Source organism: Lepisma saccharinum, chromosome 18 (assembly GCF_977018435.1).
Source record: "Lepisma saccharinum chromosome 18, izLepSacc3.1, whole genome shotgun sequence".
Taxonomy (NCBI): Eukaryota; Metazoa; Arthropoda; class Insecta; order Zygentoma; family Lepismatidae; genus Lepisma; species Lepisma saccharinum.
In genome coordinates this window covers 49,739-193,917 of record NC_139246.1, presented here as the reverse complement: position 1 = coordinate 193,917, position 144,179 = coordinate 49,739, and the positions used below count along the sequence as shown (strand labels likewise).

At 38.8% G+C, this 144,179-nt stretch overlaps 1 protein-coding gene across 5 annotated transcripts; it reads left to right on the top strand.

Moving 5' to 3' along the window:
* The first annotated feature begins 72,782 nt into the window (after positions 1-72,782).
* On the top strand, positions 72,783-133,517 carry LOC146002324 (uncharacterized). Of its 5 annotated transcripts, none has more exons than XM_083140034.1 (17): positions 72,783-73,000; positions 74,497-74,595; positions 75,808-76,050; positions 81,342-81,527; positions 82,432-82,555; positions 83,191-83,399; positions 84,510-84,650; positions 88,644-88,691; positions 90,066-90,113; positions 100,188-100,298; positions 103,612-103,747; positions 107,031-107,209; positions 111,004-111,124; positions 116,070-116,183; positions 119,912-120,058; positions 126,499-126,737; positions 131,429-133,516. In XM_083140034.1, the coding sequence occupies exons 1-17, from the start codon at positions 72,875-72,877 to the stop codon at positions 132,737-132,739; spliced, it is 3,582 nt and encodes a 1,193-aa protein (XP_082996160.1). In that variant the 5' UTR covers positions 72,783-72,874; the 3' UTR covers positions 132,740-133,516. The 5 variants fall into 5 exon arrangements, with proteins under 5 accessions (XP_082996160.1, XP_082996159.1, XP_082996162.1 ...); XM_083140033.1 differs by having other exon boundaries at positions 111,004-111,130; XM_083140036.1 differs by lacking the exon at positions 75,808-76,050 and having other exon boundaries at positions 111,004-111,130; positions 131,429-133,517.
* The last annotated feature ends 10,662 nt before the right edge of the window (positions 133,518-144,179 follow it).

Below are 144,179 nucleotides of genomic sequence, written 5' to 3'. Positions count from 1 at the left end.
CATGGTACACTGCAGCTGTCAGTCACCAAACCTTTTCATACATAATTCGGACAAGTGATTCACGGTTAGCAAAGAACAGTGTTCGGCAATGAATAAAGCTAAAATAGCTTCAGCACTAGAAGTATTTAAATTTTCCGGTTTGAACTGTTTTTCTTCTGTTTTGCAGAACAGAAGTAACCAGATCTGACTTTATGTTTCTGTGTTTCGAAAGTTTTTTTCAGATCAGTAGTTTGGGCATACAGATAGTTCTACTTTGCAGTACTTACAATACGCTTTCGCCGTGTCACTATCGACAGGGGTTAACCATTTGTAGTTTTCCCACTCCTTCCGATAATGTTTCTTGTATTGCGGTTTTCCCCACACTGGACACTGCCCTGCCCTGGGCTGACCTGCGCACAAACACACACGAACTTTATAATTTACACTAGCACTTCCTTTGTCACCACACAATACCCAAAAAACTCCAATCTGAACACACGCACGACGCGACCGCGAAGTCAAACGTTCCGTTTTATAATAAGGCAGCCGCAATGGCGCCAGGAGGAGTGTCTGATAACAATGAGCTGTGAACAGTGATGTTTACAAACATCACAAACCATACTGGAAAAGGGGGTACGCTTTGCTTCAGTTTCTCTTTGTGCATCAGAAGTGAATTACGAGGGTATTTCCTTATTTAATAACTATAAAACGGACATTTTTAAGCATTTAGACGTACCTACGCAGATATTTTGTGAATTCTCCAAATTAGTCGCTAAAGAGCACACGAAGTAGCCAGAAAAGTCGCTCGTCACTTTTTCACGTCTTTTGTCGCCAGCTAGCCAGATCCGCCAGATTTAGCGACTTCTCGCTAGAGTTGAAAACACTGCTTGGCGTCAGCTTTAGTAAAGTGTAATATCATTAATTTAGAATTCATGAATACCTTAAAAATTAATTGTTCAAAGAATGATGAAGTAACTTTCTTTGTAAACAAGAATTACACTTACAGGCTGTATTATCGATGTATATAAATGTCTGAATTATTGACAATCCATTTGTATTTTGCATGAAAAGTGTTCACAATTTAGATCCCCTGCTGTCAAAAACTCTTCGCCATAAATCGGCACGACAAAAATGTTAATTAAATGAATTTCACTGTTTTAATGCGACGTAATATCCAGAAAAGAATATTCCCTCTTGTTTCTCTGCACTTGATTTTTATTTCACTAGCTTTGTTGCTGCATAGGCTATATCAGAGAAGAAGCCTCATGATTTTTTTTTTTTTTCAGAATAATACACGAGCTTAATAAATTCCGTGGCGTAACAGTTCTGCACATGGTCTACAAAGATGTCAACGGAAAGTTTAAAGAAAGCGTCAAGAATGATAAATAGAAAAAAAATCGACTTTGGTAGTTTTTGTTCCTTTTGTGCGGTCCTGGAAGACAATATGTGTAGTCATAGTTAAAGCCCGCTTATTCCTCTTTCGGTGGAGCCCTATTTCAAATCCGTGGGTTTAGCTGCTTGCACGTAACATTCATTCCAGTGATAACTTGCACTTGTCCAGCATTCAGCATTCAAAGTTTACCACCGCCTGGAATTTCAGGATGCGAAAAGGGCTGTTGATATGTTGTTTTGACATCAAATAGAACAGATGTGCAAATTTTCAGATTCACACAATTTTTGCAAGATTAAAACCTAAATTGACGGTCTGTAAGTTTAAATGGAAAGTTAGTCTCTTTGGCTGCCCCAGTCGTTACAAAGCTATCAAGGCGCGAAAGAAGAATCCCTTTTAATTTTATTTTTTATTTTGTGCGAGACATGAGAGTGTATAGTTGTGTTTGTCCCATTGTACACTCGTAAATGCATTCTCATCGTCACCGCAAGAGATAAAAAACAACGAAAATAACTGAAGAAAAAGAGAGTGAGTGTCGAGAAGTTTCGACCTATACAATCGTTGAGGACGCGGTGCAACCTAAAAAGACCAATACTGTTAATTGTGTGCATTACCTTGTTTTTGCTGATCGCTGATTAAATTGTTTTTTTTACATACTTGTAAAATATGCATTGCACATTGAAAACACTTGTTTTGTAAATATAAAACCAATCGAACGCAGGCTTAGGGTTGTCCGACCTGTCATGATATGCTGGAACTGCTGTTGTCGTCGTGAAGAGATTCCTTCCTAGAGTTTTCTCACTAGCCACTGGATTAACTGTGATCCTATATATTTTATACCCTGAGTCCCTTACCGTTGGAAAGAAGTATGCACACAAAAATTACAAAGCAATTCGAACTTTCAGGATTCGTGATATTGTTTATTTCCCTTCGCTCTTGTGCCACTTTTGGCTAATCGCGAAGATGAGGATGAGTGGCGATACAATGAAATTGATGAAGGAACACTCCTCACACACCCATGACGAGGCCGCGGGATTCGAACGCCGAGACCCCTGGCGACGTAGCGTGCTGTGCTAACCATCCACCACGAAGGCCAGCCTTTCAGGATTCGTCCATTACAGTGCGGCGAGGGGGTTTAAGCTTTCACGTTTAAACGTACGTTCCTGTCGCCAGGAAAGAGATGAGCAGGCAAGCAATGTTCGTTTTTTTTCACCCATCCTACTGGTATAAATCATGGTTGCAGTTTAGTGTTGCTATGCGAAGGTAAACTTCCCTCAGGGCAGGAGAATTGAGACAAAATTTTAGGCGAAAAGCAGTGGCGGCGCCAGGGGTGGTTGAGTGAGTGCTTGCGCGCCCTTTAATTTTCTTCCGCATCCCTTCAGCACACCCTACGTTCAACTGAAAACATTAATATGTAATATTATGTCATGTCATATTGAGGGCCGAATGATAGGTTATTATTGTATGCAACAGGCAAGCACTGAAAGAGGTACCAATACTTTTCTGTACTTGCGGCAGCCTCTGTAAAGATCAGCGGCCGTTTTTCTTCTTTCGTCAGCATTGTCGTTATCAATTTTTTCTTCTTTTGTTTCTTCAAGTGGTCTGTTCGTGGTTTTTGATAATTGGCTATAGATTAATGTGAGTTATGTTTTTTTCTTTCTTGCATTGTTCATAAACGGTTTGTTTTCCGTCTACTTGTTCTTCCTTACACTGGAGCAAAAAATTCAGGTACTTTTAAGGTATCACCTCATCAGGTCGTGCTCTGGAAATTATTTAATGCGAGTTGTAACATGAAGGGTACTGTTCTTCTTAATACGTTCTATATATTTGTTCCACGTTTAATGTCCAGTAAACGTACCATTTCAAACTTTTCCAAGACTGTTAGGAAGATGCCCAATGTTCACGAAGAAATTTTACAGTTCGTTGTTGGGGATAGTGCGGCAGAAGGGATTTTAAAGATGACACAGTTCCTGTACTCTTCGCGTTTTGTCTTGTGGCAGACGGTGCCTTCATTGGTTACATTGAGAAGGTTCAAAAATTGTCTTTTTAAGGGCAGGATGGTTTTATTTTGTATTTCACTACATAGTTCAATAAGACTGCAACGTGTATCTGAATGTTTACACTGCATGGAATGACCACTTTCTTGTAATACATATCGCACCCCCTAACTTTCTTTCCGCAACCCCTCAGCACCCGTAGATGAATAATTCTGGCGCCGCTGTTGGTGAAAAGAGATCGAAACTGCAGAGATATTTGAAGATACAGTCGTTGCATATTAAAATCAAGCTGGATGGAGGCATGAATTATCAGTTTTTCATAATTACATATTTCAAACTTCTTACTTGGGAAAACCGTATTTTCTTGATAAAGTTTTGTGATCGTGTTTTAGTTTTTCCTTGGATTAATGGAAATTTTTCATAATGCAAAGGAAAATTATACTTTCCACTTTTTGCAACAGTTGTTTGTTTTCTAAGTAACAATTTACGGAGTTCCGTGATTAATAATGGAACAATGAAATCTGAGTGCTCGTGTTCCCATTATCGCGGTTATCAGCTGAAAATGAGTTTGAGTTTTTGTTTTGAGTCCACTTTATGCACAGAAAGTCTAATCAGGTCTAGTCTTACAGTTTAAAGTGGTATCCGAAACAGCATGTATCGAACTCAGAACCCCTTGATTACAAGGCGATGCCATTACCACTGCGCCATCGGGGAGAGGTCTTGGCTTAAAAATCGAAAGATTCCTTGGTAAAGAAAACATTCTCTCTTTCAAGTTTTCATGTTCATGCCTATGTGCGAAATTTAAATGTAAGTACAGAGAAGTTCCCAATGTTTCATTTTCTCTCTCCAAGCTACTCGTGAAGAAAAATATAAAAACCATTAACGTAAATAGTCATTTACAATTTTGAGCAAGCCTTTACATGACAAATTGCATGATATGCTTACAAAATTTCGAGGTTGTTTAAATCAGTTTGATTTAAATTGTGTGATTGACAAAAATCAGTGTTCTTTTAAAATAAAATAAATATACAATAATGCACATAAGTAATTTGTGAATATCAGAATCACTTTTGGTGAAGATACATCAATTTCTTGATAATTCAATAGTTTTTACTGGACTTCGGTGTATAAAGTGGGCTTAAAATCAAACTTAAACAAAGAAACAATATCGAAGGAAAATTAAGTGAACAAATTATATGTACTCATGGAGTGAAACTCGTAAGAGTTATGAATGCAGCAGTAGCCCCCCCCCCCTTCCCAACAGATGAATAAAATCAGCTTAAATGTGAACTCCTTGGCGTCGCAAGGCCTTTTTACGTGACACGTCCTCTCGTTAATTAATTAACCGCCATATTAATGCTAAACTTCGTCACACCTTTTGCACTACTCAAATACTCTGGATTTTGAGATATTGAATGAAATGAAAGACGCAAACATATGCACCGCACTACAGTGACAATGATTTATGGATTACTGACAAAGTATATCGGCAGGCTTCCTTTGTAACTAAATTTCTCGGAGACATTAGCTGCCACACAACAATCGTAACATAACCTCCCACCTTTAGTGTTATTGGAGAGTTTGGCTGGTTGTTTCCATCGCGGCTTCTCACCTTTCATCAAAGCCTTGCCGCCTGAAAGTCTCCCTCCCTTCTTTTATCTGCTCAAGCTACAGCCAGGGCATTTGAAGCTGTGTTTGTTTTTCGTTACGAGTACTTCGTCTGTGGGCTGCATAGGAGTGCGCAGACACTCTGATTAGGGGGAGGGGGCAAAAGCCTTGATGAAAATCCAGTCGGGAAATTAAAACCTCATTCCATATCAAAGGCCCATACCCAGATTTTTTTAGGGCGGGGGAGATCCTAAAATGTGGAACAAAGAGAAGGGCCGAAAATGCAGTTGGATTAGTTGAGTTAAATTACTTTACGTCACTTTTCTGCCACTTTTGGCTAATCGTGACGATGCGGATGAGTGATGATATGATGAAATTGATGAAAAACACTTACAAAGAACACCCATGTCCAGACCGAGATTCCAACCTGGCGTCAGAGCGTGATACGCTAGCCACTCTGCCACGGTTGTAGGCGAAATGCTGTTGGAGTATTAGATGTCACCATCAATGCTATGGTGGTATTGCAAGGAGATATATAATTGTAGAGTTGAAATTATGGTCCAAAGTAACGAGAAAAATAAACAATAAACCTGGCAATAAACAGCACAGTCGCTCACATACAAAGTCTGTCACACAGCGTACAACTGAGTGATTATTTTTGCACTCAATTCTCAGAAGTATTCTAATAGTACTTTCCTCCGCAAATTGTGTTTTCAATTTTCCATTAATTTTCTTACACCAGCACCATTGAACAACCATGATAATTCTAGGTTTAGATAATAATATATTTATAAATTAAATGATGCGCATTAGCAATGATTCTTCTAGTAAAAAATGTCTATTTCTGAGTTAACCAATAGAACATTTTTGCATTTTCGCAGCACCATTGCAGTTAAAATGAAAGTCGGGACACTGATGGAGACGACTGGCCGAATCTGAACAAAATTCCCGACCCTTCTTTAACTAAACCTTTCACTACGCACACGTTTGCAAATTAAAGGCTCATATTTTTACATATATATTTACAAATATTGGATAACGTAAACACTGATTGTCCAAGATTAGAATGAACTTTTGCCGTCTTAGGAGAATATCTTATACTACAACGTTAGTCTTCTTACAGTTGGTAGAAGTTTCAAACGCCTCCAATGTCACTGACACAGTCCTGTGCGACAAAATGTTGCTTAACATAAGGCAACAACAGATAATTTAAGCTGTTTAAACGAGTATCTGATATTGCACCATCTTAGAGAACACCCATTCACACGAACAACTTTGTCACAGGAAAAACAAAGTATCTTCAGCAGTGGCGGTCATGGACGTCCGCAGGGAGGAGCAAGGTAATTTTTCCAGCGGGGGGGGGGCAAAGGAGGCATATATTTCCCCAAAATAGTGATACCCCTCAAAAACACTGTTTCAGTCTGAAACATAGGCGCCGACTCCATGGGGCTTGGGGGGGCTCGAGCCCCCCAATGTTAAAGATGTGGGGCAGAGCCCTCCAAATAATTTTGCTTAAGAGGATCTAATGTATTATTTTGCTTCTCTTGTAAAGTTTACTCTGAATTGTGCCACATGAACTGAACTTTAAATACACATTTGTAATGTTATAGACCATCAACTTGGGGGGGGGGGGCTGAGACCGCAAAATCATCAACTTTGAGGGGGCTATGACCAGAGACAGCAAAACACATGACTTATTACTATATACTAAGTATGTAATTATGAGTATTGTTAAATATTTTTACTAAAGAGAGTTTCAAAAGATGATATGCATGAACTAGGGTAGTTCGGGCTACAAATGGCTCTCACATGACATTCAGAACGAGATCATTGATATATTAGAGAGATCTGTTTTGCGCTCCGTGGTAGCAGATATTAAAAGTCGGGAATATTTTGCTATTATGGTTGACGAAACTTGTGCCATATACATCCGTGGACAATTAATATTCTGCATTCGAACTGTGAATAAAAATTTTGACATTTATTAGGAATTCATGGGCTTTTATGAGATTCCGAACAATGAAGCCAAAACTTAAAAAAGGGAGAGCGAGTCATTCATTAATTTATTTCAGTGATCAGAGCCCCCTCCAATAATTTTGACAAGTCGGCGCCCCTGGTCTGAAATTATCATGTTCCTTCAATGCCCTAATAATAATTAACAAAAATTAGTGTGTCTGAATGAAAGTGTGTGAAATACATATATTTTAAGGTGGACAGAATTTTAGAAAAAATGTACATGTCGCATTTGACGTAGTATCAGAATCATTCAACCACCTAAGTATGAGGGAGTGCTAAAAACAAGAAATTTTCTGGAATGTTAATGACAATAAATTTGTTAGAGTATAAAGTGGGAAAGTCCAATTACATAGTAAATAATGTATCCCCTACGTAATTGCTTGGAACTCTCATTGACATGAAGATATTTCATTTTTCTTTAGTAGTATAATATTGTCGATAATATTCCTCTACACTAAATTTCTAATCGGCAGTATTAAGGGACAACTGCCCCCCTTGCCCACGCCTATGGTGGGCTGTACTCTTGAGATTTGTTTTACAAATTTATACAACACGTAACTACGGCCAGGGCCTTTATTGTTATAACATATTTTTCATTTGGCATCGAATCGAATACTTATCTACACTTAACTGATGAAAATCAGCCGAAATAGACAAACTTGACAAGGCATATTTTAACATATTTTACCAATTTCGCGTCTATACAACGTATTTCTTCAATGTTCTCATAATAAGACATATTTCTGTATAATTTCGTAATTGTCTTGCACATAATCGGTTATTTTATAATAGTGATGGGTCATGGCAGTTCCATTTCGGGAAGCAGTTCACCGGAGCTCGCTCACCGAAAGGAAGCGTTCACCGGAAGTCATTCAAAGGAACTACGAAGCCACGGAGCATGCTCTCGGACGAGGCAGTTCCTTTTAGATAGGCAGTTCACTGGAACTTGCTCGTTGAAGGAGTCGTTCACAGCCATACCAACACAGCTCGAAGTTGATTTCGTGGGCGGAGGAGGGGATGTGGGAGACTGCTTCTGGAGTGGGTGAAAAGAATTAGAGGGGAGGAATCCGTCTTCGTGCACATATTAAACAGCTATAGGAAACAATGTATCGACTGACCGACCGAGGTTCGGGAGCTGCTTTCAGGGTGGGGGTGAATGAAAATACATTTTAATGGATAATTGAACTTTAGCAGACAAAAAGTCCTCATCGGAAAGGAAAAGTTGGACAAGTTCTCTTCCTTTCCAAAAATGAATTCCTACCCCTTGTTGTCGCAGTGCATTACAGCGCCTGGTGATAGATTAGGAAAAATAATTGTAAATATTTTAAACATGGACGTCCGCTGTATTTTCTCCAGGGAAGGGCAAACAATGTATTTTTCCAAGGTGTCAAACGAGGCATATTTTCTTCCAAAATAGTATAATCTCCTAAAAAAAGAGTTCAGTTTGAAGTTAGCATGAACCTGTAACGCCCTTCTAATAATTAACATTGAGATTGAAATGAAATTATACGTATGTGTAAAATGTACAAATTGTAGGTTGAAATTTATTTTCTAGGGTGGCCGTCGCCCCTCCCCACCATTTCAGACTTTCATGCAATTAAATGAATACACGGTCAAACAAACACCCGTAAGAGAATGGAAGAGAGGACGCTATATCTTTGACTACGAAGAATGCATTCGTATTTTTCAAGCTCTCTCCGCCTCCCGGCCCCACTTTTACTTTGAGAAAATGGAAGAGCACGGAAACGGAACATTTGATATGATGATCTTATATCTATCAAGTTCCTTGCAATGCGACTTGCGAAAACATGCCACAAAAAGGATTAAAGGTGAATTAGTTGCCCATCCCTTCCTCATTGTTGAGCTTCTGCAGCATTACTGTAAACAGAGTTGAACGCATAGCTACGCGGAAAACCGCCACTATCAACAATCAGCAACAAAAGAATGGACCTCGCTCTCTCTCTCTCTCTCAGGTTCGTAGGAGTGAGTCATCCAATAGGAGCGTTGGCAACATACAAGCAAAGCTCACGACTTCTGAGGAACTACCACGGGTCATGGCAGTTCCTTTTCGGGAAGTACTTCACCGGAGCTCGCTCACTCAAGCAGCCATTCAAAGGAACGAAGGACCAACTCCTCCCGATGTTGGTTTCGTGCAGCTGAAGTGAAGGGGGTGGGGGAGGACTTTCTGGAGTTAGCTTGAGTGAAAAGGATTAGGGGAGAGGGAACTGCGCTTACTACTAACTCGACTTCCCACAAGAAAACCAGAGAACATACACGCAAAGCTCACGACTCCTGGAACAAGGAACGGTTCGTTCACGAACGACCCATCACTATTTTATAATTTATTCTTCGTACCTTTAACGCAACGGATAGTTTATATTATCGATGGCAGTATAATTAAATTAAGGACAAAGAAATTAAAAGAAGATGCCGTCTTTTCTTACCAACTAATGCAGAACAATAATATCCCCCCGATTTTTTTTTATCCCGCGACAGTTGATAGCTGTGCGAACATTATTGAGGAAAGAATGTACTCTGTCATTGTTGTGCATGCACAAGACTCACAGTAAACAAGTGTCAACTGTTCTCGTTTCTTTACCTTTTTCGCTTCTCACAATAATCAGTCAAAAGCAAAAATAGCATTCTGTACATTACAGCCCCTACTCTATCGGCAATCGAGTACAGGAGTTTCAAGATATCTTGTCGTTGGAGCCAGTGTGTATACTCTGTCCCTCCTTAGAATAATTGCAGTGAACCTCAAGACATTTCCTATATTTTCCCACCACATTCTTCGGTTAAAGGAATTCTGTCTTTATTTAATACCCCACCTTAATCCATCTTCCCCGAATAATGAGAAATTTGAAAGTACTGTTGTGCATATATTTAGTTTTACAGGGAATATTTCTGTTTTCTGACATTTTACATTTTTTATGACATATTTCTAATTTCGTGTGACATATTTTTCAACTTTTATGACATAATAACACACATATTTTACAGTTTTATAGGACATAAAGTCCTGGGCCCTACACATAATACATGCCCTAAGCTCTTGTTCTCCCTTATTTGCATGATGACGATATGACCACGAACAGTGTTAATAATATAGAACACTGACAAGTATCAAACTGAAAATCTAACGGATGATTATGAGCAGTAATTAAGTTGTGAGAATTCTTTAAGGGTATGCTGTAATTATGAAAATTTTTGTTTTGTTAAATGCTGGGACTTTATTTCTAAAATATAATAACAATAAGAGACAAATTGCTGAATGGTCTTGAGCTCCACAGTTGGCGCCACTGAGATAAATCGTACCTGGGCAATTCCGTTGAAGATTTTTCACCTATTTCATGTTCTTATGTACGTGGAACACTCCAGTACAAAACGAATTTTTCATACACGTACGTTCAAAGGAAATAAAATCAGCTACTCAAAATTCATGGTAATGTAGTAAAAAGTCCTGGAAAATATAAAAACTTTTTTTTTCATCTATCATTTCATATCATATTTAACGGGTAGTTACTTCAAAGACACTGGGGTCACCTATCCAGAGGTAGCTTCTCTCACAGACCCCTTACAAAAGCACTGCACGGATCAATGCTCTTCATCTTCTCATTTACATATTATTTCCAATCCCATCTACAAGAAAGCATGCTTTTAATCTTCTAGTGTCAGTAGAGTGCCAAAGCAGGTGTTGGTTGGGCCATACCCCTCATCCCTTTGCCACAGCATTCCTTTAAAGTGAAGGCATCAGCCTCCCTTATGAAAATCCTTGACATACCACTGTATGGGGTACAGAAAAATTTGGACAAGCAAACCCGTGAATTGCTTTAAAGAAAATTGGGGGGGGGGGGGTTATCGAGATACATGTACATCCGATTCCAAAGTGAAGTTATTTATATTCAGACAGAAACACGTATATTGCTGGGTGGTTTATGCTTGATTGTTGTAATTTGTATTCTTCTGAGTTGCTGTTTTCCCTAAAATAGCGATGATTGGATGGAATTTATGATGAGGCATGCCGGAATTAGTACTAGACTCCTGTGTAATAGGTCGTGAGTTGATTACTGAAAATACTTCTCCACCAGAAGCGGTAAATCTACTATTGGAAAAGTTGACGTGTCTTCATAAAAATAAATTCGCAGTACCATTTATATGCGATTTGCATGTTATGAAACGAGTGAATTATGGAAAAATAATGATTGCGTATTTAAATCATAGCTTAATCTTATGTACCCGTGGTGGATCTATCGGGAGTGTGTTACGCTGCCACGCGGCGAACACGGATTTGATTTGCAAGGTGGGCGATCTCCACGTCAATATTTGAGTCCGCTATATGCTCAAATAGGTTATTCGAGATGGGGTTACAGTTTAAAGTGCTATCCCAATCACTGTGTGCCTCTATGGAGAATCGAGACGTATTTGTTCTGCTTGCAAGTTGTTTTCTTGCAATTGTTAACCCGGCAGGACGCACGCTGTGTAATTTTAAAGCTTGTACTTAGTAATACCTTTATTGATTAATTTAATTTTATTAATTTTGATCATTTGAATGGAATCACACAATTGATAAAAACGAGAAAAAAATAACATGTTGAAACGCCAAACTGAAACGTGTGAGCACGCGTTGGGTTAAATTTATCCAGGCAGTTTCTAAGATCCTGCTAACTAACGAACTAAATCAATGGGCCATATTATCGGTTACGTCACTGGCAGACTGCTGAACTTTGCACACTTTTTCTCCTTATGATATACGATTTGAGCTAGATCGCAAGGCAGGGCCGGCTTTAGGGCGATGCAAACGGTGCCACCGCATCAAGGCGCTATAGCTGTGGTGGCGCGTCAGTTAAGATTAATTTGATTGCCTCTGCACTAAAACCACCCTTTCTGATATATTTCGCCATATGACGGAATACTTCCTAATTTCGCATGTCATATTTGTAAGAGACAGATGCAAGGGGCTGATGGGATTACAGCATCCCCAAATCCATGAACGAAAAATAAAAATGTGGGAAATGTTTGAGAGATCATTTTTTTTTTTTTTGCTCACTACACTCGCAATACAAATGTTTTGAAAAGGGTCATACCAAGTTTATACTTAGGCCTATTACTTTAAAAATATTGGTGCATTATCAAACTAATGTTGTTTTTGGTTTGCAAATAAACATATTTGCCAAAAAAAATCTTGCTCGCACTCTAAAACATTTTAGGCATCATCAAATGTTTCTGCCTTGGGTCTCGTGTTTGATACGCGGTGGAGGCGCAAAATGGCCCGAATCCCACTTTAAGCTGTAGGTCCAGTCCCGATTAGCCATATTGGCATAAAGTGGACTTAAAACACCAACTCAATAAATCAATCAAATGTTTCTTCTCTTAAAACTAATTCCGACAGAACTAAAAGATTTTTCTTCCTAAAATTGATGTGTGGCGCCGAATTCTTTTCTTGATCGGGACCCAGGAGTGCTCACAAGGGGGATTCATGGCGTGCCTGAGTCATGGGAATATTTAGGGGGGACAACAGTTTATAGTTTAGCTACCAATTATACATATCTTCACACAAAAATGTGGGGATCGTTTCGTTTGATTCACTTGTTATTGATTTTTAGTTATGATTGTTATTATGTACAGTTTATCTACCTACCTGTGGTTGATCACGGCGATGGGATAGAAATGAAACACCCCCTCTCATGCCTTTAGAATCGGTTTGGATGGGTGGGGGACATGCTGTTCTCATTAATACAAGGTTAGTCAAGCAAACAAACTGATAATAATAAGGTTCAGTACACTAACAATGGCAGTGAGACTCAGCAGTTTTGTACGTTTTATGTTAGCAAACATGAAAGTGAGCCGTGCCTTTTCTATCTTGTGTCTTTTAATTTCAACTGCAATGAAAGGTTTCGAATGCCATGCGCCTTTCGATTGCTGGCATCTCGACCAGTGGCAAACATTGTCTCTATGCACAACTCCTTAAAAGAGAGTGAAAGTTCAGTTCAGGCACAGGCGACATGAAGGGTTCTGAAGATTATGTACGATCAGCAGAAATGCATTAACCCTTAAGAATCGCTTTTTAAGACCATACGTTGTTGTTGTCCAGTTTTCGACCTTTCCAAATGTGCAGGTATTGTATAAAATTCTGATCACCATACCAGTGACAAGTTACTCTGCAAAATGCACAAGGAGTGTCATAAGAATCATTAAAAGCAGACTACGTTCGTGAATTGCTGATGAGTGGTTAAAGTCTACCATAATTCCATCCTGTGTGTCCGATATTTCAAAGTGGTACAAAATGAGGAAATTATCTATAGTTTTGCTGCAACAACTTTGTAACGTCAGAAGTTATTATAATTTATCTAATTGTTATTTCACTCAACGTCAAATAGATTGATTGATTTGCTTTATCTTACTTCGCATTTTGTGCCACTTTTGGCTAATTTGTGAAGATGGGATCATGATGAAATTGATGAATGAACACTAACAAACATCCATTCCCAGGCCAGGATTCGAACCCGGGAACCCCAATCAATGTCAAAGTAACATATAATAAACATATAAATGTATATATTGAAAACAATACCTAAAGTAAACATGTAGTGCTTACGTTTGTTTATATTGTATTGTTCCGCAAATTTTTTGTGACCAAAATAATTTCAGTAAATAATTCGGCATAAAGGTGGGGGTGGGGGAAATATTATATCTTTATGGGGGAAGGAGTGCGTCAAAGGCCTTGGGGAATGGGCATCCCTGCCGGGATGTAGAGATATTTAGCTAAGACTTTCCTTCAAGTTTAGGTTTCCTCAAAAAGGAATGAATATTCCTACAAAATGAACTTACATGTTTTTGAAATGAGACATGCATTTTTCTTTATATTCTCAAGACACAAAAACAGATTTCGTGACATTGAATCAGAGGAATGAATTTAGCGAAAATGTACTCCCATATGTAATTCACAAGATAATCCTTGAAAATGAAGAGGTGGGCGCCAGCTTGTTTCCTCGAACAGGGCGCAGCCAACCCTGAGGCCGGATCTATTTCAAGGAAAGGAACTAGCGTTTGGGATGGCTAGATCTGGAACTCGGGTGATACTGGATCCTGATATCCGGTTCTGATTTTCGGTTCCGGATACCCGATTTTTATTTTCATACAAGATCCGAATCTACAGTTCTAGATTCAGATGTAGATAATTTAGCATGTCACAATTTTTGTTGTATTATCTTTATACTACATTACTACTTACGATACTCGTACGTCATGCTTCTAAATTGAGCACAGAAATGAAAAGGTACTGACTGTATCGTATTTTCGTCGATATCTGGTTACTCCAGATTCCCGGAGACACAAGCAATCATAAAGAGAGTTGTCATGTTTTATCTTTCGTCCTATTGTTCGCAAAGTTAGCATATAATTACCGGGAAAAGTAACTTTAGAAGTAACTAAAAAAACCTGTTACATTTACCTAAAAAGTAACAGAGTTGCAGTTATTCCCTTTGGAAGGTAACTGCGTTACTGTTAGGTACTCGATGAATTTAAGTATTAGTTGCAAACGGCGGCATTATAAGTAACGAATTACTTCGAAGCACTGACCCATCTCCACTATTTACTTAAGTACATAGTCTAATCTTCACCTTCCCGTTGCAAATTTCAAACACTTCTGCCTTATAGTGTAAAAATTATAATAAAATGAACAGTTAAATTGTAAGCAAGAAATGCCATCTTTCCAAACGTGAGATCACACATTCCAGTTTGGTACCTTTCTTGAGGTTACTTTTTGGAAATTGGAAATAAGCGAATATTACACAAGAATGAATCCACCACGACAACTAGCGCCCCCCTCCATCTTATGACCCTTTGCCTCACAGAGGGTGGTATTGATTATTTTGGGCATCACTCCTCGAGCAATATGGTTTACCATTGAATCTGATCCCAACAGATACATGATGCTACTATTGACGGGAGTTGAAAAACACAATGGCTATGCAGTTGAACCTGAGTTATACGTATGTCAAGGTGAAGAGAAAATAATACGTATAACTGAGAATTACTTAGAAATCAGATTTACATAACACGCCATTATTAAAATAACTGCATCTATTTTGAGTTACAACATACAGTATAATACAGGTCATTTCTGTAATAAAGTGCTAAATTAACGAATTTACAAGTTAAAAGTTTAATTCTTAAGTGCATTACATTTGTCACTTGAATAGTTTTATGTGGATTAGCGTTGACTTCCCGTATACAATTTACTTTCTGACCAAGTAGGTAACTTTTCCTCTCTCATGAATTGAAACTCATATTCATTGTTGCAATTAGCCAAAAGTGACAATAAGACGGTGTTAAATAACAAAAATCAAATAAAATCAAGAGGAAAATAGATTAAAGAGAATTATGTAATGTTTCAGGAAACACATAAGCAGCATGACTTTTTCTTTGCCAAAGAGGGGGGCGGGGTGTACTGGACCCTGTGCTCTTTTAGTTATAGCTACAACACTCCCCCCCCCTGTTAGCATCCATGAATGTCCTAATTTTCTGTTAAGAAAACGTGGCCAACCTAGTGTACGTACAAAATAAAATTCGTATCTTGTTCTCAACAACTGCGTCAAATCTCCTCTGATTTCATGCCGCGTGCCGCCTCTGTTTGTTGTCTTCTCTGTGACACCGCCGCGCCGCACTACCCTTTCTCGCAATTCCAGACCGACCGCCGCCATATCCACCTATCCTGTTGCGTATTTGTGTTTTTGTGTGACATTGTTGTAGCTTGGTTACGTACAAATCAACTGTATTTTATGTTATAGGTTGATTGATTGACTGATTTGTTGTTTAAAGTCCACTTTATGCACAGTAAGGCTAATCGGGACTGGACCTACAGTTTAAAGTGGATGTTATAGGTATAACACAGAATTACCTATAAATGCATTACGTACAAGTAAAGGTTAATTAACACGTTTTAAAATTATATTTTCCCGAGACCTACAGTAATTTACGTATAAAACCGAATTACGCAGAACTGAGTTACGTAGATCGTGACAGCTACGTTCAGATTGGGTTCGATTGTTGGGCCGAGTAAAACAGGCAAACAGACAGGCTGATCTAGAATAGGCATATCATATTGTATCAACTTGATAATTCACAGTTAATTCAAATCACCAAATTTCGTACTTGTAACTAATAGTTGCAAAAATATCGCAACATCAAATATATCATGTGATATCGGTTTGGTGTTCTTTGATTTCTTTTTTTACTTAAACCTATCCAATCATTAATTTTACCTTTACACCATGCACCATTAAAGTGTTTATCGAACCTATTGGCAAACAACTAATAAACACAAGAAACCAACCAACACAATAAACAGCGTCTAAAATAGAGGAGTAGCATAACCAAAATCTCTCTTTTCTGTCCGGTTTAATTCATTGATTTGGTGTGTTAAGTCCACTTTATGCACAGTAAGGCTAATCGGGATTGGACCTACAGTTTAAAGTGGGATCCGAACCACTATGTGCCTCCACCGGGTATCGAACCCGGAACCCCTTGATTACAAGGCGACGACGTTTCTGTCCGGTTTAAGTACTAGAGTATAATAATCGGAGGTTGAAATATACAGCTAATGAAGGGTTTTCTTCTAATCTGGTAATTCGCTTTCTACTTTTCTAGTGATTAACATTTTATGTTTGCAGTTGCAGGTGCATAAAATTACATGTTTGGTTGAAAATATATTTTAACGCCAAAAAGAAAACTTGTGAACTATCAGTCATTCGTAATGCGCCCCCAGGGCCTCCCCGATGGCGCAGTGGTAGCGTCGTCGCCTTGTAATCAAGGGGTTCGGGGTTCGATACCCGGTGGAGGCACATAGTGGTTCGGATTCCACTTTAAACTGTAGGTCCAGTCCCGATTAGCCTTACTGTGCATAAAGTGGACTTAAAAAAACTCCAAATCAACAAAAATTAATGCACCCCCGAAGCTCGGCCCCCTTCCCCCGCACGATGGGGTTGCGGGGGTGTTATTTACGCCACTGGTTATGGCTTATTCTTCTTAGCACACAGTCTAAAATTTTGCCATCTTCTCATTTATTCGACTTCTATTTTGTTTTAACCTGGGTCAAATACGGGGCCATAACTCCCCATCAACTACATGGGTACGGCAGTGCGAGCTTGGCACAATCAATACTTATCAAAGCTCTCAAACCGTTGAACTATCACAAAAGCCATTGTAGAGCCAGTAATTCAGACGTATGGAAACTGTGAGGCTATTCTTTCACTAAAAACATTTAAATGAGTATTATCAGATTTTACGATAATGATACCTTTAAAAAGACACAAACCTCCTCCACAAACCATACCCAGACACTTTCAATTCACTATTCTGTTTATGACAGTATTAAAACACGATTTGTGAAAGTTTTTGATGAATTTACTTACTTTTATAACTCGTAATGCAAGATAGTACAGTTGTTCAAAATTTTCTTGTGAAGTAATACATTTCAAGCCCGATGAGACGCGGCAAGAAATTTCATAAAATTCCAGATTTTTTCTTGCAGACAACAGGAGCCTACTAGGCGTATGTCCACAATTTTGATGCGAAGAAAATCGTAAATTTCAAGAAGTTTTTACTTGCATTTTGCTATTTATGGTCAAAATTATATGTATCCAGGTTAATTGCGGCATGAGGATGAACTATTAAATATGTGATAAATGAAACACAATCTAAAGGCAGCCACACCCTGCCTGACCAGGATGAATATCATGACTCATTGAATTTGCTGTCAGAATTAGTAGGTCACTCCACTAGACACTAAATAACAAAAGGGGAAGTGAATTACATTTTCCTTCATACTTTAAACAAGAAGAGTAAAGTTATATACACCTGTTTCTTCAATCTATTAATATTTCCAATATCAATTTTCAGCATTTTATGGAGTTGATTGTATCAATATATATTTCAATGCATAATAATTAGGATTATTAAAGTATAATGAAAGCATTCATTATAATTGAATTGAATTGTTGTTTTAAGTCGACTTTATGCACAGAAAGACTAACCGGGACTGGAACTACATTTTAAAGTGGAATCCGAACAACTATGTGTTTTCACAGGGTATCGAACCATGGACCCCCGATTACAAGGTGACGACGCTGCCACTGAGCCATCAGGGAGGCCCACACAGACCTATTATAAGTCTCGAAGTAAAAATCATATGATGCAACAAAAGGAAAGAAATTAATGACGAACTAAGCATGCAAAAACAATAGTAATTTCTCATACACACATTCTTCGTTTGGCAACTTCGCTCATTGCTATACTATTTCTTCCCTCTAATCTCTTCAACGCTGTCACTTACATTGTACTTAATTCCTAGCTATACAAGCGATTTCAGGATTATTGTGTTTCTGCACAGCAACAACAAGAGAAGAGGGCCTTGGGGAATACTGCACACACTCAAAAAGCCAAAACATAGATATCAACTGAGCAGACGGTCCCACGAATCACAACTGTTGCCACTTTCAGGTGAATGTGGAGGAGGGGATACAAATTATATACGTATACGTACGTATATAGACACAACTGTTTATTATTATTATTTTATTTATTTGCTTACATAAACGTCCTCGTTGTCCCCAACGGAGAGAAAACCACAACCGTAAATCTTGGTGCGTTGCCAGAATTAATTATATACAGAGCATTCCTTACATTCGCTACGAGACTCGGCGGCAAGCGGCCCGGTAGCAGCGCTCGTCTTTCCCTGTGAACGGGGTCCGCGACAGTCGCTAGAGTCGGCTATTAAAATTACAGTTTTCATATTGTGTACTAACCTTGACTACAGAAGGTGTTGAAAATGATGTCCCTCTGCTGCAACACATTCCTGGCATCTCCGAAGGTAATTGGCATTTACACGTGCAAGTTCGTCTACTGTAATTGTCCCGATTTCTCGTACAACATTCTCTTTTAACTCACTGATGGTGTGCGGATTGTCTTTGTATACTTTATTTTTTAGATTTCCCCATTTTTCTTTCCACTTTTATTCAGAACTGACCCTGTTACTCTAAACTTTTTTACGAGGTTTAATATAGTGGTTCTATGTGGAACGGGAACACCAGGAAATTTCGTTGCAAAACGTCGTCGCACTTCTCCACAATTCCTCTTTCCGAAGTAATACTCGACAACGTAAATTCTTTGTTGCAATGTAAACTTTTGTTGTGCATATTAAGCCACAATCTTCAACACACGGACACGACACAACACAACTTCCGAGGGAGGATTATACTGGCGTCAGTCTGCAACGTCAACAGAAAGGGAAAGAGAGCGAAGGCAGGGAGAGCGAAAAAAACAGACTAGCGTGCGACTGTCGCGGACCCGTTCACTGGGAAAGACAAGCGCTGACGCCGGGCCGCTAGCCGCCGAGTCTCGTAGTGAATGTCGGGGAATGAATGCTCTGTAGAAGTGCTGAGAGGGTGTGGAATGAAATTTAAGGGGCGCGGTGTTGAAAATAAAGAGAACATGAAACATGCATGCATGTTTTAGCCACTAATTGAAATTCCAATAATATGCCAATGAAAGTGGATAAAACTAGCGAAAGGTGTCCCGGGTTCGATACCCAATGGAGGCACACAGTGGTTCGGATCCCACTTTAAACTATAGGTCCAGACTTACTGTGCATAAAGTGGATTTTAAAACTCCAACTGCTTCACTCTTGCTCGGTTTTAGTACAAGACATGTTTAGAAATTTGATTGATTGATTGAGTTGGTCTTTAAGTACACTTTGTGCACAGTGAGGCTAATCGGGACTGAATCTACAGTTTAAAGGGGATTCAAACCACTATATGCCTCCACCGGGAATCGAATCCGGAACCCCTTCATTACAAGGCGACGATGCTACCACTGCGCCATCGGAGAGGCCAAAAATTTGAAAAGAACAGCTTGTTGAAGGGAGGCCAATGACATACATGAAAAATTGGAAGATTTTTTCCAAGGAAATGCAAGCAAGGTATTTTCCCACGGGATGGGAGGGAATATGTTTCAGAAAATTGATAAGACACATTTGACTTTTTACCCAATAAAAAAAATTGAAAATTAAGAATTCTATTTACAACCTTTCTACCTGCATATTTAAATTCGATCACGATCGGACGATTTTTTAAATTTTTTGGATTTCTTGTTTGGAAAACGCAAAAAACGGCACTTTTTTTTATTCTCAAGACGACTAAAAATCGAATCATACTCGAAAAAGAATTGGTTACTATAGCTTAATACAGAATTGAAACAGTCAAATTTTGATGTAACTCGTTTTTATGTAGGTCTACTGATTAATTTTTAATTGGAGTCCAAAACTCGAGTATACATAATTTTTGATCCGACAGTAGGCAGACAACAAAAACGGTGTATCAACAACGCAAAGGATAACACAAAGCACCTGACACTGAGCTATAGGCACTTATCGACAAACACAGACTACGTGAAACATAAGAAGAAACAATTCTTAACAACAATGCTGACAAAAGAAAGAAAATGGCGGCTTGCCTTTATAAACTGCCGACAGTACAGGAAAGAAATCGGCGATCGGTGTTTACCTGTTGTAAACAATAACAGCGGTCTCACTTTAGAACGTAACATTCGGCGGTGAATATGACATGAGATAGCATGGCACTCTAAGAGTTGTTCTTGTTGAGTTGGTATTTTGAGTCCACTTTATGCACAGTAACGCTAATCGGGACTGGAGCTACAGTTTAAAGTGTGCCTCCACCGGAGATGGCACTCTTAAGAGTTGGTGTTATTGGTTGAAAAATGTGTGCGGAAGAAAATTAAAAGGTGCGCAAACTTCTTCGCACCCCCATCCCCGGCACTGACAAAGAAAGGGTAGTTCAGAGTTGCCAAGCGTCTGGTCTGAACGTCTGACCACTCTCTCCCCTTAAACAGGACAGGGAGAGGGAGGCGGGCGGCGCTTTCGTTTGGTTCGTTTTTTTTTCAAGGGTAGCAAATAACTCATTGCAGTTCATTCCATCAATACTTGCGTCAGTAACATCTCTATAAGCAAAGGACAATTTGATCAGATCTCAATGTTTTCGTACTTCATTACGTACTCTATTAATTAAAGTAATTATTGTTAATATTATTAATATTAATATACATATTCAAACTTGCAAGCAAAAATGTAATTTCAATCAAGTTCAATGTAAGATTGTTTTTAAGTACACTTTATGCCTAGAAAGGGTAATCGGGATTGAACCTACAGTTTAAAGTGGGATCGGAACCACAATTGCCCATGGGCGTCCGGAAGGGGGGGCGGGGGGCCGTGGCCCCCCCTGGAAAATGAAAGTCAACTAAAAATATGTATTTCACACATATAATTTCATTTTAGCCGCAATAATATGTGTTAATTATTGTATGAACACCATAAATTCAAATAAAAGCAATGTTTTTTAGGGAACAACACAATTTTTGGGGAAAATTTGCCTTCGTTTGCCCCCCCTGGAAAAAAATACCTTCCTTGCCCCTCCCTGGAAAAAATCCTGCGGACGTCCATGCAATTGCCTCAACCGGGTAACGAACTCTGGACCCCTTGATTACACTACTTCCTGGAGAGAGAGATTCTAAAATGGCAAACCTAGGTTTCTCAATGGGTTAACACTTGTATTGTAACTGTGAATAGTACAGGGTATAGAGAATATGAGAATCGCCTTGTAAACTGGCGATATGCAGTGGAGGTGCACTATACACTGGTTTGGTTTGATTTGGTGTTTTAAGTCCACTTTATGCACAGTAAGGCTAATCTGGACTGGACCTACAGTTTAAAGTGGGATCCGAACCACTATGTGCCTCCACCGGGTATCGAACCCGGGACCCCTTGATTACAAGGCAACGACTGCGCCATCGGGGAGGCCCTATACACTGGTTCGAATATTATATTATATAATATGTAATATATAATATATTACATCTTGTATATTATATTAATAACTTACTTTCTGTCCTCCAAAATCTGGGGGAGAGGTTAGTTCAGTGTAATACGACGCCAGGGTTTCCGGGTTTGAATCCCGGCCTGGGCATGACGTGTCCCTTCCTAAATTTCTTCTAAACACCACACATCCGCACCGTTGCGGTTAAATAAAATGGCAGAAAAGCGCTTCCTAATAAAATTATTGAACACTGTGAAAAAGTAATTCACGGACTGTAACTTCTTTCTTAAAATGTGTCAGTCATATTTCTGTCTAATTTCGTTGATTTTAAAAACAATTTTAAAAATATATATTTTTTAAAATTTATCAAGTGCTTATTTTTATTACAAAGCGAAATGAAATAGAATGTGTATGGATGAATGAGAAAAGAATCTGATTCCAATATTTCAACTGATTTCACAGTCGAATAATCATTACTGACTGAGGGAGCGTAGGGCGGCAGTTGCCCCCCCCCCACTTTTAGCCACTTTTGATCCGATACTATGCTAAAGCTTATCTATAAAGGAAAAGTAAAGTTCCTTTGCGCAACCCAGTTTTGGAACCCAATCGCCGCCACTGTCGACAGCACGCCTTGCAACACACACCACGATCCTGAGCCCAAAGGAAATTTCCCCTCCTGGCCACCTTTAGTTTTCTTTGTTAGGCTGTGAAGTCAAAATGGAGACTTGCTACTCCTTGCCACAGGCCTGTCTTTCATCCCTCACTCATGTATATGCCAGTGGGCGATGCACTGACCATACGTAGGGGACGATTCGTTGCTGCCACTCGAGAAGAGGGAAAACATGTGCCATATACTAAGTTAAATACAATTGAGTCGCCGTAGTTTTCTGGTTTTCGATATCATAGTCTGCTCCAATTGTTCTCACGGTGCCACTGGCGTAAGCAGAATTTTTGTTCTGGAGGGGCTGAAATTGTAAAGGTGTATAGTATATAGCTTTGTTCTAGAATTGTGGGATACCGAATAAAATATATAGGCTATCGTACATTTTTAACTTTTCACTCTTAAAATTGTACTCGAAGACAGAAATGGTTATCGGGTGTCATTTTAACTTTAAGGGAGGTTTGCGTTTACATCTTTCCTTTCTTTGAGTTCTTAACAAATTTTCATCTAAAAATTTGGATTTTCTTAAAATTTCTGGAGGGCAGTAGCCCCATCAGCTCCCCCCTGCGTACGCCAGTGCAAGGTGCTATGCCCCACAGGAAATCGAAACCTTTATTGCTCGCACAAAATCATGTGTGTCGTGTCGTTTCAGTGTGAAATCCCCCTGTAACGTGCTTCTTGAAAACAAAAATTTTGAACTGAAGCGACACAAGCTGCATTTGTAGCTTGGACTGGACTATGTTCTCAATACGGTGCATCGTGTCACCTGTTTCTGTTGTTCCCGCATACGCAATGAATCTTTTGCATTAGATTGAAGGGTCTCGTGTCGCTTGTCGCTTGGGTGTGAAATCACCATGTCGCTCGGGCCGTGCATCAAATTTACTTGGTCTGTTCACTTGTGCGCGGTGTATGTGTTGCTTTACTGAGCTTTTACATGTCTCTCGAACTGGGCTCTTCTCTCATTGAGAGATTTCACATTGAAGAGACATGTGGTGCTTGAGAATCTCACCAGTCGAACTCAGTCTTCTGGGGCTACCGCTAAGGTGTGAAACGTTGATATTGATTGACTAGTTCCGAAGCGACATGTGTTGTGTGTCGCTTTGGTCTGAAAGCTGCTTGGCATCTCCGTGTTGTTTGTCGCCTGTAACTTTCAGACCGAAACGTCAAGCAACACGTGGATTTCACTCCAAACAGCAAGTGCAAATGACATATGTCGATTGGAAACGCGTCAATCCACAGCACCGTTTCATAACGTAGCGGCAGGCATAATAGGGCTCAGAAACTTGCGTTGGATTGGTGAAATCCTCAAGCAACACGTGTCGCCTGTAAGTTCGGTGTGAATTCTACCTTAGTTTAGAGACATGTATTACGAAAAATATTGAAATGTTAGTGAAGAATCTATTCTTATTAATGTTTAACTACGTATTTTGCCATTTTTGAACATATGCATCTGCATTCTAGTGACGAAAGAAACATTTTAAGGGTGGAAGGTATTTCGGGAAGGAGATTAAAGTCGTACTCTTAAATACGCCACTGTCACCACAGAGGAGGAGCAAATTTTTAACGAGTGGAGTAGACGGAGAAAACGAATAGTTAGACCATAATTAAGAACGTAAAAATGTATGTTGTTTTTGTACTATATTGTCCTGTATCTGGCTTTTGTGTTTTAGTCAGATTGATCATTTCCAGTATTCTAGCATAGGAACTCTGGTTGAATATTTTGTTAATTAATACAAGAAGAAATCCTACTAGTTTGCTTTCTTGATGAGGAAATACACAAGCATTTCCTACAATATTCTTTGCTCGCTCACACGCGCCCTCCGGCAGATTGCTACAATTCTTCGTTGATATATATATTTTCCGAGAAATACGAGACATAATTGCCCAAGCTCAAACCGATATATTAAATACGGCTACTATCACACAACGAACCCTCTCGGAACGCAATCGTGAAGCGCCGTTAACATTTCCCATGTAGGCAATGATGTAGCAACGCTGCATTCTCCAGCGTTGCAACTTATGCAGCACTGCGAACAATGCAACGTTCACAGCCGTCAGTGAAAAATGCTGAGTCATGTAAGTTGAGGGGGAGATCCGACAACGCTGTTCTCTGCAACCGCAGGCCCCACCCCCTACGATCTTCCTCGCTCCGCCTTGACGTCACCGCTGATGTAGTTCCGCAATTTTTCACACACTGCAGATGTCTCTGGCGTCGCACAAACGACACACACGTTGTGTGTAGGTGATAAGCACAGAGCCCCGTTGAGAGGAACCGATAAACACCTGATACACACGTACAGGCACAATGCCCCGAAAAGAGGAACCAGAAAAATGCACTGTTTTGTAGCATAACTCCGAGTACAATTGTCGGACATTGTTCTATCTTTTATCAAAATATAGATCTTGGTCCCCTTCGTCGATTAATTCTACGACATTAAATTTTCCTTTGCCCGTTCGGCCATAATATTAAATAATGTGCTCTCTCGTTCCGAGGAACCACCAAAATTACCTCGCAATGAAAAAGTCCCTCTTAATGCTGGTAATTTTTCTGATCTTGTTCCTCCTAATGACGGGTATACCAACGCAGCCGGAACAATGTCAACAGGAGGTGGACACGCTCAATTGGAAGAGCTCATGTCTGCCATGGATATCCCTTCCATGTCTTTCAAGACGTTCAAGAAATACCATGATATTGTTTCCGATGGGTGGGAGAAAACTGCAGAAGACGAAATGAAATTTGCTGCTGAGGAAGAAGCTCGGCTCGCTGTAGAACGTGGCGATGTCGATGAGAACGGGACACCGCTAATAACTGTGATTGCAGATGGAAGCTGGGGGAAGCGGTCTTACAGAAGCAACTACAGTTCTTTGTCAGGAGTGGTAAGTAATTATCTGAGTAAATGTTCCTAGTGTGCATGTCTTGATTTACTCACGTTCTGAAACTCATTGGCTCATTGTTGCTACAGCACAAAGCCTCTCTCTGATCGGTAGCCGAGCGCACCGATTGATTGATTGATTTGCTTTACTTTACTTCGCTTTTGTGTCACTTTTGGCTAATTTGCGAAGATGGAGGTGAGTGATGACATAATAAAATTGATGAATGGACATTCACAAACATCCATGGCCAAGTCTATAAATCCCGGGACCCTTGCCGTCGTAGCGCGATGTGCTAACCACTCCGCCACAGGGGCCGGCCTGAGCGCTCCGAGCAGCACACTCACGATCACGCCACATAAGGGTCTGGATTAGATTCCTAGCAATTAACATATTTAATCTAATCACCATTTCTTCTCATCGCCGCGAATAACACAATGAAGTACCAACGTCAGCTTTAAATAACCAACGTAGAAGTTCTAATACAACGTTATCTTCCTGGAAGGGAATTCGATTTTTGTTGTTTAGCGTCAATTTTCTTCTACGGTATCTGTGGAAAAATTTTTGAACCTACTTCTGCAAGGCGTGTGTGTGTCACGCTGGCTATCTGGCCTTGATTCCCTGGGTGACTGATTTCACAGAGAAATGATACCTCATTTGTGTTTGTATTTTTATGTCCGTTATCTTACGTCGCTTTTCCATCTTTTGGATAATCGCGACAACGTACAAACCGCTTGGTTTACAAAAGGTAACATGCATTGCTGGAATTCTTTTTTATTATTATTATAATTTACTACGGAATGTTACATTACATCTTGAAGTTAATTTTATGTTTTCGTACAACCAATTGTAAAATAACTGAGAATAAATTTCCTTCAGTTTACAACTAGATTTTAATCTTTATTACAAGAACTCTCCTCAGATTTTTTCTTTGCATGAGTTTCGAAAGAAATGTGCTGTCAAACAGAATTCTGGAATAGTATAATTATGTAGAACATACATTTTCCAATCCAAATTCGTATTCCAATAGCCACTTTTTATTAAAAATGGATACTGAGCAAATCAATATCAAGACAGATTTTCCAATTTCAGATTGATACTTTAATTCAGCTAAAGTGTTTCCGAATGCAAACCACACAGTGAAGACACAAAATGTTCAAAATATAAACGTAACTTCAAGTGCACCTGCCTGCCAAGGCTGGTAACTAATTTTATAGTCATGTTAATATTTCTTGCCAAATAGGTTTTCTTACGACTGTGATTTTTTCTTGTTTATTTCAGGGCGCTATCGTAGGGTACCAAACAGGAAAGGTTCTCTACATTGGAGTGAAGAATAAATATTGTTATACTTGTAGTAGAGCGTACTCCAAAGGAGACCAACCGGAAGACCACCTGTGCTTCAAAAACTGGAGCGAGAGCAGCAGCTCAAGTGCCATGGAAGCGGCTATAATTGTCGAAGGCTTCTGCAAAAGTGAAGCTGATTATGGTTTGATATATAACAAACTTATAGCAGACGGTGACAGCAGCGTCTATAAAAAGATTCTTGAGGCACGACCGTACAAAAATGTGACAGTGGAGAAAGTGGAGTGCAGGAATCACCTATTACGAAACTTCTGCAATAAACTCCGTGATATCACTATCACAAGTGACAAACAGAGAAACACGACAGTGATGAGGAAGAAGTTGGGCGAGAACATACTGCGATTTAGAACAGCAGTTGTCAAGGCTGTTCAGTATCGAAGAAGTGAAAATGTATCAACAGCTAACAAAACAGAAAATGTTAGAAAAGACATTTTGAACATAACCAATCATGTATTTGGAAATCACAACAGCTGCGCAGAATATTTCTGCAAGAGAAAAGATTTGCGTGAAAAGTGCTTTATCAAGGAACTGGAAGAATGTGGTTTGCTCGAGAAAATAAACAGTGTAGTGAGGCAACTTAGTTTGCACAGTAGAAGTCTCATGCAAGACGTGGACAGTAATCGTGTGGAACATTATAATTCTGCCGTGGCAAAGTTCGTTGGAGGAAAGAGGATTAATTATTCTGCTGGTCGTTCATATGGAGGAAGATGTGCGGGTGCAGTTGTTCGTCATAACACTGGTTTGGCATTTTACAAACTGCACAAGAAGATGTACAATTGCAGTCCTAGTCAAATAGCCAAGAAAACTGAATGGAGCAGAAAAAGGAAGGCAGAACAAAAGTCGCATTCAACGAGCAAGAAATGTCGCAGATCAATTTTCCCGCGACTGAATGGCAAACAGGACGAGAATTACGGACCTCATGCACAGAGACCCGACATGCCAGAAGTAGATTTTGAGAGAGAGAGCAAGGAATTTCTCGCCAGCATCCGGAAGTCGGAATCAGAACGTGCCAAAATAGAGCGAATGACTGTAGCTCAATCCAGGAGTGGTCAATGGATGGAGCAACGCCGGAAACTTCTGACTGCCTCGTATTTTGGACGAGTCTGCAAGATGTTGCCCACCACTAGCTGCCAGTCAATTGTCAGAGAAATTCTGTATTCAAAATTTGATTGTGTTTCAATGGCATATGGACGTGAAAACGAAGAAAGAGCGAAAAGAGACGTGGAGAAAGAACTCAAAGAAGCAGTGGTGGATTGTGGACTCTTCATTGATGCCGAAATACCATTCCTTGGAGCATCCCCTGATGGCCTAATTGGAGACAAGGGTATAGTGGAAGTGAAGTGTCCTTCGTCTGCATCTACGCTAACACCTGATGAAGCAATCCACTCCAAGAAATCTACTGCGTGGAATTTGTCCAAACAAGGCACAATTGAAGGAATAAAGACAACTCATAACCACTATTACCAGGTCCAGGGACAATTGCACGTAACAAAGAGAGAATATTGCATATATGCAATGTGGACTCCGCTCGGCGTAAAAGTAGCAAGAATTGACCGAGACGATAAGTTCTGGGAAGAGAAAATGCTTCCAAAACTCGAGCAATTCTACATGAATTGCCTTTTACCAGAGCTGGTGGATCCACGCCAGAGTAGATCAATGTCAATCCGAGATCCCTCTTATATACTGGAAGCAAGGATGAAAAAAGGCTTAGCCTCATAAAATGTTAAATTTGAGAAGGGGTTTGTTTACAAGTATTTGTGATGCATTTTATTTAGCTATTTTCTTTTTATATTATTGCATAAAATATAGTGTTTATTTGGTTTAACTATCTACAGTTTCAATTATTGTACGAAAAATAGTGCTAGAAAATGTGATTTTTAATAACATTAATATGTGAATCTTTTTTTAATAATGTATATGTTCTATTGACTGTGGATTTGTACTCTTTGATCTGTTGCAATGTTTTGAAAGTTCATGTAATTTTCCCATATGTACGTCGTACTATTTAAGCATTTTCCACAATAACTACAATCAGACATTTGTTAACAAGTTGTCAACTAGAATATCGTTGTTTCATCATACCTGTAATATATAGAATTTTAATTAATTTATTTATTGTAATATTGATGTAAACGTTGTAGGACAAGCCATATGTTTAGGTTTAATTGTAAATAATTCATTCTCTCTTTCTAGTTACCTTTCTTTGTATTTTGCACAATTCTTGTTAATTGATGAATTTTGTTAATTATGAATGTGTACATATTAATCTTCGTCATACGTTTGCTGCATTTTGCACAACCACCACAAATGCTTTGTTTCATTATTTAAATTTTTAATATTTTAAGAGCTCTATACATAAAATTTTACCGAATTCCATTTGAATTTAGTAAATCCAAATAATAAATAATAGGGCGTTAAAGTTGAAAATAATGAGACACGAAATTTAGTAAGTTCAAATAATGGGGCTGTGAGCAATTGGAATTACATATAACGTGGGGGGTAGGGATTAGTTACTTAAAGTAATAGTGAGGTAAGGGGATTACCAATTGAAAGTAATAGGTGGGATAAACAATTGAAACTAATGGAGATGTGCGTATTATCAATTGAAAGTAATGGAGACGTGCGTATTATCAATTGAAAGTATTGGTAGGGTGGAGATTATCAATTGAAAGTAATGGGGAGGTGGGTATTATCAATTGAAATTAATGGGGAGGTGGGTATTATCAATTTAAATAATGGGGAGGTGGGTATTATCAATTGAAATAATGGGGAGGTGGGTATTATCAATTGAAAGTAATGGGGAGGTGGGTATTATAAATTGAAATAATGGGGAGGTGGGTATTATCAATTGAAATAATGGGGAGGTGGGTATTATCAATTGAAAGTAATGGGGAGGTGGGTATTATCAATTGAAATAATGGGGAGGTGGGTATTATCAATTGAAATAATGGGGAGGTGGGTATTATCAATTGAAAGTAATGGGGAGGTGGGTATTATCAATTGAAAGTAATGGGGAGGTGGGTATTATCAATTGAAATAATGGGGAGGTGGGTATTATCAATTGAAATAATGGGGAGGTGGGTATTATCAATTGAAATAATGGGGAGGTGGATATTATCAATTGAAAGTAATGGAGAGGTGCGTATTATCAATTGAAAGTAATGGGGAGGTGGGTATTATCAATTGAAAGTAATGGTAGGGTGGGGAATATCAATTGAAAGTAATGGGGAGGTGGGTATTATCAATTGAAAGTAATGGTAGGGTGGGGATATCAATTGAAAGTAATGGGGAGGTGGGCATTATCAATTCAAATTAATGGGGAGGTGGGTATTATCAATTGAAATAATGGGGAGGTGGGTATTATCAATTGAAATAAAGGGGAGGTGGGTATTATCAATTGAAAGTAATGGAGAGGTGCGTATTATCAATTGAAAGTAATGGGGAGGTGGGTATTATCAATTGAAAGTAATGGTAGGGTGGGGATTATCAATTGAAAGTAATGGGGAGGTGGGTATTATCAATTGAAATAATGGGGAGGTGGGTATTATCAATTGAAAGTAATGGGGAGGTGGGTATTATCAATTGAAAGTAATGGTGAGGTGCGTATTATCAATTGAAATTAATGATAGGGTGGGGATTATAAGTTGCCAGGGCACGGATGTTCTTTGCGAGTATCCCTTCATCAATTCCATGTAATCACCATTTTATGTCGTGATTAGCCAAAAGTGACAGAAAGCGACGAAAAATAATCAACCAATCAATCAACGTATCTACACTCTCGGTGGTGTTACATTTCAATTGTTCGGATTCCAGTAAACATTCCATCTTGACGTCATCCGTAAGACTGCCATTGTGACCGTAATACTTGTAGTTATTTCGGAGCAAGATGACCAGATATGATACGTGAATTATCCTGAGGGGTGCGAAAGCCAAAGCTAAAAACTAAACACAGTCCATAATTACCATAGCATCAGGTCTTACAACATATATACATACAGGTGAGTCACTATTCTGTGACATCATCAGTAATAGGTCTTAATATTAAATAACACAAAAATCACGCAGCAAATTAAAGGTATTACGAATAACATTAAAAATATTTCTAGAATTGGAAAGAGCAATAAACATTTCTGCAACGACAAAGGAAATTAACAACAATAAATATTAGTTCGAGGGGAAGCACGTGTCATGATGATACAAAATGATAACATGTAGAAAGTTTCAAATACGTTTGAGCTGTTTTTAAGATGGGTAATACATAAAGTGTAAGTTCAATGTTTACCTATTCGTTACCTTACATCATTGCTACTACTGTAGTTGTACATTTTGTTCCATTGGTTTGTCTTTCGCCTCTTCTGATTATCCCTAGGTCATTCCACATATCCAAGACTTTTTCCTTTAAATTCGAAATAGTCTCGCTCCCGTCCATCTCGAATTATTATCAGCACTGTTCGTAGTAGTTAAAATAATAACTGTTACTATTGTTTGTGCTTATTACTATTAGATACAAATTTTGTATCAACACGAAACCCCCTACAAAAAAAAGAAAGTAAATGGCGACTAGTATGCCTCTGCCTTGTTATCACTGCCACTGGTATGCTATACATTTACACAGCGTACTTTCAATTAGTTATTCTTACTTGATTCGTCGTTACTTTCAACTGATAATCTCTACCACCTTCTTTACTCTCAATTTATAATCTCAACCGCACAAAGGGAAATTCTACATAATTATAGCAGCCACTGTAATCAACAAAATTTATTCAATCCAAATCTCATTTGTGAAGGTCCTGACTTTCCAAGCAAGGGCCAGCCAGCAGTGAATATTTTGCCAGTGGAGAAATCTTGAAACAAGCCGGAACCAGAATGAAATGAAACAGGTGGTGCCCTTTCGCAGCGGTCACGAAGGAGAGGGGGTGGTGAAGGCAGGGGGGACACTTGGTGACAAGTCTTTCCACCATGGGGGGGAGGTCCTCTGCCCTCCGGCCTGTGCTCTTCCTCTAGTTTAGGACACAACAGAGAAAAATTGCTAGTTCACTGATATGTCGCTAGGTGTCTCTGTATCGCATCGGGCCAGGAAACTACTTTCATGCCAACCTCCAGCCCACTCTTAACAGTCTGCTATCGAATTATGTAAGACCGTATACACGTTGCCATTCTTGACCTCTTGTATCATAGGTTCGGTTTTAGAGTTTTTCTTGTCCAGCGCTGACAGAATGTTGTACAGGACTTCCTTCGAAAGGGTGTGTTCTCATTGGTCGATCCGTCCGCTGATAAAATATATATATACAAATGTCAAGCCTGCATTCCCAAGTGCCAGTCCATGGGCGTCAGTGATCGGTTAGTTCGTATGAACTTTCCAGCCTGATCATTTCCAGTGCGTAATTAGAGATCGGTTAGTTCATTGAACTCTCCAGCCTAATTATTGCCTATATTTGTGGGAGCAGGAAAAGGTTTATTATCCATTTTGCCTTGACTCATCTCACTCAACAGGTCGCTAGGTGCCGTGGCTTGCCGCGAGTTGATAGCTTCCTGGAGAGGAGGCCTTGCTCGATGAAAAGGTTTCTTATCCAAGTGCCAGTCCTCCTCGATCCGCTACTAACAAGACAGAAAGTTCGGGGGTTAAGAGGAAGAAGGAACATTCATTTATGACAGGACATGACATAGAGTGGGATGAGGCTAAGCAGATAGGAAGGGAGAAGAGAGTCCTAGTGAGAAAATGGAGGGAGGCCAAGGAAATAGAGAAGAAAGGTGAAGAAGACAGAATTAGTGGCCAGCATAGTCTGCCTTTTACCTACCCACTGCCCGCTTGCACGCGATAACAGGTTTACCTGCTCGCCTGCCCACGGCAACGAGTCGACTTGCGTCTTTACCCGGGTTCTTGGTCTTCAAGGCGCTCTGCGCTTACAAGGTACCTGGGCATTCATCAAGACCCGGGCGCCTGCAAAACCTGCTGGAAGGAAACAGCCCTCCGGCAACGTGTCGCTCCAGGTGTTTCATCACCAAGTGGACGGCTGCAGCCAGTGTTGCCTACTTACGTAGCTACTAAATCCTACGAAGTCCTAGGAGGAGCTTCTTCTCCAAGGAGAATTTATATACTTTGCGATTTCAGTTCAGCGTAAGCAGTTTTTATCTTATTGCCAGGAAATGCACGCAGTATTACAGCTTCATTTATCTAAATGAATGATCGAGCAAACAAAAATCTCCTCACTGAAAACTAATTGTTTTACATTGAATGATGCCTTAACCAGGCACGCAGTGGCGCAACCAGAGGGGGCAGGGCGCATTGCTCACAACCTTGGACGGAAATTGTCTAGCGGAGGGGTCAGGGTGGGGGTCAAACATTAAAGTACAAGTCTCATCAAGTTCAATGCCGTAGCAAAGGGGTAGCGGGAGTCGGCCCTGAGCGCCGAACGATCTAAGTGAGAAAAGTTTTAAAACAGAGAATGCTATGGCGGCCCGTGATATTATTTGCTATTAATGTTGGTTTGTTACGAGTTGGATGAATTAATTATGTAATACGTCGCTCCATGTGAAAAGAAAATATTGTAGATGGAAATTTTACATGTCATATGTATGTACATTCGGAATGCATTTATCATGCACTTTCTTTCTTTCAAAAATAGTTTGTGTGCTTGTTTTCCATTATTAGCTAACGTGAAATTGACGTGTTGAAAACAAATATTTCTAATCCTCTGTTTCAACACAAATGCGTGAGAACCGACTTCTACCCCCTTTTTGCGTGATTTATGAGGATAATAATGCCTTTCATGCTACTTTATTACTATTATTGTGATTGTTGTTGTTGGCACGTTTATCCAAGTACTTGAACCCCACCCCCAAACGAGGGTAACGGCAATGCCCCTGGCTGGCTACGGCCCTGGTGTTCGCAGTAGAACAGTGTGTTGTTTGACTCGCGACCTCAGCGTCGAACGTGACATGTTTCAGTCCTGCCCTATATCACTATATATATGTATATTGGTTATTTACGACATATACTTATGGATCCTGTGCCACGGAAAACCTATTTCAATGTGTGTGTGTGTGTGGGGGGGGGGTAGCAACATTCGTAAATCTGATTTCATTGGTGATGTGGCTTACGAAGCTTTGAGTTCCCTTTTTTAAGTAGTGAAAATCTATTGCAGTTGGCAACACTGCAGAACGGTGTGGGCCCGGTGCAGTTTCTACTCGAAGCAACTACGTCATGCAGAGGGAGGGGTCTGCAGTTGATGGAAAGAACGAACTGAGACCTACTAGGTATCGTAAGACTGCGGGTACCCGGCGGGTCTACAATGCCTGCCAGGAACGATCTGGGGAGGTGGGCATACAAGCTGCTCAAGCGAGGGTGTTGCGCAGGTTGCATGGTATTTCAGGAGCGATGTCTCGCGAACGGGTCTGCTCCAGGTCTTGTGCAGGCCTCTGGACAGAATGAACTGGAATGGGGGACTGAAGATAAACAAAGAATGGAAGAAGGTGTTAGAAAGAGTGTAAAGGACAAGGGAGAAAGAGGAGAGAAGAAGGAAGAAGAATGAAGGAAAAAGAGCGTGAGATAAGGAGTCCAACCACATTCTCTTCCAGGTGAAAGTACAGTTGACAAGGGAAAGCCACCTGCTAGAATGTTCCAGAACTACTTTCTAATAGTCTGGAGGGGAGTATTTTTGTGTACATATATCGTCCTGTTTTTGTACCTTGTTACATTTGTACTTGGTGCAGAGTCTGCAGAAGACCTTGCTTGAAACGTTACGTTTAGTTTATGTTTTATAATAAAATAAATTTCTGACTTGGTCAGCATATTGAGTTTTTCATATAATGAAAACAAGGCTTAATGGTGTTATAATTCATTTATTGATTCATTTGTTTCTTTTACTCCACTTCTCTACTACTTTTGGCAAATTGCCAAGATCAGGATGAGCGATAATATGATTAAATACATGCCCAGACATTCACAAAGAACGTCCATGCACTGAGCTAATCTCTCCGCCACTGAAATCGTCTGGAAGGAGAAGGAAAGGGGGGGGGGATGATAAGACAAGAAAGAGCGTCTTCTTTCTTTCTAATTTTTCTCTTTCTCTCCCTGAACTATTCTATCTTCTTTCTTCTATTCTCCCTTCTCTTTCTTCCCGTTTCATTTATTCTGCCTCTTCCTATATTTTTCTTTATCTTTTTGTTTTTTCTCTGCTTCTCTCTATCTTTCATTCTTTCCCCTCTGACGTCTAATATTAAGCGATTACTCCCTCGAGACGTCTATGTTTTTCCACGACGCGTAACTTTGGGACGGTGGGGGTCAAAACGTTTTCCATCTCATTAAACTAACTATCAACGACTATTTTGTTAAATAACTGTTACTACATTTGCAAAATCATAAAATGTACTCTTTAACACTGTTCTCCCAGGTTTCAGGGGATTAAGAAAAATATCATTGGGTCATTCCACGAATTAATATGGAAATTATTATTGTTTTTAATTTCATTAAGGTTTAGATGTTTGTGAACTAATATAATTTACACATTTCACCAATAAAAGTTACCAGCATCTGCAGCCTGTGTGCTTCACAGACGAATGATGTTACAATTTGCTATATTTTCAAAGCGTCACACACGTAACGCTCTTTTGTTAATGTTTTTCGTGGATTCAGCATATGTTACCATACTCAAGTTTTTTTTTATTTATTAGCAGACACCATAAAGTACTTCTTAATTCTATTAAATCAATTCATTATAAATATTTTAATCCAATCTCATGTCAAGAACCTTAAATGTTGTGAATGAAATGTCACACACGTAACGCCCGAACCCATTAACTTTTACATATCATTAAACCTGAAACCTGAACGGACGAGCTCGTTCTTCAAGTGATCCGGAAGAACCTGAATATGCAGGACATCAGCATCGATTACATTGAACGTTCCCACCGCATCGGTCCCCAGAGGAGAACAGTGGCGGACGCAGTGAAGTCCGGGAAGAGGCCCATCATCTTCCGCCTCTGCAGTTACCGTACGAGAGATTCTATATGGAAGAGAAAGAAAGCTCCGAAGGGATCAAGATTCCTTCTGACAGAATCCCTGACGGCCGCTCGACATCAGGTGCTGCAGAGGGCTAAGGACCAACACGGCCCCAGGAACGTCTGGACCCAGGATGGAAGGATCATTATACTTCGTAGCAACGGGCATAAGATCTCGGTCACGACGATGGAGGACTTGCAAAAAATCGAGTGAACGTGGAGGGGAAAGGACACCCTGAGACATGGACCTAAAAAAGCTCAGCGACCATTTTAAAAGTGTGTTGTACATACATTGTGCAAGTTTCTTTTCTACATATATTTGTTATTCTTTTTTGTGTTTCCGTGTTAGTGTATATGTTTATCTGCGTGTGTGTGTGCTTAAGTGTGTTGCAAAGGGTTTTCAGTGTTCTGCAAACATCATCTCTTCTGCCGCCTTGGTAAGTAGACTTATAATTCCTTACATAGCATGCCTTTCCCGATCATCCAATAAATTGAAATTCAACTCTCTGCGATGGCTGGAACCGGTAATTTGGTCACTGTAAATTTGGCAACGCCCCCATCCAGCCCATTTGCGGAACTCGGAGACTTGTCCCTCTCCCCAGGAAGTGTGACCGACCCCTCCCCCGCCCTTCACGGCAGACGATTGTAAACTTTTTTCCCAAACCCAGGTCAACTTTCGCCGCCGGCAACCTCAATGTAGCGCACATAAATGCCCAGAGCGCCCTCAAACATTTCCTCGAGATCCAAAATATATTTTCCACGCTCGAGCATATCGATGCTCTTTTAGTCTCCGAAACGTGGCTGCAAGAGTCCCTCTCGAGCGATCTGGTGCATGTGGCGGGATTTAAGGCTCCTTCATACATTTGACGAAAGTCGAATCTGAGAAAGAAGAAGAAAAAAGGAGGGTCATGTGGGTTGGTTTTTGCGTGGCTTACTCTGTTACGTATCTCGGACGTAACCGAGTACGTCACGAGATTGGCAGTCTTCACAGTTTGCTTGGCTCTCAGCTTCTACTTCCTCGTAGAGCTCCGACACAGTAAATAGTCCCTAACGAACCTACACAAGTTATGTTAAAGAAACAGCGAAATGATTTCAAAAAAGTATAAAAGATTACCTACGCATGGAAACAGATCTTCATATGAGATCGTTGAAGGTAGTCATTCGTTGTTTACTGTTCGCGTCTGACGGGAGAGCAGTTGGGGTGGGGTGGGGTACCTGAGGGGAAACTTACACAATCGCTTGCAAGGGTGGAAGGAGGAGAATTTGTTTGTTGTGAAGCAGTTGACAATCTGGCGGGCAGGCGAGCGAAGAAAGCACATGAATTATCGTTCTTTTAACACGTAACGAATTTTTCATGGATAGTAAAACCGTAATTTGATGACAAAAGATTCTTAAAACATTTATGAAATGGAAGATAGTAATCACAGCCGCGGTTTCATGTCTTGAATCTTGGCTATATCATTATGTGGGAGAGGCAGGAAGGGGAATAGGCACTTTCTCTCTCTCTCTCTCTCTCTCTTCCTCTTTCTCTTTTTAATCTTCCATAAAGAGCAATGAAAGGAAAACCGAAAACTGTTCCTATTTTGTACCTACAGTTCCTAAATAGAAATTACAATTTTTGTAACTATAATTGGCGTACGCAGAATTTTGTCGCGAGGTGTTTCAAGTTTGTTTAGGTTTTAGTATTTATAGTAATAATAACAATACATTGTTTTTTGATTGATTGATTGATTTGCTTTATTTTACTTCGCCTTTTGTGCCACTTTTGGCTAATTTGCGAAGATGGTGATGACATGATGAATGAACACTCACATACAGTGGCGCATGAACGGGGGGGGGGGGGGGGTTACAGGGGTACATTGTACCCCCAAATTTTTAAAGGGGGTACTGTACCCTAGTAAATCGAGTTGTACCCCCTTTTGGTAATTTTAGAGCAGAAGGAAGGTGCTACTGTTAAAAGAACCTATTTTCAATTCACCCAATAAAAAAAGTGTATATTGTTTATAATTTATGAGCATTATCTTTCTTACCACAGAAATTCAATCCATTGCAAACTTATTCTACTACATTGTGCTTGCTACTAGTTAGTTCATTGACCTGTGTTCTTGGTAACCTCCTTAAGGAGATGAAAATTGTTTAAAATGTGTGTGGAACGATGGAACCATATTTGCTCTCAGAAAATCATGCTGCAGACGAATGCTAAAGAAGTGGTCTCGTCGATTCGAATATAAGATACGAATCTTCATCAGAAGGGTATATGACTGACTCCATTTTCTTTTGAATGTTTAAAATGTAATTTTTCGAAACGAAATATTTACACAAACGAGACGAGACACGACAGACCAACTTGGGGGGTACAATGTACTCCTGTACCTCACCCATATTTTTCATAACTTTGTAAGATGGTGTACGGAAAACTATACTTAAACCTATATTTTAAGATATTTTTTTGGAAATAGAGTCCCGATTAGCCTATTTGAGCATGAAGTGAATCTAGAATAAGTTTTAATAACTTCAGAGTGGAAACCGAAACAAAAATAAGCACAAACAAGAACGAGAAGGACCTCACCACACAGAAGATGAGATGAGGCTGTGACAATTCTCGACTCATCGCATAGCGATATCATTCCTAGGTGAAATTAAATTTTTCCTAGACATTTAAACAGGATGCAATTTGCGACTTTATCAGGGGGACTTATTTTTACCTATGTATTAGGGTATACTTATAATTGGATATTAATTGCTTATAATCTAATTGTGATATCGAATGCAACACAAACACAACGCCATTTTAAGTTAAACCCTAAAGTCAAACTGTACATTACATTAGTCAGATGAATGAACGACATAAATGAGATTCACTGCAGGTTCTATTGGTATATTTTGGATTGGATGGATTCACAAGGTGTTTGATTCATTTATTTTACTTCGCATTTCTGCCACTTTTGGCTAATCGCGGAGATGAGGATGAGTGATGATATGATGAAATTGATATACACTCACAAATAACACCCATGCCCTGGCCGGGATTCAAACCTGGGACCTCTGACGTCATAGCGCGCTATGCTAACCCCCATCGTCACGGAGGCCGGCGAGGTGGGAATGCGTTTTGGATTTTCTCTGTAGATGCGAAAATTTTTAACTGTGACGCGCACATGCTTTTCCTTACATTAAAGTTTACCTTTTCACATAAACGAGAAATTGACATGTCACCCAAAAACACACGCATGCACCTGCATTTAATACCATTACATACGAAAAGAAACCTTGGCCGGCTCTTCATATTGTCCACCAACGATTGAAAAAAAAAAAAAGAAGTCTTGAGCATATAACTTCCCTTGTTTCCTCTGAGATCTGAAGGATTTCGGTTTTGTATATGTAATGATAAAGTGCTTGCAGAGTGTCATTATGTACAGCTAATTGTAATTATATAAGAAATAAATGCTTTGTCAAATGTTTCACAAATATTTCAAACTTAGACTTCTTACGAGTTGATCGGGAACCATCTCAACTCGAGTTTTATTTTCTTTTTTTAATACAACGCCCCATAGGTGTCTGAGAAAATACCAAATACATGGCTTCTAAAAGGCATTGGATGTGGTACACATCTGCCATAAATTGTTTAAGATATTTTTATACGTAGCTATGGCACTTTAAAATTAGAATGAAAAGAACTGAAGTGGAACTCCATAAGTATTATATATTTAATAATGTAATTTCTATATCCATTGGGTGGGAGATGATTATTTCTGGTTGGGGTAGCCCAAGATCCTCCTCATCCCCCTTTAATCTCAACCTGCATTAAAATGAATAGATGTATCTTTGTTCGCAATTTTTACAGTTAAAACTCCTGATTTTCCGTTCCGTTAAATTAAAACAAACCCCGAACGAGGTCCAGAGCTTTATGTTTCAGAATTTTTATCTGGTTTTAAAATCTGTTTTTTTTTTAATTCTAAGAAAAACAAAGAAAAAATATTTATGCAAAATATGCATTAAATAACAGGACATTCGTGTGTGTTTTTCTAAAATGTAATATTTCACATTATACTTAGATATCAAGGACGTATTTAAGGGGGGGGTTCCTGATCCCCCTCCCCGAAAGACTTACCAAGTAGTAAAATTAAATAATCAAAATATTGTTTGGCTTTTGTTCCATGATTATTTCCGCTGAACTTATTGAAAGGCAAGGAATTTGACGGATACAGCTTTGAAGGGTTCCAAACATTTATGGACACTACTAATATCATCCATAATCAGGAACTTTATTTTTCATTAATTGGATCCAACTCCTTTTTTGTTATTTAATAAATATTCAATTATTTTTCTACTTGACATTAAATTCCTTGCCAGGGCAGTTGTTTTTATGCAAATCTTGTCGATCTTAACTACACGTAAGCTAGATAATGAATACGTGCTGTTATATCTATATTATTTTACTATATTTTACCTATTCATGAAATAATAATAATTCATTATTAATTAATTTACATATTTAATTAATATTTTAATTTAATTAAATATAATAATAATTATTATTATTGTGACACTTGGTTTGAAGTAGTATGTGTGTGTGTATATATATATATATATATATATTGAATTTTGTACCCCCCCAAATGCAAAACGTTCATGCGCCACTGCTCACATACAACGATGCCCAGGCTAGGATTCGAACCCGGGACCCCTGGCGTCGTAGCGCGATGTGCTAACCACTCCGCCACGGGAGCCGGCAATACATTGTTTTTATTATAACATTTATTAACAATAGTAATCTAATAATATGAACTGTTTATATTTTCGTGTGACACTAGTTAGTTTAAAACAGAGCACGAATTAAACATTTCTTCAGTTTGTCCAGTCAGTGATCACAACAGGTTCATTGAATGGACAGTGTTCCATAAGATATACACATATCATTCTGATCATGTACAATTAACTACACGTATGCTAAAATTGTAGTTTTACAACTTTGCTTTTACAACGAGAGCAAAGTTGTGCGTTACTGAATTAGTAGTCTTTCTGTATTATTTTCTGCAGATAAAGTTTATTTCGTGGTGAAGAGTAATGAATGAGATGATGAGAACAGACATTGCCATCTACATCGCAGGGAACGGAGTAGACTGGTTTTTCTCGAGGTACATTTATTTTTCTTGCTTAAGTAACAGTTTCTTATGTAGATATACCTGGTGGGCCAGACTCAATTAGGCAGCTTTTGATTAGATGTTATTTTTATTTTTTCTTCATTTTATTCTTATTGACAAATGTTAACAATTCCAACGGCTATAAAATTGTTACAAAAATGGAATCACACACACATAAGTCATTGATTTTTAAGATAGTGGTCGACCTGGGCACCATCTAAGTCAACACAGGCTTGTAGACGCAAAGCAACATTTTCACACGCCTTCCTACACATGTTAACCTGAACATTCTTGAACTCCTGAACAATTACCTCACGCATATGTTGCTCACTGTCAATGGGATTAGCGTACACCTTGTGTTTGAGGTAACCCCAATGGAAAAAGTCTGGTGGGTTGATGTCGGGTGATCGGGCTGGCCAGTCCACAGGCCCTCGACGGCCAATCCAGCGATCAACCTCGTTCACAGCATACCGTATGATGCAGCCATCTATCGACAACAAAATGTACTTTCCAATTTTTCCGTATGCTGTTGGATTTATTGGTTACTAATGTTCGAAAACTGCCCAATTGAATCTGGCCCACCCTGTATACTATTCCAATTTTTGCTTATTTGAAGTACAAATAACAAGAAAAGAAAAAATTCTGACAAACAGGTAAAAAATTACTGGGCTACAAAAATAAAAAAAAATCATACACGGACACAAACAATGAGCTTCTTAAATATTCATGAACAGCAGTGCACGTAGATACACTATGTAATACAATAAGAACAAATACATGACAACGAAATTCTCAAAATAATTGGAAAGCGCCCTGTGTTTCTGTACATTACGTTACATAAGCTAATAATACTTTGCGAACAATTTATATGACAAAATCAGTCTCAAAGGTAAACGTATTCTCTGTTGCTATACAAAACGCCTCCTGTGCACTGCAATACATAAATAAGTTCAAATTAATGAAGAAATTAGCCTCTAAATACTTACTATAGTAAAATCTGTTGCTGTACGTTATGTGTAGGCCTCCCAGAAATAACTACTTCCAACTATGCCACAAACAGTGCATACGTTACCTACAAAGGTTACCTCGTTTAGAAAGATTCTCCTTCTTGATCAGTTTGCCGGTGTTTTTTTTTCTTCCCTTCTATTTTGGGCTTGGATTATTCTCGTGGGATTTCGGATCTGCATTGAACACGTGTGCCGTGGATAGACAAGTTTTGGTAGTAGACACTCAACATAGAATTGTTGTAGCTGCGTTTCCATATTCTTCTTCCAGAATTGATCATCTCTCTGGATGTATTCTATTTTAACACCTTTCTGTGTCCACAGACCAAAGATACAGTACCTTCCCCGTGTAATAATTACTATTACCCTACACGTGGTAATAGTAATTATGTGTGGTGTTCACGATATTGGCGTTAAGCTCTTCGTCAAATTTCCAGAAAGTTACTTTCTTCGTCTTGATGGCATGTGCAGGTGTTACATATTTGACAGAAAAGGGACACTTAATTTCGATAATTGCATAACGAAATAAATGTTAGATACAGTGAAGTTTCTGATAGATATTGTATACATATTGTTATGAGTTGTAGTATGCATAAACCTTCTTTGTAATATCATTCAAAGCCGTGCTATCCCAATATAATCCTTGCCTTCCAATAAGTTCAGTCTCTTCAGATAAAGCTAACAACCATCATATACAACAAATGCTAAACGAGTATTGTTATTATTTTATTACTTGGTAATCTTTTCGTTTGGGGGAGGGGGTCCAGACGCCCTAAATAAATCCTTTATGTCTTTCAAAGCCTTATGATCTCAATCCTAATCATTGCCTTCCAAAATATTCAGAGTAAAAATAGTAGTACTTGATAAGTATTTCGGGTGCTATACTTCAAAGCCGTATTATATTTATAGCTATAATCCTTCCTTCCAATACGCGTTCAGAGGAAATTATCCATCGAATATGCAAAAATTGCTAAAGGAGTATATTTACATTATTTAATTTTAGTACTTCATAATCCTTTCGGGGGGGCCCGGACCCCCAGCAAACTTGTTCTACGTATTATAGCGTAATATTTGCCAAGGACACCGGTTTAATTGAATTACTCAAAATAACGTTACTGGTTTACGTACGTACAATGTAAACGTCTAATGGAAACCGATAAATACTTCCCCATTTGATTATGTAGTAAACGGATAGGTTTTATTTATATTTCATTCTGAACCCTTATTTTGCCGGCTATTTTGTAGCGCTTGAAACTTCATTGTTGTTTCTGCAGCAGACGATTTTCTCGGAGCCCACATCTTACGCCAAACACACTTGCTGCCGTCACCCATATTTTGCAATTGAACACGTCCAGTTGACGCAAGCAGACTTCCCTGTCTCATGCGATCGTGTTTTGTCTTCACGAGCTATTTTGTTGTATCCCTCCGCGTTCTAATGTGGGTGGGGTTTAGAACGCTTCTAACTATCTGCACGAGATGTCACCACAGTGCAGGCACACTTTTACGTATTGCAAAGGTTTCGTTTTTTTCAAACAGTCTCAAAATAGGAAAACTGACTTCTACAGTGATGATGTTAATGTCAAGTACAATGAACATTGCATATCCCCAACAAAACAGTTTTCCATAAGCTTGTGTGGTTAACGAGATAATTGCATGTGAAAATTACGGTTTTCCCCATTTTTATGCCCAATTTACTTATTAAGCAGGGTCTTTTTTTAAATTTCGGCTTTGTAGGAAATACGCAGCCATATTTTCTGAAGGATAGAAAACAAACCCCGAGGTCCTATCTTTGCTCGTAACTGAAAAATCTGTTTAAAACGGAACGTCTGCACTGCGCGTTTTCGTCAATGTATGAAGGAGCCTTAAACTCTTTAGGAGAGACAGGATCGGAAAAAGGGGCGGGGGAGTAGCAATATATCTAAGGGAAGACATTAACCCAAAAGTAATAGGAGAATCTCACGGAGAATATAACTATTCTTCCGAATTCCTCATTCTCGAAGTCACCGTAAGACAACAAAAGGTTCTTTTGTCCGTAGTGTACCGACCTCCTTGCACTTCCCTCGTCAACTTCGAAAATGAAATCGGGAATTTCTTGCCCAACTATGAACATTCGATAATTTTGGGGGACTTTAATATCGATCTCTGCTGCACAAAGAAAGAAGTCACGTCGTTCCGGGACACGGTGTCTGCTCTGAACCTTTCCATCTGTCCTCTCGACCCAACTCACCACACTCCAACCTCTGAATCGTGGATCGACTTAATTCTTGTTTCCAGCCCATCACGCGTAGTAAGTCACGGACAAACCCCAGTACCCGGAATCTCTTACCATGACATGATATTTTTATCTTATGAGCTGCGCGTTCCCAAGTACAAAGCCAAACTTGTATGTTACAGAGACATTAAAAACATAAACGATGCGCAATTATCTGCCGATGCCGCCCTTCTCCCATGGCACGTAATCAGCACGTTGCCCACTCTCGACCAACAGGTGAATCTCCTTAACACTTTCCTTCTCCAGTTGTACGACAAGCACGCCCCGGTGAAAAAGAAACGCGTCTCTCGCCCCCCTTGTCCGTGGTTGACGGACGACCTGCGGCAGCTCATGGCAGCCAGGGATCGAGCCTACGGCAAACATCGAAGGGACGTAAAGCGCGGCCAGCCGGCAAGTGGCAGTTTCGAAAGTTTCAGAATATTACGAAATCGTTGTAACCAAGAGGTCAGGAAAGCAAAGCGTCGATTCGCGAACGATCTTCTGAATTATGAGAAAAAGTCGGATGTTATTTGGAAAAAACTGAAAACTTTAGGGGTTGGTAAACAAAAAAGGAACGATCAATTAAACTTCTCCATAGAAATGTTGAACGAATATTTCAGCGAAGTTCAAACACTGGACAATAATGTAAGGGAAGAAACAATACGAACGATTTCGACCACCGTTCACGGCACCGCACCAAAATTTTTCTTCTCGCCCATTCGGCCAGAACACGTTCAGTCAGCTCTCAATAAAATAAAATCCACTGCTGTGGGAATAGACGAAATCTCTGTTCTAATGATTAAAAAAATTCTCCCGTACGTTCTCGTTCCTATAACAGGCATTTTTAATTTCTCCCTGTCCTTCGGCATATTCCCGTCGATTTGGAAACTGGCTAAGGTTCGCCCTCTGCCGAAAACAAACAAAGTTCTCAGCCTCGGCGACCACCGGCCGATAAGTATTCTTCCGGCTCTGTCCAAAGCTCTCGAACACGTTGTCAGTAACCAAACGCGTAATTTCTTATCACGAAACAATCTAATGAATCCCCTCCAATCGGGATTCCGGCGCAACCATAGCACCTGCACAGCGCTCATCAACGTGACGGACGACATAAGACACGCCATGGACATTAAAGAAGTAACTATTCTTGTACTTCTGGACTTTAGTAAAGCTTTTCAGACTATTGACCACGACATCCTGCTATCCAAGCTATCCTTCCTGTACAACTTCTCTGACCCAACCGTAGCTTGGTTCCGTTCGTATATTAATGAACGCCAACAATGCGTCTTCAACTCTGGTGAGAAATCGTCGTGGCGATCAATCAGCGCCGGTGTCCCCCAGGGAACCGTCCTCGGTCCACTCCTCTTCTCTCTGTACATTAACCATATTCCTGACGCACTCGAACACTGTAAATATCACATCTATGCAGATGATGTTCAGCTGTATTTGTCATTTCCTCCAAAGAATATTGAAAATTCAATTCGCGATATAAATTATGATCTGAACAAAATCAGTACTTGGTCAGCTAATCATGGGCTACTAATTAATCCTTCGAAAACCCAAACTATTATTATAGGTTCACAAAAAATACTTTCAGCATTTGAAATTTCTTCCCTCCCGCCCATAATGGTCTTAGGGAAAGCTATTAAATTAAGTAAAACAGCCAAAAATCTGGGCGTAATGTTTAATCAGCATCTCTCATGGTCAGATCACGTAAATTTAACTAGTAAAAGAGCCTTCGCTGCATTACACGCTCTTGTTCGGCTTAAACATTTTCTACCCGTTAGCATTAAAATCAAGCTGGTGCAAGCACTTGTTTTTCCACACTTCGATTACTGCGATTCTGTCTATTCCGAATTACCAGATGATCTCGCTCAACGTCTTCAACGAGTACAAAACACCTGCGTCCGCTTTATTTTCGATCTGAAATATAGGGACCATTTATCCGTTTTCTTTACAAAGCTAAATTGGCTCAAATTAATTGATCGGCGAAAGGTACACAACCTCACCCTTCTCTATAGGGCAATCAGTTCAAAGGTACCGGCTTATCTCTCGAGCAGATTCTCAATGCTTTCCGAATCACACAGCCTTGACACCAGATCGCGAGGGAGAACTCAACTACTCATCCCCCTTCATAACTCAAATTTTTATTCAAAATCTTTCACCGTTTCTACTTCTCGTCTTTGGAACTCACTGCCCCTCGAAATCCGAAACTCATCTTCAGCATATGTCTTTAAGACGCAATTAAAACATTTTTTATTGGGCACAAATAGTTAGCACATTATATTTTAGTGATAAATTGCATACAGTTAAGCGCAGAACAACACTGAAAATCCTTATTCACCTTAATATTTCAAATCCCTGACTACTGTCATGAATATCTGATTGTGTGTGTGTGTGTGTTTTGTTGTATGTTCGTGTGTATAGGTTAGGATTTTATTCCCGTATGCATTTTTTTCTTATCATTTTTTTCTGTAATTTTTTCTTTGTAATTTTATATTTCTCTTTTTATATTTTAAAATTTACCTTTATATGTAATGGTTTAAATGTTGTTGTAAATATGGTTAAGTGGTAGAAAAGGCTACAAAGCCTTAACTTCGCCATGATAAACAAGACGCAATAAATAAATAAATAAAATTTACGGATGGCTAGTGATCATCTTACCCTTCCCAAGTTACGCCAACGCTGTAAGAATTTGACTGAAGAAATGACGGTATAAAACCGTCAATTTTTGCTGCCATTTAACTACCGTTAAAAATATGATCGTGACCATTTCTAAATTAGTAACGGCCATGATATAGTTGTCCTAATTAATGTAATTTGAATGATTCAGTTTCAAACAATATATTTATGGTGTAAGCAAGTGTAATTTATACGCATTATTTACCATTATGCAGGATAAAACCAAGTGTTAGGTAATAATCAAAATCTAATTATTGATAACAACTCGTTTGAACCAGTTTCCAAATTCAAATACTTAGGAGTAATATTAACAAATGAAAATTATATTAAAGAGGAAATTAAAAGTAGGCTTAATTCAGGAAATGCATGTTACTTCTCTCTTCATAAACTTTTGTCTTCTCGTATAATATCTAAGAAACTAAAAGTTAAAATATACAAAACAGTAATTTTGCATGTAGTATTATATGGATGTGAAACTTGGTCCCTTACATTGAAAGAGGAACATAAATTGAGAGTATTTGAAAATAAGATCCTTAGGAAAATCTTTGGACCTAAAAGGGATGAGGAGACAGGTGAGTGGAGAAGGTTACATAATTTAGAACTACATAATTTGTATTCATGTCCAGATATTATTAGAATGATTAAATCAAGAAGACTTAGGTGGGCAGGCCATGTGGCACGAATGGGAGAGGAAAGAGGAGTTTACAGGATTCTTGTTGGGAAACCTGATGGTAAGAGACCTGTAGGAAGACCAAGACGAAGATGGAGGGACAACGTTGAGATGGACCTAATGGAAATCGTTAGGGATGGAAAAAGAGTATATAGATCTTGCTCAAGATAGGGACAGATGGATGGCCTGTGTTGCTGCAGCCATGAACCTTCGGGTTTAAGAAGGCTAGAGAGTTAGTTAGTTAGTTAGGATAAAATATTCAAATTGAAATAAAAACGGTTGTGTACCGTTTTTGCAGGCAGGCTGTTAAATTTTTAACGGTAAAATATTGTAAATTTACGGTATATTCTAACCAGTAGCGGCGATTGGGCCGCACCATTCAAACTATCAACAGAAGAGGCACTGCTACAGAAACACCACGACTTCCACATCGCTGGCAACAGTTGTACACAATGCTTGTGACGACATAGAAGGGATGTAAAAGTTTCACAGACATTGGCGGCGATTGGGTTCCAAAACTAAGGGGGGAGGGGGCAAGGACAGTTTACTTTTCCTTGGTAGATAAGGTTTAGCACAGTGAGGGAACAAAAGCGGCAAAAAGTGTGTGTGTGTGTGGGGGGGGGGGGGGGGTTGAACTGACCCCTCATCGCCGCCACTGTTCACAGAGGCATCTCTTTTGGATCATTTGAGAATAAATAGTTGCCACTGTTAAATTCCCAACCCACGTACATACTAAGAAATAATAGAAACGGCGCGCAGGCTGAGGTTTCCAGGATCGAGTCCTGGTCACGGGTATTCTTTGGGGTTCGTCATGAAACCTAAACCTTTCCCTCCTAACTACGCAAGCATTGCTAGAACTACACGTTAACTGTAATAGCAAAAGTAATGCATGTTAATAAGTAAGAAGTGTTAGGTTTGATGCTCTTAGCATATTTTCTTAAATGTCGAACGCATCGTGCTTATTCTTTGCGAGTGATCCTTCATCGGTTTCGCCTAATCAACTCTCGTCCTCGTTGCAATTAGCCAAAGTGTCAGGAAGCGACACTAAACAGCTTAACGCAAATGAATAAAAATAATACAAATTATTCTCATTATCCCTTGACGTTGTTTCAGCACTATAAGCACCAATATAATTACCATAATATCTGAATTCATTTGCATAATATTATATTCTAAACACATATTATATGACATACAGGTACAATGATGTTCAGTTGACCATTTGTGTTCAATTTTCTTCCACTCGAAGTGTTCATCGTTATCCCCCCCCCCCAGAATCTTTCATCCGTGTTCTTCCAGGATTCAAGTAGCCATATTGCTTTCTACCAAAAGGAAGTTTCACGGTGTACAAAAAGGATTCCATAGGTAGGAAGTAGAAAAAAATACAACTACTTCCACTCTATATTCTCGACTTTACATATCTGTCACTAGACGCGTTCGTGCGATCGCTTCAGTTAGCGTCAGAGTCAATGATGGTGCTTAGACTAAATGCCTAAGTTGTTAGGTTAGGCTAACTAGGTTTAGTTCTCTTAGCATAAATAAATAAAAAATCAGTGTATTTAAGCTAATAGAATCAAACATAATAGACCAAACCTAACAACGTAGGCATTCCTCGTCCGACGTCAGAACGAAAGGTTGCTCAAGTGTTGTGCGATAAGGAGACCCTTTTCTCAATATCATGCATCGCGTCGGTCGGCTATGGTGGTGCATGCGCAGTGGATGCTTTCTTGCAGATTGGAGGCTCCCCTGTCGATTGTTTCTTCAGGCTGAAGCATCACTGGGGTTTCACACCGAAAGTACAAGCGTCACGAGCACCATCCAGCCCATAGAAAAGCACTTCGCATGCGCCAACAACAGACACAGGCACGATATTGAGAAAACGGCCCAGGAACCTTTTTTCCCGAATCAGTTTGAATAGGGTCCAAGTTCCGTATTGAAATGAAACAATACGCGACTTGGATCGAATACGGACCTCACGATACACATTTATCCGCTTGTGAGCATGAAAGACTAATCCAAGTGCTGGCTGTCTCGAGAATCTAAGGTGCAAGGTAGAAATGGGCGAAACGCAAACGCTGCAGTCACGTTACCCCTCTCCATGTAGTCCCATTCTCTCGCGCGCGTTCCTTCACTTGGTTGTAGCAGCATTGCCGTTCCCTGTTGTAATATCTGCTGGGAACACACCAGCCTCACGTTACCTCATCCACGGCTCCTATTGGCTGCGGTTCCTGGATCGGATGCCGGAACAACACGTGACGGGTTTGTTTGAACTCAATATGACGCCATATAGTCCATTGCGTTATGTACAGTAACATTCCAATGTGAAACGTAGGTGGCCGCGGTGGCTCAGTCGGTAACGCGTCTGACTACCATGCTAAAGGTCCCGGGTTCGATCCCCGGCCGATTCAAATCCGGGAACTTTTCTAACGTTGAAAGCGGCTCCTGCGCCCGCCCACCCAGCGTCGAATAACATGGGTACCTGGGGGAAACCCTGAGGGGTAAAGGCGGTCAGGGGCGTGGTGCTGATCACATCACCCCCACTCACGACCGGATCAAGAAAGTGTGGGGCGTTACCCCCACACCCCCTATACGCCTTCATGGCGTGGTGCTAAGCACAGGGGAACACTTTACCTTTTACCTTTTTACAGTAACTCTTCGAGAAGGGAGCAGTGTTGCCACATGAAGGGAAATTTCCCTTTTTGAAGGGAAATTTGGAGCTAATTTTAAGTGAAAAGGGAAAAGGGAAATTCGATTAAAAATTGCGAATTTGCAGGGAAATTTTAAGACAGACTAAACATTAATTATATTAACATTATAGCAGATTCCAGTTTTGAAAATGAGAACTTATTATTTTTTTTATTTTCTCGTATACTTTGTTCTGAGAGGAAGGGTGGAATTTGGGTTGACCCACATCTGGCTACTGTTTGGGGCCGGAGGTCTTTGGCCATTCACCCTTATGGGAGTGGGAGTCCCAGGGTATTGTTTATTTAAGCTTTCGCCGGTTCTCTGAATTTTGCCTCAAACACTACACGTGCAAACCATAAAGTAATCTTTGTCGCAAACCTATCTTTACTTCAGCAGTCTTCATTGGACACTGGGTGGGTTATTCGTCGTGTGCGAGTGTTCGGTGGAAGGCTGTGCCCGTCTTGGACGACGGGAGAACAACGGAAGCAAAGGAGACGATCTGCAACTCCAGAATATATTAGAAAACGTCGTTTAGAATTATCGGAAGATGAAAAAACACCGCGGAAACAAGTTAAAAATTCCGTGCAGAGTGGCAAGAAGTGACCAACAATGGATTAAATTTTAATAAAAAACTTGCTGTGTTTTAGAAGTTTCCACCTAATATGTGAAATTTACCAGAATAGAACATTTGCTCAGGTATGTACTGTATATCTTTTTTTTAATAAAACGCGTATATCCATGCGCCGAACTTAACATTTTTATGGGGAGGCAAAAATGTGATTTTCCACACAAACTCTTCATATGTGCGCCTTACTAGAACAGCATTTTGTGTAGAATATTTTGAATTTTCTTCTGATGGTGTGATGAAGACAAGGGGCATTGGCCTCCCTAAATCCAATTTCTGTTTGTGTGTTTTGCTTTTTACTGATGAAAATCTTCAGTTGCCAACTATAACATAGTTTTAGCTTTCATCTCAAAACAAAAAAATTAGCTTGGTTTAGAAATAAAGTCTAAATCTTGCAAAAATACATTTAAAAGTTATTGATTTTATTGTTTATTGATTTGGTTTATTTTACTTCGCTTTTCTGACACTTTTGGCTAATTGCAAAGATGAGGATGAGTAATGATATGATGAAATTTATGAATGGACACTAACAAACAGCCATGCCCAGGCCGGGATTTGAACCCGGTACCCCTGGCGTCGTAGCATTTAAAAGTTAAATTGATTAACATTTTATACATACATACGAACATGGGTCAACGATAATATTTAATTATTATTATTAATAATAATAAATCTTTAGATGAAGGGAAAAGATGGGCGAAAAAGGGAAATTTTACCCCTTGGAAAGGGAAATTGTGCTTACAGATTGTGGCAACACTGGAAGGGAGTTTTTGAATCTGGCCCACGAGAGAACAACAGCGTTTTGATTTATTCCCTGCGCTACGTTTTCTACAACCGCAGTGTGACATTCCAATGTGAAACGTACACGCGGATATTTTTAGAAGGCAACTTTTAATCGGTGAAGCCTGGTCTGTAATTGTAAATAAATTCAATCCCGGACTGGGAGAGAAAATCAGCAAACGTAAATGAGTTATGAAGCATTTAAAGCATTTCAATTCGGTCCAGGAACCTTTTTCCCTGCATTAATTTAAATACGGTCCAGGAACTTTTTCAGGAACAATTAAAATACGGTCCAGGGACCTTTTTTCAATGTAACAATACGCAACTTGGACCGAATTTAAATTGTGCGAGAAAAAAGGTTCCGGTCCTGTTAAGGAACCCAATAGAGCCCATTAGAAGTTATGGGTTCCTGGACCTTCAACAACCCTGTTTCCAAGTATCGCTTATGTCTGAAAACTCCCTAAAGGAAAGCAAAAGCTCGTCTCACTCAACGAACGCCACTGGTAGCCGTTGCAACAAGAACTCAAAGACTTGTCCACTTTTTTTGAAACATTTATTGAAAGCTAGTCCAAAATCTCGACATTGAAGATGGGCATTGGCCCTGCGTACGAGATCCCTCCCTTCTTATTGACGTTGACGACAACCGCGACGTTCGTGATGACGTGGCCGAGATTCAGTGCGGGGAATTTCCGGATCTTCACTCCGTTGTTCAGACCGATCTTCGTGCCGTCGACGAGAATCTGCAAGAGAAGCGAAATATAAATTGCAAAATTGTTTTGCGAGTTTATTTGATTTACCAATATATTATCCTATCATAAAACTAGATCAAGGGTCTTTCGACGCACGCAGTCACTTAGATACCTACGTAAAACACTCGATGACCCCACAATTTGAAAAAGGTTAGTTCAGTACCCGAGTGGGTACAAAAACTCAGTTGGTCGTACTGACAATTTGCAAAGCTGTATTATCTAAATGAAGGCAACATTTAGGGCCATTTATTGATAAAATCCAGTATACCTGTTGTTAAAACATATCCAATTTTTGCAGATTCTGAAAATGCCATTTTTCAAAGTTTCAAAATAAACATTCTGAAAAAATATCAAATTTTACTTCCTGTTCAAAATACATCGTGCTTCAGATCAAAAGAAAGCTTAATACATAAGCCCAAGCTTTTTTGTTTTGCAGAGCATTTATTGTTTCAATATTTTTTCTTCGGCGCCCAAGTCAGAATGTAGGCCTATCTAACACTTGCAACGCTCAGCTAGTGTGGTTACGTTGCTTGCTTTTAATTAAAAAATAAACACAGATTTCAAATTCAGAAACACTTCATTGTAAAAAGTACTAAACAAGAAACTAACAAGAAAGTGTCATTTCAGTGAAAATATTGGAACATTTCGCACAAAGTTGAGAAAAATGGCATTTCAAGATTCTTCCATAAAGGACTTATGGCCATTTTTCCCATCCATCACAAAAATGGGTGGTCAAAAAATTAAAATTGTTGATGCTGAGGCACAAACATACTAACATTTGCACGCTAGCCACATCGACCTGCTCACAACTGGATTTGTTTTTAGCTTTAAGACAAGGTTGCAATCTCTCTCTCTCGCAGTGTGTCAATCGAGCTATCTGTAACCCATACATTCAGAACAACTACATCGAAAATACAATTACGTATTTCCAAATTTTCAAATCTCGCTTCACGCAGTGTCGCTAGCTTGGAACCATCATGAACTGTTTTCAAGGAAAGTATATAGATTTGACGTGACTCTTACAGGAATTATTCAGGGGGGGGGGGATTTATAAAATGTGGGCCCCCACATTTGTGCCGACATTATAATTATTATAAAAGTGTTGTTATTATTCTATTTCAGCCGGCCCCGTGGCGGAGTGGTTAGCACATCGCGCTACGACTCCAGGGGTCCCGGGTTCGAATCCTGGCATGGGCATGGATGTTTGTGAGTGTCCATTCATCAATTTCATCATATCATATCTCCATCTTCGCAAGTTAGCCAAAAGTGGCACAAGAAGCGAAATGAAATAAAGCCATTCAATCAATCAATTATTCTATTTCACTTTAATTACATGCTTTGCATAAATAACACTTTAATAATAATAACTTTAACCTAATCTGCCTTTCATGGCAGCAAATTAATGAATGAGAGATTCAAAAGTCAATTTCTTGCAGGACATCAGCATGCGCTGTGAAGGATGACAAAATAGAAAGTCCGCTATCGGACGGTGAATTTATGACAAGCAGGCGGTGCTAGCCCTGTGAAGGTTTTGGCTCTCGATGAAATTAACATAGGTTCTCGCAAGAATGTTCTTGCTAGCTTTGATGGCGTTAGGATACTTCGGAGTGAGGGGATTTGCCACTAGGCTATCCTAGGTCTCAAGTCCAGGGGAGCCGCACAAAACGAGACGCTGAAGGGGCAGAAGTGACAACGACCATCGACTATTAAAAATCCTTAATATTTGCAATAATAGCAAAATAAAACATCTTATTTCATGAAAGGTTGCTTTTCCCAACTGTTGAGATAGCTCTGAGAATTTTTGTAAGCATTTTGCCATCAAATGCCAGTGGAGAACGGGGTCATCCAGTGTGCTAAAAAGAATGAAAACTGCCCTCGACGCAAGAATATAAATCAAGATGAGACCGATTGACAGACAGACTTCCTCACACAGGGGGCTGCGTGTAGTCTCGTCTCATCTCGATATAATGCCTGTTTCTGATTTTAGGGGTGAAGTTCGCTTCATCATTTCTTCCTTTTTTTTCATTTTGCGTCGCTTCTCTATCTGGTTAGTTTATATGAAATTGATGAATGGGCGCTCACAGAGGAGCAACCTTCGGATTAAAAATTATAGATACTAGAGTTTAGACCCCAATCAAATTTGAATTTTATGATCTTTACTCCGTTGAATAAAAATCTGTATAAAATTAGGTTTCGCAATGTGAATTCACAATGATAATGGATTTTAAAAACAGGTGCAAAGAACTTCAAAACAAGACCAATATTGTATTTGTAGGACTACCCAATACCAAGAAAAAGTTGTTTCGCAAAATTGATAAGAATTGTTTTTTTTACCAACTTTAAAAATCTGTAAATTAAGAATTGCGTTTGAAATCTTTCTGCCTGCACCGTACTAAAATGTCATCATGATCGGATTCTTTATTTATAGAGTTTCAAAGAGAGCGATCGTTTGCAAAGCTAAAGAACATCGGCCCTTTTTTTGTTCTCACGACAATATAAAATATAAGTCATACTCGAAAATAAATTGGTCACCATAGATTAACGCAGAATTGAATAAGCTAAATTTTGATGTAACTTGTTTTTAATTGGAATCCAAACTCGAGTATCTATAATTTTTAATCCGACAGGAGGCGCTGCTCGACGGGAGGGATCGGTGGGATGCAATTTAACTGACGACCTTAGAAAAGGAGGGGGGGGGGGGTACTGTAAGGCTCCTAAATATTTGACACACGTTTATTCGGTAGTATATATCATCTCTCACCAGAATAGAATCCTCTAGGTGGCATGCAAAGCACTTCAAACTAAAGGTAGGTAATTTGTTCCTGGAAAAGGAAGTATGACTTACCTGCGTAGCAAGCAGAAGAATCACCCACGTAAGCAGCGGACGCATGTTTGGAAGATAGCAATGCAGTCTCCGAGCTGTTCTGGTTACAAAACCTGGTCAGCATATTTGCGTCGCTCGCACAAGGTCGTGCTTTCAATCACCAAGAGTTATTCCAGTTATGACATGTTAACTTTCCTACTGAATGGTTCAATGGACCCGTTCGCTTGTAAAAGGTTTTACGATGTACGGTAGTGACATCTGTCGTTCGTGAATTAAATATCGCCGCAGCCTTGTTGATGTTTGACATTAAGAAATTACGAAGCTTGTCTTGCGTTCTGTGTCGAAATGTTTTGAACGCAAATGCTACGAAATGCTTCGTTGTTGTCTGACTCGGAATAATTCTGTGATGTTTGCGACTCGTCTTGGAATTTCTTGGGACGTGGACATCACTGCGATATTTGTCTTCATAATATAATTTCATACACTCTGTTAGTATAAAGTGTGGAGGGCTGGGGAATAGATAATATTCTATTTGTAGGAAATTCTTCTTCACAAATATTTTATATTTTTATTGGTTTTCTATAAGGGTCGGCGTCGAAGGCCATCCAGAGTCATGGACGTCCGAAGGGGGGGGGGGGGCACGGTCCTCTACTGGAAAATGAAAGTCAACCAAAAAGTACATATTTCACACATATAAGTTAATTTCAGTCGCAGTAATACATGTTAATTGTTGCAAGGGAGTTGCAGAAACTTGATAACTTCAAACTGAAGCAATGCTTTTTGAGAGGACAACACTATTATGGGGGAAATGTGCCTGCGGACGGCTATTGGTGAGCCCAACTTCAGTATGGGGCTTATGGCGACAGTGTTGCCGCATGGTGCGGAGTAGAAGAAAGCTCCAGCGCGCATCGAGCGTCTGCTGTAGTACACGCCGCAACAAAAGTTAGTGGTCAACGGGTACTGTTCAATGGGGCTGTTCACTGCCAAACTTTTCCGCTAGAGGCGCCACCCCTGTTGTGTCCCTAAATAATTTCGTTCGTCATCTGGTTGCCCTAAGCTTTACATTGGAGCGCGATAGGATGGCTATTCAAACGTTATTTTCAACTAAGGTAAGAATTTCTCCTGTAAATCGATAAGGAAAATGTGTTGAGCAAACCTTTTTACATTATGTAGCAAGTCATAAGTTTCCGAAAATTACATTCTCCTGAACCTAAGAATTAATATATTAAAGCGCAACGGCAGGCTAGCTCAGACGGGCTAAATATAGTATGTTTCTGCACAAAGAGCACTAAACGTGACCTAATTTTGGTCGTCCGTAGCTGCCATGGGTCTATAATAAAAGAAATGATTTTTACACTACGCTTTTATGTTTCCTCTTGTTGCGACGGCGGGAGTAGGAATCGGAAAAACTACCCAAATTACAAAGAGAAGATGTATTAAGTGGATAAGCGCATAATATTTATTATTATACACTATGTCCTATCCGATAACTTAATATTAACATATGTTTTCTTTGTATTAAGTAGATATTTTCCCTTCGTATTTTCGTCCTTTTTGTTTTGCGTTACAATAATTTTTGTATTATAATTTTAAAATTGAAACATCCCACGGAATGACGCTGTATGGCACATATCAGTGAATGCGAGAACAACGGATAAAACCTATTGCATGTTACTGGACTACAGTAGAAAAAACATAAAACCTTATGAAAACACAATAGCAATCTTTGGGCAACATCCGACCATATGACTGGCCAGCTTGTAGCCTGTAGCCGCAGGGACGCAGCATTCCATTGTTAACTCAGCACATTCCCAAAAGTGCCATACAGCGTTATCGGTGGGCTGCTTCAATTATAATTCATGTAAATAAGAAAGCCCTAGAGGTTGCGAGATATGAAACAGAATATAACATATTTTTTTGTAATAACTATTCTTCTCGATAAATGTGTATGTATAAAATAGGGAACCATATTTACTAGCCATGAGGAAAAGTATGATATCATGTAAAAATGAGTAAGGTATTAATAAAAACTATATAAACAAAGTACAGTCCCGTGGAATATTATTTATTATAGTTTACCAGATTCGCAAGAATAAAGCACTTAAATTGAAAGTGACGTAAACAAGTGCTGTGCAAATTTTGAGGCTTTTTTGAATTCCGATATCTCTTCTGTTGTTGACGATCGTCTTATTAAAATTCTTACTTTCACAGCACTGATTATTTATCTATCATGTTCCGACATGATTTCCGGTGTTAAGATGAAATTAAACTTGCAATTGGATGTAATAGCAGAACGTTCAGCATCCAATTCCACATTTATTTAAATGAGAGAACAATTGTCCATCAAAAGCGCGGGGACACAACAGGGGTGCTGCCACCTATAATAGTTTGCTTTGACCAGGCCCATGCAAGAATGCATTACTTGGTGGGAAGCTGTTCATTCTTGCAGCTGTTGGTCCAGAAAAATGACGGTCCGTGGAGGAAGATTTGAAAATAACTGTTTCCGAATGTACTTTTCATACGTCTTGCTGTCTATTTTATCACATACGTCGGCAGTGTTTTTTGTTCTTTTATGCACAGAAAAGCAAATTGGGATTGGACCTACAGTTTAAAGTGGGATCCGGACCACTATGTGCCTCCAACGGGTATCAAACCCGGGACCCCTGGACGTTTTCACTGTGTCGCTGTTATCACTGAGGGAAGGCCTCTTTCAAATTTTTCGGTGCACTGTCTCATTTGAAACGGAACAGTGTTCATTATACCGGCGTGAAATAGATGAAGGAAGTTCTGTTGTATTTTGTGTGAACAACGATTACAGAAATAAAGAGGCAGACATTGGAAATATTCAATCTAAAATGCTCTCGCTTTGTGTCCATCAGTTAACGTTATTGCCTTGCAAGGAACAAGTCCCGGATTAAATTTACTTAAGTGTCTCATAAATCTATTCCCTATTTATGCATTTACGTCAAACTTTACTATCTGGAAAGGAACTGCTCGATCATTTTATGTTCTTTTAATATGTAATGCTATCAATACTTTTTATGATAGTTAGACATTGTTTGGGAAAAAAAAACAAGTGAACTGGGGGTCTTCCCGCTAGATCCGCCAATGCAGACAATATGCCTATTTTAGGAGAAGAATTGCCCAAAATTGAGAAAGCCCGCACACAAATCAGGGCCGGTTACTGATATTGTTGCAGTGTTGCACAACGACCGGATATTTTACAACAAAATGTCATACTTTTTGTTAGTATATTTTTTTAATTTGTTTTCCTATTAAATATATTGAACATAAACAAACAATTTTGCCCTTCATTGCTTCATAAAGCAAACTCCATTACGATCTGTTAAAAAAAGGGAAGCAACCTGCGAGATTTCACAGTGTATGAGTAGACGCACAGGTAGGCGTTGCATAGCCGGAGCTACGGCCTGATCTCTACAGCGAGGAGAATTGGAGCGAAGTTCAACGCTGTTCTTCCTATCCCCTGCTTCAGTCGGCTTGGTCGTTGCAATGGGTTTACAACACACCGAAGTCAGGCGACCCGTTTCGGATCCCACGACGGGTGAGAGAAGAAGAGGACGAACCAACAACAAACGCTTGATTGCTAATCCCTTCATACACCGTTAGAGAGCAGCAGCTAAGTTCTCACTGTCCTGCGTCGTAAGAGCAACAGACAAAATGTCCACGTTAAGCAAAGATAAATATTTTATTTTGGGGAGAAACTTAACCTAATTTAAATTATGCTTGAAACTTATAACAATTTGATTTGATTTGTTGTTTTTTAAATCCACTTTATGCACAGAAGGACTAATCGGGACTGGATCTACAGTTTAAAGTGGATCCGAACATTAAAGTACTTCTTATGTAATCAAAAAAACACAATTCTGCATAATATTGCTGCCGAATAAATGGAAACTTCAGATTTTGTATGATGATTATTAATTGTATTCCTCGAAAGTGTCACGTGTCACTCACATAAAATTATAAATACATATAATTACATTATAAATATATACAAATTTAAATTTATATAAATATATAAATTTCTGAACCACGAGCCGCCACTGACCCAAATAATAAACCACTTGACCTGACCCCAAGACCGAAGCCTATTCACGAACTTTTGCCTGACCATTCCCCACCCCCTTCCCAACACATGTTTGCAGCGAGTGGCAACAGGCTTAACACAAGAAAGGAAAGCGCCTATTTTGAATGGTCTGAATTAGGGGTGTGCGGGATCCCGAAAAGTCGGGACCGGCACCGGGATCGGGGAAAAAAAATTCCGTCCTGATCCCGACTTCGGGAAATGAATTCCCGACTTTTCGGGATCCCGAGCAGTCGAGAAATACCGAATGTTCATTTTTAAAAGCCGTTAATTCTCGATATTTTCTGCATTGTAAATGTCTGGAACTTATCGAAAATTGTTCGTTTTTTAACATTTCTATTCCCGAATGTCGGGATTTAAAAAAAATCCCGTCCCGATCCCGCCCCGACCCAAAAAATTCTGTCCCGCACACAGCTAGTCTGAATTGTAAAAGAAGGTATAGACCATCAAAGCCTTACATCTCTGTTTTTTGCATATTTATTATTTTATCTTCGAATGTTAACAACTTTTGTTTCTGACAGAAACACACTTGTTTGGGGGTAGGGATCTCAAAAGTAAAAGCCCATAACAGCCCATATGCATCATGACACGCCACGCACAGGAACGTTTTTGGTTTGGGTGGATGCAAAGTTGACGCACACCCTCATTCCCACACACTCACAGATCATGTCACAAAGTGACAGAAATGCGAAGTAAAATAAACTAAATCCATCAAGGAAACAAACTTTTCAAAACCATTGGGTTTAGTGCCCGTCCATAGGCGTGTGCACGGGGGATGCCAGAGGTGCCTGGGTACCTCCTAATGCATCCTCAAAAAAATAAAACTATATAGAAACTATGTTATAACATTCAAATAATGAAACAATATCAGTGTTTAAAAAAAAGCGAGGAATTTAGTTTCATTTGATATGCGCGCTCTCTCTCTCTCCAAAACAGTGTGATATTAATATTTGTTTATTTACATTTATACATAGCAAGAAGACTACTGTAGCAAAGAAATGCAAACAGGTTTAGGAAGGAGCTCTGTGCAATGTATAAACTGATAATACGGCAAATAGTCATTACGAGAAGTTGTTTGTTTTCACAATTTATTGTATAGTGAATCACTGAAGTTAAAAAAATGTAAATGTCGCCACAATGAGGAAAACCTGTGCTAAAGTAATAACGAATACCCTGAAACTATAATGATAAAATTTCATCTTCATATGCCTAATAGTTTCTGAGAAAGATAAACGTTACGACAATTAGGCTAACACAATCCACATAGGCAATTGAAACTCTCCTTATTGCACCTCAAATAAATAAATAAATTGGTCTGCTCACGTCTAAGTTACTGTCAAATACTTCAGATACCGGGTGTTTCATAATACTTCAGGGGTTACAAATATTTATTGCAAGAAAAGTGTTGAACTTACGCCAATGAAACCAGGCCAGAACGATCAAGGAACTCAGTTTTTTTAAGCACCTACAAATGTTCAATGCGTGCACCACGGGTGACACGGCACACATCGATACGATAGTCTACTTCTTGCCACACTCGCATCAACATGGATTTGTCGATAGTGTATATCGCTGCAATGATAAGCTCCTTAAGGGCTGCGATATCACGCGGCATCGGTGAGACGAATTCCCTGTCTTTGATGAAACAAGTATTTCTGTTCGGTCAATTTAAATACGGTCCAGGAATAATTTTTCAATGAAACAATACATAAGATTCAATATCTGTTCAAAGACATAAACTTGTATCAGTGATTTGACTTCTTTAGTTTTCTGATCAATTTACATATGATCACTGGTATAATTTATCGCGTATGTACATTAATTTATTTCTTTTATACAGGGTGGTGCAAAATTCCGTTTACAACGCTTGGGAGGTGAATCGCCAAGTAGAAACAAGGAAAAAATGCCATGTGGAAAAATGTCGAAATCGGCACCGTTTGCGAGTGACAGGCGTGCGAAAATCGCCTCACACCATGTGTAAAGTACAATAACTCAAGAAGGAAGAAAGATGGTAATGTCGGATTAAAATAATACAAAGAAAGTCATGCCTGACGAATACAATGGTGCTGCAATTGAGGCCCAGTGTAAATTGCGCGAGGGGGCTCTCAAAGAAAGTGGGGAATCCCCTGATGGAAAATATAGGAAATTTACTACTATTTTCTACATAACGTTAATGTTGAGATCGGAATGTAGGCAGTAAAAATGACGACGTATGTTCACATGTTCCACTACTGCTGGGACACCGTCCCCCACTCGGGAAATAGGAAATTGACCCGATAATGACGCTATGCCGTCAGATTACGCTGAGATTGATTTCAGCTAATTGATACAGAAAGCCCCACTAGAGACGCTGGAACTGTAGGTCACCTGTTACGTATTAGCGTTGGTGGATACTACGTACAGAGTGTAGTCGATCGTTGTTCTTCATGTCTGTTCTGCGTGTCGCAGCGTGGAGTTTAGTCTGGTTGAATTGCGCCAAGGAATATTGTACGTAGAGTACGTATTCCCGTGTTCTTTCTCGGTTTGCAACAACTGCGTGGACCTGTGTGACATTACGTGGGTGCTAATAACGGTAGTTGTGATCCGTCACTCGGAGGGAAAGTGCCCCTGTTGCTGGGCAGTTCTCGAACAGGACAATGGCGGAGTACTCTACCCACGAGCTTGCTGATATGCATCTCGTTTGTGGAGAGGCAAACCGAAACAGCCGTGAAGCACGGCGTTCGTATCACGAACGTTTTCCCAATAGCCAGTTACCAGCACATGCACTCTTTCAAAGACTTGATGCTCGACTGCGTGAAACTGGATCTCTACTACCCCGTAGGTGGGATTGTGGAAGACCCCGCACTGTGCGCACTGTGCAATTTGAAGAGGACGTGTTGCGGGCGCGATACGAGACCGTCCTGGCACCAGCACACGTGTCATTGCTCGTACGCCACAAACTCACCATAGCAATGTGTTCCGCGTTCTTCAGGAGGAGGGATTGCACACATACAAATTGCATAAGGTGCACCACATACTGCCCACGGACTTTCCCCTACGCATGGATTTCTGCCAATGGTACGTGCAAGAAACTCTTTCCATTCCAGATTTCCCAACAATAGTTTTGTGGACCGATGAGGCAATGTTCACCAGGGACGGCATGTTCAATAGCCACAACAGCCACGTCTGGGATATGGACAATCCGCATGCAATCATTGTGCGCCATCATCAACATAGGTTCGCAGTGAATGTGTGGCGTGCCGTAGTAGGTGACCACTTGATAGGCCCGTACATTTTGCACTCTACTTTGTGTGGTGGGAATGATCGGGTATTTCTACATGACGTATTACCCGAACTTTTGGAAAACGTGCCACTGGCAGGTAGACAACGTATCTGGTTTCAACACGACGGCGCCCCCGCACATTTCGACCGGGGAGCCAGGGCCTTACTCGGCGATCGTTGACTTGGCAGGGGTGGACCTTTACCGTGGCCACCTCGTTCCTCCGACCTCACACCACTGGATTTCTTTGTATGGGGAGAAATGAAAAGGCTCGTGTATGAAACCCCTGTGGAAAGTGCTCAGGACCTCGTTGCTCGTGTTAGTGCCGCTGCTGGGACAATTGGTGACATGCCAGAGGTATTTGACCGTACCAGACAATCAGTGCTTCGCCGATGCCATCTTTGTCTTGAAGTCAATAGCGGACATTTTCAACAACGTCTCTGAGTATACCGGTGATTGTGAGTCCCTATCAGCACCTCATAGTGCTGGAGATCGCTGTACTTCATACCATCGATCTGCATGTGCGGAGGTTGTTCGCTTCTCAATGGAATCCCTTCAAGATGAGCTGTGCCTGGAAATGTTACATGCCATTGTGTGCGTTTTCTCGCCATTCTCCGTCTTCATTCCTTCGAGAATTACCCACTTTCTTTGGGGAGCTCTCTTGTAGTATGTACAGCCTGACGTCATGTAGCCATTGTTTAACTTTTGTTTTTCGTACTGCAAAGTAGTGTGTCAACATTAAGGGATTGAAAACATTTTTTTAATGATTTTCCGGTATTTTTTTCCATTTGCGACGGTGTCCCAGCAGTAGTGGGACATGTGGACATACGTCGTCATTTTTTACTGCCTACATTCCGATCTCAACATTATGTAGAAAATAGTAGTAAATTTCCTATATTTTCCATCAGGGGATTCCCCACTTTCTTTGAGAGCCCCCTCGCGCAATTTACACTGGGCCTCAATTGCAGCACCATTGTATTCGTCAGGCATGACTTTCTTTGTATTATTTTAATCCGACATTACCATCTTTCTTCCTTCTTGAGTTATTGTACTTTACACATGGTGTGAGGCGATTTTCGCACGCCTGTCACTCGCAAACGGTGCCGATTTCGACATTTTTCCACATGGCATTTTTTCCTTGTTTCTACTTGGCGATTCACCTCCCAAGCGTTGTAAACGGAATTTTGCACCACCCTGTATGTATTCTTTATCTTCTTATAGCAGATTCTATTGTTTTTCATCTTTCCAATTTGCTTTGTTCTTATTTATAAGGTTATTCACATATATTATGTTAATTCTTAATCTTGCTCGCCTGGTGCTGCCATCTCTATTCCTCTTTGGCAGACTATTTACATTACTTGGTCCTATTGGGTACGTAACACAATATTCCCCCCGTTGGCCATAAAAAAATTTCATTGTAAAAACTATGAAGATAGAAAATGTTTTCTTCTTCCTAAATTTCTTCTTTCCTTCATCTATTCATCAATCTTCACATTGGTTTCACAAAATTCAGTATGTATACACAGCTCTTCTTTTCACAAACTATATTTAGCATTCGCATCATCTTCGTCTGGCTTCTATTTTATTGCTTTCTTTTCAGGAACTGGCACACCTTTATTCTCTTGTTTCTCCTGAGATCCTCTATTTTTATAGTTTCTGTAACTCTCAACTCTTTTCTTGTTGGCAGATATTAGTATTTTTCTGTACATGACAAACATATATTAAGGATGGTCTAGGCTCTTCACAAATGAATTACTACGTTTCAAATAGCACATTTTTCGCTTCTTCTGTCCCTACTTCGTGGACAGTTTTGCGTGCATCATCTTCATTTCGTGTGTCATTGACATATGCATTATAACTATCTTTGATTTTCACTATTAATTTCTATAACTCATATGTTATTCTTCGTCTTATACACAATATTCTCAATTTTAATGCACATTTTCATTTTTCCTCTTCGCAATTTCTTTTTCATAGGAACGCGTAGCATATTCATTTATATTAATTATCATCTCGCCTTCCTTCCGTTAACGTAGATCATGTCCAACCTACTCCTCTCAATACGTTGTTCCACCATTGGCATTACACATCCAGTTTTTTGGTAAGGTTGAGTCGTCAGTGAAACTTATTCCTTGGAGATTCAAATTCCCGTCAAGAGTTCTTATGATATTGCGTTCCCTTTTCTACTGCAATGACTAATCTAATTCTTATCCTTTCCGATGTCTTCAAGTGAGCTTGTGAGTCTCTTATCTGAATAATCTTTTGGCCTCTATTTAACTTTTCAACATATGCATTCCTCTTCGAACAAAATTTCTGTTTCATCTATACAGATTCTTTATTGAACTATAATTTCTTCTATTTACAAATATTTACATATAGATTAGTTCTATCTACAGTTTGACGACATTACTATATTTTCATCTGTTTGCCATTATATCTTGTGGGTTTCGGTGATCTTCTTCCTGCAATCTTTCCGGAAACCTTCTCTCGTCGTTAAAGTCTACATTTATTGGGTCAATGTCTTCCCGTAGTCTGTCTTGGAATCTTCTTCCGTCATTGCAGTGATTTCTGGCTAATTCTATGGCTTCATCTCTTTCTACATCGGGGAGAGCATTTCTTCTTTCTTCGGTATTCCCTTTCGTTCTGTTCATATCTGTTCCTCCATCGCTGATTTCCTCCTGTTCCATATCTTCGGAAATTATTTCTGCCTCTAAAGTTTCTCCAATTTCCTCCATATCTATCATCGTTTCTCCCTCTTTCTTCCACAGAGTCTATGTTTCTTTCATATCATCCATTGTTTCTTCCTATGTCTCTTCTTTCTGCAATTGGTCTCTGGTTTCTAACTTCTATTCTTCTTACATCAAATTCCTGTCTCCGGAACTTTGGTTTTGAACGGTTTTCTTCTTCTGAATGTTGAATCTTGCCATAGAATCTTCCTTCCTTATCGTTCCAGAAATTCTGAGTTTTTCTTAGCACATCTTCGGTTCTTAGATATTCAATCAAATCATCCACTGCTTTGATCTTAACTGCTGCTATAGCTCTCTGTATTCTTAACGGCAATGATTGGACAACTTGTTTGACCAGCTCTTCTTCGCTGCATCCTTCCATCAGATTATTGAAATTTCTAAGAGTCTCCCACTTATATTCTTCTAGGCTGTCGACTTTGGACCAATCTACATATGTTCTCTTCAATGCTTCTAGCTGCCTTTCTTTTATATCTTCACTGCAATAGTAATTCAGGATTTTTTGGCTGAACTACTTAAAATTTCTGAATTTGTGCTGATTTAGTTGATACCATCCTGCTGCCGACTGTTCAAAACATGTCTCTATGACGTTCAAAATCATTCCTTCGGGGATCCTCATAAGTCGGACATTTGTTGTTAGTTACCTTAAAAACTTTCTTGGACATTTATCAGATATATTTCCATTGAATTTTGGAAGATGCTGCAATTCTTGTGGCCTAGGTATCCTGGTTTTATATTTCTTGTCTCTCGGGAATTCATCTTCCGATATGTCTAAGAGCCTTTCATTATTACTTCCCTCTTCGCTAGTCTTCCATTTCCTTTTCTTCTTCCTATTCTACATCTCTTATGTTTCTCTTCTTCCTCCGTTGTCGATTCATCGCTTGAACTCTCTTTTCTCATTTCTTTCTTAACATTCATTTCTTCACTTTCTCGAAATCTAGATTTTATGTTTCCTTCTTTGATGAATAGCTTTCCCAACTTTCTTTCCACTTCTTCGACTTTCTTTTCTGTCTTCTCTATCTTTGACACTGCCCCATTTAATTTTCTGTCTAATTCCTTTCCCTTCTTATCTCCTGCATTAATTTTATTTCGATTTTCCGCAATATCCTTCTCCATACTGCTGGTTTTCTCTTGAACTTCTTCCAGTTTCCGCGTGCTTACTTCTGAGTTTTAAAACTTCCTTTTCCATTCTATTGCTTATTTCCCAGCTTCTATCTTCCATTAGGACCTTTGCTTCCTCTATCTTGCTTTCTTTTTCATCTACTCTAGAAGATACTGCTTCTATCTGCAATTTATTATCAACCTTTTTTTCTTTCCATACAGTTGGCTCTGTGTATATTCTCCTCTCTAAGTTTTGAAACTTCTTCCTCGATCCTCCTATTTATATTCAAGCTTTTGATCTCAATTAGCAGTGTTGTTTCTTCTATTTTCTTTTCCAATGATCTTCTATTTCCTTTACATGTCTCAGTTATTTTTCGTGCATCTCCTTGCTTTCATTTCTTACTGCTTCTAATTTTCTTCTATTTTCATCAACCCTTTCTTTCACTTCCTAGTTGTTTTCTTCTAACTTCTCTTTCAGCTCTCTGTTATTTTCTTTTAACTTCTCCTTCAACTCTGTTATTTTCTACTACCCTTTGGGCGTTGTCTTCCAGCTGTATTGACATTTTTTGAAACAATTCTAATATATTTATTTCTTCTGTCTTCTTTTGTTTATCTTTCAGCTTTTCTTTCTTGCATTTCTTACATATGTAACCTTCTTCCCTTTCGCTTATTGATATATATTTTTCCTTTATTATTCCTTCGTACATCCAGTGTCTCCTTACATGTGGTACAAACAATAATTTATTTCTTCCTTGTTTCCTTCCTCTCCACAACAACTGAAAGTTTCCCTTTTCTCTCCACCGTCCTTCGTTGTAGCTTCTGCATTCTCATTTCCATCTTTATCCTTTCCCTCCATTTTCAATTATTCTTTTTCTCTTCGCTGTCTGGTTCCAATTCTCTAGCCCCAAAAGTTGGTCGCGATTTATTAATGCTACCTCTATTTGGTGCAAGGTGCATGAATCTTAATCTTAAACCTCAGCGTCGTTGGCCCAATCAGAGATGTATTCGTGATTTCATTTTGGGAAGTAGGTTTTTTGGGTGTACAAATTTGTATACATGTTACCAGTCAGTAAACTAAACTACAGCCTTGTTGTTCTAAGTATCATCGAACATTGGCTCTAACCTCGGTCATTAAATCTTACTTAATACATTTATGACGTAATTTAGAAACTGAGTATGTAGGGCAAAATGCTGTTTTCATAGATACAGAATCAAAGTAACGGGTACACTATACTGTACTTATACTTTTAAATACCTGTAAATAAAAGTTAGAATTCATAATTTTCCTGTCTAATAGAAGATTGGGATAATTAAATACCCGGGCAACGCCGGATAATCAGCTAGTAAATAATAATAATAACATTAATAATAATTAATAATTTACATTCTACATTCTACATTCTACATTTACATTTTCGTTCACGAAAAGAGCTATCTAACTAGTCCAAATTTCCATTGCCAGGTTCAAACTTAATGTTAATTTCACCACCTACAAGTTTCTTATGAATACTTGAATACATATTCCGTTGGTCAGTTGTAGAATGGTCCTCCTTTAATCCACAAGGCTGCTGCATACTTTTCGGCATGATAATCCTTTATGACTTGACAATTAATGGGCACAAACTATTTTTCCGTTTTGTTTGTTACAGTTAAGAAATGGTATACTGTGTGCTTTCCATATCATTTTCTTCGTGGGGATAAAATGTTTTGTGGGGGGGGATCCCCGGCATCCCCCCGTTAATTCACACACTGCATGTAGTGGTGATGGTTTAATTTACCTCAGTAGTTATTTTGCTTAACACTATTTTATTTAGTTTTGTAGAAGTATTATTATTATTATTATTATTTAATTTTACTTGTTGAGCTCTGATCCGATCTGTGATATCATCAACTTAGACAAATGAAGGGAAGGGGGGAGACAGAGAAACAATTAATAATAGATAATGACCAATGTATTAAAAGTACAATTCGGATTGTTAATTATATCCACCGAAATAATCAACAGAGAGAGTCAATTGTTATTTGGAACATATATAATATGATTCTTAATTATATGCTCATGTAACGTAAAAAATGCATTAATCTCATTATGGAAATTGTTGTAATTCATTCAGTGACAGTTTATATGTTTCATTTGTTGTTCAAATGCAATTATTAAGCTTGTTAATAAACTGTCCTAAGTTATCCAGTACATTTTCATGTTTGATGAAAATAATTAACAGAGTTGCTTAGTACCACGAACCTTTAGAAAAACAATTACGCGGGTTAATAGCTATCGTTCATCTGTATCTCAGAAGGGTATTTTACAGCCCAATTGAAAACCAAAATCTTGTATCGTAATTTCCGAACCAGAACAAGAACGAAAGAGCTACAATACGTACACAAGTCTAAAGTTAAGCTGAGCATTGAGACATGAAATATGTACGAATTTAACTTGAATACTTTATTTTGCATAAAGTTAGTGATTGAAAAATTATTGATTGATTTCATTTCCATTATTTTACTTCACTTTTCTGACACTTTTGGCTAATGGGTGATATGATGAATTGATGTACGGATACTCACAAAGAACACTCATGTCCAGACCGGGATTCGAACCCAACTACAAATTGGAGTTGATTGAGTTGGTGTTTTAAGTCCACTTTATGTACAGTAAGGCTAATCGGGACTGAACCTACAGTTTAAAGTGGAATTCTAACCACTATGTACCTCCATCTGGTATTGAACCCGGGACCCATTGATTACAAGGCGACGATGCTACCACTGCGCCATCTGGGAGGCTACAAATTGGAGTTGTTGCAATGGTAACAGTTTACTATTCTTCGGACACCTATAACTTCTAAGTTTCGTCAATTTTTGACATTCGTACTTACCTATCTGCTTCGCGGAACATTCCGTGAATGGTTTTTGGGTGCATCCTAGAATCGGTGGGAAAAATTATTTTCGTTTGAAATTTTTGAGTCCAAATTTCCCACCGATTCCGGGCTCCGCCCCTGGGGTAATTGACCTACCGCCCCCAACCGCTAACGCGGCCCCGCCTCCGCGCCTTTCTCTATAGACTCCCTGTTAAAGGCATGTTAGAAATTGGCCGGAGTCACCTGCCCCCAAATGAGCCCCAAACTTTTAAATTTGAAGAAATCGTTTCCAGGATACGGAAAACTTACCTGAATTTCACACAAAACACCTTCCCGATGTTAGACAATACTACAGGAACTTATTACGGTAAGTAGTTTCTTCTGTAGAAATTAAGAAATCTGTCCGAATAATAATATACTAGTACCAGTTAAAAAAAAGTTACCCTGAATGTGCTGCTCCGTGAGAGAGAGAAGTTATTTTGAGGGAGACTACACAAAAGAGGGAGTTGGCGTAGAGGAAAGTCATAAAAATACAGCTAATATTCCACTTACCTAGTTTTACTATGATTTGCTTCTAAAAACAGGTCATTGCGCTTCTCTACTGCGCTCGTTCACAGTTGTTAATTTTTAATTGAAGTAGTTCACGATAATGAGTTAGGAACATTTCCTTGTGTTTTGGTCATGCTACGTTGATTTGCAAAGTTAACCGCGACGAAGAGGTTGACCGATTAGTTGGCGACTGGGTAAAGCGTCCATGCCTCGCCCAGGACTAGAACCTAGAACCTCTGGCTTCGTAGCGTGACGTAAATCTCTTCTGCCACTCAGATACTCACTTGCAGCAAACAAAAGCTGCGATACGAAATCAATCACATTAAAACTTGCTTCATTTATACTCAACGATCAAAACTGGTGCGAAAGCCTTTTCGGAAACAAGGGCATCTAAACCTATCCGTAGAGTTACGCGCCCCCACTGCAGCGCAGGAAGCGAAACCCAGCTCACCTTCTTGCTGGCTGCCACCAACGGTTATGGTCAAGCACTCCGTGGCCAGCGAAACGGGGAGTTCCTTCGCGGCGGTACGAACGAGTCTGCTGCTCTGGGCGGGTGGGGTACGTTACGAAGGGCAAGACGCAAGACTTGCCAGTTTCTTTGGTTAACCCATGGAGGAGGCGTGTCTCGTCTACATATGTAACCTCCAGACTTGTTCTCCGTGGCTGGTTATCTTGTCGAATTCCGGCGACGTGGCCCGCGAAATGATTGATTTGGTTTATTTTACTTCGCTTTTCTGCCTCTTTTGGCTAATCCCGAAGTTGAGGATGAGTGATGACACAATGAAATTGATGAGGGGACACTCACAAACACGCATCCCCAGGCCTGGATTCGAATCAGAGACCCTCGGCGTCGTTGCGTGCTATCCTGACCACTCCGGCACTGGCTCACGAAATGTTACTGCTGACACTCATTTTATCGAAAATATTATTTCAGAGAATGAAGGAATTGACAAACGAGTTTTTGGAAGTGGGAAAGGGGTCTGGTGATTTTCACTCCTCCTTTCCAAGACTGCTGGGAAAATGGTCGCTTTTCTGTTTCGGTCAGGATGAATGATGATATATGAATTGATAATAGTAATTTGTATGCGCAGTGCTCACGCGATCGAAATTTCTGACGGTCTTGAATTATTTTGAAATGGGTTACACAAACCCTGTACCTATTCAAATCACCAGAATTTTTATTACTTTTTGTGCATATTATTGATAACAAAAAAAGTTTTACATTTACCCAATTGACTGATGTGTCTCAGTTTCGTAAGCCTGCCTCCCCAATGGCGTAGTGGTAATGTTGTCACCTTGTAATCAAGGGGTCCCGGGTTCGATACCCGGTGGAAGCACATGGTGGTTCGGATATTACTTTAAACTGTAGATCCAGCCCCGATTAGCCTTTCTGCGTATAACGTGGATTGACAAACGGACTCAACAACAACAATGTTTGTGACCTGTAGCGACTTTACAAGACAAGAATTATTCTCAATAATGATTATTAAAATCATGTTATAAAAATATACGTAAAACACAAATTCCATGTTTCCAGTGCGATTCTCTGTATCCAAAAAATGATTGTACTGGGTCTGAATGTATTACACAGTAACGCACTGTGCATTACCCATGCGCCAAATGGGGGTCCCGGGTTCGATACCCGGTGGAGGCACAAGTGGTTCGGATCCCACTTTAAACTGTAGGTCCAGTCCCGATTAGCCTTACTGTGCATAAAGTGGACTTAAAACACCAACTCAAACAAACCATGCGCCAAATGCACACTTCGAACTTCTTGTTGCAAGACAATTTTGTCTCAGTTGAACTTTGTTAAAGGTAAAGGACAAATAGGTGCGTAATAGAAAAGTGTACACTTCGCAAAAGTGGTAAGATTTTTGTATGGTTAAATTTAATTCCTTGCGCCTCGAACAGTTGCTGTTTGCGGCGCCATATTAAAAATAACGCAAAGTACAAGAGAATTCTTGTCGGAAACAGGGAGCGTGTGGACATATTTTATGCCTTGCCTCTCTCTCTCTCTCTCTCTCTCACACACACACACGCGTGTGGGTTCGCGATGTTCTTGTTCCCGGACCTCCGGGTTTGATGTGGTATCAACAAAATCCCGTAACTCACGGCCGTTTTACATAATTTCTGTTTCCTACGTGGGGGTCGCTGTGGAAGAATTCAGTGGCGTGTGTAGAATTTTCGTGTAGTGTGGCCCTAAGGAGATGGTTGCTGCTAACATTTTTCGTAGTGAATGTTATTTTCCCCCATATTTTTTGTATCTGGAGTGTTTTCTTTCAGATATTCTGAATCAAGGGAAGGGAGGGATTAATGCCAATTATTTCCCCCAATAATTGAATGTGCCGAGAAATGTGTTCTATGTAATATGCTATTTCTATGCGAAAAGCGTAGTTTATATTGTTTCTACTTATGTAAGCACGACACTGGGTGAAAACCTAGAGCATATTACTGCACCAGGGTCTACATAATGAAGACTATGAGTATTTCGTATAGCATACATGGTTGAAAATTTTCTGTTTCGATTTGACACCTATAAGGTAGAATTCTCATAGGTGAGTCCTTCCGACGCGTTTTGGGTTTGGGAATTTTCATGTGAAGTACTTGGAAGTATTCACAGATTTACAGAAAACATTTCTAGAACGTCTTCTTTTCCAATAACGACTTTTCAAGGATAATTGACTGATTGAACGATTTGGTTTATTTTACTTCGCTTTCTGCCATTTTTGGCTAATCGCGAAGATGAGGATGAGTGCTGAAATGATGAAATTGATGAAGGGACGCTCACAAAGAACACCCATGCCCAGGCCGGGATTCGAACGCGGGACCCCTGTTTTCAAGGATAATTTCATCTAAGTTAACGCATATCTGGGAACTTAATTTCATATTTATCAAGAAAATCAAGGGCCTTGTGTGACGTCAACTAACCCTATTCCTTGCATATGACGAAGGGTCGTACCTGTGTAATTCTATCTTGTGTTGCTAGTGGGATTCATATTCAAAATTTTATAATGACGATGGAATAGTATTTCGCTTGTAGTTTCAGATGTAATTTGAGAAATTTAAGTCGTACGAATCACAAGTATGGGAAACGTATATGCAATCGGTTTTCTTGTGTATTTATTTTTCCAATTCAGTGTGACAAGCGGGGAAACAATTTGTCAACGTGAGGAAATTGACAGACCTTCTAAAGTTGTACTAACCCATGTGGTACGTACCGCGAGTCTTCTGCTTCTTAGTGAATACGTAGAGTAAGTCCTTATTTTTATTAGAATTTGCTACGCCTTTTGCGAAATCTTAATCACTGAAAGCTGCAGAGGTTCTCATGTTCAGGGCACAGGTTGGTTGGTTTGCTTTATTTTACTTCGCTTTTTATGCCACTTTTGGCTAATTTGCAAAGATGGGGATGAGTGATGACGATGAAATTGATGAATGGACACTCACAAACATCTATGCACCCGTAGCGGAGTGGTTAGCACATCGCGCTACGACGCCAGGGGTCCCGGGTTCGAATCTAGGCTTGAGCATGGATGTTTCTGAGTGTCCATTCATCAATTTCATTATATCATCACTCATCCCCATTTTCGCAAATTAGTCAAAAGTGGCACAAAAAGAAAAGTAAAATAAAGCAAATTAATCAATCAAACCAAATACAGTTAACCTAATGATGTGAATCGTAAATACTAACCTACCTCAAAGCAGCCTTGTCCTGTTCTCAAGTTTCTCATCCTGTCTTATTCATTGATTAAGAGTTTGGAACTTGGTCTATATCATATGCTGAAGCTCCAGAAGAAAAAAAATGTAAAAAAAGGAAATAATAAAAATCAAAGCAGAAAGTTTTAATATTTAGTGGAAAGGCAATATTTCAAGTTACTTTGTGGACGGATAAACGAATCGAGACTCTACCTGCAGTTTCAAAACAGGTTGAAACCATCGATATGTTATTCTCGAAAGGAATTAATTATGTTAAATATTATTATTTTGTGATTATATTTAGATGTATAATCTTTATATAATTTACTTCGCTTAACCTCAACTACCACAGCTTCCCCAGTTAGGCTACCTATTTTGTTGTAATCCATTAGACAACTTGTGAAGATCCGTGGCAGTTTGTGCATGTATTACATGTACTTAGAGCGGCAGAATCATTTCTTATTCCGTGTTAACTTAGTACTGGTATCTGTATGTTTTTCTACCACTCCAGGTTAATTTAGAAATTCAAATTTATGGTACGTACACTGTTATATTTATACACTCATCACAAAAGTTTGGAATATTGTTACATTAGGCAATAGATGATAGGCAAGGCATTGGAATTCAACAACACATGGTATCTGTCTGCCTGCTAACATATCCCACGTTGCATTTTCCCTATTGCCTAATATAACAATATTCCAAACTTTTTGTGGGGAATGTAGTATAGAAATGTGACTTTAAATAAATCGATATGATTACTTGTGTATTCGTAAAGAAAATAAAGTGTTGGCTGTGCTTGCTTGTATGTTACAGTAATTTATCTACACACACCACATACAGCCTCCCGAATTTTTGTCAAGACCAAACTTATGGGTATTTTTGGCCATTTATACCCCTCCCCCCCTTAAATGACCCTCAGATGCTAAGTTCTGGTTAAACTTGTGGTGTATTGTTCACTGTTACTGTTGTTTTCAAATGTTGCTTTACATTTTTCTTAATCTCCTTCACAGCTTTTCCGCTCGGGCGAAAGCGTTCCAGACAAAAGCTACCCAAAGGACCCGAACAAGAATCCCAGGTCGTGGCCAGCTCCGTTCGGGCAGCTTACGAAGGTGAGTCCATTGGGAGAGGCTCGAGACTGGGGCGAGATCAGAGCGAAGATCACTTTCAACGGGAGCTTGCCATTAGATAGTACAGGGGAAAAACCTGCTGTTTTCGATGGAGAAGGATAGGATACAGATGCAGAAAATATAGAAGTTTAAAAATGGGAAAGTAATGAGTCTTGGAAGTTTGAATTTGTTCTGTAAAAACCGGATAATCGGACTTTACAGATTTCCCCCTGGACTCTTCAATTGGAATAAATGTGATGTTTGGAACTAATGTATTTGCATTTAAGGTCACGTGTCCACTTATTTACGTTAACTGTGGCGAAATTTATGTTTGACGAGTGATATACATGAAAGAAAAAACTGATCTTTGCTCGAACTGAATTCTTTCACTATCAAGATCGAAGGATTAAAAGGCTCGTTCTGATCTCGAGGTCGAAATAATTTAAATTCAAAATTGAAAAGCATGTCCATCATAACACAATAACAAACACATATATCAGCTTATATTTCAATATAGTATACTCGTATCTATAGTATATTAAAATATAAGCTGGTATATTATATTTTAATATAGATTAAAGTAAGGGAGCTTTCAGACCGAATCGACACGCGACATTTGTCACTTGGAAAGCAAACTTTCAGAAATAAATGCAACCTTTCTTACCGAAGAGACACGTCGAGCTACACTTGTCGCTCGGACTAGACCGTCTTTTTTTGTTTTTTGTTTTTTCGAAATCGTGCATCGCATCGGCTCGGTCTGTTGGAAGCTCATGCGCAGTGGATGCTTTTCTACAGCCTGGATGGGGCCCGTGTCGCTTGTCATTTCGGTGCGAAACCGTGCGTCGCTTCGATCCGAAAGCTCACTATCACTATAGTCCGGCCAAGCTATGAAGCGGAGCGGGAACCGCCTTTATGGCAGTGACCCTCTGTTGCCGCGTTTACCTACGAAGAAACTTGCGGTCAAACAGCCAATTAGACGTACCGTTGCCACCCTGTTTGGGCAATAAGCGGCAACCTTAGAATTCCTCCTCTCCGAAACAGCCAGCAGGGAAACGCGATCTTGTCAAAATAACCGTTCCGCGTTGTGAATGGGGGCTGGGAGATAGCGTGGCCGGGGTATAAGCTTCAATCCCATGTCGATTTTTCCGTCGTGTATTATTTTAAAAATGGTTCTTAATGTTGTAACATTTGTAAGAAAGACGCGTCTTGTTGCAGCAAGGGAAGCGGCAGATGCTGGAGTTGGGGCGCTTCCTGAGGTACAGGTACGGGCGGCTGCTGAGGGAAGAGTACGTCCCGAGGGACATCTACGCGGTGAGCGTCGACGCCGACAGAGCCATCGCGAGCGCCCAGCTGGTGCTCACGGGGCTGTACCCGCCCACTCGCCACCAAGTGTGGGACCACGACATCACCAAGTGGCAGCCGATCCCGGTACACACCATACCAGCGGAGGAGGACCTGGTAAGGAAAAGGATGTCGACTTCCTTTTTAAGCCGAAATTAGAAGAACTTGTTCAACTTTTTCTTTTCTGCGCATTACTGTATACCGCAATTTGAATTAGCAATTCAATTAACTACATTCACTATTTTATTTACTTATACTAGACTAGGAGAAATTTCAGTTCTGAAGAAAAAATATTACTGAAATAATTTCAATATTCTCTCGTCGTCGGTACGAGTAAACGCAGGTTCGATTCTCTGGGGACAGGCACGTATTTAGTATTCGGGGGGGGGGGGGGGGGTACGACCCAAGTGTCTCAGAAATAATAATAAAACTAATAATATAAACATTTAAATTTAAATAATTATATTAAATTAATATTGTATTCCTATTAATAAAAGGTGTAAGAATAGAGATATAAAAGCATGCATTCATTATCTAGCGTGTAGTTAAGATCGCTAAAATTTGTATGAAAGCAACTGCTCTGGCAAGGAAATCAGTGCCAAATAGATAAAGAATTGAATATTTATTAAATAACAAGAAAGAATGTTAGATCCAGTTGACGAAAATTAAAGTTTCAGATGAATATCTTTGGCACTGTCATTCAAAGATTATACAGCAAATGCGAAACGAGTATATTTTCATTGTTTAGCTAATGTTAGTACTTCATATGTCTTTCGGGGGGGGGGGGGTCCGGACTCTTGGGTCTCGCATCTAAATTCGTCCCTGGGCCTCCCCGATGGTGCAGTGGTAGCGTCGTCGCCTTGTAATCAAGGGGTCCCGGGTTCGATACCCGGTGGAGGAACATAGTGGTTCGGATCCCACTTTAAACTGTAGGTCCAGTCCCGATTAGCCTTTCTGTGCATAAAGTCGACTTAAAACAACAATTCAGCTAAATTCGTCCCTGACAGTGCAGTAGGATATTTCTCCCAAACCTCTCCAAATAAAATAATTATTTTGTTATGCAACAAAGGAGTCATTGTACTAAGTTAGCTTTTAAATAGACACACGTACATATGAAATTAATGTTAAATAAAGCAATTGTAAAAACTAAATATTTACTGTCTTCAAAAAGAAAACCTTCGAGTATACAAAAAATGTTAAACAACGCATATTTTCATTATTTAATATTTGTATTTCGGGGGATGGGGGGGGGGGTCCGGAACCCCTGCCCCCCTTTCTAAATACGTCCTTTTCTGGGAATTGAGGTCTTGCACGAACTGAATGAGGTTTGACGACCGCTCGACAGACGGACGGGGTGGAGCTTTGGTTTCAAACAAAGAGGTCGAACTTTGCATAATTTTACACAGCGTCTCGTTGATGTTGGATGAGTAATGTCTTGTTTTTTTGTTTTTTTTTTATACATTTCTGGGATTACTAGCGTTAATAATTTGCATACTTAATTAATTATGCTTATCCTCATGTTCCTGTCGTAATTCATGGAGCAAATTGACGTATGAGAATTTACTCCTCTCGAATTTAAACACTCTCGAGACCACATTGAGCGGTGTGTATTTGTTTTTTCATTTTGGCTGTACACACTGAAATTATACTTGTCAATAATGCTTTATCTACGGTGTTTTTGGAAAGACTTAGAGAAAGCACGAATAGTGTAGCCGATTATTTTGCGCCAGTCTTATCTGTCAAACTTACCTTATTATGCAAGACTAAATAGCAAGAGTAAATAGCAGAGTGCAGGAAGAAGTTATGAATGAATGCTTGTAGCGATTTAATCCTTCTCGAGGTGCCAGTAACGCATCGAGACCATACGGATGTCTAGGTGAGAAGTTTATGTGCCATTCCACATGATTTAGTCATCTACATCCCCGAAGAGTTGAATATTATGAATGGTTGTATCGAACAATTACAATGCGACGCTTCCATTGGAATCAAAAGTCATTCACAGTGGGGAAGTTAACGAACAGCATATGCGACACTTCTCATCTGATAATCCACATTGGACAGGTCCCAGCCGGATAGTTGATGCTGGAAACTTAATGGTGAGTGGTTGGCCCATTTTTCATGGATGGAACCTTAAATGCTGAGGGCTACTTGGATTTATTAAGTGAACAGGTTTTTCCATCCTTGCGTACGGAATGGGTACTTTTTCCAGTTTTTTTCAACAGGACAGAGCGCCACTACACTACCGGAACGTTTTGAGACAGCTTCTGTCTGTTTCGGCTTGTATATATGCATTTTACAGGAGGTGTTAAGCAAGCACGTATCTAGAAATATGTTTCGGGGCGGAGGGGGGGGTCCGAACCAAGTGTTTCAGGAATAATAATAATAATAATAATAATATTTATATTATAATAATTATATTAAATCAAATTAATACTAATTACAATATGCGTACATAAATTAATATTATATTATTATTACAAGATTAGGTAAAAAGACTGTAGCTATAAAAATGGAGATATAACAGCCCAAATTCATTACGTAACTTACCTTTAGATAAGATCGAAATAATTTACATAAAAACAAGTGCTCTGGCAATGAAATTAATGTCAAATAGATGAATAATTGAATATTTATCGCATAACAAAAAATGATGTCACATGTAGTTGGAGAAAAGTAAGTTTCTGATTAAAAAAAAGTTCAGAGGGAATTAAGAACCATCGATTATGCAACAAGTGGTAATATTTTCATTACTTAATTTTAATACGTCGTAAGCATTTCGGGGGGTTCCGCACCCCTGGACCTCTCCTAAATACCCCCTCCTGTCCCTGAAAGCCGTATGATCCCAATATAATCCTTGTCTTCCATGATATGAAAAACTCAATATGCTGACCAAGGCAGTAATTTATTTTATTATAAAACATAAACTAAACGTAACTTTTAGGGGAGTAATGTTTGTGTGTATACAGGGTGACTGGTAATTAGATGTATTCCCTGAAAGGGGTTAAAGTAGAGACAATTTGCAATAAATTTGACCATATGATACCCCGTCCGAAAATTAGTAGTTTTCGAGATAATCGAGTTTCAATTGTTTTTTTAAAAAATGACAATTTTCCACATAAAAAGATGAATTGAGAAAAAACTGCTCATTGTGTGGAACTTATTTCAGCGTTTTCTGATAGCTAACAAATAAGTGGTTCATTGAAAAAAAAGGTTTTCCCAAATAACAATCACATGTAAGTAACGGGTGGGTCTAAACTTACAAGTGATGATAAAAAAATGGACTCTTAGTTTACTTGGCAACGTATTAATAACAAAAATGGTATGACACGAAGCGTACAAATTACGTAAATTACTTCCTTGTGACATCTGCTATCCAACAAGGTACAAATGTTGCTAACATACACATTTGTGTACAAGAAATAATACTTCATTCATCTTCATGTGAATGGAATCAATGAACAATACAATTAAAGAACATTACATGTCTTGCTCAAAGTGGGCACCTCTGTTACGAATGCAGGCACGCAGGTTTTTACGGACATTTGTTCTCTTAACTCGTGATGTGATGGTGTCCTTGATGTGTTGATCAACTGTTAAGATCCTCCCCCTGAGCTCTTCTTGTGAGTTTACCGGTGTCTTGCCAAGTGGCTCCAAATGTAAAAGTCGCAAGGCTTTAAATCGGGGGATCGAGCCGGCCAGGGAATCGGACCGCCTCGGCCAATACATTTCTTTGGGTAATTTTCATCCAGCCACTGTCGCACGCCCAAGCAGAAGTATGAATGGGCGTAATCAACAATCATTTCATCGAGCCATTTTTCCTGCCCAAAATCTTAAATGGCATCACTTATGAACATTTTTTGAGGAACGGGATGGCAATGTTGTTGGAGGATGTGCCTCTAGCTACAAGACGTGACATGATTTATCAGCATGATGACTGCCCAGCTCGATCCCCCTATCGATTTGACGCCTTGCGAGTTTTACATTTGGAGCCACGTGACAAGACACCGGTAAACTCACAAGAAGAGCTCAGGGGGAGGATCTTAACAGTTGATCAACACATCAAGGACACCATCACATCACGAGTTAAGAGAACAAATGTCCGTAAAAACCTGCGTGCCTGCATTCGTAACAGAGGTGCCCACTTTGAGCAAGACATGTAATGTTCTTTAATTGTATTGTTCATTGATTCCATTCACATGAAGATGAATGAAGTATTATTTCTTGAACACAAATGTGTATGTTAGCAACATTTGTACCTTGTTGGATAGCAGATGTCACAAGGAAGTAATTTACGTAATTTGTACGCTTCGTGTCATACCATTTTTGTTATTAATACGTTGCCAAGTAAATTAAGAGTCCATTTTTTTATCATCACTTGTAAGTTTAGACCCACCCGTTACTTACATGTGATTGTTATTTGGGAAAACCTTTTTTTTCAATGAACCACTTATTTGTTAGCTATCAGAAAACGCTGAAATAAGTTCCACACAATGAGCAGTTTTTTCTCAATTCATCTTTTTATGTGGAAAATTGTCATTTTTTAAAAAAAACAATTGAAACTCGATTATCTCGAAAACTACTAATTTTCGGACGGGGTATCATATGGTCAAATTTATTGCAAATTGTCTCTACTTTAACCCCTTTCAGGGAATACATCTAATTACCAGTCACCCTGTATATATCGTCCTGTTGTGTAACTTGTTACATTTGTACTTGGTACAGAGTCTGAAGAAGACCTTGCTAGAAGGTTGAAACGTTACGTTTAGTTTATGTTTTATAATAAAATAAATTACTGCCTTCGTCAGCATATTGAGTTTTTCATATCATGGAAACAAGGCTTAATGGTGTTGTACTTGTCTTCCAATAAGTTAAGGAGGAAATTATATAATAAATGCTTTTGATTTGATTTTGATTTGTTTTATTTTACTTCGCTTTTTGTGCCACTTTTGGCTAATTTGCGAAGATGGAGATAAGTGATGACATGATGAAATTGATGAATGGACACTCACAAACATCCACTCCCAGGCCGGGATTCGAACCCGGGACCCCTAGCGCCACGAAAGCCGGCACAACAAATGCTAACGAGTATATTTTCATTATTGAATTTTCGTACATAATAGGTCTTTCGGGTGTGTGTGTGTAGGGGAAGGGAGGTCCGGACCCCTAAATACGTCCTTCCTGTCCCTCAAAGCCCTATGATCCCAATATAATCCTTGTCTTCTAATAAGTTCAGAGGAAATTATACAACAACGGCTAAACGAATATATTTTTCATTATTTAATTTTAGGACTTGATAAATCTTTCGGGGGGGCGCACCCGCTGAACCCCTCCCCCCAAATATGTCCTGGTGTTAAGGGACTTTTGACTCACCCTGCAGAGTTAGCCTCATGGCAGTCCTTGTCTTGCAGAAACTGAACATCCGGCGGCAGTGCAGGAAGCATGAGGAGCTGCTGCTCTCCCTGAAGGAGGCCCCCGAGTACAAGAAGGTCGCCAGGGACTTCTCCAAGATGCTCGAGACGCTGACGGCGAACGGAGGGAGGAACGTCACTTGCGTCGAGGACATCGACGACTTCTATCACGTTCTTTCGTTCCAGGTGAGGCCTTTCTCTTACACTCCTCACAAAATATTTGGAGGTAATAGTGTTGGGCACGGCCTTGGAATGCAACAACACATGGTATCTGTCTGTTAGATGTTCTCGTTCTCGTGGTTAGGTCGACGAATGCCGCTGTACGTACCTATCACATATTGCCTGCTATAACAACATTCCAAACTTTTTGTGCCTAATATAACAATATTCCAAACTTCTTGTGATAAACAACGACGTATTTAGGTGGGTCTAGGAGGGTCCGGACCCCCGAGAGACTTACCAAGTACTAAAATTAGATAATGAAAATGTACTTTTTAGCATTTGTTGTACTGTAATCAATGGTTATTCATTTCCTATGAACTTGCAAGGCAAGGATTCTTATATTAGGATCATACTGCTTTGAAGGACAGAACCAAAGATTTATGCACACTACTACTTATGATAATATCCATAAAATATCAATGGAACTTTGCTTTTCGTCAACTGGATCTAACATTCCTTTTTTATTATTCAATTAATATTCAATTCTTTATCAATTTGACATTAATTTCCCTGTTTATACACACATTTTGGCTACATTAAGTACACGCGAGCTACATAATAAATATAGCCTATGCGTAAAAATAAGCGGGACATCATGGGTCGAAAATGCCGGCATCTGCCCCATGCCGCGCCGTCTGCAGTTACGCGCTATCTCGGCCCGGAGCCAAAACGAACGCACTGTACCATCTTTTTACGTATTCGTGTAATAACAAAATGCAATATTAATAAATTTACGTATTTTAACATATTTAAACATTTATATATTAGTATTATTGAGACACTTGGTTCGGACTCGCCGAAATGTATTTCTAGATATGTGCCTGTGTATAAATGTTTAAAAAAGATTACACCTGTTGTTCAATTGCAGGTGTTGACCGGGATGTCTTTCCCCTCGTGGGTGGGGCAGGTGTTCCCGCAGCCCCTCAGCGCTGCCATGGCCTTCAGGTACGCCCTCCCGACCTTCGCCCCACAAATGGAGAAATTTAGATCAGGTAAGCGACAACTTAATTCCGTCAAGCTTTTAGAAATAGTTTCAATGCAGCGGAATAAAACATTAGAGGAAGAATCACACGGAACTGGATTTCCAGTAGAAATGGCCTAGTTCGCGCTGGACTGGCTACATGGCCAGAAATGATGGTTACTTGGCTGGTTTTGATGAATAGACAGTGTTGTAATTGCAATTGGCTTTCTCTGCTAGATTCTATAGAGCAGCCAATCAAAGCGAAGGTTGGTCGCATGAAGATAATCTGAGATCTTGGAAAGAGAAAGTTTCTTGTTTGTGGTTTCCGAGTAGCCTATTGTTTTCTCTTTTTGTTGTTGTTGTTTTATTTTGTTCGCTGCTCGATGAAAGGAAAATTAATAGAGATCGCGTTCATTAATATTTAGTAATTTATCCAAAGCGATGAGATTTGCACGCGACAAATGTGGTTCGCCAATAACGAAAATCCTTATTATTACTAGTGTATTAAATGTTTGATTAATTTGTGTTTTAAACTTTTAATACAAGTTGCTTTATATATGACAAGCCTACTTGATACTAAATCTATTTCAAATTCTCAATTTCCGAGAATATCAATTATCTTTAGAGGAAAGAGTTTTTTCAACGTAACTCTTCTTCTCTCTCCAGGTCCGCTCCTGCAGGAGATGGTCTGCCACATGAGGAACAAGAGCAGGCGGTCGCTCTTCCCGGACAGGAAGGCCTTCTTGTACGCAGCGGACAGCGAGCCCCTGATCGCCCTGCTGAGGAGCCTCGGCCACACGGACTGCCTCCTCCCGCCTCACGGGGCCGCGGCCATGGTGGAGCTGCGGAAGAACGTGGGCCAATACGAAGTGCAGGTACGGAACGTCGTCTGCTCAGAATATTTAATGGGTCGGCAAACACAAAGAACTAATTTTCAGCCTCCCCGCTGGCCTGGTGGTAACGGATTTGGAGGCACATTGCACAATGGTTCGGATCCCTCTTTAAACCGTTGGTTCAGTACTGAGTGGACTTACAACCATGGTTGTTACAGGTCCAGCAACCCATAAATTCTAATGGGTTCTGTTGGAGTTTCGCAACAGGACCTGTTTTCTCCCACAATTTGAATTCGGTCCAAGTTGCGTAATGTTTCAATAGGAAACTTGGACCGTATTGAAATTCATCCGGAAAAAAGATTCCGGCACCGAATTTAACAGATAAAAAGGTTCCCTACGGTCCAGAACCTACTTACGCTCGCTGATTTTCTCCAACGTGGGCCTGTCGATAGCGTTCATTGACATTTAATATGAACCAACTGTTTGTGTTAGATTCTGTAGCTTCCACATAAATTTTAATGCCGTTTTTATACATACACACATGGCATATGCCGGAGGTCTCCAAACTCACCGAGTCATTGAGCTACTTCCCACATTTGAAAATACATGACGAGCTACCAAGTATGCATTCCATTTTTTTACGATCCCTCGTTGGTTTATATAAAAACTTTGAGATGCTTCTTACCATGTTAATAAGAAGGACGATTCTCATTTCCATCCACATTATTTGTTACGTTGGGTGAATGGGATATTGGGACGAGTTGTCCAAGTGTCCATCTATCGGTGAAAGCAGATCTTTCTGCCAACGTTTCGCTCAAATATTGCCGCTCTTATCTACAATCTATTCTAGCCAAACCCTTCACGAGCTACTGGAAATTCAACTTCCGGCAGCTCGCGATCGACGGTTTGGCGATCGCTGGTCTATGCTGGTCAGAGATGAAGCATGGAATAAGTAGCAATGAAATTTTTCTTGGAATGTTTATGAATTTAACGCTAAAAATGAAGTTATTTTTTAATTTATATACATGTATTGATTGCTTTATCTTGAAAGTGTCTCTTGAAATTAATAATTATTCAGTGCAGAAAGGTTTTAATTTGTCGCACCTTCGCTCAGTCTAGAAAAGGCGCTTAACGGAAATAAATCCTTTGCAGGTATTTTACAAGGGCACTTCTGAATCTGGCGTCCAGCGGGTGAAGCTTCCTGGCGCCGACAGCTGCTCCGTCCCCCTGGAAGCGTTCGTCAAGTTGACCAGGAGCAAAGTCACGGACGACCTGGTCAGGGATTGCCAAGTGGTACGTGGATAAGGATATTGTACTTTCATAAATAGACGGTTCCTACAGCATATATCTAAATAAAAGAGGGACTGATTGATTCCACGTCAAATCACCATGGGCCAGGCCATGACGCCCACCGATTCACACTTTAATGAAACTTGGTGTATTTGTTAATATCTACTACCATGGTATGAACCATGGGCGCCCGCAAATGGGGGCCAGGGTGGCACTTGCTCCCCCTGAGATTTCTGGAGAGAGTTAATGTATGTTTATATATGCAAGGTCAAAGTAATGTGGCCTTGAAGTGAAAATTTCAATATTTTCATATAAATATTTTTTTTGTGAAAACAAGCCCAAAATGAAAGTTGTACCATAATTGGAAGCAAAGGTATGAATGGTTCCATTTGACCTTGTAAGTACATACTTTGTTCAAATGTTGGTACCGTCTATCACTGAGGGCTAAAATTTTACATATGTAAATTACTTCATGTCTACTACCATCCTACCAAATTTCATAAAAATCTGAAATGGTTGGGTTCAAAAGTTCTATTTTTTGTGATGATTTATCATGGAATGAACCATATGCATTTACATGAAATTGAGTTTAATGAAGATTTATTAACAGAAGCAGTAAAAAAGTCATTAATTTTATTTTATAGCCTTTTAGAACATACTTTAAGCTTAAATTTTAAGAAAAAAATGTCATAACTGCAGTGCCTTTTAGTGATAATGCAATTTTAGTAATGTCAGACGTTGACACAAGGAAATCAACATTATTTACAATACAATAATTTTTCTGACGCAGTGCAAAGGAATCTTGGTGACAACTTTTTAAATGGAATATACGATATCTATGAACTTTAGAAAAAAAAATAAAGTGATATGTCCATTTGACACTGAGATATAACTTTTTCTGTTAAGCACAGCAGGCTACCACCATAGCCTTAGCAATGCAAAAATTCTGAAACTTTAGCCTCCTGTTTCTCAGTAACTATGAGGTCTAGAAAAGAAAAGTTTGCATGTGTGCATACCTTGTTAGTATTAACAAATGCACCAAGTTTCATTAAAATCTGAATCGGTTGGTGTCATTCTGAAAATTTTCTGAGTGATTTGATGTGGAGTGAAGCGGGTGATATTCTTGGAAGGTAGTGAAATGGCAACCTCCCTTGCATTGCATGTAGTACACCTCTCAGTCTAACGAGATGAATTTCCGATTGCCTCATCCAATCATTATTCATCCCTATCATCGATGTCGAAAGTGGCCGAAGCGAAGAACGTCGTGAAATAAATAAACCAATCACTTAATGATGCTCGATTGACTAATTGGTTCTTTTTTTACTTCGCTTTTCTACCAGTTTTGGCTAATCGCGAAAATGAAGATGGTGGCGCTCAACACAAGTCCAATGGATTCAGACACCAGAGCCTCGCTAGTCTGCAAAATGGAGTCCAGCGTGTACCAGTGAGGTGACGTTTGAGTCTCTACGGGACTCTTCCCAAGCTCTTCCGTCCGTGGCAGTGTGCCAACTTAGCTCTCTTGGAGCCAAATCTGGCTCCTTTGTGCACTCGTTAGGCTGTGAACTGGGACGCTCACCCCCGTGCCTCACTATGATGCCATCACTGGTTCCGGCCCATATAGACCAACTTTTGTCATAATTATGCATTTTGCACGTGACATGATATTGTTATATTGGCTGCGTCGCCCCACTCCCTCTTATCTCCCCAGCTACTTCCTTATACCGCCGTGTTTGACGTAAAATTGACATAATATTGTTATCAGGGAATTCTTTATTTTCGACTTCATACGACCGTCGGTGGATTATTGAGATGGGCGATGCCGCCGAATCTAGATGTTGAAAACTAAGAATAAATTGTCATCAATTTAGAGTTTACGATAATAGCAGTGCCCCCACCTCTTTGACAACTAACATTACCCTAAGAAAGCACTTTATCCAGCCTTCGTAAATCTAGCTCCTTGAAAGTCAGTTTTAACTCCATTTAAGGTGAAATTGAGTTCTTTTATGCGCATCAGGTTTGGCAATACTGCCAGGAGGCAAGGAGAAAAGCATTGATCACATGGAAATATCATTTGATTCGTTCTCTTGGGAATATAAAACTTCGATGGAATAGAAAAATATGTCAAAGGGAAGAGGGCAGTTTGAAGATGCATTTCACCAGCGGAAAAGTCGAAACTTCCATTTGAATAGCCGTAAGCTGATGTTGAAGTTCATTCCCCATAAGGAATACATGGGATTCCGAAAATTCTTATTCATCATATTTTTCAAACATCGTGTCCAGCTTAATAATCAACATAAAAAAAAACGCTCCCACTTGCAACATGGAGAGAAATTCATACTCTTGGGTACATCCAGGGTTCTCTCAGTGGGGTGGCGTGACTTTTTCAAAAGTGTTAACGGTCATCAGACGTTATTATCCCCACCTTACCCTCCCCCCCAAAAGACAACAACATGCCTTTGATCTGGATTCTTGTTCATTTCGTTCTTTTTTTTTTCAATCCGCTCAATGATTTATTTAGCAACAATCACTCCTAGAAAGAACTACCACTCATGAGAGAGTTACCGCGAAAATCCAGTGAATAGTAGTCGAGCCTTGTCAACCATCTCTGTTTCTTTGCAAAGAGGTGGAAAGGGGAAGAAGAACCACACATTCGGGTCAGTTTGACGTTTCTGCGTTGAGCAGACGACAGAATTCCTCTCCTCCAGCGGTGGAAGTGAAGTCCAGATGTACGTTCTACCGTTGCCAACATAGTTTGTTGGAGCAAGGTTTGTCCAAATCACGAATCGCATCAAGTACTTATCTTTTCGTCTATTACTAAATGGTCTCAGTTGTAGTTAAATCCAGCTTTGGCTTTGCAGTCTAGCTCTTGTTGCTTCAGAGAAATAGTATCCTCGTTTTAGGCGGGATTTAGCTCTTTTCTGGAAATCCAATGTGGTAACACTTGCTGATCCGGTAGGCCGCAGCGGCAACAGGGCCCCTAAACAGGCATATGAATAACCCCGCAGCACACTTGCCTCCAAGTCTTTCCCCGCTGTTCCCTTGCATTGGCGGGCGCCCTTTCCTCTTGTTGCCTCTTGAGGGTAGCGGAACGGCCTGTCTCTTCGCTTTTGTCGGCTGCAGGAAAAATGTTCTCTGCAATATACACTCAACTGCAACGCTGTCGGTTAACTTATTTCACAATGTTGTTATTTTATTGAGAAGAAAAAACTTTTTAATTTCTTTACATTTTGCTGTTACCTGCGGTAACACCGGTTACATGCACGCCACGCCTCTGGTTTTCTTTTAGTAGCAGTGGCCATTCGGGCGATATTGAAATAAATGCACAATTGGTGCGTAACTGTATCTCCTCCCCTTAAACCGCAATGAATGTTCGTGTTCCCCACCTGTACGAGCAGATTAAAGGGAGGGGCGGAGGGTGTTTCCCCCCTCACCTCCTTCCGTGCAATGTTAAAACTAGCAATAAGCTGTCACCCAAGATGAAGATGTATAAAATTTTAATGAATGTGACGAGAGGGAGAATGAAATAAAAAAGATCACGGGAAAAGGTCTATAATCCCCTGGTGCCTCGGAGGTCGGTCTGTGCGGCCGTAAGGAACATGGGCGTCCGGAAGGGGGGCAAGGGGGGCCGTGCCCCCCCTGGAAAATGAAAGTTAACATAAAAATATGTATTTCACACATATAATTTCATTTTAGCCACAATAATATGTGTTAATTATTGCATGAACACCATAAATTCAAATTTAAGCAATGTTTTTTAGGGAACAACACTATTTTGGGGGAAAATTTGCCTTCGTTTGCTCCCCCCTGGAAAAAAATACCCTCCTTGCCCGTCCCTGGAAAAAATCCTGCGGACGTCCATGGTAAGGAATGTAGCTGCAAGAGTTGTTCCCGGACAATCGACAATCCAATCGTTCAAGCATTCATCCATGTGTTGAAAAATATTCATGTTCCTTGTAAATTTACATCCTTGCATAATGTCTACTTTTTTTCACGCAGGAACCCACGAGGAACTTCGAGTGTGAGCCAGGGGCGGAAGGCGTAACGGTGAGTGCGTCAGTTAACTTTCTCGTTTTCCAAGTTCATTTGCGGTACAATTTCTAAAAAGTTCAGACACTTGAAGACTTGTCGAGACGAGACCAACACTTTGCGTCTGCGCAAACAGAACAGAACTGTCCGTGACTGTACGTTCCCTCAAATAGTTCGACAGCTCAAAGAATCTGTTTTTTAATAAAAGTAATAAAATACAATAACTATGATTTTCAGTACACTAACTGTACAAAATATAAGAGAAATAATGGACAACAATTGAGTTAGATATTCACTGATTCACGGATGGCAAAGTCTCTTCATTTATGTAATAATAACAATAAATTTGAATTGAAATTGGTATATTTTAATAACTTATAATAGTTATTATTGTAAAATAAAATAATTATTATTGTCATTATTATTTGCACTAATCAAGTTTTATGTACCGGCCGGGCCCCCTTACAAATATTTCTGACTATGCCCGTGCTCATAAGGGATGAGCCCCCCCGAAATAAAATTCTGGCTACGGGCACGTATGAATGCTAAAAATAGAAATAAATATGTGTAGACAACGGCAATAAAAGAAGTAGGTTTTGTTATAATATATTTCTTTTCAAAAAACATGTCCCGACCCGGGGACGGAGAGGGTCGACTTTCGAACTCGCCACTGAAGTTCCCGGATTCGAGTCCCGGTCTGTATATGGCTGTCATCTTATCGCTCATCCTCAGCGTCGCTCTTGGCGACAAGTGGGAGAAAAGCGAAGCTAAATAACACAAATACAAAGAAAATATAAATGACAGAGTAAGGCCTAAGTCATACTTTAAAGAAATATCTCTAAGGAGTGTATGAGAAAGAGAGAGAGCGGGGTGAAGGATAAAAGAGAAAAGGAAGAGAGTATGAGAAAAAGAAAGGCTATAAATGAGAAAAGAATGTTGAGAAAAAAATGAGATAATGAAGGACACAAAAATAAAAGTTTGAACGAAATATAGAAAGAGCAAGGGAATAGGACTGATGAGGAAATAGAGAAGGAAGTGGGATTGAAAAGTAAAGAGATGATGGAGGATACAGAAAAGAAACAATGAGAAATGAAAGAAAGAAAGGAATAGCGAATGAAAGGGAGAGAGAGAAATATGAAAAATATCATGAACACCGACCAAGAGTCCACCATCTTAGGAAACGAATTCCCCCTGCTCCTCTGTGGGGACGCTTCAGCACTTTCGATGGTCGACAGGCTGATATTTAATGTTACACAGGTTAACAATGGTTTCGAAGCGAATGTGCAATGTTACAATTAGAGCGTTTTCATACTTGTGAACAGAAGTTACATTCATGAGAATCACAAGTAAAGTATTATCTTGTAGCTAATGTTTTTTTGTTCTTTTGAACAGGAGCCGGTTTGTTTTCACAAGGGGCGTCCGAACGTGAAGAAAGCCAAGGTAGGTGGTCCATTGGACACAATTTTCAATTACTTTCTCTAGAAACAAAAGAAGAAAGAAATGGTAAATTGTTCCCCTGTGCTTAGCACCACGCCATGAAGGCGTATAGGGGGTGTGGGGGTAACGCCCCACACTTTCTTGATCCGGTCGTGAGTGGGGGTGATGTGATCAGCATCACGCCCCTGACCGCTTTTACCCCCCAGTGTTTCCCCCAGGTACCCATGTTATTCGACGCTGGGTAGGCGCCGGGGCCGCTTCCACCGTTAGCGCCAAATTAACATTTGAACCTATAATTGCTCATAAGAATTGATTAAAATAGTCTATAGTTATTCAGTTATGTGGGTTTAGCACGTCAATCACTCTTTCGATTCGTCTGCATTCGTTCCGTTGCTTGAACATTGATCCGCTCGTGAGAACAATTCTGTTGGGAACAACTCGAAAGGAAGGTCTAGAAAACAGCCGTGGAACTACGAGTCATGCAGTCCTGAAACTTCAAAGGATTTTGCGTTTTCTCTCGCTTCTTAGGGGTTCTCATCCAGTGGCGCATGAACGTTTTTCATTTGGGGGTTACAAAAATTCAACCTTACACCCCCCCCCACACACACACACATATATATATATATATATACACAGGGTGGCTCAATAAGTCACTTAACACCCCCAGTACAAAGCCACTGCGGCATGGAACGTGGTGAAAACCCAATCGTTGCCTAACCAAGGGGGAACCATAATGACGTCACCCATCTTGATCTCCGCCATCTTGAAATCAACTTCAGAAATTTAAATGGGAAGGGGGTCGTGCGACATATCAAAATGGGCTAAAATTTTTCCAGGAAAACAACCAAATGTGTCAGCGACGCTAAGTAGCATAAATCAAATGATTGATTGGTTGATTGTTTGATTTGGTTTGTTTTACTTCGCTTTTCCTACACTTTTGGCTAATCGTCAAGATGATAGGATAAAATTGATGAAGGGTAAAAAAAAAAAAAAGGTAAAGTGTTCCCATGTGCATAGCACCACGCCATGAAGGCGTATAGGGGGTGTGGGGGTAACGCCCCACACTTTCTTGATCCGGTCGTGAGTGGGGGTGATGTGATCAGCATCACGCCCCTGACCGCCTTTACCCCCCAGGGTTTCCCCCAGGTACCCATGTTATTCGACGCTGGGTAGGCGCCGGGGCCGCTTCCACCGTTAGAAAAGTTCCCGGATTTGAACCGGCCGGGGATCGAACCCGGGACCTTGAGCATGGTAGTCAGACGCGTTACCGACTGAGCCACCAGGGACTAACACAAATAACACCCATGCCCAGGTCGGGGTTCGAACCCGGGATCTCTGGCTTAATAGTCAAATCAGCTTGTTTTGGATTTTCGAAAGTGGGTGGGATTAACACGTGCTTCTTTTCAGTAGTCCTTCCTCATTTTGCAATCCTTTCCTTTCTTTGACGTTCTATTTTTAGGAGGGGCGGATTATGACCCACACCTTGGGCACGCCACTGATTGCTACCCCAAGTGTCCACATCACCGCACGTCACTGATTCTAAGCATATCTAATTCATAGGTAAATCCTTCCCCTTCTGATAAAATCACAAATAGCACCCTGTTTTAATGTCTAGGAAATATCGCTGATCCATTTCAACTAGGAATGGTATCGAGATGAGACAAATGTGTCACAACTCAAACTTGCACAACGTATAGGGTCATTAAAGCAAAAACTTTGCTTAATAACGTTTTTCTGCTTTACAGTTTGTTCGACGCTGCGAACCATTTTATCCTGAATTGATGAAACCGGGCAGCACAGGCTCGCAATTGTCACTAATGGATTAACATTTCAATTACAATAAACAAAATAAACGACTTATTTGAAATATGAATAAGATATACGCTTGGTATTTCTGAATAAGACACAGTAATTTAAATTTATTTTAAGTAAATTCTTCAAATGTGATACCAAAGTTTCGAACGAGATCGTCTCAGACATCAAGTATCGTCTCGTTTTGATTTTGCAGATATTTATTTCAGTCTCGTCTCGAAATATGAGACTTTTCTTGTCTCTTACCATCTCTATTCAAAACATCTCTTAATATATAGGTTTAAATACAGCTTTCCGAACACCCTCTGACAAAGTTAAAAAATATTCGGTGAGATACATTGTACTCCCCAAAATTGGTCTGTCGTGTCGCTTCTCGAAAACAAGACGAGGCAGGAATTGTGGAAGTATTTCGTTTCGGAAAATTCCATTTGAAAAATTCAAAATGAAAGTAGGTCAGTCATACAGGCTACTCTTCTGATGCACGTTTATATATTCGAATCGACGCGATCCCTTGTTTACAAAACATGTACCCCCGTTACACGAAGGGGCATTCTACTACAGCGTGATTTTCTGAAAGTAAACTTTAGCTCCTTCCATCGTTCCACACACATTTTCAATAATTTTCATCTCCTTAAAAATATTTCCAAACACACAGATCAATGAACTAACTAGAAGCAAACACAATGTAGTACATGTAGAATAAGTTTACAATGGTTTGAATTCCTGTGGTAAGGAAAATAATGCTTACATTATTGAGCGATTAGAAAATACTAGGTTATTTGACAGTAGCGTCTTGTATCTGAGGGGGGGGAGGGGTAAAAGGGGTACAACTAGAATATTCGAGTTAGGAGGGTACAGTACCCCCGTTCCTGCGCCACTGTAATCTCGTCACACCAAGGGACAATCTTTGCGATCTCTATTACCTGGAAGCGCGAACAAGCATGAGCAACACTGTGATTTTTCCTTCAATTTTTTGTGTGATTAAAAATGGGCAACTTCACTCATTTAGTTTTTGATCTTTCACACGTGCAGTTTTCGTGAGTCTTATGCTGTGATAAAACATTCGATTCTCCGGTCCCGCCCACGGCTTCCTTCATCCAAGCAGGGGCGGTTTAAGGGCCGCGCGCCCATCGTCAGTAGCACCAAAATCTTATTTATTTATTGAAATTTCCAGTATAGCAGAAGCCATTTTAAACCGGAAAGAAACAACAGTAAAACAGTACACTAGTGTTAAAAGGCAAAGTCTCCCGTGCATATTGGGCCCACACATTCTCCATCTCGGCTATTTTGGAGGTGATGTGATAAACACCACGCTCCGGCCGTCTGTAACCCCCTACCCCCAGGATGGCCTCCAGATGACATGAGGATGGGTAAGCTCCAGAGCCGCTTAATGGGAAGACAAGGCCGGAAAAATTCCGACCTTAGGTCATCCACCCTTGGTTTGATTGATTGATTGATTTGTTGTTTTAAGTCCACTTTATACACAGAAAGGCTAATCGGGACTGGACCTACAGTTTAAAGTGGAATCCGAACCACTATGTGCCTCCACCGGGTATCGAACCCGGGACCCCTTGATTACAAAGCGGCGAGGCCCCATCCATCCACCCTTGGAATCGAATTCGAGTATCTCGCTTGACAGTCAGACGCCCTGCTATTTGTTTTTAAAAGGGTTGGATTTGTGCATGCAAGAATTAATTGAAATCACTGTAGCAATTTAAGCTAAGAGATGTCTGTTATCTTGATATTTTTATGTAAGAATTACAAATATATATCTACCTACAATAAACGCGCTTCTAAGAGTAACAAATTATTTTTAAAAAATAAGGCTCCGATTAAAACCGTAAATACGAGTATATAACATGATTAGGTTTTTTCATTGAGGAAGGTTGAAAGTAGGAGAGCGCCAAAAATGCATGTCACCCGGGTGGAATTCTTATTGCAATAATAAAAATGTCTTCTTATTTTAGATACCTTCTGACGAAATTCCTGTCTTATCTCTGTGAAATAGTATGACGTCACCTGCGATGGCTACTGTATTTTCTGCATCCAGAAATGCAAGTGGTTTTATTTTGTATTTGGAGCGGTGTATCTAGTCAAGTAATAATGAATTCGTTAATAATAATAATATAACTTTGTGTAGCCTATATGTTTTGCGGATTAAATAAACCGTGTTTCGGGAATAAGAACAACAGTTTTATTTCAACTTCTATCCGTGAAAATAGAATAGTCAACTGTTTCTGTTTTTGCTTGCTTGACTTCTGTGGGTACATGCAACATACTAACGCAGTTGGCAATTTCGTTGCTTTTTCAGAAACTAATTCATCAAACAAGCTTCTGATCATTTCTGCATCTGCACACATAAAAATCCAGTCCTTAAAAATATATAGGATGGAAGAGAAAAATAGACAATATGGCGTCAAATACTACTTGTGCATCGCATTGTACCTCTCCTGAAATTTGTCCAGTTTTCGAACTTCTGACATAGAATAGTATAACTATTCTATGCTTCTGAAATAAGTCGCTGCTGCTTGGTGGTCCTCATTGAATTATGCACGTAAACTCGCCTCAATTAGTACTCCGGCAATTTGCTTCTTTATACAGCATATTTGCAGAAGATACAATTCCAAATACAATATACAATATACAAATACAATATACGCTGTATAAAACACAACTTATTACCACAGAGAAGATAATTTTATAAAATTATCTTCTCTGTGTTATTACTAACTTCGTTGACCCTGTACACTCACTTCAATTAATACTCCGGCAGTTTGTTTCTTTATACAGCATATTTACAGAAGATACAAGCAGGTGCTACAGGTTTATCAATATACGCTGTATAAAACACACCTTATTACTAACTTCGTTGACCCTGTCCTTGACAAATCCTTATGCGTACTGGCGATTTGTCCTGCTGTGACACCAAATCCAAAGAAAATAATTTCCTCACAACAAAATAAGCATTTTCTTGTTACATAAAGTCAGGCTCAGTGAAAGTAACCGATCATATATGAAGGAAATAATTACATTTAGCAGAAAACTAGCGGACATTGTTTTATAAATATCACAGCACTAGAGGACTAATTACAAAACAAGTGTAAATGTATCGGGGACGAGACGGATCAACACAAATCAGTCAGCTGACTCCATATTAATAACGTAATTTGTATACACGCAATTTATATTTTAAGTATGGATAATTGTAGTATGTTCATACAGAAACTATTGAGTTATTTTTCACGGATTCTATCATTCGTAAGTAGAAAAATGCCTTTGCATTTATCTTTTATTATCTTGTTAATATATTAAAAAACCTTATCCCCCTTAAATACAAACTTACACCCAAAATTAAAAGTTCTACATAAACGTCTGAATAGCTAGATCTTTTTTTCTCTTAGTGTCCCTTTTTTTTTTTTAGCCAATATAGTTTCCACCATCCTCTATAGTTTTTTGTTCCCTTCCTCCAAGTGAGAGTTGGGTATCAATTATATCTTCGAACAACACCTCTCACGCGTTTATTTCGTCATTTTTTACTTTCGTACTTACCAATTGTGCATTGCGGAATATTGTGTAGTGTGTCATTTTGCTTTTCTCACGAAAATAATGGGTAAAATTTTCGTATCCCCAAAACGTATTTCTTCAATTTTACAGGAGAAAGTACTTACCGAAATGGGTTTATTTATACTTTAGGAAGGTCTTGGAAGTTTGTTTTCACCTCGTTGAAATTTTTTTGCCGGTAAATCATGTAATTTTCGACATTAATGTCACTCCAATGCACGAAAGCTGTTCCCTTGATGTCCGTCTACGTGAACCAAATATTTGCGAGCGTTTCATGACGTAACAACCGGTCAGTGTTTCCAAATACGCGATTTTGTAACTGTGTAACAGTTCTCGAACGTAAATAAACGTGAGTTACTGTTCATCATTTCTGATTACGAACTTGCGACAACATGACGTGCACAGGATCAGTGGCGTGCTCAATGTGAGGTTGATGGGGGCTATAACCCCCCCTTTCGCCCAGTATCTCTAAGGCTATTTATGAATGTTTCATGGGCTATTTATGTATGGTTCGTGGGGCTATCCGTGAATGGTTCGTGGGGCTATCTGTGAATGGTTCATGGGGCTATCCGTGAATGGTTCGTGGGGATATCCATGAATGGTTCGTGGGGCTATCCGTGAATGGTTTGTGGGGCTATTTATGAATGGTTTGTGGGGCTATCCGTGAATGGTTCGTGGGGCTATCCGTGAATGGTTCGTGGGGCTATCCGTGAATCGTTCGTGGGGCTAGCGCCAATGGTTCGTGGGGCTATCCGAGAATGGTGTGTGGGGCTACGAATATTTTTTTCGAAACCAATTTTTAACTATTGAAACCTTTGCGTGGCCCTACTAACCTATCCACGCGCCAATGGTTCGTGGGGCTAGCACCAATGGTTCGTGGGGCTAGCGCCAATGGTTCGTGGGGCTATCTTTTTCACTATTGAAACCTTTGCGTTGTCCTACTAACCTATCCACGCGCCAGTGGTTCGTGGGGCTAGCGCCAATGGTTCGTGGGGCTATCTTTTTCACTATTGAAACCTTTGCGTGGCCCTACTAACCTATCCACGTGCCATTAAGTGAGAGTATGAGACGTGTACCTGTTTCACAATCAGTTGCTTTGTTTTATTTCAATCACTTATCGCACAACACTCTTGCTACCTTGCGTTCTGACGTCAGCAGACTGAAGTTTATTTTTAGGCTAAAGGCCTATGTTGTTATCCATATCATTAAAATTTCAGTAACCACCAAACGTCTCTAATTCCCTTATTTTCGTATTTTCCACATTCATACTTACGTATTCTTCATACTAGTACCTAGATATTTTGCTATGAAGAAGGTCGCAACACTGCATAACCACTGATCATGGACTACGCTAGTCAAGATTTCTCCGCCATATCGCGTGTAACGCAAGCAAAAGCGAAGAAAATAAAAATACTCCATATTTCGAAAATTGAGATTATTTGCCTGCAAAAAACGAAACGCGAAATAGAAGAATCCTTACGAATGCAGAATATGTAAGTATCAATGTGAAAAATACGAAAATAAGGGAATTAGAGACGTTTGGTGGTTACCGAAATTTTAATAAATAATGTCCATAACAGTAATTATTGTTCGTCCTTTTTTTCGCTTCTGTAACACACACTATGGCGGGCACAGCGTCGTGGATCAGTGGGTGTACAGTGTTTCCAATCTTCTTAACCGAAAAATGCCCCACACACCATTGACAAATAGCCCCAAATACCATTCACACATAGCCCCCAGAACCATTCACGTGTAGCCCCAAAAACCATTCACGGATAGCCCCAAAAAACCATTCACGGATAGCCCCCGTACGTTTCATGATGTAACCACCTGTCAGTGTTTTCAACCACGCCGTTGTTTTGCAAGAAGTGAAGGTTAATTTATTTTTGGTAAAAGTTCTGTATATCTGAGACACATTGAAATCGGATATTTTGTGTTTCGCATGGTTCGTACTTACCAATTGTGGGTAAAACTGTCAAAGCCGGGAATTAGATTTCTTCAAATTTACAGGAGAAAGTACTTACGGAATTGAGTTTCTGTGTAATTTCGGAAGGTCGTAGAAGTGTTTTCTTGCATTTTTCAATGTATTTGGTTGCTAATTCATGTATTTTCCTATAATAATGTCCGTCAGATGCACGAAAGCTGTTGCATTTCCATCCATGTACTTGAACCGGATGTTGCGAGAATCTGATGACGTAATCCCCGGTAAGTGTTTCCAAACACACAGTTTTTTCACTATATTGCCCAACCTAAAGCAACCTAACCTAACCTTACCGTGATGGTGCGTGGGGCTATCGTGAATGGTTTTTGGGCTATTAGTGGATGGTTATACAATCCAGAATGATTTTTGGAACTATTTGTGGAACTATTTGTGGATGGTCATACTATCCCAAATGGTTTTTGGGGCTAATGCGTGAATGGTTTTTGGGGCTATGTGGGAATTGTTTTCGGGGTTATGCGGAAATGTTTCTGTTAGGAAGGTTGAAACCCTGCTTTGCCATTTGAAACACAACGCTAGTCAAGATTTGCCCCCCTTTTTGCATGTTCAGGAAGTGAGAAAAGAACAAACAATAATTACTCGATATGTCGCCAATAGATACTAATTTCGTTAAAAATAAGCGAAATCCCTTGTTAAACAATCTTTCGCAATGCAGAATAAGTAAGTATGAATGTCAACAATTACAGAATAAACGAGTTACAGCCGATTCCCGGCTTTGACAGTTTTACCCAATTGTGTATTGCGGAACATAGTTCAAGGTGCCATTATGCTTTTTACACGAAAACAAAGACAATTTTTCACATACAGAGTGATTTTTTTTATTCCTTTCTTCGGTTCCGTAACACACGTTATGTCGGGCACGTGTGGGTATGCACATGACTCATGTTGTGGGTATGCAGTGTTTCCAACCTTCTTCACCAAAAAATACCTACTATCGTGTTCGTTATGTGTGAAAATTTTACATTATGCACAGGTAGCTGACGTATAGCCCCACAAACCATTCACGGATAGCCCCACGAACCATTATGCATGGTAGCTGACAGATAGCCCCACAAACCATTTCCGATAAGGTTAGGTTAGGTTTGGTTCGGTTAGGCAAGCATAGTAAAAAAAAAAGGGGTTCTAAACACTGATAGGGGCTTACGTTATCAAACGTACGCAGCATGCAATTCACGTAGTGAAAGCAATGGCAATTGTGCGTCGGTGAGTTATTTCGCTTGAAAAATACATGATTTCCCGGTCAAATATATTCCACGATGAAAGAAAATACCTCGACGAATGTTGGAAAGCTTGCAGAAACTCATTTCCGTAAGTAGTTTCTTGTGTAAAAATGAAGAAATGTGTCTCCGATATACCAAACTCTTATTATTATTATTATTTTTTCCAAAACTGTATCGCATTGTTTTACGAACAAAATTTTAACTGTGCTATGGTTCATGGGGCTATCCATAAATGCTTTTTGAGGCGATCCGTAAATGTTTTTTTGGGTATTCGTGAATGGTTTTTGGGGCTATGCGTCATTGGTTTGTGAGGTATTAGCATAATTTCAAATCAGGGCACAAAAGTAGGTATTTTTCGATGAACAAGGTTGCAACACTGCATAAATCGACAAAACACTCGCACAACGCACAATGACCCAGTACGCTATCGCCATAATGTGTGATACAGAATCGAAATAACAAAGAACAGTAAGTACTCGTAAATGTAAGAAATAAAATACATTATTTTCATTAGAAATTCATTATTACATCTAAAGAAATGTTCTGTGCAGAATAGTACGTTAGCAATGTAAAAAAGTGTGAAATAAATGATTTATAGGTGTTTCACCTATACGAAAGTAGTACCACAAAAATGACTCTCTATGTGAAAAATTGTGTTTCTTTTCGTGTAAAAAGCATAATGGCACCTTGAACTATGTTCAATACTTGCGAAACACAAAATATCCGATTTTAATGTGTCTCCGATATACAGAACTGGTAATTGTTATTTTAGAGAACTGTATTTCCTGCATTCTACAAGTATTCAAGGTTGCCAATTAATTAGTGTGTCTGGAGTCCAAAAATTTCTGAGAACTCCTTCTAAACATCAATTCTCTTTTTTTTTTATACAAAGAAAATGTATTTATGTGTGTGGAGCTACATAAGTTATATGAATAATATTGATTCCATAGTATTGGAATTAAAGAGAGTGAAAATATATTGAGCTTCAGAGACTAAGCATGACATTTTTATTTTTTATGTAATTTGTGATCATCTTCACATTGTTTATTGTATTGTTACTGAAATTTTTAATATAGTGTAAAATAATAAATATACATTTCACACCTACCACACAATTTCTGTACTGTCAAGTTTTCATTAATGTTTAGTAGTGGTGTTTTAAATAAATACATTATTATTATTACATTTATATGTAACTTTGTCTATGTTCCAACAAGTACAATAACCATGTACATACAGAGTTTGAAAGAAAAAGTAATAATTTGGATGGTCATTGAAAATTTTGAAGTGAAATTTCCTCTAAACCATGGAAAATTTTAGGGGGACATGGGGAAGTTTTGGAGGGGCCATGTTCCCTCAGGGTCCTCCGTACGTGCATGGTTTGTGTGTTTTTTAAGTGGTGCAAAACTGACCATTTATACAGGAATTATTTTTTTTTGACCCGTGTTTAAACATTGGTGTGTGATGTCATTTGGTTTGTTGCAGCTGAAGGAAGCCAAATGCCTGGAGAGCTACAGCCTTAATTACTCCTTCATTAGTGCTTCTGTGGAAAAGAGATTTTGGCAGAATTTCCAAACTATTTTGGCTGAACTTAAGGTAAGCTGGGTTACGATGGAATCTTCAATTGTAGCTGTTTTAATAGTCTCTGTATCTCCATTGAAAAGGGAATAGTTTCACATTCTTTGTGAAGGCACAACTTTAAACTGCATGTGCAGTCCAAATTATCTTATTTGAGCATAAAAAGTGCCATCTTTAAACGTGCTGACTGATTTTTGAGGCAAATCCTCCACGTTATCTCACAACTGTACAAATTGCAACTCAGATATGCTTTACATTTATGACAGTTACCATAATTACAGCGTTTGTGATTATACCATTGCAAAATTGTGAAGTGATGAATTCTCTAAAATGACTGATTTTAGTTCCGTACACACTGGAAATGTATTCTAGACAATTTTGGGGAAAAAATGTACAGCGCTCAAATGCAATACAACTGCAGTTTATCACATTCTCTAACCACAGAAATAATTTTATGTAAGTGATTCTAAATTTACAGCAGTTAGCATTTTTTAAAAACTAACATGAGCAGAGAGCTCACAGATATAAACCAGATATAAATAAGCAGGTGTTGAAGCTACCACAATGTGTTGTATTGGAAAGAAAAGAGAACATGAGAAACATTTGAACATATTTTGAGTTATGAAAAATGTATTTACAAATGTTACATATTTCCGATATTACGCCACAGTAGACAAGTCTATCCTACTTTCAGGGCATTAAAACTATGTGTAGAAATTAAATTTGAACTTTCAATAAAATGTACTCAATTTTCCTTTGTATGTTTTACACATGCAATAATTTATTGCATCAATTGGTTTTAGGTGGAACTGTGATGTGCCACTATGCATGGTCCCCCACATAAGGAAGTGACTGATAAAGTACCACCACACTAGTTATTTCAAAATTATAAGCTATGTTCAACCATATTTTGGAAATACTTCATTTTGTCTGTCAGAATTCAACTTCTAGCATGATTTGGAAAAATCGATTGATGAAACTCAGTGTGACTTATAATACTCAAATAATTGACGTAGTCGAAGTAGGCACTAAAAACCTCTGAAATAGGCACTTAAAAAGGCACTATAAAATAAGAAAGACACTAAAATAGGCTCTTAAAAGGCACCCTAAAATAAGCATTCCGACTTGAACTTATTTCAGTTTTCTTCGTACAATTCATAGTTATATTGTGTTAGCATTACAGTTTACATATAAAAGTGCACTAACGATTAACAAACTATTAGTACTATATTTATCAAAATTCATATTTGCAGGGAATTGTCACTTAAAGTAATTCCCACAAAAAATAACTTGTGCTAACGATCGTTGTGTGCATAATTGTTCAACTAATGATGAAAAAACAATTTGAACCATTTTAATAAAAAATATATTTTAAAGGAGAAAAACCACGCTAAATAACAATAATCAAATTTCCCGTCACTGGCGAAACAAGCTTCTGCACCATTTTTTTTTTTTTTTTAAATAACCCACTTCTGGCCGCCTTGTGCTTTGGCATTTTTAAACACATGAACATATCTCCACAGATAACTTCCTTTCCAAAGCAAATAAGTATTGATCGACTCCTACATGCTTTCAGGTATAAAAAACGAAGGGGTGGGTTGGCGTCGTTTTGCCCAAGTTTCAGTCACCAACAGGTTGTCCAGTTTGCTTATCTTGATTATGCGACATTTGGTATATTCAAAAGTCTGACATGCCTTGAGACACTCAAATCTGATGAATACCAGATTTCAGCCAGTTCAACATAAACTAAGGCTTATCTTCTTCAATGTAGGGAAAGACGAAGATGCATAAAAATAGCTGAAGCAAGGAAAAATGGCAAAACAGGCATTTTAAGGTGCAATTAAGCAAAATAGGCATTTATAGGCACTATGAAAATGTGTTTTCAGACCAGAAACACCATGAAATGAACTTTAAACATTAAAGCCTATGTTTTACTACAAAGTAATAAAAAAGGCTAATTATAAGTTATTTGGAGACTTATTTTTACAAGTTTTTCACAAGGATTTAAAGCAATAATTTACAAAATTTTCTGAAAAAAACCATAAGGGGAAAACTGGGCTGGGCCCACTTATGCCAATGATGATGAGCATTTCATTATTTATCCACTGATAATGTAAATCTTCTATGTCCAATTTTTCATTATTTTCAGGAGAGACCTTTAAAGTTTGACATGATATATTTATTGGCCCGTTGTCAGCATTGCATTGAAAGTATGTATCATTGCAAAGTCTGATATGTTGAAGCCTCTCTAAAAAGAAGTAGGTGTTTTGTTAGGTATTTATGCTGTAATTAATTATTGACATTTCAGACAAAACAATTGCACGCAACACTAGCTTTGATTTGAGAGTGCCAGTGTTCTATTCACCAGTTAGAACAGAGCATTTAGAAATGAGATTAGATAGTTGTTCTGTAATGGAGATGAAACAATTTCACTATAAATTTGTCATTCATTAGAAAGTAAAACAATAGTTTTTATTGTATGTATGCATTGCTTGCATTGTAGAATTATTTCTCTTGTAGTTTACAGTTATTACAAGCCTGTAATGACCGTAAACTACAAGAGAAATAAAGTAAATCAAATAAATTCAATCAATCAACTACTTTGATTCCACTATTATTCAAAATTTTTGTCCGTTCAGCAACAAAAGTAAGAACCGAAGTCCACTACTATTGCTAAGCAGCTCTCACAAGTGACTGAGGTTAGAATGCAAGTGTTGCAAGGTTTCATTGGCTGTTGGAGTTTGCATTCACGTGGCTGCTTCCAAATTCTGTACATGGACCAAAAAGACTCTCGATATATGAATATTGATTGTAGGTAGGTATCAGACGAAAGCAGAGATTTATCAATTGCATGCTAAATAGACAAAAGCCAAGATATCTAGATTTGTTTACAATTTTGAGACAGAACATTTACATTCTCAATGGACAAATCAGTTTACATTTCTGCTGCATCTATGGGAAGACACTTGAAGAGAGTGGTTTAGTAATCTATTGGTATTTTTATTTCTGTCACCATACGCTAATTGCAGTGATGAGGGCCACACCCAAACACCTTGCACCGGGCCACCTTATAATCAAGGGGCCCTTTAGACATTCCTGATTACCCTCTCTGTGCATGAAGTAGACTTAGCTAAATACATAAATAAAAATGAACCATGGATGGTGAGATCATGAGCCTGGCAAATGAACACCCTCATCCACCGAGGTGACTTTTAGTAGCGTATCAATTCCGATTCGTTGAGCCAAGAAACCATTGGTGACGAAACAGTTGGTTTCAATTGTTAATTTACGTCACTGAAATCGTCAGTGCTGAGACTTTCCTTTTCCACAGCTGATCTTGGAGGAGTGCTGCGCCCTGTCGATTGGCGCTGGTGCAAAAGCAGAAGGAGAGGGAGCTGGTCAGCAGCCTCTTCACAAGGACCCCTCCAACTGGTTGGGCCAAGGAAATAACTTTTCTGATGATAAAGGTAACAATATTAGCAACTATTGCTTTCATGGTCTTCACCATTAGATCACTTGGTTTAATTAACATCACTTAATTTGCTCCATTAAGTACATCATGATGGTGAGGAGTATCTGTGAGAAAAAATATGCATATTCATTGATCGAGTAGCTCAGTGTCTTTTACCATTATTGAAGTACAGGGTTATTCATAAATATTTATCTGGTTTCACGTGACTGCATTTTTGAAATTTACAGATACAGAGCAATTAGCAATACAGCAAATGAAAGAGAAACGTCTCTGATCTTACAAGAACCGTTTAGATAACAAGTCCAGACCTTCAACCATGTACACAGCAGATATTTTGGCACTCGAGGCAGATTGTGTACCCCTGCACTACCAAACACAGACATTTTATGTGCATCCTGTGATATTTTCTTCTTATGCCATGGTTTGTGATATTTACATCCTACAAATTTTGAAATTAGGAAACAAAGAGTAACTCATTAGAAATAATATTGGTTATATATGTTTATAATATTTATATTTTATATTTATAATATATTTTGTTCAAGCAGCTCCAGCACCCACCCAGCATCCTATAAAGTGGGTACCTGGAGGAAACTCTGGGTGTTAAGGGCAGCCAGGGGCATGGTGCTGATTCACCCCCAGCTTGGCCGAGATCAAGAAAGTGTGGGACTCTAACCCCTCACCCCCTATATACCTTCATGGGATGATGCAATGCACAGGGGAGCACTTTACTTTTTTTTTATATTTATAATATAATATTTCTCAGGATGGGAACGTTTCAGGTACATGCTTTTCAAACGTGCCCCAATGTAACAGTTGGGCTGAAAAGTTCGTAGGCTAACATAGTAAAAAATATTTTTTTGACAAAATTCGATTTTTTTATTCAATATAGTTGCCTTCGAGGGCGATACAACGATTATAGCGGTCATACAATTTTTCGATGCCATTTTTATAGTACGATTTCTCTTTAGCCTCAAAATAGGCCTCAGTTTCGGCGATTACCTCTTCATCAGTGCTAAATTTCTTTCCAGCGAGCATTCTTTTAAGGTCTGCAAACAGGAAAAAGTCACTGGGGGCCAGATCTGGAGAATATGGTGGATGGGGAAGCAATTCGTAGTCTAATTCATATAATTTTGCCATCGTTTTCATTGATTTGTGACACGGTGCATTGTCTTGATGAAACAGCACTTTTTTCTTGTTCAAATGGGGCCGTTTTTTCGTGATTTCATCCTTTAAACGCTCCAACAACGCTATGTAATAATCGCTGTTGATGCTCTGGCCCTTTTTGAGGTAATCGATGAATATAATACCATGCGCATCCCAGAATACTGATGCCATAACCTTGACAGCCGACTGTTGCGTCTTTCCACGCTTTGGATTCGGTTCATCACGTGCAGTCCACTCGGCTGACTGTCGATTGGACTCTGGAGTGTAGTTATGGAGCCATGTTTCATCCATTGTAATATATCGACGGAAAAATTTGTGTTTATTACGGTTGAATATCGGTAAACATTGCTCCGAATCATCAAAACGTTGTTGCTTTTGATCGATTGTGAGCACGCGCGGCACCCATTTTGCACACAGCTTTCGCATGTTCAAATATTCATGCACAATATGTCCAACACGTTTCTTTGATATTTTTAAAGTCTCAGGTATCTCGATCAACTTCACTTTACGATCATTTAAAATTATTTTGTGGACTTTTTTGATGTTTTCGTCGGTAACAGCCTCTTTGGGGCGTCCACTGCGTGCATCGTCTTCGATGCTCATTTCGCCTCGTTTAAATTTAGCAAACCACTTCTCAACGGTTGATTTTCCTGGTGCAGAGTCCGAATAATGTTTATCAAGCCAAGCCTTGGCTTCAACAGTATTTTTTTTCGCCAAAAAGCAATGCTTTATTAACACACGAAATTCTTTTTTTTATCCATTTTTTCACAATAACAAAAGCTGCTTCACTCACAATGCTATATCTCACGAACTAATTATCCGGCAGCTGTGAAATTTATACACGTATCTTTTGAAGGTTAGTACTAAGTAAAAATCACATGGATTTAATTCTAGTAATGCCATCTATGAGTCAGCCTACGAACTTTTCAGCCCAACTGTTATAAACAATTGAGAGTTACCCAAGCCAACTTCTGGTTTCATCGCAATTTATGTTCATCTGGTTTCCAGTTTCCATTCCTTGAGCAGCAGTGGAGGAAACCAATTATCACTGAAATGACCATGGAAAAATTTAGAAGTGTTGAAGTCAGAGCCTGGCCTGGTACAGAACGGCAAAGACTCGTTGAAGTAAAATGTTTTGCCTATTAGTAGAGGCAAATATTTTTGGTAAATAATAAAGCAAAAATTCGGAACAAAAACAGAGTCAATTTCAGGTTCAAAAGCAGTAAATAAAATACAATTTTGGTGTCATAGCGGTGAAAAATTGAATCAAAAGTGTTATATAAAATATCATTTTGGTTTTAAAATTGTGAAGATAATCCAAAATTTGATGTAAAAACTGCACTTATTACGAAATAGACATAACCCTTCTAATAACACACTTATGTAGCGTATGTATTAAGATTATTCCTGTACAAAGGCATCCATTCTTACTTCTCAGAATTAATCTCAGATTTAACAAATTTTCCGTGATTTGCATAACTCTCAGGATAATTCTGACTTCAGAAAGTGTCGTGTTGGTAAACAAACTCTAAATTTCATGTTTAAGAGTCTATTTCACATTTTGCAGTTCACTTCGCATCATTTCGTGACAAAACAGGGTAGGAAACTGCACCTCACACCTTTCAGAAACATGAAAAATTAACATTAGAATGTGTTACTTCATATTTCGTGCTTCTGGGCTGCAGCATTAGGCCCAGATGAAAACAGACGAGAATTTTCCGAAAGCTAAACATTTTTCTTTGCTATATTAACCTGAAAATAAATCTTAGAGTGAAATTTGGAGCCCCAATTTCGGATGCCTAGACAGCATTACTTATTATACAGTTACTATTATTCTTTGCGCTGTGACGTAACTATAATGTCATTGTGTTTATTGTTCACCGAAGATTTCAAGCATCAAACCCAATTTTGTCTTAATCCTGCCCTGTGCATGCCCCTACCTATTAGGAACTATGTTTGTTGCTTGCCTTATCCACGTAATGAAACATGTCCGATAGCCAGAATGTCAAAATGTGGAAGAGACTTGAGAGTGGTGGAAGTTCTGTAGAGTGCTTCTAGTTTTCGTTCCTGCACAGATATCACGGATTTCTCATTGTCTATTTCATGAGCAGAAAATGGAAGCGAGCTGCTGTCATTGAAGTATGACGATGCGCCTCTGAATTCCAACCCACTGGTTGACAGCTCGGAGGATACCTGCAGCGTGGATTACGTCAAATATGGAAAAAGCTCCGAGGCTTTTCTCCAAGTCAAAGCGGAAGACACCAGGAACGCTGGCGATGCAGGGAACGTGGTGAGAGTCCAAGGGATGTTCCGTGAAAAGCATGGAAGGGGTATCTAATGATTAGGGCCACATATTTATGGTGAATAAAAGATTGAGATTTTGGTACAAAAACTGGCACATTTTAGAGTTAAAATTGTGAATATAAACCATAAATATTTGATTTTAAGAACTACATTTATTAAGCAAAAATAAACATTTTCCTTCTAAATGAATTTTACATGAATTGTATTATTTGCAGGATAATTCAGGCTTTAGAAAGTGTTGTATCAGTAAATAAACTATTTAACAGTTTATTTTGCATTTACAGTTCGTTTTCCATCATTTCGTGTTAAAGCATGGAGTGTAAATGAATCTCACGTTACAGTGTGTTATTTCACATTTCATGTTTTTGTCAGAAACGAAATATGCATGCCTCTACTAATTATATATTGAAATCCAGTGCATGGTACATTAACTGCACTACTACTGATTTCTGTTTTTAATGCACTGACACTTTGGCTATGCATTTCTTAAACCTAAGGCTTGACCCCAACTCAAACCCAGGTGTCTGTCATACCATGTCATTGCTCTACCAACTGAGCTGCTAAGCATGAATTTTCACTAATACTGCAATGGAGTCTTGTTTGCGAAACACTGACAGTGTTGATGGTGCCTGTCATCTCCCAGTGTTGAGCTGCATGTTACTGTAAATTTAGCACACACCAGTAGCAATTTGCAAACCTGCAAGTATTCTTCTAAAACCCAGCTTACATGGAGTCCGATCGACACCTATTTATATTTCATATTTTTAAAATAAAATTTTTAGTTTGCTTTTTGCATCATAAAAGCATTTTAGGTTTAAAATGTAGACATAACTCCAAATAGAATATGCTTGTTGTTCACAAATTAACGGCTCGGGTGTAAAACATGGTAAGTGACATTTTGGTCATTTTTGAGTTACAAAGTAAAATGTGCCATCCTTCAGTTTTCGAGTGAGTTTGTCATGTCATACAATTTGCATTGTACTCAGTGAAGCCTTCTGAATTTGGTAAACACAACGCATAAACAATTTATCTACAGTATAGCTTCTAATAACCTTTTTTCTTAATGAACTAAGAAATGACCAAAATATCACTTAACATGTTTAACACCCGAGCCCTTAAATTAATTTTGAATCAGGTTTTAGTAATTTTGAAATAAGGATAGAAATGAAGGAAGCAGAGGTTTCCCTTAAGGCAAAAGTGTAAATGATTTAAAATTACTTTAAGCTGTTTTCATGTGAATAACGTCCATTCTTGCAGTTAAACACACAACACGCTTACACTTCCATACATATACTGTAGTTGCAGATTTTGATATAACTGTGGCAATTGGAGGCAAGTCACAATAATAATGTTAAAATTCAAAGCATTTCAAGTAATGTTTTTGCAGCATGGATACCTCTGATGATCACTTTGTATTTCACTTAAGAGAAAAATGATTTAAACAACACAGACTGCTTATTTCACAGTTAAGTTGCTATATTACAACAATGTAACATTGACAACATCCATTGTATAACTGATTCTTTTTTGTTAAAAAAAAATAACCATTGTTATAACTATATCTTCAATCAAACTAAAAATAAATGTCTGGTGTGTGTGTTCTCCTGAAATGTCACAACGAAAAACTGTGTTTTTATTCTTGTAATAACTGTAGACTACAAGAGAAATAATTCTACAATCTCACAAAAATAATCTTTTAAATATAGTTTCTAGTATAAGAAGGCCAGTAAAATAAAGGGTAAATCACAATTTTTTTTCTCACACCAACTATTGCAGAAATAGAATGTTTCAGCTTAATTTGTCATTGTTGTCTTAGAGGATTGGTTTCCTATTTCCACAGACGTTGAGAGAGGTTTCAACATATATTTTTACATTTTATTTGTGGGGACTTCGCTGCCCCGTGCCACCTTGTATTATCGCCAGATATGTTCAAATCTAACAAGATGGAACAAGAATGACAGAAATTTGAAAATGATAAATATTCATTTCTCTGGACCGCTATCCACTAAAGATGTTTCCTTTTTTATGTAAATATATTTCTGGTGTGTGTGTTGGTGGGGTATGTTATTGAACTGGATTAAGTTATTTTTTCTTTTTCCTTTTTTCTCTAGGTTTTTCTATGTTTTTTGTGTGTAATGTCTTTAACATTAAAGTTGATAACATTAGGAATTAAAATGTTTCAGTTTGTGGTTTAGATCGTGGAGTACTTATGTAGGATTATTAATGAAATTTGAATTAATGAAATAATCATTTAGCCAAGAAATTTCCGTCAAAATATTTGAAGAAAATTAAAATTTGGCTCAGTGTGGACATTTTGTGCCAATGCTTCAACACTTCACTGTGCTCCGTATCTAGTTTGACTATGATAGCTTAGTGGTAAGGAATTTGCATGATGTCCGAGATAGAAATTTGAATCCTTGGTTAACCTCATTTTCACTTAACCAATATTAGGTAATGGATAGAGGCACATAATTTTGGTAAATAAAAAAGCAAAATTCCGGTACAAAAACTGTCAATTTCAGGTTCAAAAGTGGTAAATAAAATAAAATTTCGGTGTTACAGCTCTGAAAAAAATGGATGGAAAGTGGTATATAAAAAGACATTTTGGTTTTAATATTGTGAATATAATCTTAAATTTGATTTAAAAACTACACTTATTACACAAAATTAACATTTCACTTCTAATAGCACATTTATGTAGTTATCAGTGTATTAAGTTTATTTATTTTCTGTGCAATGGAGCCCATTTTTGATTCTCCAAAATTAACAGCGGAATTAATCAATTTTCCGTGAATTGCATAACTCTCAGGATAATTCAGACCTCAGAAGGTGTCACGTCGGTAAATAAACCCTAAATTTCGTGTTTAAGAGTTTATTTCACATTTTGCAGTTCATTTCGCATCATTTCGTGACAAAACATGGTAGCAAAATGCATCTTGCACCTTTCAATAACCTGAAAAATTAACACTACAATGTGTGTTTTGACATTTCATTTTTTTCGTCAAAAACGAAATATGCATGCCCCTAGTAATGGATTTTAAGGTGCAAAATTATGGTCGAGGAAAGGGGGAAAAAGGTTGTGAAAATGTTTGCACAAAGGTTCTGATAAAGTGCCTTTATTCATTTCTGAGGCAGTTACGTTAACATTCTTTATTCAACAATAGCAAATAACATAGTTACATAAAGTAACCAGTATTTAGGAAGTAAACGTGGCATTTACTGGGCTTCAATCAACTTGTATACTGGATTACGCTCAACATTTCTGTTTTTTAATGTACATCACTGCCGCTTTGAGCTCAGCGAATAACATTATCTTGGGAACTATTGGGGCTGTAATGATTATATTATACCTGTTTATAGCTCTCGCTCTGCTCTACAAAATGAGACTATAGGATTTTATGTAGCTGCTCAAGAAGAGTGAAAATAATTTATTTTTCTGTCCAATATTTTAACAAAACATGAAAGAAAATGGTAAAGGAGCTGAAGCATCCAAGAGGGAATAAATGTGCTAATCTCACGAAAAGTTGCAACAAAGTGTGTTCACTTGATTTCATGTCCTAAAATACATATCTCAAACAATCTGTATGAAAACAGCTATATTTTTTGAAAGGTGATGCACCTTAAAATCCATTCCCTAATCATCATAATTGTGCATCTTGTGAGACAGGAAATGGCCAAGGATGATGATGATGCATGTGTGTGTTGTTTTAATATTCAAATGCAATGAACTCCCTTTAATATGAGCTTCAATTAACTGAGCACCTGACATTTCTTTTGCAGAAGGAGAAGCTGCTTAATCTGGAGATAGTGAGGCTTCCGGATGGCTACTACAAGTGCCCTTCGTGCGAGAAAGTCTTCTTCTCAAAATCCAGAGTCACGCGCCATTACAGGACACACACAGGCACTGGTTCTCATTATTATTATTATTATTGTTAATTTTGTTTTTCAGTTTGAGTTGATGCTGGTTGTTACTTGTCCAGAATCAGGTATCTCACTGGCTGCAAAATACCACCTAACACATTTCCAAAGTCAAAATATCCCGCAAATTATGAAAATTTTCATTAATTTCACACCAATATTGCCAGCCCCGTGGTGGAGTGGTTACCACACCAGGAGTCCCGGGTTCGAATCCCAGCCTGGGCATGGATGTTTGTGAGTGTTCATTTGTCAATTTCATCATATCGTCACTCATCCCCATCTACATTTTATACATAGTGCATTTACTCACTTTATTATAATAAAGAAAAAAATATAATAAACACTTATGTGAGTATCGTTGTTAAAACAATCTTGTAAACGACGTTTCGCAGAGCTACGCTCAGGTTTCTTTTTAATCATCACATAAAATATTTCGTCCAGGATTAGGTAAAAAAGTTTTGGATTAAAAGACGTAACATTACATAACTGTTAAAAATGCCATAAGGACTTGACACATATCTAGAGGAGCTGTGTTCCCATCCTACCTACATGGCTGACTAACTGCTGTTACGTACGTGTGTTACATTCCTTCCAATGAGAACTCTATCGTTTCTGATGCGGCATGAGTCACTTCCGGCGTGACATGGAATTTCACAGACTCGTCATCGTTTTTACCCCATCGTTTAAAGATTTTGATCCATTTTTCATCCAAGGTGCCGTCGTCCCTATTTAATTTTTTCCCCCTGTCTATACAAATGCATGCTGCCTCATGAATGTTTCTGTCAGCTTGTTTAAAAAATCTCTTTACCACTTCTCTTTTCTAATATTATGTTTCTTTTCTATAACATGCTCGGATAGCCCCGTTTTCGGTACCAGTTTTTTAATATCCTTGTCATGCTCATCCCAGCATATTCCTATGTTCCTTCCAGTTTGTCCTATGTATTCTTTATTGCATGAACAAATTATTCGATATACGCCCTTCTCATCCCTGTCCTCGTTACATCCCTTTCCATCCTTTTTGTATTCTGTAAAATACTTCTCAATATTTCGGGGTGCTCTCATTTCCCCTCTTAGTCTGAAGTCTTTTAGCATTCTATCAAACGTTTCCGACATCCCTTTTACATATGTCATCCCCATCTTCGCAAATTAGCCAAAAGTGGCACAAAAAGCGAAGTAAAATAAAGCAAATCAATCAATCGACCAAAAACATACAAGCAATTGTAAGCATGTTTTTTTAAAATTAAAAAATCTATTTATATAAAAAAACATGAAAAATGATATTCATGACTTTTTATCCACCCTGGGCCCATGTATGATTTTTCTTTTACATAGTTGAATGGAAAGTATGAATTATTAGAATAGACCTGAGGCAATTCATTCATACAAGTTTTAACCAATGTTGATAACTTTTAATGGCTGCTGCTAATACGGATGCAAAAACTTGCACCTTGTGCTCGTAACATTTTTTCAGGCCATCCATTTCTACCGAGAGGGCATGGCTGGGACTCTGTGAACAATGAGTTAGAATTGAAATCATCGCTTGAAGTGGAACTGGGGGAATCTTTGAATGAGCCTTGAGGTTAGGTGCAGAAATGCTCCTATGCTTTAACATGGTGACAGAGGATGCTGGGGGTGTTTTGTGAAAGTTTTTTTTCTAGCTTTAGGGATACCATTCCCCTGCATCCCTTCTCACTACATATCACTTTCTGTTAGCAGGGTTCGTTAAAATTTCATATCAGTGTAATTTTTAAAGTTGGAAAATTTTCTTTCCTACAATATACAAGGTTTGGGGAAATATAAATTATGGTTTGTTCAAAGTTTAACGGTTGTCGTTTGATGTCAAAAGTCCACAGTCAACCCCCTCGCAACCCTTTCACCTCCCTGCCTGAACGCTTCCCTTTCACATTCATTCCAACAACCCAGGGCTTCGTTTGCTCAGCGACCTCAAATGAGGTTGACCTTTCTCTTAGGGAAGTTTACTCCCTTCGTCTGTTTTTTCTTTCTTTGAGGGGCACCTATACCGATACAGTACATATACAATGAAACAAGCTGTCAAACTTCTCAGTCCGCAATTTGTCCCTGGCGCCTGTGTGGATTCATACTGTTACAGTATACGAAAAGGTAGGTGGACGTAGGTCAAATCAGATATTTTGGGTAGAAATTCTCAAACTTCCCTTTGGTAGGTAGGAGGGGTCATTGAAGGCCATTTTTCCCACTGTGCATTTCCTGCAGCATAATTAGCCAGCAGTGAGAAGTATGCAAATGTCTCATGAAACAACACAAATCTGTTTTTCTTGTATGTACGCATTGCATGCATTGTAGAATTATTTTCGTGTAGTTTACAGTTATTACAAGCATAAGAAAACAGTTTTCCGTAAACTACAGGAAAATAACACAAATATGGTTGTTAAGTGCTGAAAATCTGTTCAAGATTGAAGAGACAGTAGAAATGCTGCCAAATGGTGCTGAAAAAAATGTTGAGAAATGTCATGTGGGCTTCGGCCAAAAAATGCGAAAATCCCACTGTCAGCTGGGAAGATGATGAGCACTTCTTCTGAGACTCAGAAGGCTACCGTATGTGGATTTCCTCACAGACCATCACACAATAAATGCTGAATATTTCTTGGCACTCCTTGAAGGCCCAGTAAAGACCACGATCAGCAACAAAAGACCACCGAAGCAGCGTTACACCATTAAAACCCTTGGCATAACTTTCCCAAGTCCAGGAGTGTCTTGATCCTATGTGTGTGAAAGAATGAAATCTCACACAGTTTACCTTTACAAAACTGTATTATAATAACGGATATTACACACAAAAAATACAATTTGTACGACAACGAAAAGTACCACCACTTGTGCCCAAGCTGAACTCGCTCTCACACACACACACGAAGACACAGAGTTAATTCTTATTAAGTCATGCTTATGACACGTACTTCACGTAGCAGGACCTCACTGCCAGCTAGTGAGCAACACTAATCACTAGGGAATAAATTTTTAGGTGCAGAAACTTTCCAAAAATGTAACTGTTTTCATACTGATCGTTTTATATATGTATGACATGAAATCAAGTAAAATGAACACACTTTGTTGCACCTTTTCGTGAGATTAGCACGTTCATCCCCTTTTAACGCCCTCTTTGATGCTTCATCACCTTTTTCCTTGCTTTTCTTTCATGTTTTGTTAAAAAATTGGACAGAAAAATAAATTTCACTGTTCTGGAGCAACTACATAAAATCCGATTGTCTCATTTTGTAGAGCAGAACGAGAGCTATAAATTGGGATAATCTTTGCAGCCCCAATAGTTTCCAAGGTAATGTTGCAAAACCCACGAGAGAAAAGATAAACTTCAACAAAACCTATTCGGCAGAACCACACTTCGCTATGTGGTCTGTGTGCTTTATATGCAGGAGGTGCAGAAAAATAAACGCACCTTGCCTTGAAAAAAAAGGCACCTCTTTCAAAACATTTTCAGAACTTTTATCCCCTTTCCCAACCATAATTGTGCACCTTAAAATCCTTTCCCTACTAATCACATTACAAAACTGAACAACCACAAACATCGACGTCATTTTTCATGATAATGCCCGTCCACATACTGTCAGCTTCACCACGACCACTCTGAAGAAACTGAAGTGAATCCCCCATCCTCTTTTGCCTCCCTGAAAGACTAATGATGTACTGCAGGCTATTCAGGCATGCGTACACTTCCAGATTGCTGGCGTAAGTGCATGGTAAGTGACTAGAGAAATTTAAGTGAAGAATTCAGTCTTGACCAGGTCTCGAGTCTGGGTCTCTGGCTCTAGATTTGCTTCACCAACTAATCTCCCGGAGGGGAAAAAAAACCCTATTTGAGAGACAATTCAACACAGTTAAAAACAGATTTTCACTTAAATTTCTACATAGTATGTCACCTGTGTGTGCCAAATTATAAGATATGAGGCAGATTGACTGTGTTAAAAGTAGAATCTTCAGTTTCAGTAATTGATCAAAGTTTTATTCCACTTACAAATAATTTGGTTACATGTTTTTTTTTGTGATTGATACCTTACAAAGCAAATTCCATTAATATACTAATACACAAATGTGATTTTTCAAAGTTGTATTAATCTCAACATCCTCTCAGGAACTGAAATTTATATAACTTTGAAAAGTTGGTTTTGTGGTATGTACGCACTTTATTCTGGTATATTAATTTGCTATTTCATTTTCATTCCATTAAACACAACAGTTTCATTATACATGTGTTTTTCATACTCTCGCCATGGTAACTGTGAGCAAGTAGTGGGTGAGCAATAACTGATTGCTAGAGGCACATATATTTGGTAAATAAAAAAGCAAAATTTCGGTACAAAAGAGAGTCAATTTTGGGTTCAAAAGTGGGCAATAAAAGAAAATTTGTGTTATAGCAGTGAAATAAATGGATCAAATGTAGTATATCAAATAACATTTTGGTTTTAAAATTGTGAACATAATCCAAATTTTGATTTTAAAACTGCACTTATTAGAAAATAAACATAACCCTTCTAATAGCACATTTATGTAGTTATCAGAGTATTAAGTTTTACATGTACAAAGGGCTCCATTTTTGCTTCTGATATTTACAGCAGAATTGATCAATTTTCTGTGAATTGCATAACTCTCAGGATAATCCAAACTTCACAATGTGTTGTGTCTAAATAAATTCTAAATTTCGTGTTTAAGACTCTATTTCGCAATTCTTTTAGCATCATTTTGTAACAAAAGAGGGTAGGAAAATGCACCTTTCAGAAACTTTAACAATTAACATTAGAATGTGTTATTTCACATTTTGTGTTTTTGTCAGAAACGAAATATGCATGCCATACCTGGTTTTCAACATATCACCTAGGCAGTCTTTGAGAACCTTCATCGAGTCATAACTATATGACCGAATTTTCTCTTTCCAGGAGTGAAACCCTTTGTGTGTGAGCAGTGCACCAAAAGCTTCTCCTCCAAGCAGCTGCTGGATTCCCACTTGGTGAGGGAGCACCGACAGAACACGGACTCTGCGTTCGCATGTCGTGAGTACTTCATTTCATTCTGGTCTCTCGGCAACTCATCATCATCCTTTGCTGTTTCCTGCCTTTGGCTGGTCTTCCACCACTCCTCTCTTTCCACGATATTCCAATCTTGTCCTCTTCTCCTAACACTCTCCACTATCTGCTCTTTCCACCCACAATTTGGTCTCTCCCTTGGCCTTATTCCCACTCTTGTGCATGGTAAGCTCTCACTGGTAGTCTTTCTGCATCCATCCTGTTCATTGTCCGAAACATCTCATCTGTACCTGATCTATCCTGTCCTGAAGTTTCACCACACCCACTGTCTGTCGGATCTCATTCCTTATTCTATCCCTTCTAGTCTTCCCCAATATAGCCCTTAAAAATTCATCTCCAATGCGTGCATCTTTTTTTGTCTCTCTCTGTCATTGTCCAACTCTCTTCTCCATAGTATGTGTTGTATATTACCTTCTTGCATTTCATATTAATCTTCGAACACTTTGATATAATCCACCAACCCACTTGTCCTCTTCTGTTTACCTCATCATCTATTCTTCCACTTCTCTCAATAATGCTTCCTAGATATTTGAAGCTCTCCACTACCCTCAACTCTTCCATGTCCATCTGTATTGTTGGTTCATTTCTGGCTCTGTTTCTTGTTGTTATTAGCACCTTGCTCTTTTCTGAACTGAATTTCATTCTCGCTCTTCTGATTTCCTCATTCCAGCTATCAAGCTGTCTCTGTACTACTTCTTCCTTGTTTCCCCATATTACTAAGTCATCAGCAAACAACAGGGCCTTCATCTCTTCTTCTCCTATACTCTTCCCCACCTCTTCGTTAATTGCATCCATTGTAATTATGAAGAGCAGTGGGGAAAGAGCACTTCCCTGTTTTAGTCCATTACTTATACTGAACCACTCCGTTCTTCCCACTGGTGTCTTCACAGCTCTGTTTGGCTCTGCACTCTACACACTATGTCTTCCTCCACTCCTTTCAAATTTTTGTTCTGTCCATGCTATCATATGGCTTTTCTATATCTAGGAATGTCATAATCTCTGCAACTATAGCTACTAATTATCGGAGTTCCTACTTGCCTGGAAATTCTGATACATTTGAAAAGTAAATTAAATAAAGTTGAGATGTGGTAGTCAAAGAATTTTGTAAAAATCTTCAAAGTCTTAGAGAAATCCATGAATATTAAAAAAGATTGTTGTACATGCAGTATATTTTAAAGGAAAATGTTAACTGTTAACTTGCTTCAACAGGCATCTGACATTTAATATGTTTTACTCGGTTACATCTTATTTATGTGTAGGTTATAACAGTGGGCTAAGCAAAATTGTTTGTCAGGTATTTTGTTATAATGTTTTATAATTAGAACGTAAGAGGCGCATTTCAAAAATAAGAACCAATTGATTATATCAAAGAAGGAAAGAAGTGTAGCAACACTCTATTAGTGGTTACAAACATGTATGTATCTACTTCATTTCTCAACATAGTCACCATAATTTTCCAAGGAATTTTAGTTCCGTGGTACAACCTTTTTTATACCCTCTGCATAGAAGTTTGCCATCTGAGAATTCAGATAATACAACAGTGTCATTTTCAACACCTCCATATGTTTAAATCGTTGAGATGCAAGGCAATTTTTGAGGTGCAGAAACACGTGGTAGTAACTAGATGCAAGGTCTGGGCTACACTGAGAGCGATCAAGAAGTACCCATCTGAACCTTTCAGTCGTCTGGTGACCGAGGGCAAGAGTGTGTGATCTAGCGTTGTCGTGTTAAATAACAGTTCCCAAGCACAGCATTCCATGTAGTCTGTTTGATATGGCACATCTGAGTTTTGATACCGTTTCACAGGACACCTGTGATGTGATTGTTTTCCCAGACTCGATGAAAACCACCAAAACACACCTTTTTGGTCGCAGTTGCCATGACTTTTCTTGCAGATGGAGTTTGTTTGAACTTTTTCGCCTTTGGTGGGTGTGGATTAAAACACCATTGCCTTACTTTTCCTCAAACACTTCACACAATTTTCAGTGAATATTGGCAGAATCATGACCTTTGGCGCTAAGGAATGGAATCACAGACCGTTCTTCTCAACTGTCGGGATTGTGTAATCACGCAGCCATTTTAACATGCTCTAACACACAGAATAACCGACAGCTGATTAGCAAAAAATATGATTGCTGGGTTTCCAACTATTTGATGTTTTGCTGTTGCCAGTAACTTTTTATAAATAATTGGCCCTTTCTTTTGAAATGCACCTCGTATTTGTAAATATTATAAAATATTTCAGTATTTTCTTTAATCTGATTAAATTTTGGAAGCATTTGTCTCCAGGTTAAAGTAATTGCATGAGATAGAAATGCCCTCTTCGATGTCTCACTGCCATTTGTCGTGATGTTGATTGTGATATTTGAGAGTATAAATGGTTAGCGAGATTGTCCTTGGTGCAAGCCATTACTACTTGAATTGTTGTATAGTGTATAGTGTTGAGGACAATTGGAGAGCTACTTCAAGAGAAGAAGTAATGAGCTCTGGTAAAGAAAGCCAGAGAACAGCTTAATAGGCCCTGCCTGACCTTCAGATTGAGGGAATTTACATGGAAGTTTTTTTGGTTTAGTTTCCTGAAATCAGAATTATGAAAACTTTGCGATGATCTTTTTTAATCAATGTAAAACACACTTTCACATGCACTACTTTGTTCCTTAAAAACAGTGCAAAGGTAAAGTTTATATCCAGATAATCACCAAAAGATCAATAGAACAAACTGCAATAACTATGCATATGACAGCAGACTCCTCTGGGTGTCAAGGGTAGCTGCTTTGGTCGGTTTTGTTCCCCAGAAATTGCTAAATTTTCATTTCAACTTATGCAGCAATTACCTTAGTAATGTGTAATGAAAACATAAGACTGTGGTCCTGAGTTCAGATCCCTTCAGCTGTGTGCAATTAAAAATATTTGGGGTTCAAACAGCATAATTGAGATAAGCACACCATCATGTTTCTTGTGAACTTCTGACATATTTCAGAAAAAAGATAGCCACCATGTTTGTAATGTATCCTAAAAAATTCCCTCTTTCCTATATCATGCCACATATCGTGCTTCCCTATCTGTGTGATTGCAAACTTACGGAGCACCCTGTATGTTTGTTATTTTATGTTGCTCTTCTGCCACTTTTAAGCTAATCACGATGATAAGGATGAGTGATGATTAGATGAAATTGATGAAGACACATTGAGGGTGGGACCTTCAATGATGAGATTGAAACTTGACCATTTAACCTGCTGTCACCCTTGTACGTATATTTAATATTGGCTAACTAACACACTGCACCAACATATTTATTGTGTTAAAAGAAACATATACATAAAAATATATCAACACTTGCATATTTTACATATGTAATTCTGGCACACGTAATGCACACACAATATTTGAACTGTATCAGTCATATTCATGTTAAAATTCAAGTAAATAACATGCAAGAAGATTCACAGACTTGCATGTTTAATGACAAGCAGTAGACACGGCAACAAGCAGATCCAGCACATTGGCAAGGTGTATTTACTTCAGTAGACACAAACAATTGATATTTTATCCAATTTTGCTTAGATTTTGGATTCTCTTCTCTTACTTTACTTTTCTGCCTCTTGAGGCTACTTGAGGTGATGTTGCTTGACTATCAAGGTGTGTTACTCTAGACAAGTGGTGGAGGTAAAGTGTAAATTCTCTGTTGGTTGCAGCCACGTGCGGGAAGCTGTTTGCCCTGAAGAGCTCACTCGACACTCACCAGGTGATCCACCAGAAGGTGAAACCTTTCTCTTGTCAGATATGCGGGAAATCCTTCACCCAGAAGGTCAGCAGGGATTCCCATCTCGCCCTCCATACAGGTATGTTTAGCGAATAACATTTTCCAGAGTTATTTCTCCCACCAACCTCCAAAATAAGTGTTTTTTTTCCTTCCTATTTGTTGATTTTATTCTGGGGAAAACTTTGCATTTCCGTGCAGCAGAATTTTCTGCTAAATGCCCCAAAATCCTTGAGCTGCAGTTGTCCAACCTGTAAGTGAGTGCTGCCCCAGTTCTATTCCAGATGGGACTTTTTCTTGCATAAAGTAGTCCTGGGCTCATCCAGCCTCTAATCTGGATAATTATGTCACCTTCACGACGGTTCAGTGTGCTGCCTCTACATTTCCTTGTTTTTACACATTCACGTTCTGTACAACTCACCAATATTTTTCTTGGTTGAGAAGTTATTCGCTCTCTCATGATCTCAACCTATTTCTCTTTTCCTGTGTCTTTGTATCATCTTTCATCTTCATACACTTCTCTTTCCCGGGAAATATGCCACTCTTCCTTCATGCCCCATCCAGTCAATGTGGACACTTGCAAGTATTTCATTTCGTTTATTAATTTCTCCATCACACGACCAAAGTCCCTTTTATGCTGAACATAATATGCACAAAGATAATGTTAATAATAAACACAAATGTTAACAGTAGTGTTAATGCTAATACATACAATAATGTTAAAATTTATGATAGTGTAACAACATATTATATATATAGTTAGAACTCATTTACAGTCAAATACAATAAAATATTAAGTTTTACAGAATTTTGCACCTAATAACATTACACGAATTGAAAATTGTATAAAGATAATGAATAGAGGAGTAGATTTATTTCTGAGGGGGCAGGGGGTGAGGTTTTCATGTTGCTTTGTTATGGTGTTCATCGTAAGTGGTTTGTTCATTAATAATTGTACATCCATGTAGTTACCCATGCACACTCATTTCTTTAATTAAAATAAAGTTTCATGCTAATTATTTTTGTTATTCATTCCAAGAAAAATGTACTGGTAGTGTTGTGTACCACTAGAAAGAAACCACTCCTTGTAATGTACGCAGTGACAAGGAAGACTGTGTGAATAACGATTTAATAACTTCAAACACTTTAAATTATCAGCACAATATAAAAAGAAAAAAATTTATATAACATACCTAAAAGTACTTATGTTGGTGAGTATATGATTTCCGTGAAACTACGTTTCGGGATGTAACTACTCCTTTCATCAGGTAGTAGGCTATGCCAATTTAATTATACCATTGGCTGCATCAAACAAGACATGGATCAAGAGGTATGGTAAAAATGGATAGAAAGGTTAAAATGTGATTTAAGGCAGCTGAACATGTGTAGGTGTCTTATTCCTACCATTACGTTGGAATCCTAATGTAAAAATTGGTAAAAACAGTCTAAACAAATTTTCTAAAACACGTTAAAAACACTTTTCGAGAAGTGACTCGGTGAACGCAGTACAGCTGTCTAAGGAGGCCTCTCATGGAATGCCGGAGTTGTGTGGTGTATTTACCTCTTACTCCCTTTCCCTCCTCTACTTCAGTTGGGTTACGTCATATCTAGCTCAAAATCTATTATTTCACGAGACACGTTGATCACTGCCAGGCTGACCTGGAATGCGATTTTTTCCCTTGTTGTATCCCACCTTTTGAACATTTTAATCCATTTTTCATCAATGTTCCCATCCTCTCTGTTTAGTTTATTATCCCTCCCTTTACAGATATACATTCCTACTTAATGGTTTATGATCAACCCTCATTATTTCTTGCTTCTTCCTCTATCATGTGTTCTGATAGTCCGGTTCTTGGGGTTCCTTCTTTTATGTCTTTGTCATGCTCCCCCCCATCTAATTTTCATGCTCCGGCCGCTTTTACCTATATATTCTTTATTACACGAACATGTTATATTATAACCCCTTTTTCATTTTCGGTTTTATTCTCCTTTTCTTTCCCATCCTTTTTATATTGTGTGAAATGTTTCTCTACTGTTCGTGGTGCATTCATCCCGCATTTAATGCCAAATTCTTTAGCCACTTTTTCTATATTTTCCAAAAGTCCTTTGAAATACGGAATGCCGATATATTTGTATTTCTTATTCACCGAGTTGATTTCATTTTCTTGTATCTTTTTTCCCTTATCACTGTTTATTTCTTCCTTTAAAGAGTGACGTTGCCTCTTTATTGTTGCTTAAATTTGTAACTCAAACATTGGATCTTATTTTTAATTCAGTCCTGAATTCAAGGTGAGAATTTCTCCCAACTTCAATTCAATCCAGAATTAATTAAAACCAGTCACGGATGAAAATAAAAATATTTAGTGGTGCTCCAGACAATATTACAATAGAACCTCGCTATTCCAGACTAATGGAGGGGATAAGTTGACCGTTTTAACGAAAGTCCGGATTAACTGAAATAACCTAAAAGAACAGTAGAAAATGCATTAAAACTCCGTTTATAGCAACAAAACACGTTTATTATGGTGTATTTAAAGGGCATAGACCTAAATACACTATACAGTACAGTAGAAAGTCTGCGGGAAACAGAATTTCATCAGTGGTTGACTGCCTTTTCTTTGGGAAGTTCTCTTGCTGACTTCTAGACACATTTAAAACCTTGCATTCTGCTTTTTTTTTGTGGCCTTTTGCCTATCCGGATTAAGCAAAGTCCTGATTAACGAGGTTTTACTGTAATATAAATTTAAGCATGTTGGTGTTTCTCGTTCTCTGGTTTCGTATTTTTAACCTTAGAGGATTCTGCATGCAATGATCGGAAAACTACATTTTAAAAGTGTCTAGAGCCACTCTTACAAAAGTTGCTTCGCTACATCTATTCCTGAGCACTACTTGCTACTTCATTGCTACATTTTGCCAAAAAAATTAGACAACCAAATGAATAATAACAAGAAAACCTTTAGCAGTTGTACTTAAGCCATCATTTAATAATTTTTCTTGTATGTACACATTCTTGCATTGTAGAATTATTTCTCTTGTAGTCTACGGTTATTGCAAGCATAAAAACGCAGTTTTTCATTTCAGGAGAACACAGCTCCTTTCATCAGACATTTATTTTTAGTTTGATTAAAGATACAGTTATAAGTGTTCTCACAATGAAAAACCACAAGGGGAATAACATCATTCAATATATTTTGATAGCAGTGACTTGTTTTTATTAGTTTTTGAGAATGATAAGGTCTATCATTTCAAATTTGATATCTGAGTATTGCAATTAGTGTGCTACCCAAATTAATGCTCACAAATATATCAAAATATAATTTGTAGGATTATGTGTTTATATATCAACATTTTTGTTAGGAATTATTATTTCATTTTTTAATAGAGAAGTAGTAAAGCATTATTTTGAATGAAAAATATTAATAGCAGCTTTTTTCTTCAACTCCTAGGATGATAGATATCCGGATTTTCTGAATATTAATATAATTATGATAATTAATATATAGATATTTGAATTGTCTGGATATCCATCATTAAGATAAAATAATTGTTTGAATGGTGGAAATCTATATGCTGGATATCCTCAATTTATATATCCAGATATCTCTGTTTTTTTTATCTAAGTTTCTGATATTTGGGTTATCCATATAAGCAACTGTCACTACCTATAATGTACAGGGTGGGAAATAACCTTTTGCTAGGGGTCTGCAGGAAAAAGTAACAACAATTAAGAAATTATGGTAATACCAAATGTTTACTACAACAATTGTAGTTACAAAAACAAAATAAAAAGTTAGTTCACGACAAAGCACCTTGCTTCAAGGCAAATGCTACCCAAGCAAGACCTTCTTCGGCGAAGTGGCATTGACTTCTTCAGCAGTTCTGAATGGCCGGGTGCATCACCGGACTTGAATGCAGCGGAGCACTTTGGGGCTATTCTGAAGGACGCAGTTGAGTCCTTGATGATAGTGGAACGCGGACCGGACCGCTATTCCCGGCCAACACTCTTGCACATCTGGAACAAGTCCTCCGTGACATGGAATGGAATACGGACTGTTTGCGAATCTTCTGAGCTCCTACCCTGATCGTCTTCGTGCTGTGAGAGAAGCAAACGGCGGACATACTAACTTTTAATTTTGTTTTTGTAACCACAATTGTCGTAGTAAACATTTGGTATTACCATAATTTCTTAATTGTTGTTACTTTTTACTGTGGACCCGTAGCAAAAGGTTATTTCCCACCCTGTAGACATTTATCAATCAAATTATCTCGATATCTGTCAAGTCTAAATACTGTCACAAGTTTCTGAATGAAATAACAGAAAATCCCACAAATATGTGTTACGCAGATATAAGTCTTGTGTATACAAAGCAATGTTTTGAAGTGTTTTGAAGCACAGACCACAATATCTAGTCCAGAGGGTTGAGGTCTGGACTGCCAGATGGCCAATCTCAGGGGAAAATGAAGTTTGGCACGCTTGTTGTTCAAGCCTTATGAGCTGGTGCAGAATCCTGTCGAAAGCTCCACTCCTGACCATGACAGAAAGTGTTCCTGAGATCCTAACTATTGTCTCCAGGACTGTCTCCTGATAGACTCAGGCTGATGTTTTGGCCCCTTTCTTGCATAAATGGCACTCAGTGGTGGTGGCATACACCCTGTCATTTTGCAACTAGAAAACTACCTCCATGGTAAACACTTTTTCATCGGTGATCAGAATTCTGTGCCCATTTTCTGCGTAATACTCCAGTAGGCACTTTGCGTTTATTTCCCTCTGATGCCTTATCTCAAATGTGAGAAAGTGACCTGTATGTCATTTGTAAGCTTTCAGTCCTAGGTCACTTTGCAACACACAACCAAAGTTGTGACAGTATTTTGGAAATTTTCAGTTCATGCTCCTTACAGGATTATGGTGCACGACCATCCCTGCCTTGACCTACAATGTTCCAGCTCATTGAAATGCTGGATAGTACGATATAGGATCTTCTTGAAGATTCAAAGCTTCTAGAGGGTATTGCAATTTTGTCCACTGATTTCCCTACCTTATGGGGTGTTATAACAGCCACATGGTTTTTGTAATCACCCTCCCCCCATTCCATCATGGAATCTAAACACAAACATTATATCACTTCTGTAGTGCCTCCCCGATGGTGCAGTGGTAGAGTCATCACCTTGTAATCAAGGGGTCCCGGGTTTGGTACCCGGTGGAAGCACATAGTGGTTCGGATCCCACTTGAAACTGTAGGTCCAGTCCCGATTAGCCTTACTGTGCATAAAGTGGACTTGAAACACCAACTCAATACATCAATCAGTCAATCTGTCGCTTCTGTAGCTGAACTAGCAAAGACTCACATTTTCATTCTCACCAGGGGAAGTTGTTGACTTTGAACGCCAAGCAAGGAGCCATCTTGCAAAGTTGTGATGGTGTTTATGGTAAGACTGGGTATATATGGATATATCCCATCCAAATATTTGGATATCCATCCATCTTTTGTCATGTGTCAACATGGAACCGTCAACTGGATTAATATGTCACATGCCATGAGCTTAAGTATAAATTTTTGTAGGGGTTAGGCCACTAATAAAACTTTAATAAAGGAATTAATAACAACAGTAATTATTATTATTATCATGGTTATGATCATTATTTTCAATAATAACCATTATAAACCAATTACAATAAGCCTTTTTCGTTCCAAATCTATTTTAATTATTATATCCTCTGGGAAACTTTCCTATTCACTACACCAGATCAATGGATATCTAGTGCAATATTTTGTTAACCTTTACACACATCGTTCAAGAGAAAGCTTTAATTTATATTACGTGACCTCTCGCACATAACTAATTTTTAGAATTTTGACAATTGTGGAACCACTTACTCTTTGGATTAAATGGTAGAATATGAAAACATTATTCCATTCAAATGCTAACGAACCAAACATTATTTCTGTAATTACAGTAATAATAAATATAACAAACTTTCTGTTTTTTGTAACTTGAAATGAATAATGCCAATTTCCAAAGGGGGAGAGGATAGGAGGGACTGATTTGACTCCCTTTGCTCCTGATACCCATGATTACATGGATATCCCCAATGTAGGATATCAGGATATCTATCATCTGGATTATCCAGATTGCCCTAACCTTGCAATAGAGTCCCTCTTTAAGATCGTAAATGTAGACAAATTTTTGACATTTTTTGTGTTGCATTGATTAGTATTAATAAGCAAATTCGCGATACACCAAAAATCTTGATTTCAATCAATTAATTTAAAGGATAAAATATTAAAATAAAAAAAAAGCTTTTGGGATGGTTTCTCAAGTGTATCATTGAAATTTTAATTGCATTTCACACTCTGACTTCCTGTGTAGCCCATATGATGATTTAGAATGAAGTAGAATATTCTCTCTCTCTCTGAAGTATTGAATCAAAACACACAAATATTTTCCTTTTTATCATTTTGGAGGGATTTTTATCTCAAAATATCTCCCTTCGAGGACTCATGTGCTTGTGTTTCCACCTAGGTATTTATCCCTTTGAATGCGAAGAATGTGATAAGAAGTTCCCAACGCAGGCCAAGCTGAACGCCCACACGTACGTCCACCAGGAGCCTCGCTTCTCCTGCGATGTCTGCGAGAAGAGGTTCTTCAGGAGGGACGTTTGCGAGCAGCATAGGAAAATCCACTCTGGAAACAAGTCCTTCCACTGCTCCGTCTGTACCAAAGCTTTCTTCACGAAGTCAAACATGTTGCTGCACATGCAGGTAAAGGGGCCATTAAGGGGAAGACTGACAATTGCGCACCAGTTGTGCATTTACTTCAATATCGTCAGAATGGGTACTACTACTAAAAAAAACCTTCACTATACAAGAGAGTATGAATTTTTCTCCATGTTGCAAGTGGAAGCGGTTTTATAAGGTGACTCGCGTACTTTTGACGTGGCCTTTAGCCACGTGTTGTACGCTCGCATGCGTGACCTTCAGCCATGTTGTGGGCGTAATCATATTATAGATGGGGTAAAATGTCTGCATGTTGTATTGAATGAAGGGGAACAAGTGTATAAGTCGCTAATTTGAAAAGTTTAGAAAGTAACTTTGTGTGTGTGGGTTCTGATAAGGTACAAATATTCTAATTATTATTGTCTATTTTCTTAATAATAAACTGAGTAATTAATAACCGTTTGATGATAATTAGTTGGATGTTTTTCATAAACGAATTTAATAGCGGCACTAAATTGGAAATGCAATATTTATGTATTTTGTCATTTTAACATTTTTAAACGTAATTTGAAAATAATTGTTTTCCGTCATTACCCTCAAATTCCTACCTTGCCTCTTTAATAAATTCTGATGCTCGTATTTTGAAATACGAAAAGTCTAGTTTCCATGGTGAACAACAAGCACGGCAAACTCTCTAAATAATTATTTGTCATTATACCACGATGTAAATATTTTTGCATTGAGTTTACCAATATATACGTAATTGTATCTGAACTGAAACTCCTTATGTAGATGTCAGTCTTGTTTGAAGCACCTTCGCTAACCAGGAGTTGATTCATCTGTTGTTGATCTGTGAGAAATAATGTAGCTAGACAATTAAGAATTGAAGGAAACAATGTGTGCTGCAAAAAATGCCCGAGGAAACTGTTGCTAAGGACGTAAAAAAGGGCATTTTCACCCTTAGAAATGGACCAAGTTAACGATTTTTTACTTTTGTCTGTCTTTTGGAACAATTTCATGGGTGGTTGTAATCGGGCGTTTTTTGCCTATGGGGAGAACATTTATGTCAGTCAGTGAGTGAGTGGTGGGATTGGGGCTTTATAAATATTGGACTATTAGGCTTTACACGATGTTTGAAAAATATGATCAATAAATATTTACAGAATCCCATGTATTCCTTATGGGAAATCAACTTCAACTTCAAGTTATGGCTAATCAAATGGGAGTTTGGACTTTTCTACATCATAGGATGTATGATATTCCCGAGAGAACGAATAAAATAATGGTCCCATAAGCGTAATGCATTTCTCCTTGCCTCCTACATCCACCCTGGCAGTGTTGCGAAGTCTGATATGCATAAAAGAGCTAAATTTCACCTTAAGTAGAGCTAAAGTTGACTTTCATGGAGCTAGATTAACAAAGGATGCATAAAGTGCCTCCTAGGGTAATTTTAGGTGCCAGAGGGGTGGGGGCACTGCTATTTCCGTTAACTTTAAAGTGATGGCAATTCATTCTTAGTTTTCAACATCTAGATTTGGTGGTATCACCCATCTCAATAATCCACTGATGATCATATGAAATCGAAAATAAAGGATTCGCGGATAACAATATTATCATCATCACCTCTGTCATGGCACTGTATAAGTAGCTGTGGAGGTAAGAGGGGCTGAGGCCAACGAGTAAACGAAAGAGTCGGGTCTGGCTCCAAAAGAGTAAAGCTGGCAACAGTGCTCGGCAACTGCCTGAGAGAGACATAGGGGAAATTGACCCTCTCCCCCTTAACAATATGCTATTTTCATAATTACATGACTGACTGTTATCTTCATTATTACATTACTTTTAATAGAAAATGTTTAGATTATTAGCAAACAATAGTAACAAATGTGCACCTAAAGATATATGTACATGAATGTTTGCTTCTCAAATATTCAATCACTGTAACCTCACAGGCAAGCTCCATTTCTTCTCCCACCCAACTTATTACTTTTGAATACTTTTGTAAACTCTTTTAGTTTTCAAGGTCTATCAAAATTGGTCATGAAATAAAACTTCATATGTTTTCATAACAAGTTTTTAGTTTATTTGCAGATTGAATATTCTAATGGAAAATGCATTTTCTCCCTTGACATATTGGATTTTGATCAGAAAATTGTTCAAGAAAGTTGATTCTTGTTAATTTAGGTTACCTTTGAAAGAAACATGTAATTAGTTTTGTAAATAATAGAATGCAAGGGACGCAACACGAAATAAATGGATCAAGAGACTTTGAACTGTGGTTCTCAAAGTGTGCACCTTGGCTGACTTATAGGGGTGCCGCAAAATGTTCCAATATTTTCACTGAAGACACTTACTTGTTACTCTACACAATGTTTTAAATATGATTGTTCGAAATATGTGCTTATTTTTTAACTTAAGGCAAGGAAACTAACCACGCTAACTGACCGTTGCAAGTGTTAGATAGACCTACATTCTGACTTGGCACCGCGGAAAAATCTTGAAACAATAAGGGCTCTGCAAATCAAAAAATTTGGTTGAATTTTAAGAGTTTATGTTTATTTTGGTGAAACTCTCATCACTTTTGCAAGTGAAAACTTAATGATTTTGAAAAACAAACGTATATCATGAGAAATTTGGAAGGATTTTAGAAAGTACTGAAATATTTTTGAAACTAAGGGAAAATTTAAACTTATGACCCCTGATATTCACTACATGCTACTTGAAGTTAGTACGAGCGTACACAATTTGAAGAAAAACTATTATTGCACACCATTATTATGGTAAGCTTTGACAATGCCACACCAGTGAGTTTTCCTGTGTTGTCACAGTAGGCTTAGATTAACTAAAGGTTCCAGAAGATAGCATTTATTGTGTCACCCTTACTAGTGTCAAGTTTTTTGCCTTAGTTAAAAAAAAAAATATGCACATATTTAAAATATTTTACATGTAAAAAGTACTAAATAAATACGGAGAAACTAGTACTCACTTTTATCCGCGAAGCTGTTTTTTCTTCTTTTTCGATTAATTTCAGTGGCCACTGCCACCAACCTCGTTGGAACTTGCTGTACTGTTGCTTGGCGTGCATCTTTTGTTTGTAGTTCTTTGGCTGCCGCTAGGTGCGCTGTTGTTAACTGTGCGTCTGGGTTTGTGTCGTCTGCTATTTCCGGGTGATAACTGTTGTAGTAGGGGAATCCAAGTGTGGTGCGCTTGCCCGCTATTGATGTTTATCTCGTGCGGGAAGTGCATTATGGCATGCCAGTTAACAACAGTGCACCTAACGGCAGCGAGAGAACTACAAACAAAAGACGCACGCCAAGCAACAGTACAGCAAGTTCCAACGAGGATGGTGGCAGTGGCCACTGAAATTAATCGAAACCGTATTTATATACTACCGCGTGTCTCTTTCCCCAATTATGAATAAAAAGTACTAATCAACCAAATATTTGGAACAATCGTATCATTTCAGTGAAAATAATGGAACATTTTGCAGCACCCCTGTAACCCAGCCATGGCATACCAGGTGCACACTTTCGGAACCACTGAGTTAACCCATTGCACAACAGCCCACGAGTGCTTCAGCAGAGGTGGACAATCATCCAACTAGTTACAGGACATGGGGTCAGCACGACACCAGTCGTTTGTAAGCTTCCCAATTTCCATATGCTGAGAAAAGTTGTTACATTTTCTCCTAGGAGACTGAAACCCATAGCCTTAGGTGTGGAATCATTCAAGAATAACTAATAAATTAATTTCAAAATTTTTACACAACTTATCACATATAGCAGGGGTTCCCAAACTTCTTTATTTCACGGCAAGATTTTCCAAGGTGCGCAAGTCAGAATGTAGGCCCATCTTATCAATGCTCAGTTAGTGTGGTTAAGTTGCTTGCCTTAAGTCAAATTCGGAAACAAAATCTTTTCACTTTATACCCAAGAATACTCAATCTTTATAAAAAAAGGAACAAATTAGAAAGGATCGGATTTTACCAGCTGCTTGCGCTATCAGATCACTGATAAGCAAGTGCTGTGAAACATGTCTATGATTGTGCAATTCACCACTTCCCAGGTTATTAAGCTAGATGCCATATTTGAAAAATTGATGAATAAGAATTTACAGAATCCCATGTATTCCTTATGGAGAAACAACTTCAAATTCAAGCTACGGCTAAACAAATGGGAGTTTCGACTCTTTCTAGCGCAAATATCATCTTCAATCATCTACCCGATCATATGTTTTCTTCCGCCATTCGAAGTTTGATATCCCCAAGAAAACGAATAAAATAATTCTCCCATAAGCGTAATGCATTTTTCCTTGACTCCTATGGCCATCCTGTCAGTGTTGTCAAACCTGATGCCCATAAAAGAGCTAAATTTCACCTTACATTGAGCTAAAGTTGACTTTCGAGGAGCTAGATTTACGAAGGCTGGATAAAGTACCTTCCAAAAGAGCTAAGTTGGCAACAGTGCTCCCCAGCTGCCTCAGAGAGAAAGACCTAGGGGAAATTGTCCCTTTCCCCTTAAGTTTTCAAATTTGTTCACTCTTAATACGTTGTCATGTAGTTTCCGACTTCATGTTATATGCAAGCATGTAAAACTTGCACCATTAGTAAATTAGACTACTCTGCTGCGACATTAACGATTTCTGGAGATAGAAATATTTTTTAGTGGTCTGATAATTTTTTAAAAAGTGTTTATTTTTGACACAAATGATGGTATTAATTTGATCATTTATAATTGTAGGTTCATACAGAAGGCCAACACTTCGAATGCGGAGAGTGCAGAGCACAATTTCGCCAGAAGAGTAGCCTGACACTGCACCAGCGCAAACATTCTATGAACGGGATGCACTCGTGCCTCATTTGCTCAAAGAAGTTCCCGAAGAAGTACGAGGTTGAGAGGCACATGAGGACACACTCCACAGAGGCTGCCTTCCTCTGCGACACGTGTGGAAAAGGCTTCAAGAGCGAAAGAAGCCTGAAAGAGCACGCTCAGCAACATGAAGCAGCAAAAGTGGACTGTTTCCCTCTGCAACAGATCCCGAAACCTCACAAGTGCCACATTTGCACCAAGAGTTTTCAGAAGAAAAGTAAACTTACCGAGCACATGCGGCAACACTGTGAGGAGCCACGCCACGTTTGCCCAGTGTGCGGTCGTAAGTTTCATCGGAAAGATGTTCTTCGGAACCACCAGTTCCTCCACACAGGCCAGAAGCCTTTTACCTGCGAGCAGTGTGGCAAGAGCTTTGCTGCCAAAACGAATTACAGAGTTCATTTGTTCAGCCACGACAGCATGCAGAAGTGGCAGTGCGACCAATGTGATAAGAAGTTTGTACATAAATCTTCCTTCGAGAACCACAAGAAGGTGCATCGCGGGGCATTCAATTACAAGTGTAATATGTGCACGAAGAAATTCGTGAGGAAAAGCCACTACGAGAGCCACGTCCGCACGCATTCGACGGAAAGGCCTTTCCAGTGCAACTCCTGCGGGAAGCAGTTCAAGGAGAAAAAGCATTGGAGGGAACACTTGAAGAAAGCTCATCCACCTGAATTCACGGTGCAGACATTGCTAGGTTCGATGGTTCCTTCGAAAGTGGACGTTGGCATTTTAGGCCCCGACCAGCAGGGCAGTTCGGCAGTTGTGTTGGACGAGGTCCCGGTGCAAACGTTAGACTCCAACATCCTTACGTTACGTATTCAAGATCCGTCATTAACGGATCTCACGGAGACTGCCTCTTTACCCTTGATGAGCACTTCAGAAGGCTCCACTCATGCAATCATTCCTCAGCCGCAACAATCGGTTCTTGGCCAGAGTGATTCCTTTCATATTTTCCCCACCGTTTCCTTATCCTCAGCTCTCTCTGGGAGCATTTTACAAGAAATCGAAGTCCCGTCCTCCCAGTCATTTATGCTTCCGGAACTCCAAGTACAGTCTTTGCCAGTCGCTGATGGAGCTCTTGCGATCCACGTGCCTACGTCTCTCTCAGTGCAGGTTCTTCCAAACAGCCTTCAAAGCACATCGTCCCTAGAGCCTTCAACACTGCAGCATATTTAATAACAATTGTCTGTTGTGTCTGGTGATCTAGTGAAATGTTAGCACAGAATGTTTCTTGTTTGTGAACAATGACAAAGGAAATTTAAATATTGTTACCATTAGAACTGAAACAATAAATAGCATTTAAATAAGTATTGATGAAGAATGTGTGTCTTTGTTCAGAATGATTTTTCATGCTACAAAATATGTATTACACATCAGAGTTTTCCTTTAAATAAATGTTACCAGTGGAAATATGAAGGTATGTTTGCACCCACAGCCATGATAGTATACCCCAGCTTTAAACTTTTTGACTTCAAGTTGACCCATGTTTCTAGTCTGGTATCTAGAGGTTATGGGGAAGATTTCATATGGATTTCATGTGGATATAGTAGTGAAAACCACTGAAAATAACTGTGTTAGATTATTTTGCATGTACAAAAAGTGGTTATGGGAACCTTCAAGAAGAACACGTAGTGAAAACTGGCTAAATTCAATATGTTTCGTTGAATAAGCTCGTTTAATATAAACAATTAAGTTGTTTTTGCATATTTTTCAAATACCATGTGCCTTTTCAAGTGTAGTAAAATCATCTTTGTTTTACATTATGTCAATGTTGATTTATGAAATATGCTGGACATGGCGAAATAATGTAAAAACACAGTTCGGTTTATTTTGTAATGGAGTTTTAATATGACTAGCTGGAGAGCAAGCATAATTTGGCTTGCAAAATATGTCCAAAATAGAAAACAATGAAAAAGAACACTGAGCTCCATGTACATCACAAAAACCTGTGTGATGTTTCGGTTTACCTAACTGAGAACAACATTCCAAGATTACGGTTATACAAACCACAGTTTAATGAAAAAATAGATGATTAAAGAATTCTTCTTACATATGGCATTGTGCTAACTTTTGAATGGATTCAATTATTATTAGTTTTGGTATGTTGTGCATACATAGCTAGCCTGCCTAACCTAACAACGTGGGCATTTAGCCAAAATTAAAAAGCTTTCTCCCGTGACGTCAGCTCAAGTGTTGTGCGATAAGTGAGACCCGTAAAGCATGGATTAATTGACAGATTCAATGAAAAGACAGGGTTTATTTATTTATTTATTTATTTATTGAAATTTCCAGTACAGCAGAAGCCATTTTAAACCGGAAAGAAACAACAGTAAAACAGTACACTAGTGTTAAAATGAACACATGAAACAAGATAAAATAAAATAAACAAAATATAAATATAAACATAAACAAGTTTGCCAAACAAAAACAAATATCACAGATATAAAATATCAAGTACCAAAATGTGTTTTAAACACTTCTAAAAAAAACATATTTAAAACACATGCTTCTAAACGTTTAAAACATTTGTAAACAAAACAAAGTGTAAAACTTTTGTTTTAAACGTGCCAACCCTGTGCACAAGGTAACAAAACTGTTGTGCGACAAGAAAGACCCGTGCTTTACTGTAGAAATCAAAACTCTCAGTTCTTTGTTTTGTACTTTCCTGTAAGTTTGAGACTGGTGGAAACTGGAAACTAATATCTGAATACACAATTTGATTTTGATCATGACGTGATTTTTATTTCTCTTGCGATACGATTCATTGGCTTGTATAACTGAATGACGCGCAGATGCTTACTTTAGGTAACATAATTTTGTACTTGGAAAGATAAAATTGATCTGGAGAATCTGTTATGAAACTGCAGGTTGTTTTCTGCTATATAAACTGTTCAGGCAGCAAAAAAATATTTCACCCTGATTTTTCCAGGACGAGGATAGTAATTCTATAACATTTAGTTTCTTGAAATTTAGATGAATATGAATCCTAACCTACTTCAGCAGTGATGGAAAAAGGGGGGCTATTACCCCCAACCTTTGTCCCTGCAGTAGAGGTGTGCGGGATCCTGAAAAGTCAGGACCGAGATTGGGGAAAAAAATTCCATCCCGATCGCGACTTTGGGAAATGACTTCCTGACTTTTCGAGATCCCAAGCAGTCTGGAAATACCAAATGGTCATTTTAAAAAGTTGTCAATTCTCAACATTTTCGGCATTGTAAATGTATGGCACTTATCGGAAATTGTTAGTTTTTGTACCAGAAGTGCAAAAACAAGCACTTAAGATGGAAATTACGTGTAGAGTTCAAGATTTCAAGAGCTTTGGGAAATTTCGAACATATTCCGTCCGAAAATTTCCCGACTTTGTCGGGAAATTGAGAATTTTCCCGGTCCCGAATGTCGGGATTTAAAGAATTTCCCATCCCGACCCAAAAAATTCTGCCCCACACACCCCTACCCTGCAGTATGGTAAACCTTATCTCCAAAGGTAAATAAACTATCCTTGCTGCCACTGTACTCATAAAAATGAGTATTTTTACTTTAACGACTTTGACTATAATTTACTGGGAAAAGGTTGACTTTATTTTGTTTAAAACATGTTTTTTTAACTCACGTTTAAAACTATGTTCAAAACAAAAAAAACATGTTTTAAACAAGAAAAACAGTTTGTTTTGTTCTTTTTTTAAAAAAAATTTAAAATGTTGCCAACCATGGGGTTTAGATTGTGGCATTCCTTTGTATGCATTATTTGTTCCGTATCTTGATTCTCTTGTATCTTGTTGATTCTTTGAAAAATGAGCTTTCACAAACAAATTGTTTGTACTGAATCTATGTGAGCCTTGTATTTCTTTATTTTCACCTACCATAAATGCATTTTCGTTGACTTTATTTTTATTTGTGCATATTATTTCATGTTGGAGTACTACATCACAAACCTTTTTGAATGTGCTGGGCATGTCTGACAATAATCTATCTTTTAGTATACTATCCTGTAGTCCCAACACGAGCTTTTCTCTAAGATGAGTATCTAATTCATCTGTTGTAAACTTATTGCAGCAACTTTTAAACAATGTATGTACAATGTAGCTGTCTCACCTTGGTCTTGCTTTATTTGCATAAAAGCAAATCGTTGAATCCATTTATTTACCTGTTCTGCATATATTTTTGGCAATGTATCAAAGAGTTCCTCCAAGGTACAATCTTGTGGATCCTTTGGACTTAATCTGTGTTCCAGCTCTTGATATGGTAAACTACCGATTACAGAAATAAGAGTAAACACTCGTTTCCTTTCTTGTATATTGTTAGCCTCAATAAAAGCCTTGAATTTTTAATATACAAATTTATATCCTTGCTTGGGTCATAAGCCTCAAATGCAGGTATAAAACTTGTGTTTTACCATACTGGCTCACTTGGACTTAATTACTATAATTCTACTTATAGTAGTAATTAATAATCTTCTTTAATCCTCGTCGCCATTTTCTTATGTTCTAATATTTATGACATAAACAAATAAACATCTCAAGATTGGAACTTCATAATTAAATATATTAAAACTTGTAACAAGGTGGATTACATTATTAAAACTTAAATCATTCATAAGACACATAAACAAGGTGCATAATCGTTGCTATGCACAGACTATGTACATTGGCCATAACTGCTAATCAGTGGTCAGAAGTAGCGAGCTACTTGTAGCTAGCTACAAAATTTGTAGCTGTAGCTGTAGCAACGCTACATTTTGAAAATTGTAGTTGTAGCGGTAGCGAAGCTACAAAATTCCTGTAGTTGTAACGAAAATTTCGCTACAGCTACATTTTTTCTCAGCATTTTAAGGTGAATTTTGAATGAGGCAACAGCGTCAGAAAAATCGACAATAACCCTTAATTTTGCAGGAGGTTCATAAAGTCTATTACATGGAGATACAGATTATCTAGATTGTAGATTATAGATGTCTGCGTAATTTATTTAATTAGTATCTGAATAATTCATATATCCAGATAACTAACTGACATACGTGTATATGAATATATTCCGGCTAACAGCTACGTTTCTTTAGCTGCATTGCTATTTTGGGGAGAAACATGCCTCGATTGCTGCACCACTGGAAAAAAGTGCCTCGTTTGTGTCACCCGCGGAACAAATCCTGTGGATATTCATGGTGTAAGAGACACCAAAATGTCACTAATTGCTGTGTAAGACACAACTTGCAGTGCAAAAACGAGCAATGGATTTTCCACTGCACTGACAAGGGAATAGTGCCAGCAATAAATGGCTCAGTACGTTAACAGCATTGATCATCGTCAGTATATAGGATCTCACCAGCAACAAATTATTGTTACAAGAATAATAGAGTTTCTGGAATTACAATTATTTTGGGATAGTATTTTGTTCACAAATTTTAAAATTACAATACGTTTAGAACACTCAGGTTTACACGACAGTTTCCTCAATATTTTTTTCATATTGCAAAAAGTATGTTCGAGTTATTGACTTTCCTGCAGAAACGACAATTTTCTTTAGTTAATATACATAGTTTTCAAATTTATGTATTTCTCCCACTTTTACGTCATTTTTCTGTAACTTTTGATACTTCATTTCATTCTGGTCTCTCGGCAACTCATCATCATCCTTCGCTGTTTCCTGCCTCTGGCTGGGTCGGCATAGAAGTTAAGCCTCTCCATTTTTTCCTGGTCTTTCACAACTCCTCTCTTTCCAAGGTGATCCAATCTTGTCCTCTTCTCCTAACACTCTCCACTATCTGCTCTTTCCACCGACATCTTGGTCTCCCCCTTGGCCTTATTCCCACTCCTTGTGCATTGTAAGCTCTTACTGGTAGTCTTTCTGCATCCATCCTCTTCATGTGTCCAAACCATCTCATCTGTGCCTGATCTATTCTGTCCTGAAGCTTCACTACATCCACTGTCTGTCGGATCTCCTCATTTCTTATTCTATCTCTTCTAGTCTTCCTCAAAAGACTCCTTAAAAATTTAATCTCCACTGCCTGCATATTTTCTTTGTCTCTCTATATCATTGTCCAAGTGTCTGCTCCATACGTAATTATTGGCACATAGTATGTGTTATATATTACCTTCTTGCATTTCATAGGTACATCCCTGTTCCGTATTAATCTTCGAATGCTTTGATAAGAGTCTACCACCCATTTGTCCTCTTCTGTTTACCTCCTCATCTATTCTTCCACTTCTCTCAATCAAGACAATGAGGATGAATGGTTTATTTAATTATTCTCTTATCTATAGTCGCTTTCTGCCACTTTCGGCTAATTGTGAGAACGAGGAAGAATGATGAATGATGAGCAGTGCGGGAAATAGAGGAGCAGGAGGATCTCATCCTCCCAACTTGGCATCTTTCCTAGTTTTTGTTTTGAGTCCATTTTATGCATAGATAAGCTGATCGAGACTGGATCCTAACCACTATGTGCCTCCGCTGAGTATCGAACCTGGGGCCCTTTTGTAGTCAAAGGGCTCCAAGTACTTTTCATTCAAAATGATGACTTCATATCAGTCTATAAAAAATGAAATATTTATCCTCAAGAAAAATATGTTGATGTGAACATAAATATGTAATCCTACCAAATTTTATTTGTGTATAGTTGTAATAATTAATTTGGGTAACACCCTAATTGCAATATTCATATATCAAATTTGAATTGATATGCCACTTGCATAGGTTTGGTATTCTCACAAACTATAGTAAAAATAAGTAACTGAAGTAACACTGCTATCAAAATTATGGAATGACTGGAATCATGATATTAAATAAGAGAATCTACCTACCAGTAGTAGGGCATTTTTTAATACCCATATGGTTTTAATTTTTTTATGCAGAAGTAGCGCAAAAAGTAGCGAAGGAGCGAGTAGCAAACAGGAGTAGCGTAGCGAGCTACTTTTAGGTAAATGTAGCTGTAGCTGTAGCGAAGCTACATTTTGGAAGAGTAGCTGTAGCGGAGCTACTTTTAAAATGTAGCGTTCTGATCACTGCTGCTAATTCACCATATATAATAATATATTTTATAATATATATCAGTCACAAACATTGAACAGTCAGTATATTGGATGGTCTGTTTTACGGAACAAGTGCAAAAGTGAAATTTTCGCGGTTTTGCCTCTCGCGTTCAATCCCTTTCCAGCTTAATCTTTTCGCTCTTATTTCTTTGCTCTGGTTAATAATAAACTATTATTTATGTAAGAATAAATGTAATGTATGCAAAAACCTAGTTGGGGCATGTGGGAGGGGTGATCGCTCCTATATCGCCCTCCTCATGGAGCCTGGATTGGCTCATTGTTTCCTGGTTCCATTTACGGGTCTCGAAGCTCCCAGGTGCCCGAACTCGCTGCATAAAAATTATGTTCCTTTTACAGGAAGCACGGGTGCCCATGGTCAGGTTTGCGGGATGGGTGGAGGGGGTGACCATCCACTCCGAGGCCCTAGAGGGGTTGTCGTTGCCAATTTTCGAAGCACCTATTTTATTTTTTCTTAATATTTTACACTGTCAATTAAGGAACATACAAAAGCGGAATAAAGGGGGACAGAGAGGATGCCCCACTTCCGGAGGGATGACAAACCCCAAGGACCTTATTTCATTTCTTCAATAATATGCACGGTTGAACTGCAACAAAGCAAATATTGTGGCATATAAAGAATTATCGCTATGGGGGAGCAGGAAGCTTAACAGTGTGTGCAGCCAGTGGCGCAACCACAGGGTGGGGCATTACCCCCAATCCCCCAAACTTGGATGGAAATGAGTTCTAGGGGGGACAAATATTGACGGCTAAGGGTACCTGCAGGGGACAATTACCATCCCAAATTTCAAATTTTATGCAAATAAAAGTAATTTTCGTAACATTTTCTTGTTGTTTCTCTCGCAGTCCCTCCTTTTCTGTCTTAGCAATTTTAGAGCTGTAGCTAGGGAGCGGCAGGAGTCGGCCCTGGGTGCCGAGCAGTGATGTGCCGTAAACTTTAAGTTTACGTCTACATGCGTTGTCTACGCGTAATCTACACGAAGATTACATTGGCTTATAGTTTACATAGTCTACTGTAGACAATGCAAACATCAGGGAAGAAAGATATCCCATTGGTCTTTGAAAGAGAAAGTATTTTTTTTTTCTCTTAAAACATGTCAATAATCTGGGTCTATTCGCGATTAAAATTATCTGATATGCCATCTGGTGAGACTTTCAGGAACCACTCCAAGTAGGATACTTCGCTGTGCTACCCTGTGTTGAAGCCGTTCGAAGCATGGGGAATATGCGAAAAAGTAAAGACTACTGTTCAGTTTTTTGCTCTAAATCGTTTTGTGGGTCAGGACAAGTGAAAAGCTTACATGTGTTTTCCACCCCGTGGAATAAATCAGGGAAAACAGAACTGATTGACAAGATTGGCATAACTGAAATGTGGCAAGGAAATTACAAAGAATACACGAGTCTGTTCACATAGGCTCTGTCCGAAAGGTACAAAGTACAGACTTGAAGTATGGTCTTGGCGGAAGTGACATCACCTAGTACAGTTCGAAAGCGCCAAGAACAGAAGTACGCAAGAACACAGCGTGCAGTACAGATGGTTGTTGACACGGTTGTAATGATCCTGAGAGATCATTCTCATTAGTAACGCTAATGTTTATTTACTCGGTGTATATGTAACCATTGTTATTAGGTTCAAAGTTATTTTATTTACTTGTTCAATGTTACATGTGTTAATACCTGCTTTGATAATTGTGTTTATCAGTAGTGATTTATTATTATTCTCTTAATAAGGCCCTGCGTGGTCGCAGAGAATATGTAATATTTCTTATAATTGTATATTAACGTTTAGCACACGTGTAATATTATAATATGTATTTATCGTTTGTGCCTTGAGCATGTAGTTCAATCGTCTGCCGTAGAGATGGCCTTGCCTGCTCTAGCACGGTTCCACGTAGTTCGCGTGAACGGCGCTAGAGGCGCTACCTGAACCGAGGCTATATAACCAGCCGCGGAGCAGATTTTCTTCAGTTGGCTTTCAGGTCGGCTCACGATAAGATCTCTCTTACCAACTGACCCGGAAGAAAGGAGCGCTCCGCTCTTGCGAGAGGCCAAGCTTCTTAAAGAAGGAAGGAAGGTGCACTCCGCTCTTGCGAGAGGCCAAGCACCCGAGAAAAGCCGCACTCCGCCTTCCAGCGAGAGAGGTTGAACTCTGCCTTTGGCAAGAGAACCCACTCCACTTTCGAGTGAGAGATACCCACTCCGCTTATTGGCGAGAGAGAAAAACTCCACTTTAGAGTGAGAGGACCCGCTCCGCTTGTTGCGAGAGGTTTCCTTCCCCTATCAACCTGCGGCACCCCGCCAGGGTGGTGTGGCGTGGGGTTTCTAGGCAACCGCCTAGAAGGTAAATTACAGGTCAGTGAAATACTACGGTTATCGTGAGGGTGACCCTAATAGATGCCCCTTTGTTCCCCGAAAGCCAACAGTTCCCTGTAAAAGCCTGCAGCTATAGAAGTCGACGCTAGCAAAGGACTGCACTTCCTGACGTTTGTTGGAGCTAAGGATACGGCCCCAGAGGACAGCAGCAGCAGTGTATCTGTTCCCAGTTTACGGCAGTTTGCAGAAGCCATTCTCCCCCCATTGTGTGGCAATATATTGGCCAAGTGAGTGTAATATCCTACACGGGCGTGTGCTAAACTTACAACGTTTATAGTTGCATATCCAGCTACATTCATTAAACTTTCTCTAACGTTGGACAGTGTACTTATTCCCGATCCCTGAGTGAAATAGAGTCTCATACCACCGCTGGAGAAAAGGCTAGCATAATGGGTAAAACTTTGCAGAGCGTATGGTGCTACTGATTGGTCGTGGCCAAGTTAGTAGACTGGCATCCAGCTGACGTGCTCGTGTAGGTGTAGTAGGCACTTTTCCCGAGCAGGACGTTGCAAAGTTAATTGGCGCTTACACCGTGGGGCCCGAAGTGAATATTCCCGAACTGTTAACATTACTGGCAAGTGTGAACTGTTATCGGAAATACTAGTGGTGGTGTTAAACAGCTGGAAGCACCCTTTCAAAGTATTTTGCAGCTTTTAAAGTGAAAAACTTACTTGAAACCATGGACAGTGATAAAGCAGGGAAGACCCTACGAAGCAGATCTAAGAAGACAATGGAGGTAGAGACTGAATTTGCTTGCTGTAGAAACCAGGGAGAGCGAAAAGACTCATTCCAGTGTAGCCAGTGTCATAAAAATTTCCATTGGCACTGTGAAGGTAAAGAGATGACTAATATAACTGAAGGTGAACTTTTGTGTCAGACGTGTTTGTCAATGCCTGCCGTAACCTCCGATCCAGAGCCTAGTTTCTCTGCTCAGACTCCAGTAGCTCAAGGTTTACTAGACTGGTTGATGAAGGATAAAGAGGAAAGGAAAAATGAAAAGATTGAGGAAGAGAAACAGCGAAAAAAAGAAATGGCTGCAGCAGAAGAGAAAAGACAACTTGAGAAGCAAGAATTTGAAGAGAAAAGACTCCTAGAAGCTGCTGAAAGAAAGCAAGAGCTTAAAACTATAATGCAGATTCAGGAAGAGAAAAGAGAACGTGAGAAGCGAGAATTTGAAGAAAAAAGAGAACTTGAAAAAAAAGAGTCGGAAGCTAGAAGACAAGAAGACTTGGAGATGTTTCAGAAATTAGTTGAAAGTCTAGAAGAAAAGAGAAATCAAGAGAAGGAGGAAGAAGATAAAAAGCGTAGAGGAGAATTACAGGAGGAAATGGGAAAAATAACTGTAAAGTTAAAAGAGTATGTTAGTGAAGCTGTAGAACCTTTAAGATCTTGGCAAAGTGAAATCATTAAACAAATCGGTTCTTACTTGGAGCTGGCCCAAGCTTTAGCTGAGAGAGAAAAGAATAGTGAACTTCATGAGGAGAAGGTGAGAAATATTGAAAACACAGTAGAGTCCATTCAGGCTTCTGTTCTAGTGTTAAATGACAGAACTGAAGTCATAGAAAGAGAAGTCCAAAAGCAGCATGAAGTTATTGAGGTTGCCACTTCCACTCTTAGGGATGAAGTTGAGAGGACAACTGTAGATAAGATTAAAAATCTTCAAGTACAAAATCAGAAACTGGAAGTAAGCTTAAGGCGGGAATTACAAGAACAAACTGGACTATTTGTTAGAAGAGTGGACGACTTGCAGGTGCAGTTCCAAAATTTAAAAATTCAACCTGAGCTTACTCATGGGATAAGTTCTCCTATAGTGACTCCAGATAGAAGCTTAAATCCCGAAGCAGAATCATTTGAATTTCCAGCTACAGTGCGAAACCCATTCTGTATTACAGATAAAGATCGACTAGAACGGAGAAAGAGACCTCGTGATGGTGATAGTTCAGATGAATTCCCTCCAAGGCGAAAGTCGCACTTTAAGATGCCCAGAATGGCAGATATCGCTCATATACCTAAATTTAAAGGCGATATAGAAGCACAATCTGCTGAGAAATATCTCCGAGAGCTCAATGTTAGCTTCGAGCTCATGCAGGTACCAGAGCATTATCGGCTTGAATTACTTCCCCGAGTTTTTACTGGAAAGGCAGAACATTGGTTAGCCGGCAACATGGATAACTTTGTTGATTATACAGATTTCTGTGATAGGTTCAGAGAAGAATTTGCCTCTAAGAAAGCTAAGCAAAGGCAATTGGCGGCTGTCAGAAATCGAAAGTATTCTCGATTGGTGTATGAAAACTTGGAAAGCTTTGCTTGGAGTGTTTACGCTGCATACAGGAATCTGGCGGAGAATTTCAGTGAAAGTGAAGTTCTTAACTTAATTATTGGACAATTGTCTTATCGGATGAGAAGCCTTTGTCTAGCCTATGCTCCTAGGACAGTGTATGAACTAACTCAGTTTTTGAAAGACTTTGACATCTACGATGAACCAGAGCCTTGGAAAAACAAAGAGGATTCACGAGTAAAGGAAGTTAATGGAGCTAAAAATTTTAAGGTAAGAAACATCGAAACTAGACCTACTGGAAGAGAAGGCACTAATGGTAGGCCTTGGAGATATAATAGAGGGGGTGCACGATATGTTAATACTCGAAATGTTGGTCAGAGAAATGCTTTCCTAAGAAACCGTAACCAAGGTAGGAGGTCACCAGGAGCCAGAGAAAATAACCAAAACTCTGATGTTCCTAATTCTACTAGACCAAATCCTCCTCGAAACTTGGAAAGGCCTCCTGAGATAAGAGATGACCTGACATCTGAACAGGAGGAAGCTATTGATACGGCTCGTGAGTTCCATCAGAATCAAAGGTCCCAATATTGTCAAACAAACTAGGACCTTGTCTTCTTGCTTCGTTCCCATTTAGGCAAGGGGCTTCGAAGGAGCGACTAATTTCAACTACAAGAGATGTTCAAGAGTTACAAGTTAATTTCCAGTTAACAGAGACAGAAGAAAGTTGGTTACAACAAGAGTTGAAATCTGCACGTGAGTCCAGAACTAAATACAGATCTCCTATTATTCAGGCCAAAGTAATGGACATTTTGGTGAATTGTGTTATTGACACAGGTAGTGAATGCTCAATCCTTAGTCATTCGGTGTGGACTAAGTTAGTGGAAAAAGTTCCAGGCATACGAATTCAAAAAGTACCAGAGGTAAGGTT

Coding starts and splice junctions, on each gene's coding strand:
- LOC146002324 (XM_083140033.1), top strand. CDS start 72,875: ATGGGAAACGTATATGCAATCGGTTTTCTTGTGTATTTATTTTTCCAA. Junction 76,051..81,341: donor TACCAGCGGAGGAGGACCTG/GTAAGGAAAAGG, acceptor CTTGTCTTGCAG/AAACTGAACATCCGGCGGCA. Junction 88,692..90,065: donor CAGGGGCGGAAGGCGTAACG/GTGAGTGCGTCA, acceptor TCTTTTGAACAG/GAGCCGGTTTGTTTTCACAA.